Genomic DNA, 121,133 nt, shown 5'->3' on the forward strand with positions numbered 1-121,133 from the left:
CGGGAGAGGAGGACGGGGCATGGATGGAGTCTAAGTCAAGGGCCAGGACACTGACCAGGGAGACAAGTGCCCCAGGGCCAGGCCCCAGGGCCAGGCCACGGCTGGGACGGTGAGCAGGGAGCCACCACCCAGGAGAAACAGAGAGGACAGCCACTCTTGACCTGTGTGACAGACAGCACTGAGGCCCAGCACCCGGCCTCCACCCAGGGCTCTGGCTCCGTCTTTCCTTTAGAGTCCTTACTGAAAGGATGGCAGGGGGCAGAGGGAGTGACATGAGGTCAGGGTCATTGGAGCCACCCAGGCAGGTGCACACAGCCCCCACAGCCCCCATACACACTGTGCACAGAGTGACGTCACAGGCGCTCTCACAGGTCCACAGGAGCACGCACAGCCTTACACGCAGAAACACGCACTCAGGCACACACAAACCAGCCAAGTCCAAACATAGAAATACCGCTGCTATCCTGCAGCCCATCTATGATGGCGCGAGGGACCTTCCTGTTGAGTTCCACAGTTTTCACACTGTGAGCCAATTTTGCCTTATTTCCCTTTAATTTTAATTATATATTTTGAGACAAGATCTCATGTAACCAAGGTTGGGAACCTCCCTGTGTAGCTGAGGCTGGCTTTAAACTCTTGATCCTTTGGCTTCTACTTCCTCACTGTTAAGATCACCAGAGTGGACTGGGTGGTGGTGGCGCTCATCTTTAATCCCAGCACTCGGGAAAGCAGAAGCAGGCGGATCTCTGTGAATTCAAGGTCAGCCTGTGAGTTCCAGGACAAAAAGAAAGAAAGGAAGGAAGGAAGGAAAGGAGAAGAAAAGAAAAGGATTACCACAGTGAGTCAGCACACACGTGTTTGTCTGTGTGTCCTGTTCCACCACTCTGAACCTGTTCCTTTGAGTCACAGTCTCTCACTGAACTTGGCTAGCAGGCAGCAAACCCCAGTGATCCTCTTTCTCCAATACTACTGGGATTAGAGGCCTGAATACAGCTATGTCTGGCTTTTTTTTGTTAAATGTGCATGGATATTTTGCCTGCATGCATATACGTACACATGCATGCCTGGTGCCCCTGGATGTAAGAAGAAGGCATCAGATCCCTTGGATTGGAGCTAGAAATGGCTGTGAACCACCTTGTGGCAACTGGGAATTGAACCCAGGCCATCTGCAAGAACAAGTGTTCCTACCCACTGAGCCATCCCTCCAGTTCCCATGTCAAGCTTTTTCGGTGACTGTTGAGGATTTGAACTTAGGTCCTCATGACAGCACAATAAACTCTCTTAGCCATCAAGCCATCTCCTTCCAACCCCCTTTCTTGACACGGGGTCTCCATATGTAGCTTGGACTGGCCTTGTACTGGCAAGCCTCTTGAGTGTTGGGGTCACAAGCAGGCACTACTACACCTAACTCTGTTTTTATTTTACTTAATTAAGTTTGAGACAAGCAGTGGGACTGGAGAGATGGCTCAGTGGGTAAGAACATCAGCTGCTCTTCCAGAGGACCAGGGTTCAACTCCCAGCACCCACATGGCAACTCACAACTGTCTGTAATTCCAGTCTTAGGGGGCTCTGTAGCCCTTCTGGCTTCCAAGGGTATCAGCCATGCACGCGGTGCACAGACATACATGCAGGCAAAAAGCCAATACCCACAAAATAAAATAAATCCTGAAAAAATAAAAAGTTTGAGATGATGTCTCAAACGTAGGCTAGGCTCCCCGCTCAGGTACTGGGTAGAGGGGCCTGTGGCGGTACTCCAGGCTGTTTAGAGGGGCCTGTGACGGTACCCCAGGCTGTGTACACTGTTTTAGAGAGAATGCTGAGCAATCTGGCTTGAATGGAAGTCTGAGTCCTAACTCATTGCTGGTCAGGAAATGATCTTTATTTAAAATCTCCTGAGACGTGGTTAGCTATAAACATCACAGAATCAAACCACGCTTCCTTATTAGAGCAAATTCGGTTTCCAGAATGGTCAATAGGTAGGCACTGCTGTCCTCATCTTGGGTCCTGCTGTAAAGCTGAGCACCCCACTTCTACCCAGTGCCCAGCCCCCTCTTAATTTTGTCTTCGTCACCTGGGGTCTATCAAGGACCCTTAGATTTTAGCTTTATTTTATTTTCATTTATGTATATTTGTGTGTGTTTGGTGTGTGTGGTGTGTGTTTGGGGTATGTGTGTGTGGTGTGTTTGGGATGTGTGTGTGTGTGTTTGAGGTGTGTGTGGTGTGTGTTTGGGGTATGTGTGTGTGGTGTGTTTGGGATGTGTGTGTGTGTGTGTGTGTGTGTGTGTGTGTGTGTGTTTGAGGTGTGTGTGGTGTGTTTGGGATGTGTGTGGTGTGTGTTTGGTGTATGTGTGTGTGTGGTGTGTTTGGGATATGTGTGTGTGTGTGTGTGTGTTTGGGGTGTGTGTGGTGTGTGTTTAGGGTATGTATGTGTGGTGTGTTTGGGATGTGTATGTGTGTTTTGTGTGTGTGTGTTATGTTTGGGATGTGTATGTGTGTGTGTTTGAGATGTGTGTGTGGTGTGTTTGGGGTGTGTTTGGGGTGTGTGTGTGTGTGTGTGTTTGGGATGTGTGTGTGTTTGGGGTGTGTTTGGGGTGTGTGTGTGTGTGTGTGTTTGGGGTATGTGTGGTGTGTGTTTAGGGTATGTGTGTGTGGTGTGTTTGGGATGTGTGTGTGTGTTTGGTGTGTGTGTGGTATGTTTGGGATGTGTGTGTGTGTGTGTTTGGTGTGTGTGTGGTGTGTTTGGGATGTGTGTGTGTGTGTTTGGGATATGTGTGTGTGTTTGAGATGTGTGTGTGGTGTGTTTGGGGTGTGTTTGGGGTGTGTGTGTGTGTGTTTGGGGTGTGTTTGGGGTGTGTGTGTGTGTGTGTTTGGGATGTGTGTGTGTTTGGGGTGTGTGTGTGTGTGTGTGTTTGGGGTATGTGTGGTGTGTGTTTAGGGTATGTGTGTGTGGTGTGTTTGGGATGTGTGTGTGTGAGTGTGTGTGTGTGTTTGTGTTTGGGATATGTGTTTGTGTTTGGGATGTGTGTTTGTGTTTGGGATGTGTGTTTGTGTTTGGGATGTGTGTGTGTTTGGGGTGTGTGTGTGTAAGCTCTTACATGTGTGTTTGGGTGTGCTCAGTGGTCAGAGGAGGATGTTGGATGCCCTGGGACTGAAGTTACAGGCCTCTGTCAGAGGACCCCAGGCGAGCTCTCACTACGTCCTGTGGTCCTTGCCTACTGCTCGCTTCTTCCTTTGTGAGATGGAAACAGGAAGGAGATGAGCTGCGGGATGAGGTTAAAGGGTAAGTCACTGTCCGTCCTGTACTGAGTCTTCCCAAGCTAAGGCTTCGTTAGAATCAATTCCTGTTCCTTAGATCTGATGTAAACTGCTAAACGTTTCTCGACGTACATTAAGCTTGCGACCCCATTCACACGATGGATGCCCTTACCCGTGTTCCTTCCCTTTCATTGAGTCTGTCTAATGGTGTAGCAGCCGACTCTCACCTGTGAACACCTTATCTCTCCTGTAAAAAGGGCTTCAAAGGCTGTCAGGGACTGCTCTTTCCAATCCCAGCTTAGGAAGAGACAGCCAGCTGGCCAGTGCAGGGTGTGCCCCCAAATACAGCTCGCTTTAGTTGGACAACGGTGGATTTGCTGTTTTCTTCTTGTGATTCTTAGAGTTAACTAACCTGTCTTTTCTTTCAATGCAAATTTTAATAAATTTTTATTTACTTATTTGGAGGGAATACAAACACATGCCATTGCACATGTGTGGAACTGGACATGCCATGGCACACGTGTGGGAACTGGACATGCCATGACACATGTGTTGGAACTGATTCTCTCCTTCCACCATGTGGGTTATGAGGATTGAATTCAGGTTATCAGGTTTAGCAGTTGGTGATGTCTTTAGGGACCACTGTTTTTATCTTTGTTTTAAAGAAAACACAACGGGAGGGTGAGAAGTAAAGAAGAAAGACTTGCTTTGTTGGAGGAACCAGATTTGTTCAGTTCAAAAAACAAATGACCTGTGCTTAGAAATTTATTATTTCTAAAGTCCCTGGCCTGTGAGGGCCATCCTTAGCTACAGAGCAAGTTGGAGGATAGCCTGAGCTACTGGAAACTCTGACCAGGGGGTTAGTGGTGATATTCATCTTCAAAATATTGATTCTTTACAAATCCCCCTAAAAGTAGTTTGACAAAAGAAATTTTTTTTACAAATTACAAAACTCGGTTTCCAAAATCTCCGTGACGCTGATGGGGCTGGCGTGGCTCGGCCAGGCTGGGAGAGTGCCGGAGTCATCCAGCGAGGGCAGCTGCGTAGCTTGCTATTGGAAATGGGCTTTGATGGTTCCATAAGCTGTCCCGCAGTTGTCAGGAGAACCAGAGGACACTGTGACCCTCCGATGGTGTTCCCCAGCTCCTCAGAGTCGCGTCTATTTCTAGATCACTGTCATGGCTGGGTCTTCAGACGACTGCTGTGGCTCAGAAGTGAGGGTTGTGGCTAACGCTGTCAGCCTGACTCCCGTCAGCAAAGCCAGGCTGCCTGGTCGCCCACTGGGCTGTGGTGTGGGGTTGATCTGTTTCTATTATCTGCTCTGGGCTGTCCTGGGTGCCTACAGAGCCGAGGTGTGAGGTCATTCTCTGTTTCCTTACGGCCGTACGTCCTAAGATCCTCAGTGGGCGGGAACACTTGCACCAAGTGTGACGACCTGATTTCCATCCCGAGCCCACATGCTGCAAGGAGAACCGACTCCCACAAGCAGCACAGGCACAAATAAATAAATAGTCTAGAGAGACGAGTGGGTGACTAAGAGCATTGGCTGCTCTTCCAAAGAACCTGGGTTCGATTCCCACTGCAGCTCACAACCATCTGTAACTCCAGTTCCAGGGGATCTGACGCCCTCTGCCGACCTCTGAGGCATTGCACACAGGGCACAGATATACATACATTCAGGCAGAACACATAAAATAAAATAAATAAATGTAAAGTCCATCACAAAGTTAAAAAATATTTAAAATAAGAAAAAGAATATAATTTTAAAAATTAAAAAACCAAAAAACAATGGAGAGAGAGAGAACACCAGTTCACTGCTAGTGTCATGCGTAAATTAATTTCCAAGTCACCTCCAACTATACAGGCATTTAGCCTGGAGTGACCTGGCCACTCACACAACTGCGGTTTCCCTAATTCTCACCCCCACTTCCAACAGCAGAAATAGAGACCAGAGAAAAATGAACCCATTCCTCTGTCCAGGGACCCTGTGGCACTCAGTCCCCAGCCTGTAGCATCCTTCAGCCTGCAGCTCACACACATGGCCCTGCTGTCTCTCACCAGAGTTACCCTTAATTCCCTCTGAAGTCCAGCTAGGATAGAGCTTACCTGAGCAGCTGGGCTCAGGAGGGTGGGGAGGGGGAGAGGCAGGCCCCGTGGCAGATGGGCATCAGCAGTGGTTTCAGGGAGGCTGAGCCCTCTGCCCCCTGGCATGCAGGGAGGGGTCGGGGCCGTGCAGCACAGCACCCTGGCATGCAGGGAGGGGTCAGGGCCATGCAACACAGCACAGCACAGCACAGCACACCCCTGCGGAACTGCAGTTTCCCAACTGGCAACCCTCACGTCCCTGGGCCAAATGACCAAGTGCACACGATCATGATGTGTGTAGTCTAAGAACGGGATGCGCGTGCAGGCATGTGTCTGACATTGAGTGTGCACAGACACATAACACGTGTGTGAGAGAGCAATGGCATGGGTAGGCATGTGTACTGTGTATGTGAACACACATGCCATGGAACATATGGAGACCAGAGCTGACTCTCTCTTTCCACCATGTGGCCCTGGGTGATTGAACTCCGGCATCTTTACCCACTGAGCCATTTCTTCTGCTTTGGAACTACACTTCCTTAGGCAACTCAGTCTTTCCTCCCCGGAGACAGACCCTCTGCAGCTGTTGCTGAGCCAGTTACACATCTGTCTGTGAGCAACTGCTGCCTGCCCATGTGCAGGCAGAGCCCACCCGCCCTGGGACTCTATGAGTCTGACCTCCTGTGCTCTTCTTGGACACCACATTGTGCCCTTCACCAGCGGCCGAGGTGGCCTTCTCTGCTTCAGCCAGCCCAGCCTGTGGGACCTCCTGGCCTACGGGACGGAAGCTCCGGGGTTCCCACAGCCCTCTTCCTCCTGCTCCGCTGAGGCATCCTACTCTGTTTTAAAGAACACCGTGGCTTGAGAAAGGGGATTTCTGGAAGTAATTTGAAATCTCTTCTTGGTTAATAGGCCAAAAATGCCAGTAGCTGACTTCACCGCCGCGCTTGGAGAGGGACACTAAATGCTATTTAATTCTCCCCTTGTCACAGTTAAGAGTTTAAGTGCCGGTCTGTTATCTGCAGCTTGTCTTGTGATGGGCTGAGGTGGGGTGCGGCCACTCATCAATTGACAGAAAGTTTCTCAACTCCCTCGGGAGGACATCAAGCGCTCCCATTTGGAAGACACTGTTAGGGGGCGGGTGAGATGGTTCCGCGGCTAAGAACCCTGGCTGTTCTCTCAGAGAAGTTCCCACACCGACAAGGTAGCTTCCACACATCTGTGACTCCAGTTCCAGGAACTCGGAAGTCCCCTTCTAGCCTCTGCGGGCACCAGGAACACAGTCGTGTGAGACATTCTTAAGGTCCCTGTCTCAGGGGACTTCATTCAGGGTGGACTTGGATCTGTGACTTTGGGGACCTGTCTTAGAGCCATTTTCCCTGTAGGCCCGGGTGGTGCTGGTCCGCACCCCTCAGGTCGGGTAGGAACGATATAAACTACTGAAGGTGACAAGGAGTGGAATCTTAGTATTCATCACGGCAGTGAGACTGACAAAATGCCTGGCATGCACACCTGGGGGAAGAAGGGCTTGTTTGGCTCTCGGAGGTCCAAAGGGTTCAGTCCAGTGCAGTGGGGAGGCAGCAGGGCGTGGGTGGACTGTTCATAGCTCAGCGGACCACGGAGCAAAAACTGAACCCAGAACCAGGACCAGTTGTCCCCCTAAAAGCCTGCCCCTGCTGGTCTAGCTACTCCAACCTGGAACCCACCTCCCAGAGTTCCTAGAACCTTCCGAAGTGGCACTAGCAGCTGAGGAACAAGTGCCCAGTACACGAGGCTGTGAAGACATTCCCGATTCAGGGGTTTGTGTGTGTTGAGAACTTCAGCCCACTGACTGCTCTCTCCCATGGAGAGCAGTAGCTGGGCCTAGGGACTGTCCCCCCCAAAATCTCACACACATCACGTATACGTGTGGGTGCCATCTTTTGGAATTGTCCGCGTTCACTCAGCTAAACTAGCCCAAGTCTGCTTCCCACCTGGAATCAAGTCTGTCTCCTGTGCAGAAACCCAGGAAGGCCATTGTTCCTTCTGAAAATGCCAGTCAGCCCCCAGGCCTTCCCCCAGCATAGCTTCCCTTTGGTCCACACTATGAGGGTGAAGATGGGCCAGGGCAGGATCTCAGCCTAGCCCAGGCCTTCCTCCTTCCTTGAGACTCAAGTTAACCTTTCCCCAGTAGGGCAAAGCCTTCTCCCTGTTCAGGCTGTGGCTTTGAGATGGCTGGTGTCTCCCTGGGCCCCACTTTCTAGTCTGAAACTAAAACTAAAGGTAGGTAGTGTGACCCCCTACAATGTGAAGGCCCTTAAGTGTCCTGGCTGGTCCATGACCTTTTCTTCTGAGGCTCCATGGACTAAGGTCAGTTAAGTGCAGTTGCCCAGTCTTGAAGATTCTAAAGAACCAGCGAGAAAGTGGCAAGGAAAGGGTATGAGTCACCCAAGGGTGAATGAGGAATATCTGCAACCCCCTCCTCAGAAGAAGCGCAGAAGGGACCGAGGCCATGCAGGGCAGCCGGAGCCTGCCAGGGCTCTGTGCACTGAGCCTGGATAGACAGACCCAGCCAGCCACTTAGACCCATTGTGAGCTGCTCCTCAGATTAAAGAGGATGTAACATGAAAGCCACTCTCCTGGAGTTTGGCAGGCTGGACAGCCCAGGCTGGCCTTTCATCTTTGTAGGAATACCTCATTAGGGTTGGGAACACCACGGAGACTCCAGCCTTGCTCTGGCTGTCAGGCCCTAAAATGTAGACCCCATTCTCCGAGTCAGACTAGATGTCGCTCACCTTTATGTACCCTGTGTGCACTGGTGATGCTGGACTTCGTCCCTTGAGACTCCAGCCAGCCTGTCTCTGTAGGTCACTGGGTGCCCAGGCATGCACCACCACATCCACGGGTCCTCTTGCTGTTCCATGGCTTCACAGAGCACAGAGCCAGAGGCTTTGGTCCCCCCAGCCCGTCTCTCCGCTCATCTCCACTTCCTTCCTGGACGCCTGTAGGCTGGGGTGAGTGGCTTCCTCCTGGAAGCATTCACTGTGGCACTCAGGACGTATCCCAGCTCTGGCCCTAGACAGTATCTACCATTCTCTTGGTCATGTGACTGGTTTAAAGAAAAGCGATTCAAGTCAATACAATGTTATTAGTTCCATTCCCATGGTGAGAAAGAGATATTTCTAGAGTTAGAGCAGGGGCATACCATTGGCATCTCAGGGTGCAGACCAAGGGTTGAGGGATGAGAAGGTCAGAGCATCTAGAGAGGTAGGAAGATGGGTTTTGACCTGAATGGAAGAGCCTTGAATGCTGGAAAAAACGTGTGAACCTGATCAAAGCGGAGGACAGCTCCTAAGGTCCCCAGGCAAAATAAGGGTGGGGTCAGCTATGTGTTTCAGAAGCTAAAAGGGACCTGAGTGTTGCCCTGAGAAGGAGCTAGTCCTCATCACACACACCGACCCCCAGGCTGAGCCTACGGCTGCTTCACCCAACACAGCAGAAGAGAAGTGATGTTGTCATCAGGCCTGGCTTGCGGAGGGCCGTAGCTCGCTTCCTCTCACTTGGTACTTAGCAGCCATACTGTGAGGAAGCCCAAGTAACCACAAGGAGGAGAATCAAAAAGCTGGCCCTGAAGATTGTTCCCTGTGGTGTTCCACGTCTCCAGCCAGCACCAAATCACATGAACTATTTGAATCGAAAGCTAAAGTGACCCCCAATGGTGCGGCACTGGCAGATATGGGCTCCCAGTGCTTGTCACACAGTTTGGGGACAATCAGTTTCACAAAACAGTAGAGTCTGTGAGGGAGAACTTTGCCTGGTTCCCTCCTGGGTGCTGATCAGGGACCGGGACAGTGGCCCAGGGTGTCTGGGCCAGTTTGACAGCTGTTCCTGGGCGTCATTTCCTGAGAAACCTCCGCGCGCTGCTGCCCACACCCACCAGAGTTTCCCTGGCGATGGCGCAGGCCAAGACCAGCTGTCAGGCAGGGGCTGCCATCCGGGCAGCTTGCAGGACAGCTGGACTCCCCGGAAAAAGCTGTCCCTGGGGACAGTAATTGGCCATGTCCTTTCCTTGTTGAGTTCAGTTCGACTCTTCAAATAGAATAACAGGGTTGGGAATTTAATTCCCCCCCCCAGGTCACAATACATGCTGTTGTTTGTGTATCACAGGGGATGTGTCCCTAGGCACCAAGGGCCCATCGACTGGATTTGCTCTTAATTAATGCTTATATCCATTTTTTCTATCAGATTTATGTTTTTTTTAAAGGACTGCACAGGACCTGCCATTTTCTGTGGCTCCTACTAGCGTGTGCTTGTGGTTTAGTTGGCTATGTTCATTAGTTGCTTGGTTTGCTTTATCTTAGGGTCTCATTAAGTAACTCTGACTGGCATCAAACTTGTCATGTAAATCAGACTGGCCTTAAACTCATAGAATTCCATCTATTTCCTTCTCTTTAAAAAATATCAAAGGAGAACAGCCTTGTGATGAAATTAAAGATCCCAGCACTCGGGAGGCAGAAGCAGGCAGATCTCTCTGAGTTTGAGGCCAGCCTGGTCTACAGTGTGAGTTTCAGGACAGCTAGAATTGTTATACAGAGAAACCCTGTCTCAAAAAAACAAAACAAAACAAAATAAGTATCAAAGGTGCCAGGTGGTGATGGCGCACATCTTTAATCCCAGTACTCAGGAGGCAGAGACAGGCAGATCTCTGTGAGTTTGAGGTCGGCCTGGTCTAGTCTAGAGAGTGAGTTCTAGGACAGCCAGGGTAACAAAGAGAAACCCTGACTTGAAAAACAAAACAAAACAAAAAAATCAGTGTAGACCACCATGCCTGGGCCATCACACCTGGCTTGAGAGCTCAGGGCTTTTGTTCTTAATAAACTAGTTTATTTGTTGACATGTATGGGTGTTTTGGCCACCCTTACATCTGTGGCCCTCGAGCACAGTGGTTACAGGGGCCAGAAGAGAGCATTGACTCCCCTGGAGCCGGAGTCACAGACAGCCATGTAGGTGCCGGGAATTGAACTTGGATCTTCTGCAGGAGGTCAGTGCTCTTAACCCCAGTCCCAGAGTTCACCTTTTGAATTCCCCTGGAGACAGGCAGAAATGTGGGGCATCCAGTTACATTTCGACTTCAGATCATCAGAACGTCCTCTTTCGGACCAGATGTCCAGAGTGTTGCGTGGAATGTATGTTCGAAAGTCCTTTGCTGAGCTGGAGAGATGGCCCAGCAGGGAAAGGCACTTGCTGCCAACTCTGGTGACCTGGGTGGGAGGAGAGAACCAACTCTTGAAAACTGTCCTCCGACCCTCACAGGGGTGTTTTGTGAACTTGAATAAGTTGAATTTTAGGGGTTGGAGAGATGGCTGCCCCTGCAGAGAACCTGAATTCAATTCCCATTACCCACGTGGTGGCTCCCAACTGTTTGTGACTTCAGTTCCAGGGGACCCCCCCGCCCTTTTCTGGCCTCTACAGGCACTGCAAACATGTAGTGTATGTATACACAAACAAGCAGAACACATTGCACATAAAAAGAAAATAAATTAATAAATCTTTAAAAAATTAAAAATTAAGTAAAAATTAAAATTGTCTATCTGAATTCCAGTTTAGTGACACATTTTCTGCTTGGATGTGCCTGACCGTGCCTGAGCCATTCAGGGAGAGGGAAGGGGGTTGAACAGTGTGCTGTGTTACAGGAAGGACTGAGAAAGAGAGACTTGGGGAACTCAGGGTGGGATCAGTGCGGGGAGGGGAGGATGAAGACACAGGAGCACCCTATGGGAGAGACTTGGCACGGCACATTTCCCAGGCCGAGGGGAGGCATGAGCAGCTGGTATAGACCTGGACCGAGAAGGGTGCCCAGCAGTGTCCCAGATTGCCTTGGATCTGACACTGGAAACTCCATGTCCCATAGCTCCCTCCGCCCTAGAAAACTGGCCTGGCTGCTTATGGAACAGGCAGGGTTGTAGGCAGGACGAGGGCGAGAGCGTGGAGCTGTGGAGGCTGTGAGCAGACACGGTCCCTGAGGACTGGGCAGATGAACACAGGGACTGCCTCAGTAGGGGTCTCTTACCCCAGTCACACAGACCCACAGGGGCCGCTGCGACACGAAGTCCCGCTGGGAGGAGGCAGATGCTGTTGTCCCCATAGGAAGCTGTGACTCAGCCCTTGAGGTTCTGAACATGCAGGGACACAAACCAGAGACCCCACCGGAAGAAAATGAAGTAGGTGCCAAAATAAAAACAGCCATTGGGGGCTTCGGAAGCTGCCCTTAGAGTCTGGCAGCTGGCATCTTTGGGTGGCAGTGGCAGAATGGACATTGATTGGGGCTCAAGGAAATGGAGGCCACACTCTGAATGAGGGCTGGTGACACAGGTTTTTGAAGTTCTTGAAGTGTGCTGGGTCCCTTAGAAGGAGACCAAAGCAAGACCGCGGAAGAGTCTTCTTCAGAGCTCAGACAGAGGTGGGCCGTCCCCCACAGCCTATTGGCCCTCCAGAGACCTCACATCCCGAAAGTCAGATGGGCCCATCTGGTCTGGACAGTGCTGTGGGCCTGTCTGACACAGGGCCAGGAAACAGATACAGTGGACCAGGGCTAGTGATGAGTCACCTGGTCCCTCAACCCCCACCGTGGGCAGTGGCCTGGTCATCGGCAGCTCTTTCCTCCAGGCTGAGCTGGGTGAGTCACCTCAGGATGCAGGTGGAATTCCAGACTGCCAGGAGGGAGCATGCATCTGACCATCTCTGCAGTTCCCAGGGAGGGCAGCTCAGCTCTCAGGGCTCCCTGCTGGCAGGGAGGCCAGAGGACCCTCACTGTATGAGGCAACCGTGATGCGTGGGTTTTCACAAGAAAGTGGTGTTGCCCTGGCCCAGAAAACAACCCTTGAAGTCCCACCTGAAGCCGACACAGTGCTCGCCAGGTCCTCCCATGCCCTCTCCTTTCCACCTCATGGTGCCTATCCAGAACCTCACAGGCCACACATAGGACATCACAACTGTCTCTGCCATGGCTGGGTGCCCCTAGGAGTTTAAAATTTAAAAGTGGGCAAGCCATCTTCCAGAAGCTTCTTAAGGACAGAATTCTCTAATGGGAGGCAAATATAATCAAAATACATTATATGCATGTATGAACATGCCATAATGAAGCTCATTACTATGCATAATTAATGTATACTAATGGGGCTGGGGAGAGGATGCAGTCAGTAAAGTGGTTGTCACGTGGCCAGCGTTCCATCCCCAACAGCTGTGTGACACCCTGGGCACAAATGATGCACACTTGTAATCCCACCGCCGGGGGCAGCCAGGTCACCCCGGGGCTCAGGGTCGGGTCAGCAGAGTCTAATTTGCAAACTATGGATCCCTTTGAGAGACCAAGTCTCAAGACAAAACAAAGTAAAACAAAGGTGGACAGCTCCTGGGGAACATCACAGACCTCCACATGCACACTCGCCTGTACACACCTGCACACATAAGCACACACATGTATGTGCTCACGCACGCGTGCGCACACACACGCGCACACACACACCATTAATAATAAATTAAATTAAAACTCCAGAATTTAGATAGAAAAACAAGTTGGAAGCTAAAGAGATGCTCAGCTCTTAAGAACACAGGCTACGGTTCCAGAGGACCCAGGTTTGATTCCCAGCATTCCTGTGGCTACTCACACACACCTCCAGAGGATCTGACTTCACCTTCTGGCCTCTGTAGGTATTGCATGCATTTGGCAGCTACACTCAGGCAAAAACCCTATATACATAAAAATATAAATAAAAATGTAAAAACTTTAGAATCATAGAACTCTTTAACAAAAAATCCTCAGTACCATAGTATGCATTATTTAAAAAAAATGAAAACCAAAAAATCCTCAGATAGTCCCAAGTTTTCCCCCTTCTCATATCGCATGCCAGACCTCAGGCCTTCAACATAAACCTGAGGGAAGGATGCTAGCAAACTTTCATGTATATTTTGAAGCTCCGTAACAGCGTTACTCCGGACAACTGAATACAGAGACTCACTCACAGGATGACAGACTCCTATCTGGTGACATGTCACTTTAGTTAAATCTTTCCCAAGGTGTTATTTTGCTTTGTTTTGTTTTGTTTTGTTTTCACGTTTTATTTGTGTGGCTTGTGGATGCCTGATAGACCTCTACCACTGAGCCACACCCCCCAGTCCCTCACTGAGAGATTCTAAGCATGTGGTCTACTCCTGAACTGTAGAAACCGTGGGAAGAGAGAGTCAAGGGCATCTTCAGTTTAGATCACTAGGCCATTCCCTTGGTTGCTTTTCTAGTCATAGTGAGATCACAGTGGGGTGCGAGGGTGCTTATTAGTCTGGAGGCTCCTCCCAGCCTCTTCTTTCCTGAGTCTATGGTTCCAGCATGGCCAGAACCAACAATGACTTGCTCTTCTCTTGTTTGTGTCATTTATCCGTCAGACTTCTGGGGAGATGTTGATAACAGTAGCTCCAAATGCATCCACTGTAAAACTCCAGATAGCATGGACTTGAAATAAAAAGTGGGCTTTGTTTGGAGGTGGGCAGCACAGTACCCTGTTTCAGTTTCCCACAACCACAGCCCCTTCAGTCTGGCATCTCTGAAATGGTTGCTTTCCACCAGCCCTCAGGGTCACATTCCAGGCAGGAGGAAGAAAAAAAGGACGACTGGAAAGAGGTGTGCTCACCGCAGTCCTCTGCTTGGATGTGCAGTGCCTGCCTCTCCAGCTGGACAGACCCGCCCGTCTGCTAGATCTGGCTGAATTCACTTCTCCTGATGACGGAGTTGTTATTTGGAGAGCAGTTGTATATTTAAGTCTGCACCAGATTGGAATACTCCTGGGGGCAGGCCTCTCTGATTTCGGGGCCACAGCTGCGGTGCCAGAGCACTATTGACACAGTCCCATGTGGGGCACTGTCCTTGAGCTTCCACATCTCTTTGGTGTTCAGGTTTGGGCGGGTTTTTCTTGGTGGCAGCGGCAGCTTCTGAGAAAGTCTAGTCTTACAGGTAGGAAAATGACGCTTTGTGTTTCGTGTCCATTACTCTAATGGTGACCCATTTTGCTAGCCACAAGCTGGGCCGCCTTGAAGATGACAAGTTGACAGTGACTCCACTGGGTCATTGCTGAGTGAGGAGCCCATTAGACTGGGGCCCTGGGTTCCAGCACAGCATGTACCAGGAAGCGGGGACCTGTTATCCTACACCCTGTCCTCATTTGTAGGAACGAGACTGTCAGGGATGTGGTAAGTCACAGCCCTGTTCTGTTCCCACCTCCCAGTGTTTCCCCCGGCAGCCACAGTCTAAGAGCTGGACAGAAACCCATTACCCAACCAAAATGGGGAGCAGTGACAGCAGGGGCCACCCCGAGTGGTGGAAACACCCTGGAGGGAGAGGCATTGAAGGGTGAGCCTTGAGTCTGGCCCAGGTCTTCCACAGAGCTTCCTTTCTTTCTTTTCTCCCCCCCTCTCTTCTCTCTCTCTCTCTCTCTCTCTCTCTCTCTCTCTCTCTCTCTCTCTCTCTCTAAGACAGGGCCTCATTTATTCCAAGCTGGCCTCAAGCTCACAGTATAGTGGAGAATGACCTTACGACTCCTGCCTCAGCCTCCCCAATGCTGAGTTACAGATGCACACCATCGCACCCTTGCTGCAAACCTCCTGAAATGAACTCACGACACTCAAGTGTTTGCTTAGGTGGTGTCTGGTTTCCCTGTGAGGCACATGGGAGAGATGACCAGCAGGGGTCTTGGCTTCTTCTTCTTCTTCTTCTTCTTCTTCTTCTTCTTCTTCTTCTTCTTCTTCTTCTTCTTCTTCTTCTTCTTCTTCTTCTTCTTCTCCTCCTCCTCCTCCTCCTCCTCCTCCTCCTCCTCCTTCTTCTTCTTCTTTTTTTTTTAACTTTTTGAAATGGGATCTGACCACATTGCTCAGGCTGGCCTTGAACTTGTAGGCTCAAGACACCATTCTGCCTTAGTCTGGGCAGCTGGGCTGCAGGCTGTTGTCACTGTCTCATTGGTTCTGGAGCAGACACTCGCTTACTCTGCTTCTCCTCTACCCTGGCTGCTTCTGATCAGGGAGACGCACTGGGGCTCTGCCTTCTTCCAATGTGAGAGGCACACCCCTTTCCCTTCGCTGGGACTCCAGCAGGGCCTGATAGGTGTTCAGACCCTAGTATGCCTGAGGTTGGATTTCTCTGGAGACCTTGGAAGATGTGGGCAGAGGGGTGTTTGTGCCTACTGGTTTTGAACATTTGCAAAACAAGGGGTGATTGAAGACAAAAGTATCATTTTGTTAAAAGAAGAGCCAGCCAGATGTCTTAGTGGGTAAAGCACTCAATACAAGCCTGGAGATCCAGAACCAGGTAAAAAGGAGAGAACTAATTTATATAAAGTTGTCCCTTGATTTTCACATGTGTGCCATGCCACACATGCCCAGGCATGCTGATTCAGGCTGTTCCTGCACTTTATGGCCTTCCTGTCCATGTGGGTCAGGGGATCTCTCCACAGGTGTCCCGAGTCTGCACAGCCTCCTTAGTGTGGAGACACGTGAAACGTGGAATTGGCAAGCACCATTCGCCCCATATTCTGTTCAGCCAGGGTCCCAGGTGGGTTCGTAGGGAGAGGGGATTCAGGACTGAGGCCTCACCTCCAGGCTATTCCTAGTGACCTCATTTCACATGAACAACCTGCTGGTTACTCCAGCAAAGGATTCATGTTAAGCAGAACCCTCTTTTCTTGAGCTTACAGGCTTCTCAGGACCTGGCTGACAATGCCAGTGGGGTCCACTTCTGAGCCAGGTGACCTTAAGGGCTGTGTTGTTTATCATAGGACTGCACCTGCTTGAAATATCTCACATTTGGGGAGTCTGGAGTTGACCCCTGCGTCAGTCCTGAGGTGTGATTGCAGGGTGTGTGGCCATGCCTGTGTGCTTCCCTGCACAGGTGGATAAACTCCTGGGGTGAGGACAGCTCTGCCCCCCTGCTTGCTTCTTAGCAGGAATCTGACCTGGAGCTCCCTCCACTCTGGGCTCTGCAGAATTCAACCTCAGCTACAACAGAGCCACTCAACAGGGTGCTCAGGGATAGCAGGCTCCAAGGAGCATGCTGGGGTGCAGGAGGGAGGGTGTATAGTGGTCAGACACCCTCCACTCTGCCCTCACCCCGAATGACGGTCCCCCGCCCCAGTGAAACAGGAGTGGAGGTCCTGGGCACAGGTTGGGAAGCTGCAGTCACATTCAGATGGGGGAGCAGGACCTGGGAACTTGGTTTCTTAGGAGGTGCCCCGACTGTGACGGCTCAAGCTTGAACTGTGGGGTGGACCTTCTAGCTCTAGCCCTGGGAAAGAGTGTAAGGCTCCTCACCGGCCTCAAAATGGGGTGTAAGAGTCACTCTTGTTTGAGCACCGGGGTGGAACAGTGGGGAGGGACTCTGTGATTCAGAGATCGCCTGGCTGATGGTCTGGAACTGGGGGTGGTCCTCTCTTGCTCTCCAGGAGCGGGTTCCTGTCACTGCGGCCCTTGGGACTCGCCGGAGGCGGCGCTGAGCCAGTGACGCGGCAGCTCCCGCGGGGCATAAATAGCGGCAGCAGCGCTGCTCCTGCAGCGGACACGTCGTCGAGGGATCCTCGCGCTTTCTCACGCCGCTGCGCTGCGCCATGCGGTGAGCGACCCGCCTGTCTGCCACGCCACGCCCGGACCGAGACACGCCCGACCTGCGTCGACCAGCCACACCCGATTCCCACTGCTGCTCAAGGTACCCGCGCCCACTGAGGTGCGTGTGCCAGACCCGAACCTTGTGTAACTGGCCGCCCTGTCCCTGCCCCTCTCACAGCTCTGTCCCTGTTGTCACCCCGCTTCTCCCACCCCGAAGGCATTCCTGTCCGAGTGGCCCCCAGACATGTGCGTGTGCTGGGCTGCTCAGATGGTGTCAACTCCGCCACTTCTCTTTCAGATGGCCAGAGGCAGCGCCCTCCTGCTAGCTTGGCTCCTGTTGGCTACCCTGTCAGCAACTCTGGGGCTTGGGATGCCGGTAAGTGCTAAGGACTAAGGGGGTCAGATGAGGGGATCAGCCTGGAGCAAATGATGGTTCATTCTCTCCCACAACAGGAGTGGGGGTGGGGGGTGGTGAGTCCCTGCAGCTGCTGGGTGGGGGGTCCCAGGAGGAGGACTGAGGACCTGCTGGACACTAACAGGCTCAAAATGGCTCTATCCTTAGCCAGGTGTAGAGACCCAGGCTTGTAATCCCAGCATTTAGGAGGGAGGTAGAGGCAGGAAGATCAAAAGTTCAAGGCCAACCTCCCCTACTTAGTGAATTTTAGACCAACTTGGGCTACACATGGTACTGTCTCAACAAAACAGTGAGGTAAAGGCTCCCACTTGTTGGCCAAGGCCTGGGTAAATAGACTAGCCTCCCCTGGAGATTGGGAGTGCTGAAGGTACAAGCCTCAACCCTAAGACTGCTCAGGACTAAGTCTGTCGCCTGGCTCTGAAGACAATACTAGGAGTTATCAGCTGAGCCTTACTCTGGTTGAACATCAGGGGGCCTGGAATTAGTGCATGCAGTGGTGTGCTCAGGTCAAAGGTCACTCTGGGCAGCCTGGATGCCCAGGCTTCTGTGCTGTGCCAGACTGGAGAACGAGGCACAGGCTATTCTGCCCTGGGACCGAGGCTGTCTGACCTGTGTCATCCTGTTTTAGGCAAAGGAGAAGAGAGGCTGGACACTGAACAGCGCTGGCTACCTTCTGGGCCCACGTGAGTGGTGTAGGGCTGGGTTGCTGAGGCTGCGTGGTTCCTGGTGCAGCTATGGGAGCCAGGCACTGTTCTCATAGCAAGTTTACTCTCAGATGAATTCCCATGGGGCTGTGGGGACTGTGGGTTTCCATTAGCCTAACCCGCTGCGACTTAAAACACCTGCTGTGTTGGAAAGGGGGGGCTCTCCCATTCCCTGAAAGGCTTTACCCCTCCAGGCCTCCACTCTTCTTACTCATAGCAGATGAGCTCATTCCTAGGGTCTCCTGATGTCATCCACACCAGCCTCCTGGGAACCCCAGTGCCTAGCCTCTTTGCCTCATCTGGGCAGAGCCTCCTTTCCCTTCCACTTCTGAAAGCTGTCCTGCCCCACTCAGCACCCGACACCTCCTGGGAGCCAGGGACCACCTGTCACTGCTCTGCACACTTAACCTCAGCACCTGTTCCTTTAAAAGTTTCTTCTACTGTCTTGCCCCTTAGTGGGGCTTTGTTCAAATTTTCTGGGTGAGTCTTCCAGGTCTCCTGGGAGTTCTGATTAGACCCCCTCTCTGGACCCCTGGGTCTCACTAACACCCTCCCCACTTTCTGATATCCTGAAGCTACTCTCTACGCTCCAGTAAGGGAACTCTGACAAACTAAGGTAGCCAGAGAACCCACCTGGAGGCCTACCTGAGCTGACTTCTTTCTTGCTCAAACCTGTTCCCCAGTCCCAGCCCCACTGTCACCCCAGCAGCTTACACAAACACTAGCCTTGTCCCTTCCGGCACAAGTCCCACTCTGTGTCACTAGTACTTTCTCTGTGTTCATGGCTGGAGAGGGTCAGAGTCGAAGGACTTTGCATGGAGTGGGGTGGGGCAGATCACCTAAGTGTGTCAGTGATCCGTCAATCACATCCTAATGCTGTCACCCCATGGTGGGTGGAGACTGATATTTTGGGTGGTCTGACTGATATCAGACTTGGCCCGAGTCTGATATTTCTGTGTGGTGTGAATGTTGTTACCTGTGACCACTAGAGACAGGGATTTTGCTTGGGACTGTGCAATCACCAGGGGACAGAGACAGCTCTGCAGCGACAGACAGCCACAGAGGGGAAAGGCACCTGTACAGAGGTGTCTGGTGCTGCTCCACCCCTCCGCCCCCAGTCCCTGGTCTGTGCCCTGGATGTCTGGATGTATTTATTAATGCCTTCAGAGGTAAACTATCCCAAAGGAGGGGATTGGGTTGGAAGATACTGGTTCCCTTCTGAGAGCTGCCTGGTTAGTTGCTTGATTGTTGTGGCTTTCAAATTTACATGCACAGCTGTGTTGGAGATGCCTGTCCATCTTGAGAACCCACTCACTGTCCCGACACAAAGGTAGAGACAAAATAACCATCCATCCACCCCCAATCCTCAGTCCGCCACAGTGAAAGGGACAGAGGGGTAGGGCTGTGCTTCCCAGCCTGGGTCTGCATGAGGCCACATGTGCATACTGCAGATGTGTGTGGTCATCCTGTGCAGGATCCACGTAGTCACCTGATCGCTGGGAAGCTCTCTTAGCACAGGTCTGTGGAGTAGCCTACAGACTGGTTCCCAGGGTCCTCACAGGTATGAGCTTGGCACTGACCCATGGCTTTAGAATATTGAAAATGTTATCAGGAAGACTTTGAGTCAGAATAGAAAACTTGTTCTCACTGCCAAGTTCATGCAGCCATCCAGCTGGGTCAGCAGGCGCACTGTGTACTAGCCAGGTGTCAGGTACTTTCAATGCCACTGAGGTGTGACAGATTTTGAAGGCCAGAGCTTCTAGGATGCTAACGCTTCAGGGAGGAGCTCCGAGACGAGGTAATTAGCCCTGAACTTTGACTCTGTTGAAAAGAACTCTCTGGTCTTTTTGTCTAGTTTGGCAGGTGGGCTAAGTGGCCAGAAGCCCCGAGTCTCGTCTGTATCACCTATTTTGTCTCCTAAGCCGCCCCCTCCAGCCCGTGTGCCCTCTCTCAGTACTCATCAGCTGCCATTTCTTTCCTGTACTGTGGCCTTGTCTCTTAGGGAGCTCTCCGCCACACCCACAGTTCTCTGCACCCACTCCTCAGCTCCACCTTCCCTGGCTCTAGTCCTCCTACATGGGAGTGGCTTTGAAAATAACAATCTGGACACGTTTTAGACATCTCCAGTCTCTAGTTTCCAGGGATGCAGAGACCCAGATTCTGTTATCTTTCTGGGAGGTATTGTCCTAGGAGCCAGCTCCTGTCTCTGGCACCTGTTTGTTTGGAGACACCTGCTCTGTGCCCACCCTCCTTGTCATCAGCCCCCTTCTTCCCATTGGAGTCTCAGTTCCCTGTGATCACCACTCTCACCCAGGGACCCTGGAGACATTGCTTCCCTCTTCTGGGGCCCTCACACACTGGCTTTATGCTGCTAGTCCAGCCGTGTGTGGTCTTCCCCTGGCTGATAAGCCACAGTGACAGCAGGCTCTCCCTCTTTGGTCTGTGAACAGATGCCATTGACAACCACAGATCATTTAGTGACAAGCATGGCCTCACAGGCAAGCGGGAGCTACAACTGGAAGTGGAGGAAGGGAGATCAGGTAAGGCCTGAGTCCCTGCATGTGCACCCGTCATTCCTGGGACTCCCACATGCACGTGGGGTGTGGCGGTTACACCTATCTCTATCCTGCCTCCAGTTACAGCCTGAGGCTGTCCTGGCCGGATAGAACCTGAGAGCCTGCGGCCTCATACACCTCTCAACTGCCAAGACTGGGGAGCAAAGTCATGGGGCATGCAGCTACAACAAGGGGGTTGACCACGGAGGCCTCTGGAAGAGCTGGTCCATGGCCCCTCCACTTCTCAAGAGAGGCCCTGGATGGCCCGGGATGCCCCCAGGCTTTCAGCCAGCCTCCTTGGCCTCAGATGGGTGATACAAGGGTGGTAAGAAAAAAGACCGTGAACACTGTTCTTCTCCACTGTCTAGGCAGCATTGATGGGCCCCTGCCTGAGAGCAACATCGTGCACACCATAATGGAGTTTCTGACTTTCCTGCACCTTAAAGGTATGGGAGTATTTTCCATCTAAAATGGTATCTTGGGCTGCCAGGCATACCCATCTCTGGCAGGAAAAAATAAGAATGTGTTTCATGGAATGCCACAGGTAAGCATCCTACGTTAGGACTGAAGTACATTGCACTCAAACGTCCTGTGCTGGGTCAACAGGTTGATGTCACTACTGAGAAGGGAGTGGAGCTTTGGGGGTCCCTATTTTTGGCATAGTGCTTTTCAGGGCCAGGTTCTGTGAGCCCTTGAGAAGCCATATTCTGTTAGCACAGGTGCTTGGCAGGTTGGCTCTGGGAGCTGTTTCTGTACTCAGCGTTCAGCCATGCTACTGCCCTTCCAAGAGAAACTGAAGGACAGAAGAATAAAGCCTATAGGGGTGCAGTGGCGGGGCAGGGGTGACACTTGGAGACATGGCCCAGTACTTGAGAACACTTGCTGTTTTCCAAAGGACCCCAGTTCAGTCAGTTCCAAGTACCTATGTCAGGTGGTTTACAATCACCCATAACTCCAGTTTCACAAGATCTGCTAACACACACACACACACACACACACACACACACACACACCATGAAGTTTTTTAAAAAGTAAAACCAATCAACTAGGCAGGGGAAGTGAGAGAACTGATAGCCTTAGTTTCAACTCTAGGTCCCCAGGCCTCTAAGGAGCTTCTAGGGCTTTCTGCAGATTTCTGGGTGACTGCTCCTGCAGAGGCACCTTGGCTCTGCCAGGGGCTTCCAGTGGGTTTTTTGTTTGTTTGGGTTTTTTGTTTTGTTTTGGTTTTGGTTTTTGGTTTTTCAAGACAGGGTTTCTCTGTACCTTCTCAGTCTGTCCCGGAACTAGCTCTTATGGACCAGACTGGCCTCAAACTCACAGAGATTCACCTGCCTCTGCCTCCCAAGTACTGGGATTAAAGGTGTGTGCCACCACCGCCCAGCCTCCAGTTGCCTTTGATCTTGTAACACAGAAAGTATTTTTAGATACTAGCTTCACGACTGTAGTGCCTACCCTCTTTGAAGAGTGGGCAGTCCTTCAGACAGAGGTTAGATACATGGATGCTGTCCCCAGTTCAGGGTCCCTGTGATAACTTGCCCCTCTCCATGGGTACTAGCATGTGATTCTTTCTCAAACTAACTACCTGACTGTTATTCTTCCTTATTCAGAGGCTGGGGCCCTCGACAGCCTGCCTGGCCTCCCTTTGGCCACCTCCTCAGAAGACCTAGAGCAGTCCTGAGACAATACCCACCGGCACCTGCGCCATGTCACTCTAGGCAGAATCTTCTACCAACTCCTCAAGCAAACCCTCTGTTCTCTGCTTTGATGCTGTGATGTTTTGATTGGAGTAATTATACTGTGTGACAATAAAGACTAGCACGTATCTGGGACTGTTTGGTTCTTCTATGCTGCAGCCCATTACCTTAGTGTGGTTATTTATTATATCTGTGTGCTCATGTTCACATGCACACGTACACACACCTTGAGTATTGAACTCAGATCATCAGGCTTGGCAGTAGATGCCTTTACCTGCTGAGCTGTCTCTCTGGATCCTCACCAGTGTGTTTTAAAAGCATGAACAAAGGCACAAATGGGCACAACCCCACCCTGGAACAGTGGCTAGGAAGAGAACTGGCTCTAAGCAGAAAGCAGATACCAGAAGATCAGAGATGAGCACAGGTGACAGGAGAGCCCGGTACCCATGTGCTAGACTGAGCTGAGCCTTCCCTTCTGCGTCTCCCTGGTTATAGGACAGGCTGTCAGCACTGGTCTACATGGCTGCCTATGTGTGTCTTTTGCACAGGAGATGAGAGGAGACCGTATAGGCTCTACATCAAGGATGACTCCAACCTCATGGTCAAAGCAACCCTTACTTCGCTGTTTCTGTAAGAGGCACTAGCTGATGTCAGACATGCTGTCCCCAGGTTCAACCACTCCTTCTCATATATTCCTGTGTTTCAGACCCAGCTTCCACACCCAGGTGCCACAGCTGCAAAGACTGTCTGCCAGGACTAAACCCTTACCCTGCCCTTTTCCCTCCTGTTTTCATTCTTCCTCTTTAAAAAAAAAATTCTAAGTGTGTGTGTGTGTGTGTGTGTGTGTGTGTGTGTGTGTGTGTGTGTGTAGCATGTTCATGTGTGTGCAGATGCCCATGGAGGTCAGAGGCCCTGAAGCTGGAGCTACAGGTGGTTGGGAGTCATTGGGAGTCACCCTCATGTCCTCTGGGAGAGAAGCAAGTGCTCTTCACCACTGAGCCATTTCTCCAGCTCCCCTCACTCTTCCTCTTTCACACTTAACTCTGACTTGAGTCGGCACCTGGACCCTGAGACTTACACAAGACAGACTAGCAGGCCCTGTCCAGTGTCAGGGGGTCTGCAGGCCACATTATGCTCCAGAAGAGTCCCCAGAAGAATGACACCTGGGCTGTTCCAGTCAGCCCCCAGCCTGAGGCTTGTCCTATGTGGCATCTTTCTAGCTTTGCTCCCTCCAGTTCAGGGCTGTGACATCATGTGCCCCACCCCCAATTCTCCAGGTCAGCAGCTGCAGCTATGCCAGCCTTGCCTCACTTTAGCCCTCCTCACCTTAGTGCCTCCTAATGTCTGGCAAGCCTGGCACATGGTCCAGGAGTCTATGAAGCTACCTTGTCATGAAGCAACCTTCTCTTCTGGCTTCTGAGGTCTCCAGGAGAGGGTTCCTAAAGCCATTCCCATGACAGCCTGGACTCTGGGTCAGCAGTGCACAGCTGTCTAACCCCTACTCCCCTTCTCCGTATCCTCTTCTGACTTCTAGACCTTTTCCCCATGGTGTGTTTGTGCATGCATGTCTGTGCAAGGGCACATGTGTATGGGCATCTTTTTAGCTCAGGAGCTGCCTTTTTAGCCAGGGTCTCTTCTGCCTGGAATTTGTCAATTAAGCTATGCTGGCTGACCAGTGAGTCCCAGGGAGACTCCTGTCTCTACTTCCCCAGTGCTGGGATTACAAGCCTGTGTCTTTTGTTTGTTCGTTTTTTATGTGGTTGCAGCAGCAATGGGCTGGGTGGGTGGGGGGATGTTTGTTTTTAAACACGGGTTCTGGGAATTGAACTCAAGTCCTCCAGCTTGCACAGCAAGTACTTTACTGGTGGAGCCTTCTCCAGTCAGTTCCCTCTCGTCAGTGAACTCCGGGCTCCCCAGACCACCTCCACCACTGCACCACTGTCTGGTCTGTACCCAGGTGCTTCTTTTCATTTCTTTCTTTTTTTGTTTTGTTTTTTGAGACAAGGTTTCTCTGTGTATCTCTGGCTGTTCTAGAACTAGTTCTGTAGACCAGGCTGGCCTCGAACTCACAGAGATCCACCTGCCTCTGCCTCCCTGAGTGCTGAGATTAAAGGTGTGTGCCACCACCACCCAGCTATGCCCAGGTTTAAGCCTCAAAGTGATGAAGCAGCAGTGCTGTTAGGGAACGCAGACTCATGAAGAGACAAGGTCTCAGAGGAGTCTAGAGTGGCTATTGAGACAATTTTTTTTTTTATTTTCAACTACTAACCTAGGTCCAACTGGGAATCTGGAAAGGTTCACTCTCACAACAGAACGCGAAGCATGGGCACAATCGCCCGCTTCACCTGCTGGTGTCTGCAAGCTGGTCACTGCAACTGTTTTGCTGGCCACAATGTAACAGTAATTGTGGAGATGAGGGTTGGGATGAGGGTTGGACAGGAGACAGCTTTCTCAATTCAAGCAGAAATTCAGAAAAATTAGCTCCCACCTGACCCCCTTACCACACTCGCTGTCACAGGCCTGGCCTGGAAGACCACTGCTGGTCACCTGACCTGTGACTTGGGGTACCTGCAGAGCCTTGATCTTTGGACACTTAAAGCCTCCATAAAGGCTCATAACAACTCGAATGGGAAAACTACTAAGCGATTTGAAAAGCGAACATATAACAACAATCAGAAAGCCACTCTTTTCTTATGCAGGGCAGGGGGTCCCCAGAGGGGCTCCTTGGGGACAGGAGGGCCTGTGTCCAGCTCCCAGGACAATTCTGCCTGCCTGTACTTCAGGGTGGCTGGAGCAGGCTGGCTGATCCAACACAGTGGGATGGCTCAGACCTCATGGTTGACTGGCCTGGCCATGTTGCAGGGACCTCATGCCCCTCCCGTGGTACCACCTTCCTAGGTGCAAACTCCCCAAAGCTGAGGCTTGCCACAGGCATTCCCTTTACCAGCTTGCACTCTACTCAATTTTCAGCCCCTTGGACTTGAACTCGATGTGGAGAATCTGTGACAGGCATCTTCCGAACTCCTCCAGGACCATCTGCTCAGCCAAGCTTGGAGAGCAGCGCTCTTGCTCTGCCTCCTCACCCTGGGCCAGCAGGCAGGCACATGTGGCCTCCACTACTTCCCAGGAGATACAGGAGAAGCTCTGCCTGAGGAGAGACACAGTCACTCAGCATCTTTGCCATCCAGTCTGGCAGTGCCCGATCACTCTAGTTCAATGATCAATGGTCTCTAGAGGGGACACCCACATCACCTCCCCTTCAAGGCCCAGGAAACATCTCAGAAGACGCTGCATAGTACTGTCTTTCAATATCCCAGCATGGATAGGGGATGGGCTCATGAGGCCCCAGACCTCTCTGAGGAGGGACTGGCAGTTAATAGCTGCTGGGGAAAAGGGACATTTTCTTCAGGGATGTAGTCAGTAGTAAATGGTCCATACCCCAGTAAATAGCTACACCCTCCACACAGGTGAGAAGCCCTAATTAAACAAACAACAAGTGAATCTCTGTCTCTCTCTCTCTCTCTCTCTCTCTCTCTCACACACACACACACACACACACACACACACACACACACACACACAAAATCAAAAACAGAAGTGAGGGGGCTGGAGAGATGACTCAGTGATTAAGAGTACTGGCTGCTCTTCAAGGGGTCCTGAGTTCAATTCCCAGCAACCACATGGTGGCTCACAACCACCTGTAATAGGATCTGGCGCCCTCCTCTGGCATGCAGGCATACATGGAGGCAGAATGTTGTATACATAATAAATAAATAAATCTTTAAAAATAAAAAAAAACAGAAGTGAGAGGAGGACTAGTTCAGAAGAAGAGGGTCACAAGGATGGGGTGGGGAAAAGAGAGCCAAAGGAAGACTATGATTACAATGCATTCCATACAAACACACAATTGCCAAAAGACAACTTTTAAAAAGGTGCCATGTGCTTTTCTGCTAATAAAAGGGGCTCTGTTTGTGCTGAGCCCACTGGCCCAGGCCTGTGTCCCCACTTGGGCTAGAGGGAGAGATGTTTTAACACACCAAAAGCAAATAACTAAATAAGAAAGTGTGAGGGTCGGGCTTGGGAGAGCAGCATAGGGACCCTGGATCACTTAGACCCTGGCAGAGTATAAATGCCTCAGTGTGAAGGCCACTGACAGACCTAGAGGCTCATGTGCTTCAGTGGCAAAGTCACAGGTCACACAGGGCTTGGCGATGTAGGACTTCCAGACAGTGTACAGATGTCCTCAGTCCCTGGCATTAGTCAGGAGAGGAGAGCTCTCAGTGTGACAGCCAGGCTGGGGGTCTGCAGAGCATCTCGAGCTGCAAAGTGCTGTGTGATTCTGAGACTCCCCTGTCACATCTGTGGTCATACCATGAGTTTACCTCACCCTGGACACCCTGAAGAGTCCCGGCCTGGTCTGCGCTGGCTGTTTAGGGATGACCATTTCCTCTTTGAGCTCTAGAGCAGGGAGACTTACCCAGCCACCTATGAGCAGGGCTAACACTGACACCCTCAAGCAACCTCAGAGGAGGCTGGTCTCATGATGCAGAGAGCATCACAGAGGATGTAGGCTTGGTGAGAGTGTGTCTTACATCTTTAACCAAATAAGCCTGAGTTTGGCTTTGCAGAATGGAGCTGACTCATTTGTGATACGTGGATGACCACTTGCACAGCACTTAAAGGAATGCTCTTTCTTTGGTTGCTTAGGTTTTGGGGTGTGCATGCATGTGTGTACATGTGTAGTGTATGGTGCATGTGTATGGATGGGTGTAATTGCATGCATGTGTGGAGGCCAGAGGTTGACACTGTGTGTCTTTCTTGATCACTCTTCCACTTTATATTTTGAGGCAAATATATATTATTGAGTCATGGATCCTTTGTTTTTGCCTCCCATGCATTGGGATTACAGGCACCTGCCACAACCACCCAGACTTCACTCTCAGTTTACACAGCAAGACTTTACTATTGCACGGTCTCCCCAGAAGATCCACCTGATTTTCAAGGATAGAGTCTCTCAGTGATTGGCTTGCCTCGCTAGTCAATGAGCCACAGGAACCCTGTCTTCACCCCCGAGTACTGGAATTACCAGCATAGGCCATCAAGCCTGATTTTTTTATATGGGAGCTAGGATTTGAACTTAGGTCCTCATATCAGGTTTTTACCTATAGAGTGACCCTTTCCTACCCCTGGAAATAATATTTTTAAATATGAAAATCCAGTCTAATATATGATCAAATGATGTCTCAGCCCTTGGGAGACTAAGATTAGTGTGGCTTCAGAACTACCCAAGGGAAGACATCCAACCACAGTCCCTACTGCTAAGAGTTCAGCATGTGTCCAAAACACATCTGTACTGCTGCCCACAGTAAAAGGTCAGGTGTGAACTTGGCACAGCTCAGGAAGAAAGTCCTGGGTCCTAGGTTCTATCCTTAGCCTGGAAAATGGACAGAGACAAGGAAAGAAAAGAGGAAGGGAAGATGGAAGGGAGAGGTAGAACCCAGCATTTGTTGGTAGATTGAGCAAGAATCTAACCTCATTCAGAGACATCAGAATACCACTAGTCCTGTGAACAGCCTAGGCAGAGCATGTAATTATAAACAGGAATACACAGACAGGGCAAAGGGAAAGAAAAGACAAGCTGAGAAGGAAGCCCAGTGTTTGCCTATGCACGCACTGTGTGCTCCAGCCAATGCAGATGTGGTTTCTAAGCCTCCCTCAGAACTTCCAGTCTAATGTTCAGAGCACCTACCTATTTTTTCTCAGTTTTAGAGGTCCTGAGAACTTGGCTGGGGACAGATGGTGGTTGCTTTCAAAGTCCCCAGCCTCCATATAGTGGGGTGTGTTCATCAGCAGTTTTCGCTCTGGGCTTTCTTCATAGTTTTTGCAAGCAATGCATTTGCAAATCGAAGAACACATGATTTTGGCCTGATGATAGAAAGTGCTTTGTTGAAATCAGGGTCCCCCATTCCCGCAAACCACCCAGTACTCACATCTACCTTTGCCCATCTGCTTAATCAGATTAGTTCAGATTAACACTAGAGGCTATTCACCAGCGAGGGAAGCAGACATGACAGCATTAAGGAATGGCCATAATGCAAGTGCTCTAGAGGTAGAGGCCATGGGATCACACATTCAAGGTCACCATCCTTGGCTAGAGACTGTGTTTCAGGCCAGCCTGAACTACGAGACCTGACTATAAAAACAGACTTGTGTCATAGTTTTGTTTCCTGTTGCTGTGATAAAAAAAAAAAAAAACCCTGAACAAAAGCAACTGGAAGGAGGAAGGGCTTTCTTCAGCACACAGTTCCTGGGTACCGTCCAGCAGGGGGAGGGAGTAAGACCACAGGAGCCTGAAGCAGCTGTTTACATGGGATCCACAATCAGGAAGCAGAGAGTGATGGATGCTGCTGCTGCTGCTGCTCAGCTCCCTCTCTCCACTTACACAGTCCAGGACTCCAGCCAGGGAGTGGTGCCATCCACAATGGCCAGGTCTTTCTTCCCACCTCAAAATAATCCCCACATGTATGGCCAGAGGCCTGTTTCCCAGGTGGCTCTAGACCCCGTCAAGCTGACAGCACTCGGGAAGGAAGGACAGGAAGCCCACTCGCCTCATAGCACTCGCAGTAGTTCTTCAGGCAGCCTGAGCGCTTACAGCTGCACCCTTTGCTGTGCCGCAGCTTAGACACGCCCAGCCGGCCTTTCCCCATTTTTGGTTGGAAAGCTTCGGGATTTCTATCAAGACATGCCTAAGAGAGAACATGGGAACCATCAGGAAATGTGTGGGAACCAGAAGCAAGGCTCCATGAAAGGGAAGGTCACACCGGGGAAGCCACTGAGGGAGCTGCGTCCTCAAGGCACACCAGAGGTCTCAAGGCTTCTGTGCAGCCATGCCACACACAGAACTGAGGTGCTGCAGGGCTCTAGAAGCACTGAACCCTTTCTCTGCATTGAGAGCCAGGCCTATGTACTGTAAGAATAATACATGCTAAAGACACTTTTCCAGCATGCCTCGCATCTTTGAGGCAGGTGAGGTCATGGCATAGAACAGCTCACACCAACACCTAGCCGTCTTTCTCTGTAATGAACGTTGTCTCTCATTTCACTCTGTTGACAAACTTGGGAGCTTAAGGGGTGTCAGATAGGTGGTGTGTACATGGCTCAGAACAAGGGTGAGGCCAACATGACTCCTTCCAGTGGAGGGAACCATTGGTCTTTCCCTGTGGTGAGTGACATTCTGTTCAAACAGCTGGCAGTTGCTCTATCCCACCACTGATGGGCTGAGGGCTTGGGGGCAGCTTTTGTCTGTTATGAATGAAGCTGCTAAGAACTTGCTTGGCAAATCTCTGTGAGGATTTCCTCTAATTTCTATCAGCTGGGAGCTAGGGAGGAGTAAGCTGGGTGACATCTAAGCAAACATGTAGCCGTCAGAGTGTCTGCTGATCATTTCTCAAGCAGCTAGCTGTATAAGCCATGCTCCTATCCCTGGCACATGCGAGCCCTGATCTCAAAATAGCAGAGTACACTCCCTGCTAAATAAAAAGCAACAGTTGGTGCCCTAAAGCTCGGGGTGTGGTCATTTTCTTTTGTCCTCTAAGTCTGACCATATCGGAATTGCTATGATAGCTCTAAGTGATATATCTGCTACTCAAGAGGGGGATTATTGTTCTAGGGAAACCAAACCAGACAGGCTGACCAAGGCTCAATTTTGTTCCCTTGAACAGGATACCCTCAGGCCTCAGCTGATGGCTCCTGACCCCTGGAAGTGTCTCCCTGGAGAAGATGCCAGACCCAGCCTAGCTATCCCTCCCATTCCCTGGTCTTTGTGTGCACAGGAAGGCATATATGCTGCAGGATCCTGCGGTCTGCTAGCAAATTCACTGCCCCTTGAGAAAGTCTCGATCTTTTTGCACCTGAATCTAGAGGGATGAAAATTGTAGAATGATTAATAAAAACCCAGAGATGGATATTGGGGTTCAACCTGAAGATCAGAAAAGTAAAGCAGCCAAGTCCTAGAGAGATCTTACTGCTACCAAGTCTCAGACAAACAAATGGGGCAATCCTGCAAAGCTCTCCACCAATCTCAGACTCCATACTCTACTGAATTCCTTTCTCTTCCCCTTTATATCCCTCGCTCTGCCCAGCCATATAGCTCCTGTCTCCACCTCCTTAGTGTTGGGATTAAAAGCATGTGATCCCAAGAGAGCTGTTTCTCTTTCAGACAGATTCAATCTTGTGTATCCCAGGATGGCCTTGAACTAACAGAGATCCCTCTGCCTCTGTCTCCCAAGTCCTGGGATTAAGGGTGCGTCACCACTGCCTGGTCTATATGGTTGACTAGTGTGGCTGCTTTGTCCTCTAATCTTCAGGCAAGCTTTATTTCTTAAAACACAAATAATACCAGTACAGAAAGTTTAAAGTCTATGAGGCTCAACCAAATGCTTCCCACCCACAGGTGATAATACACTGTACCTCCTTGCATGGAGCTACCCAGAATTATGATCCCCAAGCCAAGATAGACTCTGCTCATGAGTCAGAGCATCCAAAACTCTGCTGCAGTCCTAAAGTGTCCCCAGTTGCTGGGTATCAGTATATCTCGCCCGGGGTCACTGCATTTGTCTATGCATCTGTCTGAATCGGACTCTGGAGACCCTTCACTGACAACACTGGTAAAGCTCTGTCAAGTACATTACCTTAATGGCTTTGAAGCGCTCGAGCTCATGGCGTAGGTTGTTGCAGCTGCAGCTGTTGCAGAAGTCCCCGCTGGCAAAGCAGTCACAGTATCTGTGAGGGAAAGGCACAGGCAACCTGAGATAAGAACTTGCATACAAGGATAGGTGACTCAGTTTAGGGGCTTCCTTTGGACTTTTCATAAGAAAATCAGAATTAGAGGTGGGGTGTGATGTCATACTAACACAGAAGAAAGAAACTAGTAAAGCCATTGATTATAACCCAGGACCTGGCAAATCAGCACCATTTCCTGGAAGACACGCCATCCATCCATCATCTCACTCCCTGCCCTCTGCTCTCTTCCACTCTCCCTGGGACAGCAGTGAGGGGGAACACCAAGTTGTCACACCTTCTTCCCAGAGTGTGGCCTCTCCTTTTCGGCAACACTGCTCCCCTTTGCCAACAGCCCTGACCTGTCAAGTCAAGTTGGCATAGCAACATAAGTAACAGCAAAGAGAAACTGGGCATGGCACTCTCCCTGATCTCAGGCTCCTACACCCCAGTCATCTAGGGATTCTTGTACAAGGTACTGGCACCATCAGCCATCAGTCTGCTACGATTGTTGTCTGGGAAACCTCATGGACAGCCACCACTTGAATATGGTGTTCCCCTTTTGTCAGTGAAGTACCTGCCACTTCTGGTGCATGACAGCAGCCACCTCTAGATCTACGCTGTTCCAGAGTGGCTGATGGCAATGTTTTCTGGGTCATCCTGCCCTGGTGCTTATGGAAAGGTAAAATAGTGCTCAAGGACATGCCTGGGATGTCCTGTTCCATGTTCTCTCCATAGGCAGCAGACCCTAGAACTGGAGAGTCCAATTTGGGAGCCACAGCTTCAGGGAGAATTGAAGCCATACTTTGGGGGAAGTTCATTCCCACCTAAACTCCCCAGAATTTCTTCACCTAAACTCCCCACTGATGAAATCCACAGGAAAAAGCAGCCACAGAGCATAAGGTGACTAGGTGAGCAGAAACTCAAGAAAGCAAGTGACTCAGACAAGCTGGTGCCTCACAAGTCAGCACTGTAACTCCACTCTTCAAAAGCCCTGTGCCCTAACATGTGAAAGAAGGAGTACAGACTTCATCCCGACTCTCAGGAAAGGGAGGCAGAAAGATCAGGAATTCAAGGCCAATCTTTGCTTCATAGCAGGTTTTAGGTCCGTTTGAGCTGCATGAGACCAGGGCTGTCACTCCCAGCACTTGGAGGCAGAGGCAGGTAGATCTATGAGTTCCAGTCCAGCATAATCTACATAGTGAGTTCCAGGGTAGCCAGAACTACAGAGAGACCCTGTCTCAAAACAAACAAACGTCCTAAAACAAAACAAAACCTGCCTCGCAAACCATTACACTCATTGTACAAACCAACTCCCATTTTAGAGTGTGCCCCAAAGAGGAAGAGGCTCTCCTCCCAGTGAGAGGCCCCTTTTTGTTCTGTGAAATGATGGGGGCAAAGATGATCCACATAAGCAGCTGCCCGTGTGTGAACAGTACCAATGATAGACTACAAGAAACAGCGTGGCACTACCTAAGTGCAGGAAAAACCATGACAGAGCTACAACAGCCAGGGACCATGAAACATGCACAGGAGAGCAGACAGTGGAGGGGAGGCCAGGAGTCATCACTGATGTACCCACAGGTGATCAGTGACCCTGCTGGGAAGGGGAGATGACCACTGATCTTTCAGCAAAACAAATTCTAGAATGCAGCAGGAAGTGCATCTTATACAACAGCATCCTGGATGCTTGCATTAAAGGTAGTGGCTTCCAATTTTAATCCTTACCCAGCCAGAGCTATTTTGGGTGGGCCTTGCATAGTGGGTCCTGAGGGGAAGGCAGTTCCATTGACAGTCGGTGGGAGAGCTCCATTATCAACCTGGACAGAGGCAAAAGCAAGAATGGTCAGCATTCTTGTATGTGTGAAGTGTCAGCAGCAGCCCCTACAGATGGATATCACAATCCCATATCTAGGTCTCATAAGCTCAGCAAGTCCACTGACATTGAGCCCATAGGCTGAGACCATCTCACAGCTATTCCCAGACCCAGGCCCAGGACCCCAGGCTACAAAGTGTCTGATCATGGGGATGATGAGAACAGTCAGGGTGGGGTGGGGCCTAGGGCCAGCAAAGACAAGCTAGGGAGCAGTGCATACAGTTGTCACTTGGAGGCTGGTGACACTGTCATTGGAACACTTTGTGTTCACAAACAAGTAGTTGGAAATAAAATCAGTTACAAATGTCCCCAGACTAGAAGCATTCCAAAAGTACTATATTCTCAGAACAACAGAGAGACCTGGATATCTTAAATCTCACTGGCAAATATTGTTTATCTTTTAGACTTTGTAGCTGGACTCCATCCCCATACCCACACCTTTCCTACCTGACCACAAACATCCCCAGCTGCGAACACTCAGATAGGCATCCTCTATTCCCTCCCCACACTTTGCTAGCACAACTCTGAGCTTGCGTTTGTTCAGGTGGAGGGCCAGCCATGGGAGCATAGGGGACTCCTGGCTAGTGCTGTGACCGGCTATTGCCCTTGTTGTCCCTCATGTCCCTATTGCTGATCTTCCATCTAGTGTCTGACACAGGTATGAAGGGACAAATACATAGTAACTATTTTATTATTGATTTTGATGTTTTATTTATTTATTTATTAAAGGACAATGGCACTGGATTTTGATGTTTTTCTTAAGACAAGGTTCTGTGTGACCCTGGCTGGTCTAGAACTTGCTATTTAGATGAGGATAACCTTGAACTCCTGATCCTCCCATCTCCACTTCCCAACTGCTGAGATTATAGGCATGTGCCATGAGTGCTGGCTCTCACTGTAAACTGTATAACCTGAAGTAAATAAGTGCAGCCAGGAAAATGCCAGGAGATGGCATTGAGTGTGTTTTGTCCTAAATGACTCACCTGTGTGATGAGATTTAACTTTGCTGGTACTGGCAGAAGTCTTCCCACTAAAGTTGTCATTGGCTTAGGGAGATCTGTGGGGAAAAAAATTGACATGAAATGGCAGCAAGCATTGAAAGGTGTGGGTCTACCATGAACAGGCAAGGCTTATCCTGATCTTAGTCCTTTTGTTTTTAATTTATTTATGCGTGTGTGTGTGTGTGTGTGTGTGTGTGTGTGTGTGTGTAAGCCATGTGTACAGATGTCTACAGAGGCCTGAAGAGGGTGTCAGCTCCCTGAGTGCAGGGTTATAGGCAGTATGTGAGCCATGTGAAGTGGGTGTGAACTGGGGTCTCCAGATGAGCAGCAAGTGCTCTCGACTGCAAAGCTGTCTCTCCTGCCCCTTGCTTTTAGACAGGGTCTCATAAAGCCCAGACTCAACTCACCACACATGTAATCCCTGAGCTCTTGGTCCTCCTGTCTCTACCTTCCAGGGCTGGGTCACACATGTATGTCACTATTCCTGGGTTTTGTGACTTTTTTTTTCAATAGATGCTTTTGTGTTATTGTAATTTTAAAACTTATTTTTTTTGCCATTTTTTTAAAATCATAAACCTGTTTAGCCTGAGCATTGCAGAGGTCTACTATACTGAAAAGATGTTAGCACCCAGTTTCCAAAAACATGTGCCAAGATGTCCTTACATGACACAGTAGATTCACTGGATACCTTGAGACATTTTACACTTTCAATGGAAACCTAGTGATTGAATCCATTTTGGATCAAGGAGGGAGTATGGAGACAGTGTTAGACTTCTCTTGCCCTGGGCTCCAGAGATTGGTTGACTTGACACTGCTGGAAGGTTACCTTCTGTCACAGCAGCTTGAGTCCCTGAGTTTACCCAGAGAAGCTCACTGCCAAGGCCAAGGCAAAGCTTGGTTACACACAGGCCCAAGACCACATCATTTAATTTTTCTCTAGCCATTCATCGGCTTTAAAGTGTGTGGATCAGTCCTTTGGGGGTCATTTGTTAATTCTGGAGTCAGTGTGAGGAATTGGCTGGGTGACTATCAGATCACCGGAGAGTCAGCTTGGCACACCTGATGATGAAAGCAGAGGAAAGGATCAATTGCCCTTACTGATCACACAGACTGTTTCCACTAAAACACCCGTAATTTAGAGCACATATGAGTGGCCCAGCCTCGAGCCATTGGGTAGGCTGATAATGTTTCAGGTGAGCCACCTCTGCCCTGACTGGAGGAATGAAACAGAACTGTCCTGATGAGAGCTGTCACTTGCTAGAAGGCAAGACAGTGGAGGAGCCAGATAAGACCGAGAGACATTTAATGTGTTCTAGACAGATTAGGCTATAGTGATCGATTTTGTTCTGTTCTCTGACTGATATTGTCTGGGTTTGTTCAAGCACTCATTTAATACATGAATGGTCTGTTTTACTGTCAGTGTGTGTGTGTGCTCGCGCGTGTCTGTGTGGGGCTGTGGTGTTTGTGTGTGCACTGGCCTGTGGAGGCTGGAGGACAGCCTCATGCTGTTCTTCAGTAGCTATCCACCAGTTTGTCTTTTTCTGAGGCAGGGTCTCTCGCTGGTCCACTGGACTCTTGGTGAGCAGCCTGGATTGGCAGGCGAGCTAGGGACAGCCTCCTCCTAGGCCTCCTCACATTCTTAGACACAAAGACTAACACTCATTCACTACCCCATTCTTCACCACCTCCAGGGTGAGCCAGGGCAGCCTTTGTGCTGTGGTACCTGACTGTGGGAAATTGTTCTGGTCGTCATACTGAGGAAGCAGATGGAGTGCCTTGAGCTCCCTGGCGCCACAGTTGTCTATGCAGAGCATCTGGGCACCTCCTTTCAGCTGACAGATCACCTAGAACCACATGGTGAAGACGGTTAAGTGACTCCAGTTTGGAGCAGGAACAGAGGAAATCTGAGAAGACTCGCCCTTGGCAGGTCTAAGTATGTGTGTGTGGTGGGAGAGAAGGTGGTGTGTTCTCTATGTCTTCCTCTACACTAACTGCTGCTCTCTAGCCCCACCCCATGTATTCCTGTGACATGTCTACACACTCACAGGTTGCTCCTGTATCCTCTGGAGGACCATGTGCCTGAGGAGAGGGTTTCCTTTCTGATGACCTTCAATTCACAGCCTTTATGAACAGGGATTGAGCTTTCTCCCAGATCCCAGTTTCCCACCTCTGAGACCCTTGGGGGCTGAGTACATCTGTAGAATTAGCTCTAATTTGCTGGGTGTTCCCTCCTGCTACAGAGCCAGGCTGTTATCTAACAGGTGGTTTTTATGCCCATTGACTTTATTTCCTATAGGTACAGCTAAGAAAGGTGGAGTCAGTGACTGGAAACTCCTGAGAGAGCTTGCTGAACTCATGAGAGAGCTGTCTGACTCCATGTCGTTCTGACTGCTAGTCTTCAGCCAGCCAGGTATATCTGCACATCAAAGCCACCAATCCAGCTGCTGGGGGATGGAGCACCCTACATGCCCAGCTGCTCTAGGGTGTGCAGTATGGACACCAGGACAGGAGTACGCAAACAGGCACAAAGGACCGAGGTCATCTGATTAATGCCCATGAACCTGCTAGGAGAGGAAAAGCAGGTTCCAGGGAAAACACTCATGTCATCCTAACAGTGGAGAGGCCAGCACCCTGCACAGCTGTATTCAGAGGGAAATGTAGCCACATACCAGCACGCACTCAGTTGGTAATGGTCCACAGTGATGACCAGTCCTGGGTTCACTGCAGGTGTCACCCTACAATGTAGAGGGAGTCCTTTGTCCTATGGTTTCTCTAAGGTCATGGAAAAGCTCTGCCATCAGAACATGGGGTTTCAAGTAAGTCTCAGACACATACAGGTACTAGTGTTTGCATCCCAAAGACAGACTTCACAAGGGGACATTATTTCAAGTATTTCTGGGACACACTCTGTGTCTTCGACCAGGCCTCATCTGGAGCTGCTGAAGGCTCTGAGGGTGCACTACTTGTGTAGCCCAAGCTCAGCTGAAGCACTGGTGATTCCGTCACGTGTCCTGAGCAGTTCCAGTAGTACAACGCACAATACCTAGGGCTAAGACAGGCACAGAAGGGGCTGCCTGCAGAGCTGCAGAAGGAAATGACATCACACAGTTTCCACACCCTGCACACTATTGTCACTGGCAACCTGGAGGCAGGCAGGAAGGCTGTAGAAGCACAGACTTGGGCCAACCAATCCTGCAAGCTTAGGCTGTCCCTAGACTATCCCTACCTCATTTCCTAACTCTGTACTTTACATGGACAGTGTGACTTTTGGTGACTCCCCTATGGGGCACAGCAGTGTCCCAATCGTTACTTGATTTTCTGAGGTGGGGCAGAGATGAGAATCTTGGGGATGAAAGGTGAAAGATGGAGGTCTCAAGTTGACTCTCTCCCATTGTAGATGGACAAAGAGCACTGACTTAGCAAGTCAGTGACAGGGCCCACAGGGATCTTACCATGGGACTGGAGTCTTTCTTCCGAGGGCAGCTGGAAGCTTCCTCTGCCTCCTGGGACGATGGAAACTTGCAGCAGGATTCCTGAGTCAGAGGGGTCTGGAAAGCCGCATCTTCGGGGTTGCTGCCTGGCACATTGCTACCTGCTTCCTTGATTTCAACCTGGAAAAACGAGGCGACATCAGCAAGCACAGGGATATGTGCTACAGTGGCAGCACACAGAACACTCAAGTCAGAGCTCTGGGTCAGCCTCAGAGCAAACACTTCCCTGGTTCTAAGCACCAGATCCATTGTCCCATGAGGAAGAAAGGGGTAAAACATCTGAGCAGCCCAGGAGAAGGCCTCTGAGGAGAGCCATCAGTCACTGGGTGTGGAGAGGACTAGAGTTAGAGACATACTGAGAGCCTGCATCAAAAAGAAATAAACAGGGCCAGCAAGATGGCTCAGTATGTAAGAGCACCTGAACCAAGCCTGAAGACCTGAGTTTGATCACCAGGGCACATACAGTAGAGAAAATCAATTTCTGGAAGCTGTTCTCTGACCTCAACACGTGTACTGTGGCACATGCAGTCACACACAAATGAATAAATCTAATTATAAAATAAACAAGACAAAATTACATTTACTAAGAAGCAATGGGATTTAAAAGCTGAAAGGTCCCAATGGTTACAAAATTTAGATCAGACCCAAGAAGACAACAAAGTGCAGCTAGATTTTGAGTAACAGCCTTACTCAGACATTTCTAATTTTATGGAAATGCAGGCTACTTACACTTCTTTGGAGGTGGGGGTTGCTTGCTGCCTTGGGAACTTGCCAGGAGTAGTTTGCTGGAGTCTCACTGAAATAACTTCCCTGGACCCACAAACACAATTGCTGACCTCTTCATTAGCACTAAATATCAGAACCGTTTGTTCCACAGCAGACTAAACTTAAGTGCATGAACATGTAGGAAAGAGATTTCCATAGAAAGAGCCATGTAAGCTGGCCTAAGCCTGGAATCCTAGCCCCTTTGAGCTAGAGACATGGGGGAGCAGGAATCCAAGATCATGTGCACATACACAGAGCTCAGGGCCAGCCTGGGCTACATGAAACTGCCTCAAAAAACCACAAACAAACCAAAAGATCTACCAAAAAGATGTTAGTGATTTACTCTAAATAGTTACTAGAATAGAAACAGAACAATTCTATTTGTTTAAAGGATAAATATACCTATGTCCTATCTTCTTTTAAAATAATGAATCAGGAAATAGTCTGACATTCAAAGAGAGACTTAAGAAACGGCTTGTCGGTTAAGAGCAATTGTTGCTCTTGAAGAGGACCTGGGTTCAGTTCCCAGCATCCACGAGATGGTTCACAACTGTGGGTAACTCCAGCTTCAGAGGATCTGACACTGTCTTCTGCCTCTATGGGCACTGCATGAATACAGTGTGCCCACATGTAGACAAACATCACCCAATAATCTATAGCACCTGAATTACACTAAAAGGGAGTGTGTCTTCAACAGTGGCCCATCCCCTTCCCTGTTCCACTTAGGGGAGGGAGCAGGGCTTAGGGCCATCAGACAAGGTGCCTGGTGAGCTCCCACTAGGGCAGATGGAACTGCTGGCATCTGGAACCATAGGAAACGCAGGGAGGCCTCTGCCTCGGGTAAGGCTGGGCAAAAGTTCCTCTGGAGAACCTTAAATTTAGCAGGGAACAGCAATTTTGGACCCTGAGCTCCAGCGACTGTGACTTATGCCGTACAAAGCCAGGCTCCTGTCATCTCCGCAGAGATTAAAAACTATTCCAAGAAAGTTTACTCTAGAACTGACACACTTGACTGCATGAGGAACCCAGTTTCCCAAGCTAGGTTCTTTGGTGGTTAGCACGTGTGCTGGGCTTCCTTTAAGAAGGGCTGGGGATGTGGCACAGTTGGATGGGTGCTTAACTAGCGTGAACTAGGCCCTGGGTTTGATCCCCAGCATTGTATAAACTGGGTGTGGTTGGGCACTCAGGAGGTAGAGGCAGGAGACTCAGGTTCAAGGTCATTCTCAGCTACACAGCAATTTCAAGGAACAGTAGCTGAATGAGAAGTAGTATTCATTCAGACGCCAATACATAGGTTTGAAGAACTGTCCCTTATTTTACAGAGGTGGAAAAATCATCAATTAGTGAACTCGTCAATAAATTAAAGTCTTTGGTGTGAACAAGCATGTATAAAATAAAACAAACCCTTTTAGGACTAGACTGAAGACAATCTGCAGAGTACACAAAAGACCCTGGGTTCCATCCCTAAGACCATCTGGGTGGGGACGGGGACGGGGAGGGTTGGGTGTGGGCAGGGACTGGGAGGGTAGGGTGGGTGGGGGACACAAGTCTGACAGGCCAGGAATGAATGATTGATACCCTGACTATGTGATGCTAAGTAGGTGTGTGTTCCCGAAGGGTAACAGGCTGGGCAGGGAGACTGAGGAGAGCTCAAGAGGCCCCCTCGCGGTGCCTGTGTTACCGGGGACGCGCGGTCTGGGACAAGACCCCCGGGGGGGGGGGGGAGGGGAGGGGATGCACGCGGAGACACGGTGCGGCGGCGCCCCCTGCCGGCGCTTACTGGGATCACGCGAACTCCTGCGCTCAGCGGCAACAGCGCGGGCCCGCGCGCCCCGGGAAGTAACGACGACAGCACGTGCACGCTGTAGGCGGGCGGCGGCGCGGCGTCGTCTGGGGTGCGGAGCTCGGGCAGCCCCGGGAAATCGCCGAGCAGGGCCGCCGGTACCTCGGCGCCCGGCGAGGGGCTGAGCGCGCGCAGCAGCTGTTCCCCAGGCTCGGTGGCGCCCAGGTAGGCGTCGGCCAGCACAGGCAGCTCATCCCTCTCGGCCGCAGCCGTCGCGGGGCTCAGCGCCAGTCCGTCCGTGAACCCACGCTCCGGCCCGAACAGCTCGGCGCCCAGCTCGTCTTCGGGGCCCGTCATGGCTCCGAGCAGAGCATCCTCCATGGTCGTGGGGACCCGAGAACAGCGACACGACGCAGCCGCCCAGCGGGCCTCGACCCTGACAGGTTGTGCGGGCCGTTGACCGTTAGGGACGGGGCGGGGCCAGGACTGTGATGGGTGGGGCCTCGGCCAAGCTGACAGGAGCCTAGGTAGTGGTAGGTGGGGCCTGTGGTGGGCGGGGCCTTGTCGTGGAGGGCGGGCTCTGCGCCGTGATGGGCGGGGCCTAAGCATGATGGGAGAGGCCTGGGCTGTGGGTGGTGGGCAGGACCTTTCTGTGTGCTTGGATGGAGGTTGGAGGGACCCATTCTCCAGGGATTAATCAGTCCTGCCCCCAGTGGGGAAACTGAGGCCCCCAAAGTGGTGTTTCTTTTTTTTTTCTTTTTCTTTTGAGAATTTCGTATTTGAGTACAGTATTTACATTATTTCCACCGGTTTTTGATTTTAAGTCAGGTTCTCACTAGGTAGCCCAGGGCTGGCCTGGAACTCAGGGATCCACCTGCTTCTGCCTCCCAAGAGTTGGGGTTAAAAGCATGACTGGCATATAGGGAATTTGAAGCAGTAGGCAGTGCTAAGAGGGCTTTCTAGCTTGACATCTCATTTCTCTCCCAAGATTAGAGATGGGGGAAAGTGAGTGTGTATGTGTGTGTGTGCGCGTGCGCGCGCGTATACATGTGAGTGTAGTGACTGAGGAGGCCAGAAAAGGGTGTCTAATTTCCTGGAACTGAAGTTACAGGTAGCTGTAAGCCACCATATGCATGCCAGAAAGTGAGTTTGGGTCTCCTGCAAGAACAGCAAGTGCCCTTAACCTCTGAGTAACCTTCCAGCCTATCTATCTATTTATCAATATCTATCTACCTATTTATTATCTCTCCCTCCCTCCCTCCCTCCCTCCCTCCCTCCCCCCACCCATCTGTCTGTATATGAACAGTGGTGTCCCCCACACTGCCTGCTCAGAGGCCAGTACTTGTCATATAACCCTCACTGTGTGGTATGACACCGGAGACAGGGACAAATGCTGGAGTAGACAGGATTAATGTTTTATTAATGGTCAGCTACATCCATCCACACATGCATTTCTAAGATTTATATCCAGACAACATATGGTATTTACAGGCAATGATCAGATTAGGATACCGAATCCAAACCTTGGCTGAGGTGGTAAGACTATGTTTTGTTCCGCATTAAGTTAAATACATCATAGTCTTACCTCCTTTCAGCGCGCAGTGAAAGCCCACCCTTCCACCTTGTAAGGAATAGAAAATTGCATTGGTAACTGCTCAGGAGCAGCAAGGACTGGAAGCCTGAGAGAGGAATGTGACACTTGGGCACTAGCAGGGCTCCTGGGGCTAACAAAGGTGGTCCGTGGTCAGTGGTCAGGAAGAGCAAAGTTTAGGTGGCTCTGACGTACTGCTTGCTTCTGCTTTTGTATTTATGTTGCCTTTTGTTCTGTTTTTAAGAGGAAAAAAATCTTTGGCCCTCTTAGGTGTAATTTTTTTTAGATTACAAAATCTATACACGCATATTCATAAGACATGCATAAGCTGTTCTGTCTGCACCTCTTGGCACTTCTGGTCACCCCACCCTCACTTCTGTGTTACTGCTGGCACAGAGGCAGGAATTCAGTCAGGCCAGAGGGCACATTGGAAGTGGTCAGAAAAATAAATACATGATTTCAAACACCGATAGCTAAGCTTGTCAGGACAGGGTGGCGATGGGGGGCTCCATTATGCTTATGTTTACCAAAGTCCAATCAGACTTGGTGTGGAATTGCCTTGCAGTCCATCAGGCGCTTTCAAGAAAGGCACTCCCAGTGAGGGATGGCATTTGGGTACAAAGCACTCATCGCTTGAGACCCCTGAGTCTGTTGCCAAATTGACCTCATCTTCTATGGAGCTGAGAGCAAGTCTCCTCTCTGACTGGGTGGGATTAGAAGGTGATCCCATTGATGTCTAGGGTGTGTGTCTTCTGGCTGCCTGTGTCAGTTCTGCTCCTGACTCAGTGACCAGGGTCCTACTCTCCTAGCCACCAGCTGCCAAATACACCAAGCCACATTCTCCAGCTGGTCTCCAACTATAGAGTTTGACTCCCAAACCCCTTGCTCCCCACTGCTGACACATGCCTATTCTGCTGCTTAATGGAATTGGCAGGCAATGAGACTCCAGCATTGCTGCTTCACCAGGGACCTGGTCTTCCGGGGTAGGGGAAGTGCTTACTTCGGGGCGGGCGTCCCTATGTAGGAAACCGTGAGGGGAAGCAACATCCTCACATATCCACCCAAAGACTTCACAAATAAGTCTCTGATGCCCCGCTTACCAAGGGGCTTCCGTCTTTAAGGCACTGGGTTTTGTAGACGTGTGAGGATGGTGACATTGACGAGGTGGTGTCCTCCTAAGGGATGACGACTGTCACCCACAGTAAAGCCTTAATCCCAGGCCCAAGCATTCCATTAGTGCATTATGTGTGTGTTAGCTGTTACGTCCACTGGCTCCGAAGATAACTCTTTCACAAGGTGACGTTTGCACTGCCTGGGTGGAGCCAGGCACCCTCCAGTCCCAGATATTTACAGGTTACCCCCAAGGAAGTCTTGTCACCTCCAACACATGTGAAGCTACAACCCTAATAATCCAGGAATTCACCAGCATTTTAATCTCTTCATCCAGTAGGAGCTGATTCAAAAGACTTCAGGGGACTGTGCCCAGTATACCAGGAGCCAGGGCTGGATGTAGTAGGGTCACACCTCACAGTGGGGCCTACTGTTGTTCTAGGGAGACAGGCGGTAAACCTTCTGGAAGAAAAACTGAGTCTTAGGAGAGCAATTTTCTGCCTGTCCTACAATCAGGAGCGACACCTATTCTTCATTTGGTTTGTATCACAAGAGTCTGTCTTCCTTCCATGCGGCTCAGGAGGTTACTTTTTGGAATTGATGGTGAGGCCAAACAAGGTGATAATGTCCACCATGGCATCTTTCAAGTGTTTCCCGAAGCGGTGTGAGTCCTGAAGAAAACAGAGCAGAACACCACGTCAGCAGCTGAGGCTGAGGCAGGAGCATGGACTGCATCAAGTCTTTAAAAGTCAAATGAAAGAGCTGGGGGATGGCTCAGTGGACAAAATGCTTGTGCAAACCTGAGGACCTGAGTCTGGGTCCCCAGCACCCATGTAAAAGCAGTGTATGGCCACCTCTTACCCAGCTGGGGATGAGGGCAGAGGCAGCAAGATTTGTGGAAACCTGCTGATCAAACACCCTGGGCCCAAACAGTAGCTCCAAGTTCAGAGAGACACTGTCTCCAGGGAATAAAGATAAGGATAGATACCCAGTGTTCTCTGTACTCATGCACGTGAGCATGCATGAGAGCACGCGCGCGCACACACACACACACACACACACGGGGGTGGGGGGAAAAACATCAAAGGAATGCAGAGAGTCTCCCATTATCATCCGTCCCTGGGTTAGTCTAGCCTCCTGTCATCCCACTCTCCGAGCTCTGGGGGAACGACAGAAAGGGTGAGGAAAGCAGCCTGAGCATTCAGAGGGGGACAGCCCATAGGTGACTTGCTATGTGGGCGCATGGATAAGACCTGAGGCCTCCCTGTCACTCTGTTCCATATCCCAGGCTATCTTTGAACTCTCAACCCTCATGCCTCAGCTTCCTAAGAATATAGGATTCCTATATAGGTGTGCACCTCATGCCTGGCTTCCTGAACCGCATTCTCAAGAACTCTGCGCCTGTTGGGGATTGGCAGCCTGGAAGGTTTTGTAGCATTGGCTGTATAATGGCTGACGCTGCAGAGACATCAAACAGGTTTCCCGGGGCTCCCTCAGACAGCGGCAAGTTCATGTGAGCCCAGAACTTGTTCACAGAGTTTAGAATAGAGAGAACGACAGAAACACATACATACACATGCACGAAGACTTAAGACCACTGCTAACCAGTGAAGGTAGGTAAACGAAATAAACATACGCCTTTCAAATGAGTGAAATTTACCTATATGAAAATAAGCTAATAAATGTTGACACCTCAACTGAATGTTTCTGTAAAGATGTGCTCCTTCCAAAACGAAAATTAACCCATTTCTGGAAAAGGGAGTTCCCAGTATACTCACTGTCTCAGGGCTAGAGAACTTGGAAGAAATGTGGAAGTGAATGAAATTCTCTCCCACGATAATGTATGAAACACCATAGCCATCATCAGCAACCTGCAGAGACAGAGGTCAGTTTCATCACTAGGAAATAAGATCATGTGTATGGAGACTTCATGTTCTCAATATAAACTGGGCAGTAGTGGGGCCTCACTGCTGGATTCCAGCACTGGAGAGGCTGGCATAGTGGGTTCAAGGCCACTTGTTGTGAGTGTTAGTGAGTGGATCTGAGGAAATGGGATGGACTTGAAGTTAGCTTGAGTGAGCTTGGCTGCACTTACCGGCCCAAAGCCACCTCCACACGACACATACTCGGGATTTTTCTCAAAGTCAAACAGCTCCACCTGCTGCTGAGGAGTCTGGCTTGTGGATAGCCTCCATGGCTCAGACAAAACCTGTGACAAAGCAAGAAATGTCTGAATGACACTTTCCAACCCCCTTCTCCCAGTGAACAGTGACTGTCAACTTGACATAGCCAGGGTAAAAACATAAAGCATTCTCAGCTAAGTAACTGTGTCAGGTTGATTTGTGGGCATGTCTGTGAAGACTGTCCTAACTGGTGCAGGAATCTAGTTGGAGAGGGCAGGAGACATGGATCTTGCAGAGGACCCATGTTTGATTGCTAGCACCCACATGGTGGTCACAACTGTCTATAACACACGTGATGCACAGGCATATGTACACACAGGCAAACCATTCATAAATGTAACATTTTATTTTTAGAGAAAGTTAACTAGATGTGAGCCTGTGCACAAGCCAGCAAGGAGCGTTCCTCCATGCTTTCTGCTTAAGTTCCAGCCCTGACTTCCCTCATGATGGGCTGTGACCTAAATATGTAAGCCAGATAAACTCATTCCTCCCCAAGTGGCAAGTGCTCAGAGTGTTTAATGACAGCAACAGAAAGCAGTATAGAACACCCCTCCTCTTCGTGGCCTGAGGACCCCTAACAGGGAAACAAGGAAAGACCCTGAAGGCTGTACAAAGACTAAAGTGTGTGAGCAGGAAGCCACTCCCGTTGACCAAACCACCTTTCATTCTGGAGGTGGAGGACCATCAGTGGGTTCTGGGACAGCTTCTGTGAGCTCACTTACAGATTTTCCAAGCTGGTTATTCAGTCACTATTGAAAGTCAGTATGGTGATACATATCTGTAATCCCAACATTCAGGAGGCTGAGACAGGAAGATTGCTATTTAAGGCTAGCCTTGACTACAATGTGAGATTCTGTCTCAACAGAACAGGAAAACCAGGCTGAACACCAATAATTCTAGCACTTAGGAGGTGGAGGCAAAGAGGTCTACAGTTCCAGGCTACCTCAACTACATAGTGTGTTTGAGGCCGTAGAGATGCTGTCTCGAAACAAAAAAACCAACAACCCCAACAATTCCAACAACAACAACAAAAAAACCCCTAAGTTTTAGAAATTTGGGTATAGTGGCACATAAATTTAGTCCCGGCTACTTTAGGATGCTGAGGCAGGAAAATCATTTGAATACAGGAATTTGTGAACAGATTGGCCAATATGGTGAGCCTATCTCAAACTTTAAAAAAATTTTAAACTCACAAATATTAAGAACAAAGATGAAGCCAGGTGTGGTAGCACTTACCTTTAATCCCAGCACCTGGGAGGCAGAGGCAGGTGCATCTCTGTGAGCTCAAGGGTAGCCTGGTCTACATACTGAGTTCCAAGGTAGCCAGGGCTATATAGTGAGATCCTGCCTCAATCCAAAAAAAAGATGGCTGGAGAGATGGCTCAGAGGTTAAGAGCACTGGCTGCTTTCCCAGAGGACCTCTGTTCTTAGCACCCACATGGCAGCTGACAACCATCTGTAACTTCAGTTCCAGGGGACCCAATGCCCTCCACAAATACTAAGCACAGTACACAGATATACACGTGGGTAGAACAGTTATACACACAAAACAGTAAGAACAAAATAAGGGGCTAGGGAAATGGCTCAGTGGGTAAGAGTGTTTCCTGTGCAAGCATGAAGACCCGAGTTCAGATCCCTAGCATCATGGAGAAAACAAACACCAACAACAACAAACGGAGCAGTGCGGATACAAGCAACCCCAGTGCTGGGTGTGGTTGGAAACAGTACTATACGGTACTGCTGGCTGCCAGTCTTGCCAAAAAATTAGTGAGCTGACCTTGGAGGTTCAGTTCTCAAGGAAGTAAGGTGGAGAGTGATGCTAGAGATAGCTAATGTCCTCTTCTGGCTTCCGCATGCACCCTTGCTCACATGAGTGCACACAGATTCACATACACAGGGAACAAGTTGACAGGCATTCAGTGCTCGTCTCTTCCTGATTATTTCCCATATTTTACCAGCACTCAGCTCCTGTTGCTGCTGCCAGGAGGGCCCACATCAGCCTTTCCAAGCTGCTGAAGAAACATGGTACCAAGGTTGCAACTTGCATCTCCACAGGCCTATTGCCCTTTCACCCATGCTGATGTGCAAGGCTGGAGCAATACTAAGATGTTTCCGGCAAGCAAGCTCAGTGTGCAGCCCGGAGCAGGCGGCTTACCTCCTTCAAGAAAGGAGAGTCAACTGCCAGATACTTGGACACCACATAGAGGCAGAAGAGGTGACGGTCGATGCCGGCGCCGGTCATGGCGAGGCGGTACAGGTGCTGGTGCTTCTCGCAAGCTATCTTGAACAGCTTGAGCCTCTGCTCCGCCTAGGGGTCAACAGGACAAGGATATGCTTTGCATGGTTCTGTTGTGCACCAGGCCACTTTCTCTTCAGTGGTCTGTAAAAGGCTGTGGGATGTGCCAGGGTTCCATGACCAAGATGTCGTGACAGAGCTCCACCAGCCCACTATCCCTTCCCAGATGCTTGTTTCAAAAGAGCTGCCGGGGCAGGCTGGTTATTGGAGAGGCACCCTGTGTGGGCGTCTGCTGTGTACACACCCCCGTGAGGTAGCCAAAGCCCAGCTGTCCTTCAGTTTATTTTGTCACAGAAGATGAATACTAACTCTCTTTGGCAAGTCTACTAAAATGGTATTGTGATGGCTTCAATGTGACCTAAATGGGATGCTTCAGGGAACTGAAGTGGTGTGCTTGCTGCACAAAAGCACAAGGACCGAAGCTCGTTCCTTGGGGCTTGCTGACCAGCCAGTCTAGCCAAAATAGCAAGCTCCAGACTCAGTGAGAGACCTCGTCTCAAAATAAGAGGCTGAGAATGAGGAGGAAGACACTAACACTGACTTCTGGCCTCCATTTACACTCACATATGCACACCACACATACATACATACTTACATGCATACACACACGCACGCTACAATCACATACGCTGCTTTAGGTTCTTCTGGACATTACAACATCATCTGAGCAACATGTGCCTTTTACACGGAGGTATGTCAAGGCACTGACTCTCCTATAAAAGATCCAGCCTCTGGTCATATTGAAGGTTCTAGTGACAAATGGCACCTGCCATTTTTTTTCTAGAGGAAAGGGAGCCCTAGTTGGGGCTCTCTTGTAGTCCATTGTCTGTTGGTGGCAAGCACCTATCCAGGAGCCTGGGGAACTGGGCACAGATGTGAATGTGGCCGTGTGCTAGCTGGGGCCAGCAGTGGACTGAATTCATCTGAGTCCGGCATCTATTTCTTCATTCTCATAAGGCTACTACAGGACTCCTAAGAGGCAGAGCAAGGAAGTCCCAGCTTTGCCTGGCAGAGCAAGCAACAGGTTCGGAAGATCCCAGAGTCAAAGTCCACTGACACCAGCGATGGGATGTCTGTTTCCTGTTCCTGCACTGTGCCCATCCTCATGTGAAGGTTCTCAGGACAACTCATTCCCAAAAGCTCAGCAGACAATACTCTCTTTGTACATGTCCCCACTGGGCTTCTTAAATGCTTTCTGTTTCTTTGCATGAGGCACTGGGGAGAGGCAGGGGGAGGAGGGAGACAGATGGAAGGGTGCATACGGAAGGGCTAGAGAGCCTCATGGTCAGCTTCTAGGGGCTTTCGAGAAAGCACGTACCACGCTGTGTTCTGCTGCCATGATCTTACCGTTTTCGTGGGGTCCATCATAGCCATGACGAAGTTGCAGGACTCTGTGGTGCAGGAGCGCACGGTCTCTGTCCTACCCTCTCGGAAGAGCCGAGTCATGGAGGCCTCATATGTGAGGCAGAACTTGCCCATGTCCTAGAAAGGAAGAAAACACAGTTCAGGGCTGACAGGCTGCAGTGACCATCTATGCCTACAGGGACAAGTGGCCAAGAGCGGGGCTGGGAGTATGAGGGAATCTGCCCCCCCACCCTGACCCTTTATTCAAAATTTAATCGTTATGTGTTTGGGTGTGTTGCCTGAATGTACATCTGAGCAACACATATGTGCCTGGTGTCCAGAGGCCAGAAGAGGACACCAGATCCCTGAGGACTGGAGTTACAGATGACTCCAGTCATGTGGACTGACATGTGAGTGTTTCTATTGAACCCAAGTTCTCTAAACTGCTGAGCCATTTCCCCAACCCCTACTCTATAACTGTTCATTTGTGAACGTCTCAAACTCTGCCTTGTCTATGACAGAAACTAAGGCCTGAGTGGGATGTCACTATAAACCAAGGGTGATCAGCAGTGTGACATTCCATGCCTCGGTACCTCAGAGACCTGGGCGGGAGGTGCTGGTGTTTGGTGTTAGCTATTCTTCATTCTGGGCTTTATACCTCCTCTGCCCACTAGGGAAACAGCCCAGATATGTGTGTGTGAGAACCCCAAGTGCCCATGATGAGCTCAGATCCTCTCTTACCCTGTAATGTGCCAGCTGCAGTGCCAGCTGGATGAAGGCATCGGGGCTCGTCCGGCACTTCTTGATCAACCCTTTGCCAAAGGTGTCAAATGGGAAGGAATGCAGGTCCACATCATTTGCCAAAAGGCTGGCGCTGCTCAGGGAAGTCTCTATGACCTCCTGACACTGCAGGGAGAGGAGGCTCCACTCAGTGGGGAAGCACGACAGAACTGGGCGGGGCAGGACAGAACCGAGTTTGCAAATGTGCATTGCACATTCTCTGAGATTTTTCTGGAAAGGCTACCTGGAAGCCCCAGTGAGGCAAAGCACAGCATCTCTACCTCACCCCAGGAGCAGTGGGGAAACCCGGTCAGAAACCACAGCCCCTGCGCTGCATGAGACTGCTGTAGAGTGCAGAACAGTCCTTCACACACGACAGGCAACGTCATCAGAGCGGCTAGCATTATGTGTAAGAAACTTGCAAGGCAACCCCTCTCCCATGCCCAGGTACTTGTTTGGAGGGTCTGGCAGGAGAGGGCGGCTACTCTGTGCCCTTGATAGGACGATGGCCCTGCTCTTTAAGGGGAAGGTTTTCTTTGATGAGATGGGCAGCTTCAGGAGGGGCTAACAGGAGTAGCAATGAAGGAAGGGGACACCTGCCTAGCCAGTCAGATCAGATGAATTAACATTGGAGGTTAGTACAAATGTCATAGTCAGATTGCCCTCACATGTCTCGTAGTCCTTTGTATGTGATTCTGCCCCAACCATAAGTAGCCTTGTCACCCTGGAAGATGCTAGGCTATGTGGGTAACGGAAGGGTACCAGAAAGCAGAATTCCATGTGAGGGGCGATGGGGTAGCCATCAAGCAAGCTGAGTCAGACCGTCTTCTGGCACGACTGCTCTTGGGGTCATAGGCTCCTGGAAGCAATGCTCACCCAGGCTCCATGAGCAAGCCCAATAAACTCAGACTTTGGTGGGACCATACTTTGATTTGCCATTGGGGTCTCCACTGGGAAAGGCTTCCCACAACTGAGACTCAGGGAGCTTCAACAATTGTAGGTCTGCTGCACAAAGCAAGCTCATTTTGAGGAAGACATTCTGGGAAAAGGGGACATGAAAACATATCTTCTGGCTGCAACAGGACTGGTATACTCACGAGCTCACAGCAGCTGTGGCTGCCTGCACAAGATCAAGCCAGTTAACATTGCAGCAAGGAGCAGAGAGAGGCTCATGGAGCCCCAGCCTGAGCCAAGGCTTTATTGGCATCCATGGCTGCTGGGGGTGGTGATGTCATTTTTCCTTAGGGGTGAGGTCAATAGGAGGTTCCCTGCTTTGGTGGCCAGCCCATACCCATGAGCACACTGGGAGCACCAGCGGACTCAGTGGATTGTAGTTATTATTTTGTAGAGAATCTGGAGAGGTGGCTCGGCAGTTAGAGTGTGTACTGCTTCTGCAGAGGACTCGAGTTCCGTTCCCAGCATCCACATCAGGTGACTCACAACTACTTGTGGCTCTGCACACATACACATACCCACAAGGGCATGTACATGCATAATTAAAAGTAAAACTTATAAAGACATCATGAAATTGAGAGGGAGAGTGTCAGGGAGGACCCAGGGGAAGTTAGAGGGAGGAATAGATATAATCAAAATACATTGTTTCCATGTGTGAAATAATATTATTTTTTAAAGGACAATAAAGGGATCAGTGTTTGCCAGAGGTCAGGAGGGGGTTGGCAGGTGGAGGCCACCAGCTATTTAGAGCAGTGACAGCTGTCTGATGCTGTGACAGGAACACATGACATTGCGTGACTGTCTAAACCTGCACAACCTACGCCACGCAGGTGACCCCGTGTAAACAGGAATATGGTGATTTTCCAGGAAGCTTCAGAGACAGACCACCCTGGTAGGGATGCTGAGCAGCCAAACTGTGGCACCTGGGAAATACCCGCATTGTCCTCTCAATTCTGCCAAGAAACCAATACCTCTAGCATAAGGTGTTTTGAAGAGACCCAGTGAGCAATCCATGGCCTACTCAGTTAGTTCCAGGCCTAGGCCAGGCTCTCCACAGAGGTCATGTTTTTCCATGGATCCCTGGGACCTCAGAATGCTGGGTCTAGAACTTTACTACATAAAAAAGTACTTCTCGGGACCCAGAAATTCCCACCCTAACATCCCTTCTTCCCAGGGCTCCTATAAAAAAGTCCTTTAAAAAATAATATTACTTACGCTTATAAAATTTCACAGGTGTAAACTGTGTCTCAGAATCTTATGTTGTTTTCTGAGACAAGGTCATAGAAGTTCTCCTGCCTCAGCACAGGGGCTGGGATGACTAAAGTAGGCCACCTTTACACAGCCCAAAAATATATATGGGGAGCCAATAATGTTTTAAGTTTTAAAAACTATAAATATCTGGGAGTGGCGGGGGGGGCGTAGCTCAGTAGGTAGAGAGCTTGCCTAGCTTGTACAAAGTCCGGGGTGCCATCCCTACAGCCAGAAAACCCAGGGTGTAGTGAACACCTGCCAGCCCAGCACGTGAGAGGTTAAAAGTAGACGCATCAGAAGTTCAGGGCTGTTCCCAGGGACACAGCAAGCTCCAGTCTAGCCTGGGCTACATGATACTCTGTCTCAAAAACAAAAACAAAAAAACAAACCACTTAGAGGATTTCAAATCAACATGACTTAGGATTTTTGTTGCTGTTGCTGTTGTTGTTGTTTCAAGACAGGGTTTCTCTGTGTAGCCCTGGCTATCCTGGAACTCATTTTGTAGATCAGGCTGGCCTCGAACTCACATAGATCCGCCTGCCTCTGCCTCCTGAGTGCTGGGATTAAAGATGTGCGCTAGCACTGCCCAGCTGTGACTTATGTTTTTATCTCTATCTTCAAGGAAGTCACAAAAACTCAGTGACTTCACAGCTGGAATCTGAACAGAGCTGGACACTGAAGTCTCGTTTTCCCTCAACAGCCCAGGCCCTTCCCATACTCTGGGCAAACAGCGTTCTCTCTGTCAACAGAGCTCAGGACTGCCTCAGGAGCACCATGGGTAAACTGAGCACTTCCACCCAGGTGCATGATGGTCTCTGGATCAGCGGACATACCTCTCCTGGGATCTCCCACTGTAGCCTGGTGGGCTTGGGGATGTTGGGGTTGGTGTCTCCCCTACAATGTCCATCCTCCGCATAACACAACTGGAAAATGTCAGTGGCCATGACATACTGAGGAGAAAGAAGCAGAAAAGGAAGAGAAAACCCTAGTGAGTACAGTGTCTCCTCCATACCCAGCATAGAACCCACCTGGGACCAGTCTTGGGAGTAAGGGCAGCACCTTCCCCAGTGCCCACCAGCTGGGTGGGTGGTGGGTGCCCATTTCAGTTCAACCCGCACAAAATAAATCTTAAAAACCCAAAACAGCAGAGACCAGGAAGATCCCAGACAGCTGATGTGTGGTTTCTAGAGGCCAGGCCCTGGGAGGGTAAAGCTGTGCCTCTAAACCACAGGTCACAGCCTCAGCATCTCCAGTGTCCACCTACACAGCCTTTCTGTGTCCTCTGTAATAGCGGAGAAGTGTAGCATTTCCCAGGATGCTGCTTCACATCTCAGAACCAGCCCCGTGGCCGTGTGGCACTGTGCCTTCAGGATGAGAGCCGGGTCCCCAGCACTCTCCCAGGCTCCTGGGCTCCATTTAAGAGCCTTAGTCACTCCATCACATGGACAGAAAACCAAACTGATTCTACTGGTATCCTTGGCCTAAGATTTTCCTTCCTTAACCTTATCTAGATCAGACTTACTTTAAAATATTAGCCTGAGGGCTGGAGATGACTCAGCCACAAAGAGTGCCCTCTGTGCTCACTACTCTGAGAGAAGTTTAGGGTCTGGTTCCCAGCTCACAGCCATCTGTAACAAGAGATCTGCTGCCCCCTTTAGGCTGCTGCATGTACTGCACTCATATGCACATATCTATATCTATCTATACACACACACACACACACACACACACACACACACACTAAACCTTAAAAATCAGAGAGACTGTGTGACTATCTTATCAACTTCTCTTTCCTCTTTATCTCTTTTTTCCCCATGCTTTTGGGGTTTTGTCTGTTTTACTATATGGCTCTGATTGCCTTGAAGTTTTCAGTAATCCTCCTGTCTCAGCCTCTTGAGTGCTGGAATTACAGGCATATTCCACCATTTGTCCTCTTATGCAAGCTGTCTGGGTCCCAGAGACCTCAGTGACCCAATGACAGCTCTGTGCATGTTCCTAGGATATTCTGATGGGCACAGCCTCTGTGGGCTGTGCAGGACTTCCCAGGGACATGTGTTTGGGGGTTAATGGAGGTGAGGCATCTGTACTTCTGGGCTGACAGAGTTCACACTTCAGCTGACATCAGGGCCTGGTGGGGACAATACCTTCCCCTCCAGAAGGAGGGCAGAGTGTGCATGAGCAGGAAGACACAACATGCACTCTGCAGCTGATTTTGCACCATGGGGAAGAAATTCTGGGTACAGCACTGCAAGAAGAAACCAAGACGCCAAGTCTTAGCTGGGTATGGCAACACACAGCTGTACTCTGGAGGCTGAGGCAGGAGGATTGCCATGGATTGGAAAATGGTGTTGGGAGTTGCATCAGCATTAAGTGCTTCTGATTTCTGAAACACAGACACTTGACTGAGGAGCCAATGCAGAAATGTCAGATCTGCATCCTGGTCCCAAGGACAATCTCCCTTTCTTTTTCTCTGCCTCTCTGTTTTGTAGTTCAAGCTGGCCTCAAGCTTGACCCTCATACCTCAGTCTCCTGGGCACTAGGGGCCAGTTATGTATCCCCACACCTCCTCTGTGTTTCTGAAAGCTGCGTTGGGAGAGAGGGCAGGGGCAGAGACGTGGTGGCCTTCAAGTAACCCTAAAGGGATTTTAGTAATTTTAGTAAACAAATGTTTCCAGTTAGGGCTGGAGAGAAGGCTCAGCAGTTTAAGAGCACTGGCTGCTCTTCCAAAGGACATGGGTTCAATTCTAGGCACCCATGTGCAGCTCACAACCGTCTGTAACTCCAGTTCCAGGGGACCTGACACCTTCACATAGATATAAATTTAGGCAAAACACCAATGCACATAAAATAAAAATAAATAAATCATCAAAAAGTTTAAAAAAAAAGCTGGAATGTGGTGGTACATGCTTTTAATCCCAGCACGTGAGAGGCAGAGGCTGTAGGAGCTCGGTGAGTTTGAGTCCAGCCTGGTCTACAAAGTGAATTTCAGGACAATAACGGCTGTTTTACAGAGAAACCCTGTCTCAAAACCAAAAAAAAGGAAACAAAAGTTTTTAATAAGATATATCTCCTTAAAATTTTTCACTCAATTATTAATTTAATTATGCCAATGTGTGTGAGTGCCCGCGTGACCTTCCTGTTCAGAGATTGAACTCACATCATCAGGCCTTCATGGCAAGTGCTTTACCTTGCTAGCAGCTCCCTGGCCACTTGAACACTGCCATTTTATAAGCCAAAACTTTAAGTCAAGTCTGGTGGCAATGCCTATAAATCTGATACTCAGCAGGTTGAGGCAGGAGGATTCCAGGTCTGAGCCTAGGCAACTGAGTGAGTTCAAGTCTAACATATTTAATTTAGTGAGACCTGGTCTCCAAAATATTGACTGGGATTATAGACTTGGTGTGGAATACCTGCCTAGCATGTGTGAGGCCCTGGATTTAATCCCCAGCCTCTCACACTCACACACTCAGATTTTAACATGTGTCTTTCTGTTTGCCCTCAAACTAGAGTAAGTGGGAAAACTCTACCAGTGGGTAGAGTAAGGAAGTCTACCAGTAAGTGTATTATTTCAGAATGACCCAAGCTGTGTGAGCCGAGTCACTGTGTGGCTTTGGTTGCATCAAGAGACATCACATGTGTCTATACCCAAGGAACATTAAGTTCCAGGAAACCAAGACTCAAATGCCTGTAACTTCCTGCATGATACCAACACCAGTAAAGAACTATGTGCTGTGGTTTGAATGTAAGAAGTCCCACAGGCTCGTGTGTTCCAACACTTGCTCCCCAGCCGGCAGCACTGTTTTGGATGCTCTGGACTCTAGGAGGAGTACATTACTGGGAGCAGGCTTTGAGGTCTACAGCCAGGGCCCTGTTTTCTGGTGCACTGGGAAGTGAGCAAGCGGCCCCCACATTCCACTGCCACACCGGGCCGGTCCCGTCAAAGCCTAAGCTGAAAGAAACCTCTCCCCGCTTCCTCAGGTTATTTGGTCAGAGACAAGAAATTTAACTGATACAGAGAAAATCAGAAAAATACAGCCAAGTTCAAGTGGGTTGGGCTGGGCTCCCCAATGCACCTTCCATATTCAGCAACAGGTAAGAAGGGTGTGGCTCACCTCCCACAGATGGCCCACAATGGGCGCGTCCGCCCAGGAGTGCTCGGCGTTCATGCCTATCTTGCTGTTTTTGAAGACAACAAATGTGAGGGACTTGTCAAACCACCTACAGAAGAAAGCAAGATCATGGCTTCCAGCCTTACATAAACACCAAACTCCAAAAGCTGTGTGTGTGTTTCTTTCTGCATGGATCAGTGACTTCTCCCGACCCCTGAGAGTGGGTTCTCCAGGTTTCTACACCCCAGGAAGGTGACAATAAAGGGACACAAAGGACACAGTCATTCATCTCTTCTTGTACCAGAGATAAAATGCAACATGTGTGTCCTGGTACCAGAGTGGCACTGACTACTATAACATGTGCCCTTTCCAGCCAGGCCTGGGAGGCACCTCCTCACCCTACAGCTCTAGAAAGGGAATCCAGGAAGGAGGACCCCCGCAGCTGTGCAACCACAACCAAGGCCAATGCCAGCTCCCGTGACTGACCCTGCTCTGCACTGTGAGAGCCCAGTGAAGCACAGTTAAGAAGAGTGGTAGGGCGAGCAAAGGAAGGGATCTCAACTCCTGGCCTGGTCTGTGCATGGGCGAGTGTGTTGAGGGAAGCAAGCAGAGCCTCACAGGACTACTTCTGTCGCGGGTTCAGACGCGGGGAGGCTGCTCCAAAACGAACCTGAGACATCTCCCACAATTCCCCACCAACCTTGGAGATTAAAGGGAGAGGGTACCTGTCAAAACATTTGCCGTGCAGCAGAGACTTGGCGTAGCTGTCTACGGATGCCTCCGGGTCCTCCTCCCTGTAACCCTGCTCCGATTCGTCCAACGTCACGAAGAATGCCGCCTTTTCCACCGCGTCCAGGGACTGCTTATTTTTCCCACGTGCAAAATAGGTCTGCCGACACTTTGCCCAGGGCACTCTGTGGCAAGAAATAAATGCATCTAAAGAAAGTTGCCCTGGGTGGGTAGATGGCTCAGTGGACAGCCGTGCTTGCTTGTTGGCATGAGAATCTGAATTTCATCCCCAGAGCCCATGTAAAAAAGTCAGGTGTGGCAGTACATGCTCACAATCCCAGGCCTAGGGAGACAAAATCGCACTCCTCAGGGTTCACTGGTCAGCCAGGCCACCCAAACTGACAAGCTCCAGGCTGGTAAGAAACTCTGTCTCCAAAATCAATTTGGATGGCTAGTGCTTAAAGAACAATACCCAAAGTGTGTATACTCGAGCATGTGCATGCATGCACAGATACCAAAGACAGTTGACTAGCCATGGGATTTGAATTAAATCAACAATAAATGCTCAGAATGTAGTCCGGTCTGTGTCTGCAGCTGTCAGGGAGGGGCACCCTTCCCTGACTTGCAGAAGCCACCACAAATGCTGAAGGACCTGGCACTGAACCAGCCTCTGCCTTGAGCCTCTCTAAAGACATGAGTCCACAGATATCTTCAGCACTATAAACCCATCTTTCAGATGAGGAAACCTGAGGCACAGAGAACAGGCCACAACTACTTTGGAGCAGGAAAGGAGTGAAACCATCTGGCCCTGAACCCAAATCTCATGATACTACCATCCTGTGCCCACTACACGGTTGACATTGGTGCGAAGCCCACGTCCCTTCAAAGACCCCTGCAGGAGCTTCCTCCCATTGCTCCTGGGTCCCTCACTCGGTTCTTAGCCTCCAGGCCTTCTGCTATACCTCCACTGCCCATCTCCACCCCACACTCTGGCAAGTTTTGGTGTGTTAACACCCACAAATGCCACATGTCCCCAGGGCACATGTCCCTAGGCAGGAGATGAAACTGGTTTCTCAGTCCCAGGCTCCCAACGCCAAACAGCACACAGTTCTGTTTTTCCTGAGTGCCCAAAGCAACTCCTGATTAAAGCATTTGGACCCTGGCCTTGGCTGCTGCAGCAGCTTCAGAGCAGCTCTGGGGCTCTGTCGAAGGCGGTCTTTTGTGAAATGTTCGCTACTCTTGGCTTTAGAGAGACAAATCCCCTCCCCACTTTCTTGTTCCAACTGTTCCTTACTCTCACAGTGAGCCAGAGACTCTGATCTGACTCCTTGGATCTCTTGGAGCTGGCCTTAAAGACACACTCACTGAAGAGAGGTTGAGGGGAGAGCCAGATCAGAAGCATAAGGATCTGTGGCCATTTGCCATCATCCTAGAACTGAGGAGGTGGAGCCAAGAGGATCCCTAGAGCACACTGGTTTGTCTGAATAGTCAACCAGTGAGCTCCAGGTTCTGGGAGCAACCTTGTCTGGGGAGAGGGGGAGAGAGAAGGGAAAAGGGAAAGACTGGAGAGAGCTTGGGGGAATGGGAGGGTGGAGATGGAGGGAGGACAGATATAGGAGCAGGGAAGGAGATATCTACATTAAGGGAGCCATTTTAGGGTTGGCAAGAGACTTGGCTCTAGAGGGGATCCCAGGTGTCCATGGGGATGTCCCCAGCTAAGTTCTTGGGCAGCAGAGTAGAGGGTGCCTGAACTGGCCTTGCCCCACTATCACACTGATGATTATCTCGAATATCACCATAGAGTCTTAGTCTGGCGACGGATGGAGATAGAGACAAAGTCCCTCATCAGAGCAACGGACTGAGCCCCCAAGGTCCAGCTGAAGAGCAGATGGAGGGAGAAGATGAGCAAGGAAGTCTGGACTGCGAGGGGTTGGTCCACCCACTGAGACAGTGTGCCTGTTCTAATGGGAGCTCACCAAATCCAGCTGGACTGGGACTGAATGAGCATGCAATCAAACAGGACTCTCTGAATGTGACTGAAAATGGGGGCTGACTGAGAAACAATTGATAAAGGCACTGGAACTTGTTTCTACTGCATGTACTGGCTTTTGGGACCCTAGTCTATCTGTCTATTTGGATGCAAAGCTTCCTAGGACTGGATGTGTGTTGGGGGAAACTTGGGCTTCCCACAGGGCAGGGTTCCCTGCCCTCTCTTAAGGAGGGAGGGGGAGGGAGGAGAGTGAGTGGGGGAGCAGGAGGGGAGGAAGTGTAAATTTTTTGAATGGAAAAATTTTTAAAAAAGTTAAAAAAAATAAATCTACATTCTCTCTGCTTAAAAAAAAAAGAGCAATAGCTGATGATCCCTTGCATGCACATACACTATTCACACACAACATACAAAGCAAGTCTCCCTGGCTGGGGGCTAGCTCAGTGGTGGAGCACTTGCCTCAGAAAGAGAAATCAAGGATTAAAGGAAGTTAGCTGGATGTTGGTGGTACAGGACTTTATCCAAGCATGTAGGAGTTGGAGGCAGGAGGACCCCAGTTTTAAGACCAGCTTCAGCCACACAGCAAGTCTGAGGCCATTAACAAGTATGTCCACAGCCCCATGCAGAAGGCTACACCTTCACTTGCATCAAGCGCCCTACCGCTACAGACCTACTGTGACGTGCTGAATCCCGCCGCCTGTGTGACTCACATCCAGGAGTGAGACGTGACACCATGACAGTGCTCTGGCTGCTTTGGTGCTACTTCTGGTATCCGTGGGATGGATTCTGTTCAGGAAGAGCTCCTCGGAGCACTGTGAAGCCCAGACCCACGAAGGGTTTGCAAGGCCACGTACCTGTCTGCAGCTGTGAGGGCAGCCAGCTTGGCTTCCCCAAGCTGCGGCTCTGAGGTGTCATCCAGGATGTACTGCATCTGTTGCTCCAGCTCTCGGGGCCTCAGCAGCCTCCCATCATGGTAGAGCCAGACTTTGAAGTAGCGGCCCCTGTGGTACACGACAATGTGCCGGCTGTCCTTGATGTGCTGGATGGTGTCTGAGGTGGTGAGGATACAAAGGGAGAGACAGCAAGTCAGAAGGCCTTGGTGGGAGCCTTAGAGCTGAGCATTTGGCTTTTTGAGAGAGGATCTCATGTAGCCCAGGCTGGACTCCAACTCCCTATACCGGTAGCCAATGATGACCCTGGACTCCTGATCCTCCGGCCTCTACCTCCTGAGTGCTAGAATCACAGGTGTGTGGCCCTTGATTCCAAACTGAGTCAGTCTCTTTGACTCAACCAATCCCATGTCTTGGTTTCCTCATCTATGAAACAAGGCCGGCCAGCACGGTGATCTGAATGTATGTTTCCCATAAGTCACAGGCATTTGAATACTTGGTTCCCTGTTGGTGGCTACCTGGGAAGGATTAGGAGTGTCGTCTGGGATGGGCACAAGCCTTCCTACCCTCCCCAGTGTGTCTCCTCTGCTTCCTGTGGGTGGAGAGGGACGTGAGCTCTTAGCTCTAGCGCCTTGCCTGCCTGCTGCCATGCTCCCATGGAAGATAGAGATGGATTCAATGTCTCTGGAACTGTCAGCCCTCGATACACCCGTCTTCTATAGGCTGCTTTGGATAGGTATTTTATCACAGTGGGAAATAATACAGCAGTCTCCCTATGAATGAACACCCGGTTCCCACAGAGCTCACAAGCCCAAAGCACCCAGGCGCGTGGTTCTATAATAGGACACCTTGGAAAATGTTCTGATGAAGAAAGTGGAAATTTCCAACATGAAAGCTGTTTTGGGGGATGGAGGGATGGCTCAGTGGTTAAGAGCACTTGCTGCTCTTCCACCAGACCAGAGATCGGTTCACAATACCCACATCAGGTGGCTCACAACCACCTGTAACTCCAGCTCCAGGGCATCAGGTGCCTGCCCTCTTCTGGCTACCTCATAAATACATTTAAAGAGACAGACACATAAAAATAAAAAGCAAAAATAAATCTTAAAACAATGAAATATTTCAGCCAGGCATGATGGTGCACCACCTGAGAGAATCAGTAGCCCAAGGCCAGTCTTAGTGACATATCATGTTAGAAGCTAGCCTCGGCTACATAAGACCCTGTCTCAAAAAAAAAAAAAAAGGCGCGCGGGGGGGGGGGGCAGGGAGATGACTTGTGGGTAAAATCCCTTGCAATACAATCCTGGTGATGCGGGTTTGATCTCCAGAACCAATGTAAATGCAGAAGTTGTGAGTCAGCCCCACGGCACTGTCATCCGAGCCGCGCATGAGCACTGCAGTGTGGCTGTATCCCTCCCACAATCATACACACAAATAAACACAACAAAACGGCTGGTTATGGCAGTGCACACCTTCAATCCCAGCACTAAGGAAGCAGAGGCAGATGGATCTCTGTGAGTGCAAGGTCAGCCTGGTCTACATGGAGGGGGGGGTTCTAGAACACGAGACCCTATCTCAAAAGAAGAAAGCAAACAGAGTTCTGCCCAGACCACCGGAGAGGCAAGATGTAAGTTGCTCCGCTGAGGAAGGTTCTGAGCTGTGTGGCTAACACAGATAAGAATAATGGGTTAATATAACTTATAAGAGTTAACAAGAAGCCTGAGCTAATGGGCCAATAAGTTTTATAATTTATGGAGATCTCTGTGTGATTTTCTTTGGGGCTTGCCAGCTGTGGGGAACTGGGCAGGGTAGAAACCCCAACAAGCAGACCCTTTCATGTTACAAAGGCTGACATGTACAAGAGAAGACACCCATTATCAACCGTGCTGGTTAGAGTAACAATGACCCCTCTGGAAGTGCAGCTCTTAACTACTGAGCCATTACTCTCACCCCTGCTTTCAAAAATACATTAGAAAGTTGTGTGCTATTTTGTTTGTGTTCTGACAAATGAAGCTTGCCTAGAGATCAGAGGGTAGAGCTAGCCACTAGTTAACCATAGAAGTGGGGCGGTGGTAGTGCATGCCTTTAATCCCAGTACTTGTGAGGTGGAGACAGAAATGATAAGGTAGGGTGTGGGCAAGATCAGAGTCTTTTGGACAGAGGCATGAGAGAGGAAGGAAGCAACTAGTTTCTGCTCCTGGTTTTTTGATCTTCCAGGTTTTTACTCCGATATCTGACTCATGGTTTTTATTGATTAAGATTAATTAGATTCATGCTTCAGAAAGTTTTGCTCAGGTATTTTGTCACAATGTTATAAGGTGACCAATACTGTACACTTGAACCCTGCAGGCCTGCATGGTACCAGCTGGTATCCATTCTCCCTCATTCTTTTCCAAGGATGTCATAGGTTAGAAAGCAGATTATATAACCATGCTTCCCAGGCCAGGAGGCCAAAAGCAAGAAGCTGGGCCATGATCCAGCTCCTCAGTCATGAGTATTTTACAGTAAACCTGGCATGTGGGCCAGAGGAAGATGTCCAAGGGAATATTCCAGCAGGTCTGGGGAAAATGCCCGTGAATGAACCTCTGAACTGAAGAAATACTAAAATCTGGAACTGACCCACTGCTTAGACCTAGTAAAGACAAAGGAAATCCAGGCTGGAGCTGGCGTTCAGTGCCAGCTTGTCTGGTGTATACAAAACCCACGGTTCCATTCCTACACAACATACTCCAGGCACGGTGACACATGCCTGTGATCCCAGTGGGAGGCAAGAGGGGCAGAAACTCAAGGTCATCCTCAACAATATATTGTTTTAGTCCATCCTGGAACACATGAGATCCTGTTCCCAAACCATGACCAATGACAGAAAGGCAAAGAGATTCGAAGAAGAGTAACATTCAGAAACAGAAGCTCTCAGGGTACACCCTGCAGATCCCACTGCCCCAACACCCTGTGGATCCTCCTGCCTGACACCCTGCAGATCATCCTATTCCCAGTGTTCCCTAATGTTTCCTGGTTCTGAACAGCAGAATGACTAACTGTGGGTTCCAGGGGAGCCCTGGTGAGCACCACCCACCTGTCTCCTCCCCGGGTATACGGGAGGTGTTGAAAAGTCGCTCCCACTGGGCAGAGCAGAGTGGAATCGTGTTTCCCAGAAGACGAATCTGTAATAAAAATGTGTTTAAAACCAAAAGGCAAAAATCCCACAGGAAAACTTTAAATGGAGCTGATTAAAATGCTGCCTATTTCTTGTGCATATTGCCCAGTCTGACTTCATCATCTCCAGTTGTCCCCTGGGGTAGCACCTGAGGGACTTGCTGAGCTGTGCCAGGGTACTGCAGTTCCTTTCAGACAAACACTTAAGCCACCAGAGGTTATGAAAGAAGCAGTTCTCTTGAGCAGTTTACCAGCACACCACATACATGTGCGGGAGTTGGTCCTCTCATCCCCCAGGAACTGAACACAAGTACTCAGCCATCTCAAGTCTCTCATTGAACCTGGAGCTCCCTGACTAGGCCTGTTAGTGAGTCCCAGTTATCTGCCTGTCTTTGATCCCAGTGCTGGGATTCCAACCCGTACACCAATGCATCTGGCTGGGTATCACTAGCAGTGTGTCACCTGAGTCACCTCTCCAGCCTCCCAAAAGAAGATTTCTTTTTAAAAAAAGAAAAAAAATATTATGTATACAATATTCTTTCTGCGTGTATGCCTGCAGGCCAGAAGAGGACACCAGACCTCATTACAGATGGTTGTGAGCCACCATGTGGTTGCCGGGAATTGAACTCAGGACCTTTGGAAGAGCAAGCAATGCTCTTAACCACTGAGCCATCTCTCCAGCCCCCCAAAACAAGATTTCTAAAGATCTGAAAGGAAAGTTTACATACAGGCTTGAGCTCCTCACGGTCCAGCTTGCGACGATACAGCAGCATGGCATGGATAGTGTTGCCGGCTCTTGCTGCCTGAATGTGGGTTGGGGTGACGTACAGCATCTCCTAGGAGGGGGGTGACAGCAGAGAGTGCTCATGGGGATGGCATGGTGATTTGCACACATGGTGGAGGCCCTCCATGACACCAACGTGTTCCTACAGCCCTGCTCAGTTACCACAACAGCTCTGCTTTCTTTATTTGCTTTAGGTTCTGGTTTTTGGAGACCAGGTTATATTATGTGCTCAGGTTCCTGAGAGCGAGGATTAAAGGCATGTGTCACTATGCCTGACTTTATAACTTAATAAATTGTTATTTGATTTCCTCATATTTGGATAGTTTTATTATTGTTTCAGGTCCATTTGTGGGTTTTGTCAGATTGAATCTGTTTTTTCTTTATATCTGTGTGGTTAAGTGTACGTGTGTGCAGGTGCCCACAGGGAACAGAAGAGGACATCAGATCCCCTGCAACTGGAATTACAGATGGTCTGAACCACCTGACATGTATGCTGGGAACCAAACCTGGGTCCTTTGGAAGAGCATCAAGTGCTCTGAACCTGTCATCTTTCTAGCCCCAAGAAAGGCCTTGAACTCCATATGTAGCCAAGGATGCCCCTGAACTCCTGATGCCCCTGTCTCCAGCTCCCCAGTGCTGGCCGGACAGGCTCTAAATTTGTTACTGCTCTACTACAACCCCAGCCTCCATCTGCTCTTGGGCTAGTAAATGTCAGCAGGATTTTGCTGGTCATGGTGGTATACACCTTTTCTACCAGGTTCAAGGCCAGACAGGGCTTCTTACTAAGCAAGTGCTATTTGCCGTGAATATGCTTTGCAATACAAAGGTGTTCGTAGCGGGCAGGGCTCCCATAGGCACAGGGGGATCTAACACATGGGCCCCAGATAGGATCTTCACATAACATGAAGTCATGGACAACAGAGGCAGGAGCAAGAGGAGAGGAATCCACCCCAAGCTTTCCCAGGCAGCTAGCAGGGCTGTCCAGCACGATGAAGGCACCCTGGCTGCAGCGGGACGGCAGACCACTCACCATAGCGTAGTAGTTGCTGTTGACCATTAGCGGCCCTCGGCCCCGCAGGTAGATGTACTCCTCCCACCAGTCGCTCACCTACAGAGCAAACACAAACAAGACAGAGTGCTGAGCAGAAGCCATGCAGCTGCCTTCCCAGGACCAGTCTGCTCTAGATGTACACACAACTTTCTGGAAGATTCCAGCATATGACAGGCTCCAAAACAAAGCTGTCTGCTTAAGCAGAGAGGACACAAGTTGAGAAACATACGGGTCTTAAGGGGAGACCTGGCTAGACAGCAGATCATCATTTCACAGTCAAAAAAAGGGGGGGGTCCTGGGCTGGGGATGTAGTTCAGCCGCTAGAATGCTTGCTCCCTAGCACTGCACAGAACTGGGCACAGAACTGTACCCTAATGCACACACAGGCAGGGGATCGGGAGTTCCAGGCTATAGCCAGTTCAAGACTGCTACACAGCAAGTTTCAGGCTAGCCTGGGAGCCAAGTGAGACTGAATGCATAACTGCTAAAGTGCCCTGGCAGTGCACTTTAGCTCCACTGGGGTGCAGTGCTACACGCTTGTCTGACTCAGGCCTCGGGTCCCATCCCCAGCACTGAAGAAACAAAAAATAACACAGATGACCCCAAATCTCCCCAATGACCCATCTTTCCCTTCCAGAGTCGCAGCATTAAGTCAGAGGCCAGCCTGTGTTGTCTTTATTCTCCAGAGTGCCCATTGCAATGCCACCCAGCAAATGCCCATTCGCGGTCCATGTTGAGCACTGTGTTGGGGTGCACACCTGGGAAAGGGCACACACAAGAGTCTAGGTGTGCAGCAGTCCAGTTGGTCTATGATTAAAACCAGAACATGACATTCTCTTATGGCCTGGGAGTCTTGTGGAGTCCTGCCTCCCAGGCTCAGCGCCTGTGTCTGGGACACTGTTGATAATGTCTGATACTTTTCTTTGCTTCTTTTTGCCTACTTTCTCTGTTTGTTTTTGTCTATTATTTGTGGTTTTTACATTTTTTTTTCTTTTTTGAGACATGTAGCCCTGGCTGTCCTGGAACTCCCTCTGTAGACCAGGCTGGGCCTCACACTCAGAGATCCACCTGCCTCTGCCTCCTGAGTACTGGGATTAAAGGCATGCACCACCATACCCAGCTAGGATTTTTTTATGTGTATGTTTGCCTGCATATATGTTCTGTGCATCATGTGTGTGCCTGGTACCTATTGAGGTCAGAAGAGGATGTTGGATCCCCTGGCACTGGGGTTATAGATGATTGTGAGTTATCAAGTGGGTTCTGGGAATCAAACCCAGGTCCTCTGCAAGAACAAGTGCTCTTAACTGCTGAGTCATCTCTATAACCTCTTGTTTTTGTTGTTGTTGTTGTTGTTTTGTTTTGCCTTGGACTTTGATCTTCCTGCCTCTCTCCGAAGCCCTGGAATAGTGTGTCCCACCGAAACAGGCGCAGTGCTGGGAACTGAACCCAGGGCATTGTGCACCATAATCAAGTACTCTCAGCTGCGTGTCCTTTCCAGCCCTTACGATTTTGTTTGAGGGACTAGAGAGATGGCTCAGTAGTTGAGAGTGTGTTCTGATCTTGCAGAGAACCCAAGTTTGACTCTCAGAACCCATGTTGGGTAGCTCATAACCACCTGAAACTCCAGTTCCAGGGGATCCAATGCCCTCTAGTTTCCACGGGCAACCACACGCATGCAATACATATAAACTCACCTGCGCACCTATACATGAATAAAAACAGATACTTTTTTAAATTTAAGAGCTTTTCTTGAGATAAGGTCTTACTGCGCGGTCACGGTGTGAGTCCACAATCCTCCTGCCTCTGCCTTCTGAGTGCTGGGATTATAGGTATGTACCACTGTGTCTGGCTCACTAGAGGTTATTTTCAATCCTTTGCCTCCCATGAAAGTTATTCCTTACATGTGGCCTCCCCCTCTTGGTTTCACACCCCTAACAGGCCCTCTTGCCCCGCCCAACAGCATACAGCTGCTCCCAGCAGACAGCTGCCACTGTCAGCATCATCTGAACCCTGACCAGGAACTCAGAGGGGTATGATACTCTGGGATGTAAAAGGTACCAGAGAGGCCACCGCGGGAGGACTAGAGGCTCAAGGGCAAAGCAGCTCCGTGCCCTGAGGGGACTGCAAAGGCTACTCAGGAGCCCCTGCTTGAGGGAAAGGCAGCCAGCAGCTCTGTGCACAGTTCTCAGGGATGAGTATGGCTCTCAGCTACTGTCATACTCCGTGAGCCCTGGAACCCAAACGGGAACTTCCACACTGAACTATCTCACTGAGAAAAGATTTATGTGCAGAAATACTTACATAATTTGTGGCCCACCAGGATTTTAGCTTCAAGTACCACTGCAATTTGGGTCCAAGATTGACAGCGAAATCCTCGGCCAGTGCTGTCATGCGTTGGAAGTCTCCTTCCTTCATCAGCGGCCTCACAGATTCCAAGTACTGGAGTTGAGAGAACACAGTCTGAGTGAGGTACCCACCCCTGAGCCACGGACCACTTCACGCCTCAGGAGAGTCACACCAGGCGGAAAAGGTTGGGAAAGCTTCCCTGAGTCGTCTCTCCCCCCTCTAGAGACAAGACGACCCCTGCAGGGCTAAACATTGCTGCAGGTGAATGAAAACCCAGGTAACTTCTTCCTCATGGAGGAGGAGGAGACATCAAGACATCTCTCAGACGACCTGTGATGGTGGGCCCTGAGATGGGCAGGACAGCCCTGTGGGCCCAGTGAGGGTCAGGTAGGTGCCCAGGCAGAGCAGGAACAGGACCATGGTTCCAGAGTCTAGATGCTCAGTTCAGACAAACCTTGAACATGTTTCGAGGTAAAACACACAGGGTAGCTCACACACAGTCTTCTCTTTTTTTCTTTTTTGAGACAGGGTCTCAGGTAGTCTAATTTGAACTCAAACTCACTAGGTAGCTGAGGCTGGCCTTGAACTCCTTATCCTCCTCCTTTCTCTATCTCTCAAGGGCTAGAATGACAGGCATGTGCCCCCATGCCTGGGTAAGCATGATGTTTTCTAAGAACCCCGAAAGCTCACACCTGTACTTGAGTGTATTCCAGGAAGCTGAACTGTCATCAAGTCTGATTTGTCAAGAAAAGAAACCAGGTCTGGAGCTGAGTATGACGTGGGACACATGTAATCCCAGCACTTTGGAGGCAGAGGAGGTTTAACTGGTCTACATGGAAAGTTCCAGGTTAATCATGGTTATATAGTGAGACCCCGTCTCAAACAAACACCAGCCTGGGGACAGCAGTATTCTCTAGGGTCTGCTTTGCACAATGAGGGGCGGGGCTGTTCCTCAGCAGGGCCAGCTGCTCCTCTGAAGCTTGCTCCAAGTACAACACAGGCACTGAAGAAACGGAAAGGCCGCACTCTCCCAGGGCTCTGCTGGCAGATAGCTTGCCCCCCCCCTACACACACAAAGCCCTGGATTCTCTCCCCAGCACTGCATCGAACTGAGTATTGTAAGATTAGCCCTCCGTCCCAGCGCTCAGGTCGGGGAGGCAGAGGAATCGAAGTTTAAGGTCATCCTTAGCTACATAGGAAATTCTAGGTGTTCAAGACCAGTCTGAGCAACGTGAGATCCATCTGGAAAAGGGAAGGGGGACTCTGTGCACTCTGGGCGAGTGCTGCACCATAGCAGGTAGGCAGCTGTAATTCCCCCAAGCCAGTATGTTTTTGATTTACAGTTCTGAAAAGTGGGCAGAAGGCACGGAAGCATGGGTGTTCTCCCAAACTGCAGGCTGGAACGCACCATGGTGCGGCCATTGAGCAGCAGATCAGGCTCAATACAGAGTCACTCTCTGCTACTCGGGACCACGGACACCTGCCATTCAGAAGCAGCAACCGGCACCCACATGAAAACACGTGCACAGACATCCCCAGCGTTCCTGCTTACAGCACGGCCCGCACCATCTACCCACACAATGAATGTTATCAGCCACAGAAAGGGAAGCAGCGCAGCCATGCTGGGTCAGGGTGAATCTTACAATCATCCTGCTTTGGGAAGTTAAGACAGGAGAATTACAAGTTTAAGGCTACCCTGGGCTACAGAGTAAGATCCTGTCTCAAAGAAAAATAAACGCTAGTGTGTGTGGGGAAACCCACAAGAGTCACCCATTACGTAACTTCATTCATGTCACATTCCTTGACTCGGCAGAACTAGAAACAGAAAGTAGAGCGGAGGTTGGCAGATGGGGCAGGGAGCGTGGGAGTTATTGCCTAATGGCTATGACTTCTGCCTGAGGCCATAGAACGGCCTGACAAATCATGGTGGCCACAATTGCACAATGCCCTAGATGTAATTAGTTTTAATAAACTTTACTGAAAATGGTTAAAATGTTTGTGTGTGTGTGTGTGTGTGTGCATGCGCACATGCAAGCACATGCACAGACACATACATGTACGGAGGCATTTGGAGGGCACATGCCCTTAGAAGCCATCCTTACAAACACCACCCACCCGTTGGAAACAGGTCTTTCAGCAGCCTGGAGTTAAGCAGCCAGGCTGGTCTCACTGGGCCGAGCCACAGGGATCCTCCTGTCTCCACTCTCCAGGACTGAGATTACAAGTGTGTACCACAAACCTGGCATTCTTCTATGGGTTCTGATGAATCAAATTTAGGACTTTGCTTGCAAAGTTGCAAGCATTTTACTGATTGAAAACTATCTCGTCAGTTCATTTCCTCCTCTTTTTTTTTTTTTTTTTTTTTTTTTTTTTTTGAGACAGGGTTTCACCATAGCCCTGGCTGGTCTAGAACTAGCTTTGTGGACCAGGCTGACTCAGAGAGATCTGCCTACTTCTGCCTCTTGAGTGCTGGGATTAATAGCATATGCCACCATGCCCAGCCTTTAAAAAATATTATAAATGTGGGTTTTGTATGTATTTGCCACAGTTTAAAATAATGGATGCACTCAAATTCCTGAAGCACGCACACTAAACAAGGGACTCATCGAGTCCTAAACTGCATCTCAGTAAAGGCATTATTCAAAAGTAAACATTCCCCAGTAGATGGGATACGGCACCTTTAAACACTGAAGATGCAATTAATCCATTACAGAAAAACAACATCAAGCTATGGATGGTAAAACATGTCTACCATGTTGGCATCAAGAGGCTAAGGCAAGAGGATCTGGAGTTCAAGGTCATGGGGCTGGAGAGATGGCTCAGCAGGTAAGAGAACTGGCTGCTCTTACAGAGGACCAGGTTCTATTGCCAGCACCCACTTGATGGCTCACGATTGTAACTCCAGTTCCAGGGAATCCAAGGCTCTCTTCCGGCCTCCTTGAGCACTGCATTGCATACATATGGTGGGTATTGCATGCATACAGTGTACACATCTACACAAAGTCAAACACTTATACATAAAGAGTAAAAAAAAAAAACTTAAAATGTTTGAGGGCCTTGGTCCTGCCTCAACGAAGTGATGGGACAGAGTTGACTGAGCGGGAAGGCCTTACCTGCTCTTAGGAGTGGATGGGGAGGTGAGGGGAGGGAAGGTAGAGTAAGGTGGGGGAGCGGGGGAGTGGGAGGAGAAGAGGAAGCAGGAACTGGGATTGGAACGTTAAAAAAATAAATAAACAAATAAAATTAACTATTAAAAAAAAGAAAATGTTTAAGGCCAGTGTGGGTTGGTTACCTAGGAAGACCTTGTACGCAAAAACTACACATCAAAGGGCTGGGGCTGTAGTTCACGGCAGAACCCTTGTCCAGCCAGGGCAAGCACTCTGAGGTGGGGTGGCATTATCACAGGAACCCTGCAGCAGAGACTCCGCCCACTAATAAAGAGGAAGGAGTGTATTCACAGTCACACTTAGCCAGATGAATCGCTCTAAAGGACGCAGGCATCTCAGCACAAGGGTGAGTCACACCTACCCGGCTCACGGTGTCTTTGACGGCTGGGACAGGCAGGCGCGGCAGAGATGTCTGGAAGCTGTACAGCATGGGCTTTCGGCCTGAGAAGACCTTGACCATAGCCTGAAGATACAAGTTACATTTCACAGATGACGCAGATATTAGAGTCAAAGTCAGGGTTCACCTGCATGCGACTGGTCGAGTGCTTATGGTGGGGCCATTCCCTGACTTACACCATCAGACCTTGGCAAACCAAAATAGGTAAACACTGGGCTGAACCAAAATTAGGTCTGACAGAGGCTTCAGGTATGGCTGCTGACTGTCACCCACGGCCAGGAACCCTGGAGCTGACAACACGTCTGCAGGTGGCTGTCAGCCTCCTCCTGGGAGGTTTGAGGTTGGTGCAGGCTCTGGATACAGGAAGTAATGCCAGCTGAGGTGTCCAGCCCTCAAGTCACCCCCAGGGTAGGCAGTGTGTCCCTGTTCATCAGACCAAGCAACATGGAGAGTGAGTCACTTCCCACAGTCTCTATGAAGGCTGACGCAGGCCAGGTATAGAAGGCAGCTGTCTGCTCCTGACCAAAACCAGGACATCTCTAACGGTTCAAGGTGTAGACAGTGACGATTCTCAGTGCTCAGGGGTGCTGGGACTCAGTTTAACATCAGCCACGAGGACTGCTTAAGCCTGCCGGAAACCATCTCTATCTAAGCGTTACGTTCTGCTACTCTAGGCATTAGGAAACCCAGACAAGGTGGAAGCTGGTTTGGGAAAGAGTGGAGTGTGGTGGGTAGCAAGGGGACCCTGAAGGAGAAGATCACAAGTGGGGATGATGGGGGGGTGTGCTGGTCAAGGTCAAGCTGACCCATTCCTCCCCTGTACCAAGATGACCCCCAGAGAGAAGCAATTCAAAAGACAATTTTACTAGGACCAGATTCATTAAAATCATTTACAAACCTCGGGAGCAGAAAAATAGTTTCTTTATAAAACAAAAACAAAACCAAACAACAAACAAAAAAAACCCTAAGTGAAGACCAGAGCTGAGAGTGGTACCGTATGTGGGTGGGGGCACACGTGACAGCCACTCTGTGGAAGGGGGTGTTGATGGCAAAGAGGGAAGCCCCAGGAGTGAGCTCCACTTTGGACAGCCACCCTCCACCCCCACCTCAGAAAACTGAGCTTATAAAAATGAGCTGGGGCTTCGGATATGCTCAGTGGGGAGACAGATCACTGAGTTAAGCTACACATGAAGCTTTGGGTTTGATCGCTGGCATCTCGTAAAAACCAGACATAGTGGCGCACGCCTGAGCTGGAGGCAGGAGAACCAGAAACTCAAGGTTATCCCAGGCTACACAGTAAATTCAAGGCCAGCCAGGGTGACATGAGACCTTGTCTCAAAAAACAAAAACAATAAACAAAACAAAACAAGAATCTCCATAACTAGTTATAATTTGACAAGGCTCGTGCATATGGCAATAACCCTCTTCCATAAATGAGGGTGCTTGGCCTTAGGGTCAGGGTGAAATGGAGAACACGGAAGGGTTAGGGTAAATCGTGATTTGGCCAGCAAAAGTGTCTTGACTACAAAATGGCCCCAAGGCTACAGAGACCTGGTGGGTGGCACTTAGGTTCACTATCCATCCCGAACTACAGGCTAAACAGGTGAACAGAGAGATGGCAGGACTCCCAGAAACCATTAGCAAGCAGCCCTGGGCTCCATCCGAATGTCAAGGTGAGCCATAGTTCTCCCACAGTCACAGGCTGGGGACAGGTCACACATCAAAGAGCAGAGGAGAGTTCTAACCAGGCAAGGGTTCTTCTCTGGTGACGTCACCCTAGCTAGCGACAGATAGTTACCATCCAGATCCTGGTGCTTCGGCTCATTTTGCCATACTCCGCGAACATCCAGCCATGGTAGGAGAGCAGCACCTTCAGTGAGTAGCGCATAGTCATGATGACCGCTACCCAGAGCCCGGTGCCAAAGAGGATGCCGCTCACGATGTTCTTTGTCTGACTTGACATGCGGCCACTGTGGGGATGGACCAGAGAAGTAGCTAGAATGGCATCGTGGGAAGGTGGCTACAGCTACCACCACCAAGCACTGGGACCAAGGGCCTTCCCAAGGACAGGAGAGAACTCGCTGAGGCTGTGAACCAAGGCCAAGCCAACTGGATCGGGCCACACTCCAGCAGGGGCACTATTTAGACTTGGTGGATTTAATAAAAGAGTGGGTGTGGAGAGTTGGCATGGGTATAGTCAAGATACACTGTTGACATGTACGGAACTGTCATCGAGGGATGAATAAAAGATAGTCTAGATCAAAACAATAGTATACATAACCATAAATGTTCTGATATTGGAAAACATTAATTTAACATCATTTAAGTGACAGAGACAAGTTTCTTCTCAGGTAAAACACTTATGCTCTGAAATGCATTTTCCCACAGTTGGTCAAACCCAGCATTCAAAGGGCTGGAGAGATGGCTCATCAGTTAAGAGCACTGACTGCTCTTGCAGAGGACCCAGGGTTCAATTTCCAACACCCACATAGAGGCTCACAACCACCTAGATCTGAGGCCTCTTCTGACCTTCAAAAGCACCAGGTGTGTACATAGACACACATGTAGGCTAAACACACATACACATAGAATAAAATTAAAAAACTAATCCAAGCTGGGTGTGGTGTCAGATGCAGAGGCAGGCAGATCTCCATGAGTTCACAAGGCTAGCCTGGTCTACACAGCAAGTTTGGGGATATCCATGACTACACAGAGAGATCCAGTCTTAAAAACCATCCAAAGTTCAACTGCGTCTTTAACCTCTTAGATCTTTTCAGATCAAAGCAAACAGAAACTCAGCCTAGGGGTACAGGAGCTTAGTCCTCATGGGAAGATGGTTCCAGAACAACCCTTCAGGCTGCAGGACTCTGACCTTTCACCTGGCTTTTCTAAATTTGGGCCAGGGATGACCCAGTTTACGAAAATAGATTCTGAGAGACAAAGAAACAAATCTTATAAACACTGAGATTAAACAAGGTTTTAGTAGCTGGCACGGCTATATGCAATCCGGCTTTAAGGCACAGCTCATGTTAACAGCAAAGTAAAACTGTTAGCCCCGCAGCTACCTTCAACCAGGCAGCCAGCTCAGCACACAGAGCAGCACGCGGAGCTGTTGGCGGGCTTCCCTCACCTCTCGGGACCAGCCTGCGGTGACCAGATCCACCAGCTGCTTCTGGTAACCTAGTCCCTGATGGATCTTCAGGGCCCCAGGCAGACAAGGTCTTTGGCAGGGCGCCTGAACAGGCATTTTTATCTGGTCTCCTGCAGTTGCTTACAAAGGCATAGCCAATGCTGCCTGGAGGGCTGGAGGCTGAGGAGTTGGCTGACTTCTCTGTCACTCCTAGGTGTCTCAATCAGAGGGCAGGGCATGGAGGCTCATTAAAGAGCAACCTCCAGGATTCCCAGAGCACCTACCCCAGCTCAGAAACCAACTCCTCCAGCTGTGAGTGTCCCCTGGGGTCATTCTTTTGTCAGTTTGCTTTTGCAATCCTTTCTAGTGCATAATCTCTCCATCTCAGCAACCAGGAAAGCAGCATTAGAAAGGGCTGGAGAGATGGCTCAGTGGTTGGAGGGATTGCTGCTCTTCCAGAGGACCTGAGTTCAAGGTCTGTTCCCAGCATGCGTGGTTGAGTTGCTCACAACAATCTGTAACCTCAGCTCCAGGGGCCCAGGGCCCTCAATTGGCCTCCAAAGGCACTGAACTCAATGCTCCCAGCTGAGCTTAGCCCTGACCCTAAACATTGTAGGGACCCTTCACAACTCCTGGCTAGAAAACAAGGCCAAGTGCATAGCAAGAACCTTGTGGCTATTGCTTCTCAGTTATAAACCCACTGGAGGACATGTTGTGAAGGACATGCGGCACAGGACAATTAGGGACAATTCTGAAACTACTTGCTTGAACCCAGTGTACAGGCCTGTAGTCCCAGGAGAGGCAGGATGGTTAAGTTAATCAAGAGTTCAAGGTCATCTTATACTACATAGTACCTTGAGACCAGCCTGGGATACTTGAGACCCCATCTCAGAAAAGAAAAAGAAAATGTCCAAATGCAGGGGTCACAATGCACAAGGAAACCTAGCCATGGTGTGCTGTGCCCTGGCACTCTACACTGAGAGACTCTAACATCCTCCACCCTAGATGGTGTCAGGGACTTGCTGGAAGCTGCATGGAAGAACTGCCACCAGAGGTGACCTGAGGCTGGGGTGTAGTTCAGCGGTAAGAGTGAGCCTAGCATGCATTAGGCCCAAGGCTCCATGCCATCCCAGAAAAGAAGTGTGTAGAATGTTCCTTAGATACCTTCTAGAGCAGATCCAGTATCTAACAGGAGACCCCAGCTACAAATGACCCCTTAAGAAAAGTATTCCGTGGCTGGAGAGATGGTTCAGTGGTTAAGAGCACTTGTTGCTCTTACAGATGACCTGAGTCCAGTTTCTATATCCAGTAGTTCACAACTGTTTCTGACTCCAGCTTTAGGGGACCCAACAGCTTCCTCTGGCCTCTGAGGGTACCAGGCACATATGGTACACATACATACATGCATACAGACAAAACACTCATATTCATAAATATGAATAAATAAATCTTTTTAAAAAGTCAGGGTTTGTATACAATAGTCTCAGTATTCTGTCTGCATGTATGCCTGCAAGCCAGAAGAGGGCACCAGATCTCACTACAGATGGCTGTGAGCCACCAAGTGGTTGCTGAGAATTGAACTCAGGACCTTTGGAAGAACAAGCAGTGCTCTTAACCACTGAGCCATCTCTCCAGCCCTGTGGAGCACATTTTTAATCCTAGCACTCGGGAGGCAACAGCAGGTAGATCTCTATGAGTTCGAGGAGGGTCTGGTCTGCAGTGTCAGGCCAGCTGGAGCTATACAGTGAGACCCTGTCTTAAAAAAATTAAAAAAGGAAAGAAAAGCCAGAAGCTGGCCAGGCCTTGTCCCCAAAAAGGATGCCAACAACTTTCAAGTTCCCATAATAAACCAAATTCCAAACCAAGGTAAAATGGACTTCCTTGGGGAATCTAAGCCACTCTGAAGGGGCCAAAGGCTGAAGTGTTGACCAATGGCAGTTAGTTCAGGAGACCAGATCACTGGACAGACTAACTCCAGTGGAAAAGACACTGGGAGCCATCTTCTGAGTCAGAGAAGCCCTCTGAGGTCACCACTGGCACCATCGACTGCCACAGCTTGACCTCAGGAAGCTGGACACCTTGTGGAAGGCAGGTGGCTCGGGCCTCGGCCATTCTTAGCCTACTATCCCGAGGAGTGTGGCCGGGTCCACAGGTCACCCTTCCAAGGGACTTCACTACCAGGCCAGGAAAAAGAAGAGAACCCATGTGGCCGGGCAGCAATGGCCTTGTGGAGAGTCCAAAGCAAGGGCAGTCAACTGGGCACTGTCATCTTCCTATCAACTGAGGCGTAGGGGGTGGGGGCGGTTACTCACGTGGTATCCAGGGTCTGGTTGATCTTCGCGATCATGCCCAGGGAGGGGTCCACTTTGGCATGCATGGATGATATCACGCCCACCACCACGATAAGCCAGCTGGAGGGACTCGCCGGGAACACACCCGTGATGATGCCATTCTGAAAAGACACACTGGCTGTAAGCGCCACTCTCCTGAGGCCACCATCACTGCTCTGCAGAAGCCCAGTGGCAACTGCAGCTGGAACAGCAGGCAGCAGGGAGAAGGTCTGGCACGCAGGCCACCAAGGACCAAGTGCCCATAGCTGAGACTCTTCCTGGAGCCACGACTGCCTCATCTTCATGCAGTTTCTTCTTTCCCAACTTCTGAGTCCAAATGCGCCCTGGGAGATTCCCCAAGAGGGACTCAGGGGCAGCAGGAACACTAGGCCTGACTTACCATACAGATCCCCACATGGTGACAGCCTGGGCACCATGAGGTCCCACTCCCAGTCTGCCACTATCTGGCAGTCAGAGACCCCAGCTCCCAAATTCCCTTTGCTCTATCCAACCACTGAGCCATCTCTCCAGCCCTGCTCTGGGCCTTTCTAATGCGCTTTCCTGGTTGCTGAGATGGAGAGATTATGCACTAGAAAGGATTGCAAAAGCAAACTGACAAAAGAATGACCCCAGGGGACACTCACAGCTGGAGGAGTTGGTTTCTGAGCTGGGGTAGGTGCTCTGGGAATCCTGGAGGTTGCTCTTTAATGAGCCTCCATGCCCTGCCCTCTGACTGAGACACCTAGGAGTGACAGAGAAGTCAGCCAACTCCTCAGCCTCCAGCCCTCTAGGCAGCAAAACAAAGTTTAAATTAAAATTTCTGCTATATTTATCTATTGTACATGAGTGGATGCAAGGACACCATGCTGCAAAGGTGGAGACCAGAAGACAGCGTGTAAGAGTCAGTTCTTTCCTTCTATCTGGTGGAACTTTGGTCTCTGCCTCCTGAGTGCTGGGACACCATGCCCAGCATAATAAATTAATTCTTAGTAGATGCACACATTTAGCCCAAGTATTTGGGAAGCAGAGACAGACAGAGCTCTGTGAGTTTGAGGCTAGCCTAGTCTTCACAGTGAGCTCCAGGGTAGCCAGGGCTGGCTATCAAGTGAGACCCAAACTCAACAACAACAATTCTCCAAGCACAGTGTGAGGACTTACATGTCTTCCCAGAACTTGAGAGGCAAAGACAGGAAAACTGCCTGAAGTTACAGACCAGCCTGGGTTACAGGGTCAGATTCTATCTCAAAAAAATCAAAACAAGGCTGGAGAGACAGCTCAGGGGTAAAGCACCTGCCACACAAGCTGGAGGAAGAACCGGTGTTTAGATCTCTAGTATCAATGCAAAAGCCAGGCAGGGAGGCACCCACATGTAACCTCAGCACTCCAGAGGCAAGCTGGCTAGCCTATACTACCCAGGTTCTAGATCAGCCAGGCTCTAGACTACCCAGGTTCTAGACCAGCCAGGCTCTAGACTACCCAAGTTCTAGACCAGCCAGGCTCTAAACTAGCCAGAATCAGTGAGCTCAGGATCAGTGAGACTGTCTCAATATATAAAGTAGAAAGTTATAGAAGAAGACACCCAATGTAAAGGTCAGGCCTATACACACACACACATACATACACACACACACACACAAACACACACAAAAAAAAACAAAAAAAAAAACAAAGAAGGAAAACCTTTCTTGGAGCTAGAGACAGCTCCGTAGTTAAGAACACTCGCTCTTATAGCAGACCTGAGTTCAATTCCCAACATTCATGTCAGGCAACCACCTGTAACTCCAGCTCCAGGGGATCCAATGCCTCTGGTCTCTGCAGGTACCTGCAACTAACATACACCCTCCCATATCCAGATTATTATTTTTAATTAAGTGTATTCCATAATAAAGGATACACATAATTAAAATAAATCTCTTTTTTAGAAAGAAAAATAAAATCACACTTGTGACCTCCACACTCAGAAGGTAGAGGCAGAAGGATTAAGAATTCAAAATTATCCCTTATTATACATTCTGTTTGAGGCCACCCTGATTACATGAGATCCTGTGTCACAAAAGCCAAGACTCTCAGAGGTCCGTGTGTTGCTACCCCTGTCATCCTAGCACTTTGGAGCCTGAGGCAGGATGGTTGTTGTAATTTCAAGGCCAGTTTGGGCTAGAATGAGACCCTAGTAAAAAATACAAGCATAAATAAGTAAATAAATAACTCAATAGAGTTAAAAATAAGCTAGTCATGGTGGCATGTGCCTGCAATCCCAGCATTCGGGAAGTAGAGGCAGGCAGATCTCTGAGTCCCAGCAAGCACTGCAGGGGACAGCCAACCAACCCTGAGTCCCAGCAAGCACTGCAGGGGACAGCCAACCAACCCTAAGTCCCAGCAAGCACTGCAGGGGACAGCCAACCAACCCTGAGTCCCAGTAAGCACTGCAGGGGACAGCCAACCAACCCTGAGTCCCAGCAAGCACTGCAGGGGACAGCCAACCAACCCTGAGTCCCAGTAAGTACTGCAAGAGACAGCCAACCAACCCTGAGTCCCAGTAAGCACTGCAGGGGACAGCCAACCAACCAACCCTGAGTCCCAGCAAGCACTGCAGAGAACAGCCAACCAACCTTGAATCGAATGAACTTCTTCTTCCAGGAATGCAGTCCCGACAAGCAGATCTGTTTGAGGGCTTCGTGGCTCAGGCGGAGGTCGATGCCATCGGGGGTGACAGTGAACTGGAAGGCCACTGCTTGATGAGCTTCTGCCATCTTTGAGTACCTGGAGCAGGGACAGAGATGGCTTAGAGAGGCCTGACAACAGAAACCAGCGCCTCCAGCAGATGAAGCCCTCCAAATTTAACCCTGTGACTTAAGAGACTCATATATGTCTCCCTCACTGTCCCTCACTCCATGCTTCTCACCTGTCCAGCTCCCTACAGCCTTGAGGTGACGGTGTGGGCCCATGTTACCGCCACCCCATGCCCTCTGCCCACCACACTGAACCACACCCCAAAGGCACCCTCAGCCAGCACGACAAGGACACTGGCGGCCATGTATTGACCAGCACTGCGGAGATGACTCTTCTTACAGCCCATGCCCAGAAGCTGTCATGAGAACTCCAGGAGCAGCAGCAAATGGGTCCCCAGCAGTCCTGAACCCTGACTTTCGGGCCAGACTACCGCACCTCCAACATCAGAGAAGGCCACAAAGACCTCGCGACAGGAGATGAGATGGTTGGGCTGGAAAAGCCCAGACTGGCAAGATAAACTCAACCCCAGAACGCAAGCAAAGGCGGAAGGAGAGGACCAGGTCCACAAAGCTGTCCTCTGGCTTTCACACACACATTGTGCTGTGCATGCTCTCTCCCAACATACAGAATAAATAAAAATACTTTTTACTCTGGGCTATGGTGGAGCTCACCTTTAATCCCAGTTCTCAGGAGGCAGAGGTAAGTGAATCGCTGATGATGAGGCCATTCTGGTCTACAGAGGAAGTTCCAAGACAGCCAGGGATACACAGAAAAACACAGAGAAACCCTGTCTCAAAGTAACGAAAACGACCTAACTAATCCCGATCCTCTGAGGCCATTCCTAAAGTTAAACTTGCCCGAGGCACCCATGTATGGGGCCTTTGTCATTCCTGCACAAAACATGGCCTCTTCTGCGCAAGCCTGTCCAGCCCCACTCACTATAGGAAATCTTAAAAATCTCTGGGCTCTGTCTGAGTGACTAGCATGAGTGAAGCCCAAGTTAGATTACCAGTACAAAAAAAAAAAAAAAAAAAAAAAAGAGGAGCTGGGGCTGGAGAGCTGGCTGGGAAAAATGTTCCCACTCTTGCAGAGGACCAGAGTTCCATTCCCAGAACCCAAGACAAGCAGCTCACTGCCACCTGTAAGTCCAGCTCCAAGAGAGCTGAGGCCCTCACCTGGCCTCTGTGGGTACTGCAATCACACACACATACACATAGAGCAGATTAATACACATAAACAATAAACAAGAGGGAACTACAATATGCTCTTTCCTTCTCTTCTTCTGTCTAAGTCAACCCACTCCCACTCAACAGAAGGGTCACCTCTTGCCTTCCTGGTTCTCTCACTCCCCCAGCAGCTGCCTGAGGAGTCCCCTCTTTTGAAGGTGTGCAACCCCTGTTTCCCAAATCTGTTTCTTACAAAGGACTAAATATATATATATATATATATATATATATATATATATATATATATATATATATATATTAAAGGTAAGAGGTAACAACTACACAGAACCATAATAAAATCTAATTTATGGGGGTGTTCTTATCATATAGTAACTTTCCACAAGCCCACAAGGTCGGATAAACCTGTCAAAAACAACAGCTTTCAGGACTAGTGAGAGAGTTCAGCAGTTAGGGCCTGGGTTTGGTTTCTAGCACTTAGGTAAAGAGTAGCTCACAGCCATCTGTAACTCCAGCTCCAGAGGGTCTTCCCCCCTCTCTGCCTCCCTCGGCATGGCACGCGTACGGTGCACATACATGTGTGCAGACAAAACACTCAGACAAAATCCCCACATTTTAAAGATGTCTATTTTAAATGATTTATTTATCTTTATTTCACGTATACTGGTTTGCCTGTATGAGGGTGTTGGATCCCCTGGAACTGGAGTTACAGACAGTTGTGAGCTGCCATTGAGTGCTAGGAATTGGACCTGGGTCCTTTGGAAGAGCAGCCAGTGCTCTTAACCACTGAGCCATTGCTCCAGCTCAAATACGTATTTAAAAAAAAAAAAACAGATAGGATTCTAGGGCTGCATCTCAGGTGGAAGAGTGCGCACTGAGGTTGCACACGCCCTGGGCGTGACATCCAATACTACCATGGTAGTCCTTGCCTGTAATTCCAGCACTCAAGAGGTGGAGACAAGAGGATCAGGGGCTCAGAGTTATCCTCGACTATACTGAAAGTCAGAGGCTAGTCTGGGCTACATGACATTAGCACGCGGAATCAGGGGTGTAGCTCAATGGTAGAGCATTTGTCTAACCTGTGTGAGGCCCTGGGTTCTATCCCCAGCAATGCAAAAAACCTTTTTAAATCAACACATGTCAGTATAGTTCAAAGATACCAACCAAAGCTCCGTGTGGTAGCATGGCCCTAAGGAGGATGAGGAGGAGGATTGCCACAGCTAGAGGCCACTTTGATCCAGCAGCCTGAGTTGTAGAATTCAACCCTGTCAATTGTGAATCATTTGTTCACTCAACGAACATTTGCTGGCTGCCTCCCATGTACCAGTGAAGTGAGGCCCTAGACCCTGGTAGAAATGGGAAATGGTCCCTCTGCCATCGTGTGACATAGAGAGGAGGCAAAGAGCAACCAATGCCTGCACGACAGTTAGAGTGCAGGAGAAGGAGATGCCAGACAGGAGACCCTGAAGCTCAGCATGCCACTCTGGAAACAAGAGCAGACAGCCCTGGCCCAGTGTGGTGCCATCAGAGATGAAGACAACAATCAACTCAACAGGTCCGAGTCCTATAGGCTGGACATGCTGATAAAAGGGGCCCTACAGCCTGGAACTATGTGCTCTATGGAGCCACTTCCTGGGGTGGGGGGAGCAGGCAGCTGACAACTCACCTGTGGACCTGCTGCTGGAAATGCCAAGTGTCACCAAGGACACCTAGGTGGAGCAGCCAAGGACAGGGAAGTGGAAGGAATGAGGACGGTACTGGAGGGCAACACAGCTGGAAGCTGGCCTGTGAGCTCTGCTCTGACCTTCAAAAGGTTGAGGGGCAAAACTTAGAGCCCAAGAGAAGTCCCAGAGCATTTACAACCTGCCTGGCAGGGCCTGGCCTTGATGAAGGCACTGACCCCACCTGAGAAAGTGACAGGACAACCCACCCATGCTTGTTCAGACACACATAGCCCAGGTGAGGCACGGAAGGCAGCTCCAGTCAGAGTGAGGAGGCTGGCATCTGGGATTCCCTTGAACTTCATATCTTCCTCCATCTACTGCTAAAGTGCTGGGATCACAGATATCTGCAACGTGCCTGCTTTATCCACTGCCGGGGAAGAAGGCAGGGCATGCTAGCCAGGCATCCTACTGACAACAGAGCCAGCACCAGGTCAAGCTTCCCATATCCACAGCTATCATGAGACCTGAAGCATCAATCCAGGCAAACAGATTCTGTGACTGGTCGCCCTGCCAATCGTTTATGTGACCTCAAAGGTGAGCTGGGTGTAGTGTTTCAAGTTCAAAGCCAGCCTGGGCTAAACAGTGAATTCCAGGCTGGGCTACAGGTAGTCTTTGTTGCAAAAACAAAAACAAACTCAATAAATACTTTAATGAATTTTAAAAATATCAGGGGACTTTCCTGTTGTGTGTATGTGAGTGTACACATGTTCCCGGATGTTCATACCCGTGTCTGTGCACCAAGGCCTGAGTTCAACACCAGCTACCTTCCTCTACTATTTTCAACTTGACTGCCTGGAGGCGGGGTCTCTCACTGAACCTGGAGAGTGTTGACTGGCTAGGTGGAGTGAGCCCCGAGTCCTGGTATCCTGTTCGCACCGTGTGCTGTATCCGTTCACACCAGAGCTGGAATTACTGGCCTACGCTGCTATACTCAGCATTTTACATGGATGTTGGGGCTCAAAGTCAGGTCCTCAAGCTTGCTCAGCACGCTTTTCACCCACTGAGTCATCTCCTCAGCCCACAAGGGGGCTGTTAACTGCAGGTTAAACACAGTGCTACAGTCAGTTCTAGCCAAAGTCATGAACCCCACGTTTGTCCAGAAACCAAACCTAGTCTCAGGACAATCACATGGCCTGGGAATACTTACAGTGGCCTTCCCAGAATGAAACGTCCCTGTCATGTGACCAGAGCTTAATGTTCAGAGCCACCTGAGCCTGCCAGGTGTGGCGGCACAAGACTATAAACCCAATACTAGGAAGGTAGATGCAAGAGGATCAGGAGTTCAAGGTTACCCTTGGCTACACGGTGAGTTACCAACCTGGTCTAAGTGAAATCCCGTCACAAACATACAAAAAAACTGCCTAAACTTAATGAAGGCCACATCAGGTCTGACAGGCTCAATGCAGCAAGCAGTCCTGCTGCTTTTTCGGGCGTGCATAAGCAATTCACAAACGCAGCCTCACTGCGTCAAACCATTAAGCAGGTATTGGTGCCAGAGTTAATGAGTCAGTTTCAGTCTCCGTGCTGGCTTCACAGGCTATTTCAGATTCTCAGGTCATTCCCAGAAGCCACCGGGAAGTATAAATCAAATCCCAGCACACTCCACTCCCAGGAACAGCTGGAATGCAGGGATTGACAGGTGCTGGCGAGGACACAGAAGTCAGGAGCTTCCCCCACTGCGCTGTAGAAACCTGACAGGGTCAGGTTAGAAGACGGCCTGTCCTTTTCACCAAAAAGGTGGTGTGTTCAAGGCCAGCCTGGGCTACACAAAAAGATCATATCTCAAAAAAAAAACAAAGCAAAAATGCCAAAACCGTGGAACCCAGCAACCCCTCTCCTTGGCCAAGATAACGCAAACAAGTCCATACTAAAACCGATATAGGCGTGCTCACAGCGGCCATGTTTGTGATAGACAGAAACATCCAGGTTCCAGAGCAGGAGAGGAGATGACAGCCAGGCCCCTCCACAGCAGGAGGAGCGTAGGTAAATTGTGACATACGCACACACCAGAACATGACACGGCCCTGAGAAGGAAAGTGGCACCAACACACGCAATGACACGGATGAAACCATGACAGTGGGGTCTGGGGACGTGGCTCAGTGGGCCAAAGGTTCATCTCGCATACACAAGGCCCAGGGTTCCAACCCCAGCACCAGGTAAACCAGGCACAGTGGCACATGCCTGTCATCCTAGCACTTGAGACGGAGAAGCAGGAGGATCAGATGTTGAAATCATCCTTGGCTTGAGAATAAGCTAGAAGTCAGCCTGAGCTACATGAGATCCTGTCTCCTCTGGGGGGAAAAGAAAAAGACAAGAGCACAACATGAAGCCAGAAAGTCAAATGTCATTTCATTTCATTTACACAAAATATTGAGCACAGGAAAATCTATAGAAATAGAGAGATTGGCCGGGCAGTGATGGCACATGCCTTAAATCCCAGCACTCAGGAGGCAGGAAGATCTCTGTGAGTCGGAAGCCAGTCTGGTATTCAGAGCAAGTTCCAGAACAGCAAGGGCTTTTACACAGAAAAACCCTGTCTCAAAAAAATAAATAAATGAATGAATAAATAAATAAATAAATAAAATAATAGAAAGCTCAGAGCTGCCAGGGACTGAGAGAACTTGGGAAGAAGGCTAAGAAGGAGTGTTTCTTTAGGACTGATAAGAATGTTCCCAAGCCAAGCAGAATGATAGATAGCGGCACACTGTTGTGAGTAAATTAAAAATCTCCAAAACAGACTTTAGATGGGTGAATTGCTGATGTGAATTATAGAATGTCTTAGTCAGGGTTACTATTACTGCGATGAAATACCATTATCAAATAAGTTAGGGAGGAGAGGGCTTATATACTTCTCTATCACAACATCAAAAGAAGTCCAGATAGTAACTCAATCAGGAAAGGAACCTGGAGGCAGGAGCTGATGCATGGGCCACGGAGGGATGCTGCTTATTGGCTTGCTCCCTTTGGTTTGCTCAGCCCACCTTCTTAAAGAATCCAGGGCCACCAGCCCAGGGATGTTACCCTCCACAAGGAGCTGGACACTCCCCCAACAATCACTAATAAGAAAATGCCTTACAGGTGGCTCTTATGGAGGCATTTCCTCAATTGAGGTTCTTTCCTTTTGGATGACTCTAAACTGGGTTAAAAAGAAATCCATGTGCATCTGTTTAAGGTATATCAAGGATTTATTTAAATATGAATGGGGAGAAATACAGAATGTGGTAAATCCAGTTGCAGAGTCCTTGGAAAGCTAACCCATTCTTCACCAAGAGGTAGAGTGACCCCTCCCTCTTTCCTTATAAGAGATAGCATAAACAGACAAGAAGTACCTTCTATCAGGCTAGATAGCCCAAGGTCATGGGTGGAGCAAATACCCACTACACTTTCCTTTTTGTTTAAATAAAAGGTTCTAAACTTACTATAAAACTATATACAATAAGAATGATTAGAAAGGAGGAGTAATAACATAAACAAAAATGGAACTACAACAAAAAGTTGTCAGGCAGGAAACATACTAAATGTCCAGATCATAAGTAAATGGCAAATTACAGAGATTACTCCAATAGCTGTCCTATCCTGAAAAATTTGATCCTAGTACCTGATATGTTCTTAGTTAAGATATGAGAGAATAGTAACTGTGACTATCGAGTCTTCAACCCCATCAAAGACCTGAGAAGGAAAATAATATTACCTAAGTAAACAGGAAGTGCAAGGAAGCAACTTCCGAAAAATGTAAGAAATAACAGAGACAGCTGTGTGTCTGGACAGTCACCCAACATTTCTCTGAAACATCCACTTTCAGCTACAGGCCTATAATATTTGACAGATCATTTTTAGAAGCAGGAAATTTTGAAAGACTATTTTACACTGTCTTGGCAAGGTTCAGCAGTCTGTGTCACACTGACATAAAACTAGCTAGGACACATCTCAATGAGGCTGTTATTTAAAAATACTATCTCAGAGGCTGGAAAGATAACTCGGTGATCAAGAGTATTTGCTGTTCTTCCAGAAGACCCAAGTTCAGGTCCCAGCACCCACATTAAGCAGCTCACAACCACCTATAACTCTGGTTCCAGGATCTCTAATGCCCTCTTGTGGACTCTGTGGGCACTGCACTCATGTGATGTATATACACACATACACACACCCCTAAATTTTTTTAATTAAAGAAAAGGTGAAAGGAAAGAATTGACTTCTAAAAGCTGTCCTCTGCCTACCACACACTTCCTGTAGAATGCATGCAACCCCATTCTCTCTCTCTCTCTCTCTCTCTCTCTCTCACACACACACACACACATACACACACACATCAAACACATACAGTAATAATAAACTAAACTTTTTAAGTGAAAAAGTAGACAGTTGCTAAGAAATAATACTTGCAGTTGACCTCTGACCTCCATATGCACATGCATACACATGAATGCATACACACATGCATACATATGAGCATACTATGCACATTCACAAAGAAAATGAAGAAAGAAAAAAATGTCCTTTCACAAAACACAAATGTTTAACATGCAAGCATATAACCCTTCCACACGACTGGGGGCATGGGGAGGAATGAGATGGCTTTAGAAGTCCATCCCATCACCATTCCTACCAGGATTCTATTAAGATCGAACGCCACCCTTCAGCACTAAGGAAGTACTTTTTTTCAGAAATCATCTAACGTGGCAGAGTAGACACCAAATATCTGCAGACAGCTCAGTCAGGAAAGTGCCGCTGCGCAAACATGAAAACCTGAGTTCCGGTCGGGCGACGGTGGTGCACTTGGGAGGCAGAGGCAGGAGGATCCCTTGGGCTCACTGGCCAGCCTGCCTCCCAAGGCATCTGCCCAGACCAAAGAGAGACCCTGCCTCAAAACCAGTAAGGTGGGTGGTATAAGGAATCGTGACAACCAAGGCTGACCTCTTGCCTACATGCACACAAAACACACGAAACATAAATACACACACCACACACGTGCATACACACACTTGCAGATTTCATGGCACCTAGGATTGGGATGGAGAGGGGTGGGCAAAGGTTCCTTGGGAAACCTTGGCTAAGTAGGCAGTGACCACACACAAGTCATTCTTGTTGGTTTTTCTGCACGTGTCTGAGATCTCCCCACAACTCTTTTTTTTTGGGGGGGGGATGAGACAGGGTTTCTCTGTGTAATAGTCCTGGCTGTCTTGGAGCTCACCTTGTTGACCAGACTGGCCTCAAACTCACAGAGATTCACCAGGCTTTGTCTCCCAAGTACTGGTATTAAAGGTGTGTGCCACCACCACCCGGCTTTCCCCGCAACTCTTTATGTATCTAATGCAGCTGTACCAGAGCTCTCACGGGTTCTAAGTAGTCGAGTGCCCCTGCCCCACCCATGTACCACACAGTACACTCCTGCAGATGAAGTGGAGACAGGAGGATGAAGCAGGCAACCAGGGAGATGGGAAGTCAGCTGCTGCAACTAAAGACCCCACTCCCATCACACACCCACTTGTAACAGTTCTCCCCAAAACATTCCATCCTGCAGGAGAGCTCCTTAAGCAGGAAGGAAACAACTCACAATACTTTCAGGAAGTCCCTGAAACTGACCAGATGCAGTAGGCTCCTCCCTGTCAGAGTAAGCAATAAAAGCTGAGAGTCCCTCTGCACTAACAGAACCAAGCTGCTCCCAAGACTCAGACGAGTCAAGCTACAAAGAAGACTCTGAGACCAGACCAGCTGACTGGAAGAAACAGAAACCACCGAAGCTTACTGGAAGAGGTTTAGATCAACTAAGGCACCTAGAAAGGTCACTCTCCAGCCTGTTGAGCTGCCTGCAGGCTGTGCAGGGAGCTCCAGGTTCCCAGCTTTGTGAGCTGTCACCCATGCTGGGGTGGGCCTCAGTGATACAGCTGTCTTTGAGTCATTTCTGCTCCTCAGGTAACACCAATAAAGCCATTGGCCCACCAAGTTGGATTTTGGTGGTCTGTCGTGGGATCCTGATCTGGTAGAGAATATACCTGTGTGTTGTGTCTCTCCAGGAAATATTTTGTTACACACACCGCTCTGTGATCTGACAAGACTGAACCACATCTTTTGGTCAGGCTGAAAGGACTCTAGCTGGCTTGGGCATGGCAAACATGGTGCTGCCAGGCCTTGCCCTTCTCCCCAATCCCCTCTGCCTTGCTAAAATACATTAGGTTACACTCCTAAAGCCAGCCACCAAGGTCTATTCACGTATTTGGCTTCTTCCTTCTCCTGAGGCTGACTACTAAGGTCCAGCTATCAAAGTACTGAAGTCCAGCCATCAGAAGCCCCCTTGCAGCTTCCCTAATTAACACGCCCAATCAAAACTAAACAACTCATCCTAATATAGGGTTTCGCCTTTGAACTTTATAAATTATCATCTGCCTATGGGCCACATCTGTCTCTTCTCGATCCAGAGGCAGTCCTTTGTGTCCCTTCACGATAAATACCCCTTTCCCCTCCCTTGTTCCCTTCCCTATCTCCCTTCTCCTGGCTTTGTCTCTTATTTCCTGCCCTTTGTTCCTCTGGCACAAAAAAAAAAATCTCCTTTGTGCTAAGAACTTGGTCTTGAGCCGATACCAGTTCCTTCACAGGCTGCAAGCTAGTCCGGCCATCCTCCTCCTGGGCAGGAGACCACACCCACACCTGGCAGACTGCCACCTGCAGCTCCCTACTTTTAAGGTGGGCACAGATGTCTTTGGGAGGCTTTGTCATCCCAGAAACAGAAGTCACAGAGAGTCCCAACCCAGTCATCATAGTTCTGCCAATCAACCTGAGTAAAGGGGGAGAGACGGCCGGTCGGGGGATGGATGGGGAGGTGCAGGGTGTTCCTCCCTCATCCCTGATTGAGCCAGTATTCCCGGTGTCCCTGGAAACACCACTTTTCTTCTCAAAGGGAAAGTAACTGTAGAGGCAGGGTGTCTCAGGTGTTGACTTTCAATAGGACATTACTATCCACAATAATCAAGTTACAAAAAAAAAAATAAGGAAAGAAAAGGAAAAATTCTAGACCAACAAGATTGCTAAATGGGCAAAGGCGCTTGCTGCCAAGTCTTTCTGCTCAAGTTCAATTCCCAGGACACACAGATAGAATCAGAGAACCAACTCCTGAAGGCTGTCCTCTGACCTCTACTCCCGTGCTGTGGCGCACGCGTAATTCTACGATTTATGTTGGGCCATTTTCACACCCTCTGCTGCATGGCTGTGGGGTGGACACCCTTGTGTCCTCCTCACCTCCCATGTGAAGCCACTGTGGGAGAATGAACATCAAAAGCAAGTCCACCCTACAGTGGCTGCGGCTGCGAGGGGACTTGTCTGTGGGATTGGCAGCCCTGGGCGCACCTGGCAGAGCCATCCGACATGCAAACAGCCCAAAGCAGTTGTGCAGGGGTGACCAGACAAGCTGGGAGGATGAAAACCAGCTGGGTGCTTGAGGCTAAGGAGTGGCGCATATGTGCGTCCCAAGGAGGGAAGCAAACATTTATAAACCCAGGTACCTTGAAGTGTCCCCAAAGCCTCCATGAACTTGGTCAGAACCTAACCCTTCCTCAAATGTTCAAAGTCATAGAACACAGCACATCCAGGTCAGTACAGAACCTGTCTCTGCGCCTGCCCCTGCAATGAACTCACTGCTTGGTGACACACACCTATGGCTATCTGGCTCTTTTAATTGAGAATACACATCGGGGGCTGGAGAGGTGGTTATGAACACATACATGTGCTTGCTGAGGTCCAGAGTTCTGTTCCCAGCACCCACATCGAGTGGCTCAGAACTGTCTGTAACTCTGGCTCCAGTGAGAACGGACACCTCTGGACTGAGGGACACTTCCATTCACATATTCACATGCACATACATAATCATGCACAGACACATACATCATTTAAAAGGATAAGATTAAATATCTAAAAAAAATAGGACTACATCAAAGGGGTGGAGAGACAGCTCAGAAGTTAAGGGTATATACTGTTCTCGCAGAGGACCCAAGTTGTGTGGCTCATTCCAGCTCCAGGGGATCCGATGCCATCTTCTAGGTTCCAAGGGCACTGCATGCACATGACACATACGCAGACATTCACGCACACAGGACACTGCTGTCACACATCCTCCCTGGAACTCTGGGCTTCTCTTTCACATTCATGTTTGAGCAGCCAAAGGCAGCGACCTACTACCGTGTGTGTGTGTGTGTGTGTGTATACACACCATGTGTGTATGTATACCATGTGTATACTGTGTATGTGCATACCATGTGTGTGTTTGTGTGTGTATACTGTGTGTATATACCATGTGTGTATGTATACCATGTGTATACCGTGTGTGTGTGTCTGTGTGTGTATTTGTACATGCAAGAATTCATGTACAAGAGATTCACAAACATTGCCATACTGACCCTTGTGTCCCCACCCCAGCTCCAGGAGCCTGACTGCTCCCCTGCCGCACCCTGGCCTCATAAGGAAGTGAGATTAAGCTCTCGGCCCATCAGGAGCCCTTCCTCTTCTTTCTCTAGAAATGTGTTCCTGTCTCAGAGGCCAGGCTTGGGGACAGGCCTCTCCCTGACTGACCCACCCCCTGACCCCTCCCCTCATCTCCTTTCACCAGGTGTATTCAGCTTTGATGTCCTTCTGCCAATAGAAAGCCAATCTGTTCCTCTACTGGCTCTCTGCCTGGTTACTAAGGACACCCACTGCGCTGACTCCGGCTCTCCCTTCCCAGGAGCCCTTCCAGTGGTCACACCCTGCCTAGCCCAGGTCCTAAGGCTGTGTCCTTGTGTCTGTGCACCTGGGAACCCTGGCGTACTAGAAGAATGGTCCTCAGGATCAGCTGGCCCAGCCATTCTATCTGACAGGCCAGCTGTGCCTGGACATAGGCCACTGGCATTGGGCAGCCTCCTCCTCCCTTCCAAAGGCTGTTGCAAAGAGGGCATGGCAGGCCTCCACGGTGGCTGGAGGGAGCCGCCATGCTCCATACGGTGTGCACTAAAACACAGATTTCCCAGTACTAGAGCACACTTCCAGTTCCTTCTTCTCGCCTCAGGTCACCAGTGGCTCAAGCCTGGCCTACCACATTATCTGCTATGGCCTCTAGCCCCTGACCTCTGTCTTCATTGATAGAAGGGTCTTCTTCGGCTCTCTATACCTTGGGAGCCAGCCAGACCCCGGTCCCTAATCAGATCTCTACAACCCACGCCAGTGACCAGATGTTACAAGGCCACCTTCAAGGCCAGAAATACAGACTGGATTTAAAGAGGCGTGTCAGCCCACCAGCACCTCCTCAGCCCACATCCTTCCTATCCTGGGCACAGACCCAGCCTTTCATTGCCCCTCCCAATTCTCTAGTGTCTACAGTCACTCCCAGAGCTGTCCCAAGTGCCCTGTGAAGCTCTGCTCTCATGTTCACACACACCCCTCCCCCGCTACACACACACACACCAGGGGACATACAAAGAGCTGGCCCGCAGTGGGCTGCTCTAATCCATCACAGCCCAGGGTGGAAAGCTAGCATTCCTGGACACAAGGTCTACACACAGGACCACAGGGAAGTAACTGCCCCGCAGGGCATGCACCCGCGTCCCAAGTTCAAAGAGGGCCACAAGAACATATACTGGGAAGAAAAGCATTAAGAGAGAAAAATATATGGATGGGAGGAAAGAGGGTTTGGACCTCCCTCTCCTCTGTCACTCACTGTTACGCCCAAGTTGTTGAGCAAGAACAATTCGGTGTCTAAACCAGGCTGGCCTTGAACTTGTGACTAGCCTCTGGGGTCACAGTATCTGCCACCACACCTAGCATTAGCCTTTGAATTAGAATTCTAAACTGGGGGTGGGGGGAGTTAAATGCAACACACCCTCTAGGTAAACACACTGACTGCTCCACCCCAGAAGCCGGTCTGGTGGGTACAAAGTAAAGTCCCCTCAGGGACTGTTCCTAACACAAGGTGGCTTCTTGCCCTGTATCCTCAAACTGGTTCAGGGCCAAACCGCAGGTGGCTGTTGCAGCAAGAACCCCCCAGGTGCCAGGAAGATGTTCAGAGATGCATCCACCGTGCCAAAAGCAAAAAATCCTGATTGGTATAGGGCTAGGTTGTGGTATCTGGTGTCAGTATTTCTGAGAAGTGGGTGACAAGGCCTGGATCTTGCCCCTGCCCCAAGTGGCAGTGTTACTGTGGTGACTGCCACTCCCACACCCCACCTGCCATCCTCCTTGCCTGGGAATGTAGAGGTGCCCCCACACTCAGGCCCAACACCATGTATGTACCAGCCCACTGCTGGGGAGGGACTCCCAAGGAGGGCTGCAGCAGGGCATTAAGCCCCTTACTGCAATCTGCTACTGGCACAGCAAAATGCAGGATGTCTGCACCGAAAACCACCAACCTCACATGTCAGGTCTGCTGTGTATCTGACCCCAAGCTTGCAATTCTGTACCTCCATCTGCACTAGACCCAATGGCTCCACCGTTTACCCACTAGTGACTGTTCTTGGAGTGTGTGAGTGTGTGTGTGTGTGTGTGTGTGTGTGTGAGCGCACGCCATAGATCAACCTCTCCTTAGGGGTCGTTGCACACTGTTGTTTTCTCACCAGCCTGGGGCTTCACTGATTGGGCTAGGCTGGCTGACGGCAAGCCCCAGAGATGCTCCTGCATCTACCCCTCCAAAGCTGGGATTACAAGCATGTGCTACCATGCCTGACCTTTCTCAGGTCCTTATGCTCGCAAGGCAAGGACCATCCATCTCCTCAACCCTTCTTGGGTCATCCCCACTCTCACCTTTCATCACACTTAGCTAAGTACACTCCTCCGTCAGGGCCCAGGTTTGGCCAGCTACTGACTCCACATTCCCAAAGCCTCGGTGACGCCTCAGGACACACTCAGTCACTCACCCGTGCTTCCTGGCAGAGGGCGTCCCTTCCCAAGCTGTGTTTAATCATCTCCCAAGAAGCTGAAAGCTTTCAGAGACACCAATCTTACTCATTGCTCTTGATCAAATCCTGAGGACTACATCTCACTTGCTACTGACAAACTGTCTTCATTCTCAAAGTTTGTTTATTATTACGCGTGTGTGTGAGGTCAGAGGACAACTCCGTGTCGCTGCTCTACTCTTACATGTACGTGGGATCTGGGGTTGATGTCACCAGGCATGCACAGCAAGCACTTTTCCCACTGAGGCACCTTGCTGACTTAAGCCTGTCTTCACTTTAATAACGTGGCTCGACGTGGTGCTCCAGTCCTTGGCTAAATAAATGGCTCTGTGCTTTGCTGATGGGATGTGCCCACTGGGCTCGCTCTCTCCATTGCCAACCCCTCTACAACAAAAGCATTTCACTTCTGAGGTCAGCATACGAGTCTAACGCTGGCCACGCCACCAAGCTGCCACCCCCGAGGAAAAAACCCACTTCCCTTCCCAGACCAGGCTCTCGTAGCATCCCCGTCTCCCCGGAGTTCCCCGCGGCTGCAGGGTTTAGGCAGGCAGCCAGCTAAGAAAGGAGGGGAAAGTTCATAGGAGGCCCAGCACACCGCCAGAAACTGGCACATGCCAGAGAAACTGCAATGTGGAAACTGTGTCCCTCATATAAATCAAACAGGAAGACTTGCACAGGGACGACAGGCTTCTGAGCAACTGAATTATGCAAATAGGTTCTGTGCTCCAGGGAGTATTTCAACATGGCCCTGCAGCACACAGATGCGGAGCCAGATAGGATGGTAGACAGGTAGAAAGGACAACACGCAGGGCGGTGGCTCACAGTTCACCGGCAGAGATGGCAAGCAGGCTCGTTTCATGTTTTCCATGGCAAAGAAAATGTGGGATACCCGTTTGCCCAACTACCTGGCACACACCAAACAATGCCTATTTTGTGCGTGCATTCATGTGTGTGCACACGTGTCCAAACTGGTGTCTATCACTCTTCCACCTTACTGGTTGAGACGGGCTCTCTCACTGAACCCAGAGATCACTAATTTGGCCAGGCTGGCTAGTCAGTGAGCCCCAGAGATCTTCCTGTCTCTGCCTCTCCAGTGTTGGGATTACAGATGTGCACCACTGCTCCTGGCTTTTTATGTGGATACTGGGGATCAGAACTCAGCAAGTGCTTTACTGACTGAGCCATAGCCTCAGCCTCTGTCTTTTTTATTTGTTTGTTTGTTTGTTTGTTTGTTTTGACAGGGTCTGTGTAGCCCTGCCTGGCCTGGAAATCACGGAGATGAACTTTACTCTGCCTACCAAGTAGAATTAAAGGCATGGGCCATAACACCAGGCCCCCTGATATAATTTTTTAATTAATTTGTTTGACTGCAATCCACTCCTTAAATTCTAACTAACTCTAAGAAATGAATCCACGAGGTCCCCACTCACTAATGAGGAAAACAAGACTTAGACAGCAGAAGAACAGTTAAGGTCACAGCCAGCCAACAGCAGAGCAGGAATCTAGTCCAGGTCTGGTGCCAACGGGCATGTCCTTACTTACGAAGGTACAGTGGTGACAGCAAAAACGAGCTTAAGATTCCTGCAGTTGCAACACACATTGACTTAGGTCACTGCTGTAGCCAAAATGATAGGTGGCAGCCAGCAGGAAAACTCACTTATTACAAACAGGCTAACTCTCAGTATGGCTTAGCTGCCCACCAGAATTTCCTAATTCCCCGGGCACGCAAGAGCAAGCTCTGCCTCCAGCTCTAATCCCTCACCAGCTGGCCACCTCACCTAGCAGTAAACAACTGCTGGAGATCCTTAGAGAAAGGGCCACCCACAGGAAGAGACAGCTTAGCAGGATTCCAGGTCTAGGAACATGGCAGGCATCCCTCACCAGGAACAGCACCAGGCTGATGAGCCCTAAGCCTTGCCCCTGGAAGGCCCCAAAGATCTGCCAGTAGGGTCTCTTTCACCCACAACTCATGGGAATGCTCTGCTCTACCAAACAGACGTGGCTCCAACTTAGGCTGAGCGTGGTGGTGCACGCCTTTAATCCCAGCACTCAAGAGGCAGAGGCGGGCGGATCTCTGTGAGTTTGAGGCCAGCCTGGGCTACAGAGTGAGTTCTAGGCCAGTCGTCAGGGCTACACAGAGAAACTGCCTCAAAAAGGCTGGAGAATAACTGAAGACAACACTGGCTGTGGGAGTACATGCCTCTGGAGTACATGCCTCTGGAGTACATGCCTCTGGAGTACATGCACATGTGAAATGTACCAACACATCAAAAATAAAAAGGACTTAAAACCCTCCTATGACTGATATGTCCAGAAGAAGTGACTTAGAATGAATGGGAAGTGTGCACCTTGTGCTTCTGGCGGGTCTGGGGAACAAGGAAAGCCAGGGAATGTCTCAGTACATTTCAGTGGCCGTAACAGAAGAGCCGATTTACATCTTATCAAGATTTACACGCCTCACAGTTCCTGAGGCCAGCGAGTTCAGCACAACTCCCTCCTGGTAAGGGCCTTACACTACATCCTTTGATGAAAGAAGCCACTGGTCTGGCGGGAGCCTGGACAAGAGTGGAAATGAGCGCGTGCAGAAGAGGCGGCAGGGCCCAAGGCACCGACTCAGTGCGCCTTAGGAGACCGGATTCCAGATCCGGACCAAGGCACTAGCACCCTCCGCTTCAGAGACTCCACATTGCAAACTCAGTCACTCTGGCTACCAGATTTCGACAGCTTTTTTCCCTTGGGGCATGTGTGGTCGGAGATGAACCACAGCAAGGGGCCTCACTGGGAAAAGCTGGACCCTAAACTCATGGCTGAGCATTCCTGTCTGCAAGCTCTAAACCGGCCACAGGTGTCGTCCAACAGTAAGACACTGATATCACCATGTGCCACTCACATTGACGGGCTGGACTCACCTGTTCAGGTCAGGTTAGGAGATGAATTTTGGGTTATAGCCATGACATTTTGAATGGTCTGATCTCAAAATCTAAGCAGTGTCAGGCCTATTTAGTATTTGGATGGTAAAAAGGTAAATTTTCAGTCATCATTCAATCTACATCTCTTAAAAAAAAAACAAACAGAACTCTCATCTGTCATACACTGCAAAAATTCAAGCTGGAGGGCTGGAGAGATGGCTCAGAGGTTAAGAGCACTGACTACTCTTCCAGAGATCCTGAGTTCAATTCCCAGCAACCACATGGTGGCTCACAACCATCTGTAACAAGATCTGGTACCCTCTTCTGACCTGCAGGCATACATGGAGGCTGAACACTGTGTACATAATAAATAAATCTTTAAAAAAAATTCAAGCTGGACATGATGAACACTAATAACTCCAGCACTTGGGAGGTGAAGGCAAGAAGGTCATAAATTCAAAGGCATCGTTGGCCACACAGCCAACCTAGGCTACATGAGACACTGTCTCAATAAAATAGACAGATAGATAGACAGGCAGGCAGGCAGGCAGGCAGGCAGGCAGGCAGGCAGATAGAATAAAGGAAACCAGGGAGATGGTTCAGCAGGAGAAACCAAACAACATGAGTTCAGTCCTCAAGAGACCCACATAGGAGAGGGAGGGAACCAATTACCCCGAACTGTCCTTTGATCTACAGGTGGCACAGAAGTGCACACATGCATATGCACACACACATGCATGTGCACACTTGCCCCACCCACCACAAAAAAAAAACCAGTTAAACTTGTTTACTATCAAGGGAAACACATGTTGACAAGGCTAACAGTACAGCCCATCCGTTCTGAAGCAGCACCTAGATCCAGTCTTGCCAGCACAGAATGCCAGCGTGTGCTCTGACTGCCAGAGAGGGGAGCACCTATCAGCTCAAGGAGCCCAGAACCTCTCTTTCATACCAAGATACTGTAAGTATCCCACAAATGTTCCATAACCTCTGGGGCTGCTCTGCACATCCCGTGCATGTTCGTCACCTCAGCACCCTGATATCTGCAATACAAGCGATGCAGAACACAGCGACAATCAAAACACCTGTCTGGTAGCAATCCCAGCAGATCCCAGCATCTAGTAGCTGTATTTACAAATGTCCCGATTTACAGGGGCAGGGGTCACATGACACAGACCACCTCCAGGAAAAAAATGCCGTTAGATGGGGCTGGAGACCTGGCTTAGGGGAAGGATCTGCGCTGCCTGCAGAAGACCCAAGCTCAGTTTCCAGCATCCACATGGGTTACCTCGCACCCCTAATTCCTGCTCTAGTGCAGTCAGCCTTCTCTTTGGGCTCAGAGGCCACCGCCCTCAAGTGGTTCCCCCCCTACACACACACAAATACATAACTAAAATGAATCTTTTTTTTTTTTAAAGACAACTTCTCACTATGTAGCCCTGGTTGGCTTCGAACTCACAGAGATCCACCTTCCTTTGCCTATAGAGTCCTGGGATTACAGCATGTGTCACCACCTCCAACAAGAGAAATCTCAAAAAAAAACAAAAACAAAAAAACAAAACAAAACAAAAAACCCTGCAAACGGCAGTGGGCCTCACAGCAGCCCTCCGTGCTCAGATGTGTCTTGTCTCACTTCCTTCCCAGTGCCGCTCCTCTTCTGTGCTCAAGCCTATACTTAAGGACCTTCACTGACTCCAGCTCTACGTCATTGAGAATGGAGTAGCTGTCACACAATGGCTGCACATAGCAGCCCTCCGGGTAGCTGAAGAAGCCTGTCGTGTGTGTGTGTGTGTGTGTGTGTGTGTGTGTGTGTGTGTATGTTGCCCTAGGGGACCCTCGAGGCAGGTTTCTTGTGGACAGTCACGCCTCTGATGTCCCCAACCACAGCTCCAGATAGGTCTGTGGGGTGCCTTTGAGAAGTCCCCAGGGCACAGTGGCCGGGGTTCACACTCCTAGGTCAGCACGCACATGCTCATCCAGCTACAGAGAGTGTGACTGAGGTCCTTCGAGGGCCAAGTTCCAAGTTCCCTGGCTGCCTGAGGATCCACATCTCAAAGAAGTGGGACTTCAAGTTTAATGCAGATGGACTTGAAGACATTGTAGCTGAGAAATGGCTCATCCCTGATGGCTCAGGGTGCAAATATATCATCAACTGTGGTCCCCTAGACCTGCACTCCTGAGGGCTTCCCCTGTGCTGAATCCCCCCCCAACAAACTTCACAGCCAGTCTCAAATAAAAGGGGGGAGGAAGGAAAAATAAGACATGTTGACTCAATCCAATCTACTGAATGCTGTACCTCAGCACTACAATGACCTGTGAAGGGCCTGTGGTCCTCCTCGCAATCATGGGGTCACACTAAAATCACCTAGGGTCACAGAGAAGATGGCATTCCACTTGATCAGTACCAGGAAAAGATCCAAATTTAGCCTCCTAAGGCTTCCAGTCCTCACAGAAAGCATCTTACAAACATCTGTCTCCAGTCCCAGGGGAGCCGATGTCTCCAAAGGCACCAGTACTCGTGTGTGTGTGTGTGTGTGTGTGTGTGTGTGTGTGTGTGTGTGTGTGCGCGCGCGCATGCGCGCGCAAGTGCACACACACACACACACACACAAATTTAAAAAGTAAAAAAAAAAAATTAAAACCTATCATGTGCCGTGGTGCACTTTAATCCCAGCACTGGGGACGCAAAGGCAAGTGGATCTTTGTGAATTCAAGACCAGCAAGGCCTATGTAGCAAATTCCAGGCCAGGCAGGACTACAAAGCATTGACCCTGTCTCAAAAACAAAATAGAAGAAATCTTTTCTTTTTTAAGCGTCAGAAAGTTGAAGATTGTGCATAGGACACACTCTTGGAAGACAAAGCTGCGTCAGACTTAGAGACCTGCCTGCCTCTGCCACCTGAGTGCTGAGACTGAGGTCTAACTCCTTATTGGAATCTCTTGGGAGTCGGGGGACGCAGGAGAGCAGGCATCGGGCGCTGCCTTCCTACAGAGGAGAAGATGAACACCCAGGCGTGACAGTCACCACGAAGGATCATGCTCAGAAAATGGCTACAACAAAGATGTGGGTTCACTTCCAGCTCTGTCTCTCAGTGGCAGACATCACCCTCTTGGACACTGTTTATTAACACAAAGCCACAGGGCACTCCAGCTCCCGCTCACTGAAGGATGCCGTGTGCAGCCTAGTGCCGGATATTTCATTCAGCGCGACATTCTGCCATTCTGCCGTTCCAGCAGAAGCTTATGGTCAACACAAATCCTTCAAGGAAGTGTCTGTCCTCGCTCTTCCATCCACCCCACCTATGTCAATGTCCCAGCCTATCTTCTGACTGACTAACCTGGACAGTTCATTCATTTCTTTTCAGATACCTTCACAGGCCCACAGGACACAATGAATGGGTTGTGCTCAACAAATTGGGGGGTGGACCTTCCTCAGAGCACACCAAGGGGCGCTGCTGGGAAGCTAGGGTGAATGCTTTAATAAACCAATCAGTTTCGTAGAGGCCTGAGGTGGAGGTACAAGGATCAGTTCCACATCAGCCAGACAGCCTGGTCTACAGAGTGAGTTTCAGGCTAGCCAGGACTACACAGACTCCGTTTCAAGGTGGGTAGAGGTGTGGGAAGTTATGCAATGTCCTTTCAGGGCTTCATAACAAGGCGTGTTGAATTCTCTATTCATGGCTTTACCTAAAGCCAAGGGAACCCTACAGGAAGCAAGTACAGATGGGCATGAATGAAGTCACCGCAGCCAGTGGCCTGAACAGCAGTAGGATGCTGGATCAGGTGCGGAACAGCATGGAGGAAGTGCACTAAGGCAGGGGCCCCACCTTCCTCTGACCCCTGCCTCCCAGGCATGGACTTCTAGGGGTACGACCAGTGAAACTCCCAAAGGACCCCCACCCTCTTAAGATAATATTAATAGACTGAGTCAGTCCAGTGGAGAAAGGCGTCCCAACCTCTGTCCTTCCCTTCCTCAGTAAGTACCTGCATGGCTGCTCAGGGTCAGGGTCAGGGTCAGGGTCAAGAAGACAGCAGGGGGAGCTAATTCTGGGGGACTTAGGAAACAGAAGTGACAGACTCAGCTCCAGTCACACTTGGACAAGGGGACAGAGTGGAGAAGACTCCTGTGTTCCCAAGTGTCACAAGCCACCAACACCAGTGTACAACATAGTTTTTTTTTTTTTATTTCCTTGTTTTAGAAGCAGAGTCTTATGATGTCCAGACTAGCCCTAAACTGGGTATGTCACTGAGGCTGATCTTAAACTCCTAATTTTCTGTCTCCAACTCCCAAGAGCTGGGTTTATAGGCATGGACAACCAAACCTGGCTTTGCTGTTTTGGGTTTGTTTGTTATCATTTTATTTTTTGAGAGAAAGTCTCGCAATATAGCCCTAGAATTCAAGGCAATCTCCCTGTCTCAGCACCCACTGGGATTACGGATGTTTTCAATCATGCCAAATTTCCACCTTATCTAAATGTGTAACATGGGTTGCCACTCCTCAGAGGTAAGGGCAGCAGCCACTGTGTTTCCCAACCTTCCAAGTGGCAGTTACCCAGGTGCTGGGCCCCTCAACAGGCTGCATGCTTTCTGTTATTAACTTCGGAAAAACATCCCTGAAGGTCAGAACAACTCGCACAAAAAGGGCAAAGGTGGGCACTTCCCAGAACCTAGCTGCCACGTTACCTAAACAAGGCAAAGCTGGCCTTAGCCCAGGGCCTGCGGGGACCCGATGTCTGCCGCAATATTTGTATGGGGTACAAGGTGAAGGGTACAAAAGGCAACAAATATTTGAAGTCAACAAGTGGAACTTACTCCTTGTGTTAGGTAAGAAATTAAGAACAAAACAAAACAAACAAAAACTCTGCATAGCCTCGGTTTGGTTTAGAGACAAGTTCTTGTGTATCCTACCCAGGACTCCAACACCCTGGTAGTCTAGCTGGCCATAAACCCTGCTCTCCTCTACCCCTCTTGCAAGTGCTAGATGGTGGGTATACAGGCAAACACCAGCACAGTCCTTAAGAAACTGCTCACGATGGGGGGCGAGGGCTGAGGGGTAAGCACACCAGCTACCAAGTAGGTAGGCGCTCACACAGCATCCCTATTTCCGCTCTTTTAACTCCTCACAATATGCTGGCATTGCATCTTACTTAAAATGTGCATTACATTTACTTATGGCAGTGGAACGTACATACATATATGCATACATACACACACACCACACACTATAGAACATGTGTGGAAGTTGGGATAATTTTCACCTTGCAAGTTCAGAGATCCAACTCACTCAGGTCGTCAGGTTTGGCAGCAGGCTTATTTTCCTGACAACAAAAATTCTTGCAATAAAAGCTTAAATTGGCATTAATTCAAGAGTGTGCAGTAATCCTTTACTCAGCCTGCTAGGCGCGCCTCCGGCTTAACTCCCCCCCCCCCACGTCCTTCTTCCCTGAACTGGGGGTGAATCCCAGGTCGTCCTTGAACTCCCGGATTCAAGCGACCCTCCCTCCTTAGGGGACTGGACTTCTGCTAAGCACACTTTAAAACGATTCACCTTGGACTACCATTTATTCTAACTTAATTCAATGCAGGCTTCCACCAGCTGCAGGACTTTGGCCCACCCGTCAACATCTATGCAGGGTGACTAAACATATTTTCCGACAAAACAAAACCTGCAAACGGTCAAAGTACAGGGGCGTCCCGGGCCTCCGGGCGCCGGGAGACCAAGATTGCAAATTCAAGGCACTGGGGAAGGGAAGGGCACTAACAACCGCGGCTTCCCGCCCCGCCCCTTCCCCCACCGCGGCGGGGGTCACGTGGCGGCTGAGAAAAGTAGGGGAAAGGTTACGAGAGCCCCGCCCCCGTGCTGGCGCGTCCGGGGCGCTCAGATCCTGTTCCACCGGCCGAGCCCACGCAGGCCTTCCGGAGCTAGCAGGCGCGCGCCGCCCTGGGAGCCACCGACCCGTTTTGTCCGAGGACAGATGTCGCTTGCAACAAAACAGTCTGAGAACACTGTGCCTCCAAGGGTTTCACTGAGAAACCCAAGCCAAAAAAAAAATTGTAAAACTTACATTGCTTTTATGAATGGGCAAAATGGGCAAGAGGAATCAGGGTTGGGTAACCAACAACTAGCGCCCCAAAATCCCTGGAGAACAAGGCCTGCCCGTTCGGTGACCACTGGGTCCTGGCCAAGCCCAGCGGCGGCGGGAGGGAGGCGTTTCTCTCCCTAATCTGCAGTCAGGTGGCTTTCTAGCTCAAACTCGAAAGGTTTTGTCTTGTGCAAGTAGCCGCTTCGGCCAATTTTGATACAAAACCTGACCCAAGTTTGATTCCAGAGCCGGTTAAGACTAAGACGGGCGTGGTGGTACACTCCTGAAATCACAGCACTTGGGAGGGGGGCGTGTGCAGGAAAGAGAACAGGGGTTCGAGGTCAGACCCCATCTCAAAAAAAAAAAGTAATAAATAGATAAAAGAAGAATATTCAAGTATAAGGTTAAGTCTAGCGAGGTGTCGTTAATTTACATAACAAAAGGGCTCTTGATGCTGTGACAAAGCCCGGCCAGCGAGACTGAATGCAGCTGGTGCCCAAACCTACCTACTGTCCTGCACTGTCCCCCTGCACCAGTCCTCAGATTTACGTCCTCACTGAGCTCAGTCGACTGACTAAGAAGGTGGGGGGAGGGATGCATGCTTGCTGGCACAAATAAAAGGCCAAAGCTGTATTTTACTCATTTGGCTTGTGGTTTTGACAGAGATAAACACGCTTGAATATCAGGAATGACCAGAAACCAGACGCCTGTGCGAGAAAATGCTGTAACTCAATACGTTCGGAAAGGCTTCTAAACTCACTTTCATTTTATTTACAAACTTTCAGAGTTAGCAGTTCCCAACTAAAATGTGTCCTTGGATAACTATTTGAATGCACGGAACAGAAAGGAGCTGAGAGAGTCGGCCTGGAGTTTAGAATACTCAGCTTGATCCATATCCAGCCTGGTTCACACTAGGAACTTTTTAACTCCTTCAAAAAGTGGGCATTCATCTGTTTTCTGTGGCATTAAAGAAAGCCTGGCTCGGATTCACAATATGAAGACGAAGAGAAACGAAAGGAATCAGCTGTTAGAACACAGTCAAGCCGTTCTAGGGGCTGCCCAAACCTCACCGTCGGGCTGTCCCTGGCCAAGTTCGCTCAGGCCGGGTCACGTGACATCCCCCCACCTCCCGGCTCCGGTCCCTGCGCGACCTTGGGCAGTCTCTGGGCACCCACCTGCCCTTGAACCCCGAGTTAAACAGAGAGTGAGGGGTGCTCAACACTTGAGTCTCTGCGCCAAGGGCGTGTCCCGACGGCTGAACTGCGGGGACCCGAGAGAGGAGGGGGCGCCGGCCACCTGCCAAATTCCTAGGCCGAGCATCCTTCCTGCTGCCGCGCCCGACCCTCGAGGACCCCCGGGAACAATCCACCTGCAGAGTGGCGAGTGGGATGGGGCTGGGAAAGAGCTTGGCGTCCACACTTGCTCCAAGTCACCCGCGGAGTGGGGAGTGGGATGGGACGGGAAAGGGATTTGACGTCCATACTGGACAGGAACCAAGGAATCATGCCTAATTCAGAGCATCCGTCATGATGCACTGAGGACCCCAAACCCATGCGCAGAGTATCCACCGTGGAGAGGGACGCGAGGAGCCGAGGCCCCACGCGTCCCTGGCGAAGGCATTCTGCCCAGTCCGAGGACCAAGCATCCTTTCTCCCACTCCGGGATCCCCAGACCGGTCACTACGCGGGGGAGGGTGTGCCCTCTGTCTCTCCAACGCGCATCTCCCGCGAACCCCGTGGGCACAGTCTGTGACCCCCTCCGCGCTCCCATAGGTGACACCCGCGCCCGGTCCAGGGCGGTGCCACATCGCTACCCAAGCGCTGCCTTACCGAGTCTGCGGACGCCGGCAGCGGAATGAGCGAGCGGAGTCCCGGCCGGGGCGGGCGAGGCCAAGCGTACGGACGCGCGCCGCGGGTGATTGGCTGAGCTGGGCAGGGCTGCGGCGCGGGCGGGACGGGGCGGGGCCTGGAGGGGCGGGGCTACGGGGAGGAGTCCAATGAGGAAACTGAGGCTAGCACCCGCGGTTGCCCACGATAGTCCTAGGACAATATTCCTCACCCATGAAGCCCTTGTTTCTTCTTCTGCAAAAGGGTCTAACTCATTAGATAGGGCCATGCCCATAAATGCTCTTTGCATCACGCCTGGTTTACACTCGCGGCATATATGCACCGGCATATGAATTTCTCTACACCCCTGCAGTTCATGCCCCGGAACTTTTTTTTTTTTAACCCACCAAACAAACAAAAACAAGACAGGAGTTTGGCGGGAAATAGTTTGTTTAACATCGCGGAGTGAAGAAGCCCAAATCCTAAGCCTGAGTGACAGATGTTTATCATCCTAGAGCAGATTGGCTTCAGAGGCCAACACACTCATAGGCTACCTGGAATAGAATCATCTGGTTTTTTTGTTTGTTTGTTTGTTTTTGTTTTTGTTTTAAATCTCATCTGTGGGACAATCAGAGTCTGGGCTGTAGCTTACGGTGTGGTGCATGCCTGTTCTGTGTAAGGTCCTCGATTTTCAGCAGCAAAAAGCAATAGAATAGAATTACTCTTTGGACACCTACAACTAATAGGTGCTGGGCCAGAAGTGATTGGAACCTGGTGCGGAGTGGCCTCTGCAGAGGGACCGCCTGGCAGCCCTCAAGGGGCGAAGGTTGCAGGGTGCGCTGCGACTGGGATGAGAAGTCGGGCCAGACCGGGCAGGAAGCTCTACCCTCCAGGTGGGGCGCCCTCCCAGGCTGCAGATCCAGGCCCCGCATATAGCAACCGCTCCATAAATGCACTGAAGAAGGAAGATTGAAGGGAAGCACGCCTAGTCATGGAAGACGGAAAGGTTCAGCAGAGAAAATGAAAGTTCCCCTTTAATCCCGCCCCCAACTATGGTTAACCGTTGCTGTCTCAGCGCGCCCCCCATCCCCATTGTCTTAAAAGTTCTGGAGATTGTTGTGTGTGACTTTACGGGTTTTGCTTAGTTTATGTGAAGTGACTCGAAGCTAATCGGGGCATTTCATTTGGCTGCACAGTTCTGCTGTGACTTAACTGAACCGGCCTCCAAAGGACATTTCGGGACACCCCACACCCACATGCCATAGGCCTTCTTAAGCACCCTTCTCTGAACACCTGTTTCTGGGCGTGAAAGCAGATGTCAAATGTGACATGTGGGGGGCACCTACCGAGGTGCTATCTGGAAACCCTTTCTTCCGTCCACCTGGCCTAAAGTGGTGAAGGGGAGAGAACTTATTTTGTTCGGCATTATTATCACTATCATTATTATTATTGAGGCTTGCCTGGAGAAGGCGCTCCTCTCCGCCCTAGAAGACAGGTGTCTAGGCCCTGCACTGCTATCTGTTGCATCTGCCCTGGTGGCTCTAGACACCTCCTGCAGCTCCCTTCTTAAAGCTCCTTTACCGCGCACAGACTGCCACACTCACCTTAAATGCCCTTCCTCCTCTCCCTAGAATCCCAGCGCTAACTGGTCCCCTCCCCAAGGACACTTCCTCCCTTTTCGGCGTCCTGCTTTGCGTCTTTCTGGATTGGCCCTGTGCCCTGTCTGTCCCGAAGGCTCTGCGGCCTTGACCGTGGGCCCCGGTGCCACCTGCAGGCCGGGCGGGGCAGGAACAGGGGCGGGGACTTCGTCAGTAGGAGCGCCTAGGCGCCTCTTACTTCGCACACCTGTGCCCTGGGGAGGCACGGTAATGTGTCAGAACCACTGCAAACTGGTTTATGCTATGGGAACCTCCTTTTCCTTTTCCTCTGTCCCCACTATGACTCTGCTCTAGGCACTGTAGTTCCCGAGGTGGCTATTAATAAAGAGCTTAAAGAACACACACACACACACACACACACACACACACACACACACACACACAACCCCACCCCCCACGTGCGCGCTCCCTGGGGGGAAAGCTTCGGTCCTAACCTAAACTCCCTGAGCGCTGAAAATATCTCAGGAACTGGCCCCAAAGCTAGAATAACTTTTCTCAAGCTCTTCTGGTTATGTTTCACATTCTTTCTCAGTTTTAATCACATAGACTGTGCCAGCTGTCCAGGACAGGCGTTTGCCCTCAGTGGTGGCTCACATCTATAATCCCAGCGCTTGAGAGACAGAGACAGGAGAATCACGTATGAATTGGAGGTCAGCCTGGGCTACAGCATGAATCTGTGGAAAACAAACAAACAAAAACAGGGTTGGAGAAAGTGACTCAGCAGCTAAGAGCGAGCACTGCTCTTGTCTAGGACCAAAGTTTGGTTCCCAGCACCGTTGTGGAGAGGATCACAACAGTTTCTGGAGATCTGAGGCCCCTCTTCTGGCCTCCTCAGGCACCTGCATTTATGTGTACATAACCTCCCACACTTGTAATTTTAAAAAAAAAAATCTAAAGAAACAAACAAACCAGAGCTAGGGATGTAGCTCCGTGGTAGAGTACCTGTCTAGCTTGCACAAAGTCCTCAGTTCTATCCCCTGAATCACACAAAGAAGGTATGGTGATGCGAATTTGTGATTCCAGCATGAAGCTCAAGGTTATTATTGTCCACGTAATAAGTTTGAGGACAATGAAAAGAAGCTGATAAATGCATGGTAGGCAGGTAAGCTGCCACAGCCCTCATAGTGTGTTATCTATTTATTTATTTGCAGTACCAGGGCTGAAAGACAAGGTCTTACACATAGTAGGCCAAGCCACATCCCAACCCTAATTATCTCACTTAATACAAACTACAGGGAATTCTCAAAGGTCCCACCCCCACTGGCCGCTCCATGGTCAGTCTCCCCAGCCTCCTTGCCCACTGGCAGCACCCAATAGGTTTCCATTTAAGTGTGTAAGAATTTTGGGAACTTGGCTCTGGGGCATAGTTTTGAGGGAACTCTATCCCATAATAAAGAATGTTGTAATCCCAGAACTTGGTGCTTTCCTCGCCTCCTCAACGTCCCCCTGAATTTGAACTTTGAGCCGCTGTACACGTTTTTGAGTCAATAGCGGAGGTAGTATTTGTTTAGCCAACGTCACCAGGTCCAATGAGGACAGTGAAGATGTCACAAGGATAACAAACCCAGGGCTGCCAGTGAATGTGGTGAAAGAAACCTGGAATCCATGAGACTTTTCCTGTTCCCCAGTGCTCCTACCAGAGAGTGCAAATGTCATGTGATGAAGATGCCCTTCCCTGCTGGCCACCTTCAGGTCAATGACTCCACTCTGCTTTCCTCTGGCCCTTCCCCCCAGCACCCAGCAAAAGGAAGGTTAGTAGCGATTGCTGTCCCAGAGAAACACGTGAAGACATAGGGCAGAGGCTAGGAGTGTCAGTGTGGGCCCCTTCTGTCCCCTGTCAGCCTCAGTTTCTGTGAGATGGTTCAGAGGGAAAAGACACACACACCATACACACATGCATACACAGTAGAATATACTCTCTATATAATCTTGTTTAAGATATTTTTGTGTATTGATATAAATTAAAGATTATTTTGTTATATTGTATATATGTTTCTACTCTTCTTTAAGGTATTGTACCTATGTAGCTCACTTAAAAATGCAATGCATAATTAAGAAATAAAGGTTGCTAGTTAGTCATCTATAATAATCAAACTTATAATCATGTTAGGTATGTTTTCAAGATTAAAAAGAGGCGCTGGAGAGATGGCTCAGAGGTTAAGAGTACTGGCTGCTCTTCCAGAGGTCCTGAGTTCAATTCCCAGCAACTACATGGTGGCTCACAACCATCTGTAATGAGATCTTGTGCCTTCTTCTAGTGTGCAAGCATACATGTAGGCAGAACACTGTATACATAATAAATAAATCTAAAAGAAAGTTTAAAAAATATTAAAAAGAGATATATGTTAGGTAGATAGGTGGTCTTCAAATACCTCAAAGACTTATAGAATTCGGCATTTAAGGTGTTTTAATAACCTAAGGCTTTTCATGACAGTGAGACACATTTGCTCCTAGCAGCACCAATTTGCTTAATAAGAGGATGATGGGCATCAAAGAACCTCCATATGGCGTTTGCTTTTATCGTGGCAAAGCTAGGCACTGGGCAAGAAACCTCCCTTTCCTCCACTGCTGACAGTATACTGCCCACACTGGACGAGCAGGAGACACACACACACACAAAAGGTGACCGTCAAACTTTTCAAAGACAAAGGAGGACAGTCCTTCAAAATTCCTGCTTCACAGAAAAGGCTGTCAAATATTCTAGGCCTGTAGGCCTAGATGGATGTCCCAATCTTGCAGAGTAACCTTGGGTGACTGCCCAGGCAGCCAGCTGTTTCTATCATTTCTATAGTTTTGGGAGATGTTTGCTCTGCACTTCCTGTTTATTTAGGTAATATTATATCTTTCTCAAGTCTATGATGAAGTTGAAGATTAGATAGTTATAGTTACAGGTTTCTTTGTTATTAAATTCAGAAAAGAAACTCACTAAAGAGGTATAAAGTATATAAGGTTGAAATACATAAAAACTAAAATTGTTTACCTAAGAAAATGTTTTGGAGATCTAAAAAAAAATAGTTTTGGTCTGGTAATACAAGTTAGGATAGAAAGTGAATTAGGTGTGGGCCATGTTCTTGGATTTTAGAGACAGAGTTTCTCTATGTAGTTCTGGCTATCCTGGAACTCACTATGTAGACCAGGAGCTAAATGGCCAATAGCTAGGCAGGAGAGAACTGGTGGGACTTCCAAGTAGAGAGGGAGAAACTGGGAGAAGGAATCTAGGCTCGGGATTTTGCCAGGAGATTCAGAGCAAATCAGATATGATGTACTAAGAAGAGGTAACTGAGCCACATGGCAGAACATAGATTAAAAAAAAAATACGGGCTAGGGGCTGGAGAGATGGCTCAGAGTTTAAGAGCACTGGCTGCTCTTCCAGAGGTCCTGAGTTCAATTCCCAGCAACCACATGTTGGCTCACAACCCTCTGTATGAGATCTGGTGCCCTCTTCTGGCCTGCAGGCATACATGGAAGAAATGTTGTGTAATAAATAAATAAATCTTTTAAAAAAAATACAGACTAATTAAGAGCTAGTTGAAAAAAAGCCTAAGCTAAGGCCCAGTTTTCTTAATTAATAATAAGTCTCAGGTCATTATTTGCAGGCTGGTGGTACAAAGATAGTCTGGCAAGAAAGCTTGCTACACTACCACCCAGTCAGTAATTTTTTTAAAGAAAAAAATATGAAGATACAATATGTCTTAGTTAGGGTTTCTATTGCTGTGAAGAGACACCATAACCATGGCAACTCTTATAAAGAAAAACATTTAACTGGGGTGGCTCACTTACCAAAGTTCAGTGGTTTGGTCCATTATCATCATGGTGGGAAGCAAGGCAGCATATAGGCAGGCATGGGGCTGGAGATGGGGCTGAGTGTCTGCAATTTGACCCACAGGCTACAGGAAGTGGTCTGAGACCCTGAGTGGAATCTTGAGCCTATATGAAACCTCAAAGCCCACCTCCACAGTGACACAGTTCTTTTAATAAGGCCATACCTACTTCAACAAAGTCATGCCTCCTAATAGTGTCACTCCCTTTGAGCTTATGTGGGAGGAAATTGCATTCAAACTACCGCACAGTAAGAATAAAAATAAGGTTCTGGTGGGATGAATAGAATGTCAGCTGGGTGCACGTGTAATCCCAGTCCTTGGAAGACTGAGGGTTGTGGGTTCAAGGCCAGCCTGAACTTTGTTAACTACACCTTGTTTCAAAGGAGACTTTTCTTCAAGGCTAAGCTTTACTGCCCCATTTGATATATACTGCTCTGGAAACCATTCTATTTCATCATGCATTTTTTCAGATTCTGGAATCTTCTGTCACTTGCTTTCCTATCTTACTGCATCTCTCAATAAAAGCTTAAGTCCTATTTACTTTTAAAATTAATTTGCATGCACATGTGTTTGTGGATATGCAAGGATACTTGCACATATGGGTGCATGTGCATGGGGTTGTGTGACTGAGGCTGATGTCAAGAATCATCCTCCATGACTCTTCTACCCGTTCACTAAGGCAGGGTCTCTCTCTCTCTCAAATCCATAGCTCATTGATAAACCTAGTCCTCCAGGCCAGCTTGCTCTTCATGTCTCTTATCTCTCTCTTTTTAAATTTATTTATTATGTATATAGTGTTCTGGGCACCAGATCTCATTACAGATGGTTGTGAGCCATCATGTGGTTGCTGGGAATTGAACTCAGGACCTCCGGAACAGCAGTCAGTTCTCTTAACCTCTGAGCCGTCTCTCCAGCCCGTGTCTCTTATCTCTTGCCATTCAAGGCTGGAACGACAGGCAGCTGCCATACCTACTCAGTCCTTTCCATCGTTTTCTGGGGAACCGAATTTGAGTCCTCAATCTTTCATGGCTTTCAGCCTCTCAAACGTGTATCTCTTAGAGTTAGACCCAGCTTCTATGATGGAGGAGGGTTATCTGTCTATTGTGTTATTTTCATTGGTCAATAAAGAGACTGCCTTGGCCCCTTGATAGGACAGAAAATTAGGTAGGCGGAGTAAACAGAACAGAATGCTGGGAAGAGGGCTATGAGGCAGAAACCATGGAGCCAGCCACCAGGTCAGACATGCTGAATCTTTTCCGGTAAGCCACCACCTCGTGGTGCTACAGATTATTAGAAATGGGTTAATATCAAGATATGAGAGTTAGTCAGTAACTAACTCTCTAGAGATAATGGGCCAGGCAGTGCTTAAATGAATACAATTTGTGTGTTGTTATTTCCGGGCTAAGCTAGCTGTGCAGGAGCTGGGCGGGATGAAAAGCAGGCCTGCCCGCAGCCCCTCACTACACTTCTAGAGTCTTCCTTGGCTTGCTTTGATAGGTGCTCACTTGGAACTTGAAGCATCATACCTTTGCCTTGCTGGCGATCGCATCTAACACATCTCTCCACGACACAGAGGGGCAGATGGGTTTGAGCTGAAGTTTGGTGGTGCAAGGCCTCAGACCACCAAGGGCCTGAGGATAGACGAAGAAGGCCACAACTGTGACTTAGGAACTGGGACTGTCCTGGGAAGAGAATTTGTTCCACAGGTTACAGGACTCAGTGTGGTTCCCGTGTGCCAAGAATAGCCACGGGCATTGCTTTTATAATATTTATTTGTTTATATTTTGAGACAGGACCTCTCTATGTAGCTCTGGCTGCCATTCTAGGAGCTATGGGTCCGATGTTTATGTCTGCTTTATCTTTTTCCTTTACAGATGCTATTTCCTCAGATTTTACATTATTTGAACGTTTCTATTTCCTTAAAAATGACCTAATGCGGGCTGAGCCTGCTGAAGCAAGGAAGCCCATTCTGGATGCATCTGTGTCTTGTCCCCGCCCTGAGAGACTGGGGATGAAGCTGATGTGGTTCAGTGCTTGCTGAGCAAACACAAGGCCCTGGATGTCAAAAAAAAAAAAAAAAGCAAAAGAAGAATGGCAGAAAATGAGTCTTTTGTAGCCCAGGCTAGCCTCAAATTTGCTATGTAACCAAATCCCAAGAACCCAAGAAAGTCAGGCATGGTGCCTACAGAGATGAGAGTCACCGATGGGGTAATTAATCCAAGGAGCTAACAGGCTGCTAGCTCGATGCACACAGTGCTAATATCAAGGAGACCCTGTCTAGAACAAGAGAGGGGACAAGGGCCAGCACTTGAGGTTGTCCTCTGACCTGCCTATGGTACCATGTCACATACACAAGCAGCAGAGATATGCACACATACAAAAGGAGAGAAATAATTTTTCTATTTTTTCAAGACAAGGTTTCTCTGTGGAGCCTGGCTGTTCTAGATCTTGCTCTGTAGACCAGGCTGGCCTCGAACTCATAAATCATCTGCCTCTGCCTCCCAAGTGCTGAGACTAAAGAAGTATGCCACTACACCCAAAAAAAAGGATGTCTAAAGTCTTGAAGAAGTTAGGAGAGGGCCGGCCAGTGAGACAGCCAGGCGGATGAAGGCACTTGCCATGAAGCCTAATGAGCTACTTGGGTTTGATTTTCTGGATCCAAATGTTAAAGGGAGAGAACTGACTCCTGCAGGTTGTCCCCCACCCTCCGCTCAAGCCCCAGCTCATAAACAAACAGTAAATGTAAGAAAAGTTACTGTCCTAACTTGCTCTCTGTTGTTGTGATAAACACTGTGACCAAAAGCAACTTGGGGAGAAAGGGTGTGTTTGGCTTGCAGGTCAGGGTCCATCATTGAGGGAAGCCAGGGCAGGAACTAAAGCAGAGCGTAGAGGAATGCTGCTTGCTGGCTTGTTCCCCCGGGGTTGCTCACCTACCCTGCATATACAACCAAAGACCACCACTGGCTCATTGGTTAAGAGCACTGGCTGCTCTCACAAAGGACCTAAATTTGGTTCCCAGAAGCCATTGTGTAGCTCACAGGCTCTTGTAATTTCAGTTTCACAGAATCTGACACCCTCTTCTGGCCTCTCTGGGCACCAAACACACACACAGTACACATACACACATGTAGACACTCATTTTTTTAAAAAAAGTAATAACCAAAATAAAATAAAATAGAAAGTAATGATCTATGTTTTTTACAGAGAGCAGGTCATCATCACCTACAGGTCCTTGGAATTCAGTGGTAGAGACGGAGTATAAACACCAACACAGTATGGTGGCATAGTTGTAGGTTGTAGTTTTAATGTCTGTGGAGAAAATCAAGACAGGGTAATAGACTGGAGGAGGTGGGTAAGGAAGAACCCTCTGCAGAACCTGAGTGACAGGTCTGAGTATTCGGGGAAATGAGCAAAGGGAATGGCAGAAAATTACAGCAAGATGCTGGGGAGAGACAGGAGAGAGAGAGAGACAGACAGAGACAGAGAGACATACTAAGCCAGGCATGGTGATGCACAACTTTAGTTCCAGCACTTGGGAGGCAGAGGCAGGTAGATCTCTGAGTTCAAGGCCAACCTGCTCTACAGAGCAAGTTCCAGAAAACAAAGGCTCCACAGAGAAACCTGTCTTGAAAAACAAAACAAAGACATACTGTTAGGTGAATGGCTTATAGACAATTCAGCAGAGAAAAGTGCTTAATACCAAGCATGACAATCTAAGTTCTACCCCCAGGACCCACATGGTGGAAGGACAGAGCCAATAGTCCACAGCTGTCCTCTGATCTACAATATACAACACACACACACACACACACACATGCATGCACACACACATGCATTCACATACACACAATGTAAAGTTGATTTCGTACTGGGGATGATGGCACACAACTGTAACCTTAGTTCTTGGTAGGGAGAGGCAGGAGGATTACTACAAGTCCAAAGTTAGCCTGGTCGACATAGCGAGTTCCAGGTAGCTAAGGCTGTACACCATGACTGTATCTCTACAGGATATCAGAGAGACAGACAGAGAGAGACAGAGACACACAGAGAGATTTCTTTTTATTCCTTTTTTTTTTGAGACTGTGTCTCTCTGTGCACCCCTGGTGTCCTGGAACTCACTCAGTAGACCAGACTGGCCATGAACTCAGAGATCCTCCTGCCTCTGCTTCTGGGATTAAAGGTGTGCACCACCACTGCCCAGCAGAGAATTTCAACAGAGTGACAGCAGCCCCCTGTATGACTGGCTTCAGGTGGCACCTTTGTGATCTGGTGCCTCTCTAGGGCCTGGACCTCTTCCCAGCCTGTGTCCCCACATCTGCTGAGCTCTGCTATGCCTGCCCTCAGGGCCTCATGCCACACCCTGACTGTGAGCATCCATTTCTTCTGTTCCCTCCACTCAAGCATCTTCTGGTCTTCTCTTCCTGTCTTTGTGGGCAGCTATGCATTAGAGACCTGAAGGGAAGGTAGGGGCCAACCAGACTTGTCCTGGTCCTCTAGAGAAGACAAACTCAGAGAGTGGGCACACTCTGGTCCACCTACCATGCTGGGCCAGCTGGTCCCAACATAGAGGCTCCAGCGTCAGCCTCCTTGGAGGCAAATGGGGTGACAGTGAGACTTCTTACCACGCAGCGGTTGCACTGCAGCTCCGCTTAGCTCTTTGTGCCCATCTTTGTTGTATATTAGTATTTTATAAATGTAAAGCCTCAGTTTTCAAGCCTGCAATGATGTGACTCACATATCATAAGAAGTCATTTGAAGATACACAATCTGGTGGTTTGGGCTATGCAAACAGGGTGCTATAATCCTTGTCGAAATCCTAGTCCAGAATGTTCTCTCTAAATCTTTTCTATTCAAAAAGCCACTAGTCCTCCAACTTCCAGTCCCTGGCAGTCCCTCGGTCCCAGATCCCAATCCTAGGCAGTCACTAGTCTATTTTTTGTCAAACTGAAAAATAAGGATTTATCTCTTTTGGACATTTCATGTAAGTGGGACCCTATAACATGATTGTTCGTATCTGGCCTGTTTCACTAAGCATGGCCTTCTCAGGGGTCACCTGGGTGTGTTGTGGTACATGCCCTTCTTATAATGGTCTGCTCTGTTCCTTTAAGAGACAAGCCATGTCCACTCCCCCTTACCCCTCTCGTCTTTCTGCTGAGGTAAGCTGATCTTCAGCTTCCAGCCTGCATCCCTTCCTTTTCTGTCTCCCTCGAAGAGGCAGCTTCTGTCTCTCCTCACTTCTCCCCTTCCCCCTTCTGTTTCTCTCTCTCCTCCTCTCTCTGTTCTTCTCCTTTCTCCCCTTCCCTTCCATAACCCACTAAATAAATATCCAACCTCACTCTGAATGGCGTGCCTATCCATTTGTCTCTTGCTCACTGTGTGGCTCCCTGCCCTGGACCAGCCACCTTTGGAAACCTGTGGCATGGGCTTGTGGCATGCCCATCTGTCTGTCTCTCCTTGTGGGACTCACTGCCCCTTGTGGCCCACTGCAACCACTTTGGAAACTGTGCTGTCCCTGCCTGGGACAGGCTGTTCTCGGAACGGCTGCTCACAGATGCCTCTTGGGGACCTGCAGCGTTTCTGCCACTGTAGCCACTTGGGGACCTGCAGCATTTTTATTTAATCCATTACACTTCTTATGGCTGAGTAAAATCCATCTGAATGGGCATACCACATTTAGCTTTTCCGTTCATCAGCTGAGTGACCACGGCTCCTGATCAACCTGTGTCGGCTGTGCTGTTGGTGGGAGTCTCTCACTAAGACCTTGAGCTATGACTGGATTGCTGTAGTCTTTCCCAGCTGGGAAATTTAACAGCCACTAAGGACCAACCTTGAGGTCACATGCTTCATCTCTTAGATCCCCCCAGATAGACTGATGACCCTGTATTCCTGGCTTGCTTGCAGCCTCTGTGGGACTGGTAGCATTCTCTGCCCCAGGATGTATCTTGAACTTTACTGAGACCTCAGGCCCTTTCAACTCTACAGAACTTGTGGGTGAGGGAGCTGGCCAGGAGCTAATTGGCCTCCAGATAAGCTAATCATTTCCCCAGAAGATGGGACCAGCCCTAGCACTCCAGAGGAGGCGGGAGCTGGGGTGACTGTTCCCTGTGGCCTGTGGAAGTGAGAGTGACCTGGAGCTGCCCAGACCACACACCACCCAGGTTAAATTAGAGACACTTGTTTGCTAGTCCCTTAAATGCATTTCCCTTGCAAGCCACTTAATGGGAATCCAGACGACCTGTGCTGGGAGAGGGGGAGAGAAGGTGGACCAGGCCAGACAGCTGGGGCCTGTGGGGGTCAGGGGAAGGGGTATATGGGGTGTTGGTGGCCCAGGGGTCAAGGTCAACCAGACTTCTGAAGGAACCGGTCACCTGGATGTTTACCCCACAGAGAGTGAGGAACTCAGGGGGTCCCAATACAGTCCCCAACCCACCCAGTGCGGTTGGGGACTGTATTGGGACCCCTTGAGTTGAGTTTCTAGCAAGGCAGTGTGCACTCCCTGATTCCTGCTCAGGGTCAGTCTAGACCCAGCCTCCTCAGCACTAATCACTAGCGTCCTGCCCTGAGCTTATGCTATCTATTAAAGACAAAGTGTTTCTATTTCTGTAGCCCAGGCTGGCCTTCAGCTTGCAGCAGTTCTCCTGCCTTGCCTCTTGGAATTCTTGAGTCACACGCATGATCCACCAAGCTTCTTTATCAGAATTTTAAATTGTAAAATGAAGTACTCATTGTGAGGGAATAAAGCACCAAAATTAGAAACAGAACTAAAATAAATAAATGGCTGTATTTCATTGTCTTTAATTTTTTTAGTTTAATTAATTAATTTATTTTTTAGGCTGGGTCTTGCAACTCTCTACGTAGACCAAGCTGGCCTTGAACTCAGAGATTAGCCTGCCTCTGTCTCCAGAGTACTGGGATTAAAGGTGAGCATATACCACCATACCTAGCCAAAATAATAGAATTTTAAAATGGTTTCTTCTCCTGTGGCTGGCTCCCACTTTCATCTTGAATTTACTTGCAGATCTTGAAGCCTCTTCCCTTTAGTAAACACAGCTTCCTGTCGTTCAGCTTGACTTACTGGTTGCCAAGAGTGTCCCCTTCTGTAGCTTTATTTTACCACAATTAGCTTGCTCCCCACAACAGGAGGGTCTTCACCTCAGGCCCCTGGGTATCATGGACTCTCAGAACTGATTGCTGGGTCAAGGCCATGTGCAGAACATGTCGATGCCCTTCACCAAGTTATCCTCTTTATTAGACTGTCGGAAGAGGCCAGCCTAAAGGAGATGGGGGTGCGCGGTGGTGCTGATGCATGCGTGCTTGCAAATAGGTCCATATACATGGAGTATGGGTTCGTGTGGGTGTGCAGCTTGTGCATGCCTGTGACTCGTAGCGGCCAGACACCCAGACTGCCCCCTGCAGATGCAGGTGCTACATTTGCCTCTGAAGGGTAACAGGCTTGAGAGTCAGGCAGGGAGATGTTGCAGTGTGAATCCAAAGACAAGGACAGTGATTCTCCAGGGTCAAGGCAGGTAGGCAGGAGGAGGCTCCTCTCATCTGAAGAAAGGCCAATGTCTGTGTCCCGTGTAGGCCTCCGACTTATTGAATGAGGTCTGTCCCTTAGTGACTGCCAGCTGGAGGCTGGGGCAATGACTCCATCTATAAAGGACATGCTGTGTCAGTGCGAGAGCCACGGCACCAAGGTAGAGAGCCAGATGTGGTGGTGTGCACATATAACCCCAGCACTGGTGAGAAGGAAGAGGAGCCCAGGCTTGCCAGCCAGGCAGCCTAGCCTCATTGGTGAGCCCCTGGCCAGCAAGAGACCCTGTCTTCAAAAAGAAGGTGGTCAGCTCCTGCAGTTGACCTCTGACCTCTACATGCACATAAGTGGGGAGGGAGAGAGAGGACACCATGTGCCCCACTCTGTTCATTCACATTTCAAGTTTAGCTGCAGCCTTAGAAATGATGCCTGACCCTATGAAGGATGCAGGAAGTTAGCCATTGGCTATCTGTGGTGACTGGCCCTTTTGTGATTCCCTAAAGCCAGATATGAGAGTACAGTCTCAGAAAGGGTGGGTGCCAAGGGACTGGGTGGCTCCATGGTGGAATGTTGGTGATGCACATACAAGGCAGTTGGTTCCATTCCCAGCATTCCAAGCAAAATATTGCAGGTGCCCAAATGTGAAATTTCCCTGTTCTAAAGAATGAATAATGGACCTTGGGGTCTTTTTGTTTTGACTATGCCCTGCTCATAGCCCAGGCTAGCCTTAAACTCACTCACCCCGCTGTTTCAGCTTCCCAAATGCAGGGACTGTAGGCATGAGATGCTATGGGCAGTTTTAATTTGCATTTCAATTAGTTATTCATTCATGTGCTTATGGTACCAGGGATGAACCCAGAGTCCTGTGCTTGCTGAGCAAGTAGCCTGCCTCTGAACCAGGCCCAGGCCCTTAATTCACGCTTTCTTTCCCAGTGCTGAGAGTTTCGCATTTCCTTTTCCTCTCACCTGCCCCATCACTCTGCCTGGTTTTCTAATAGGCTGTTAGTCTTTTTATAAAATAAGCTTAAGAAAGTTTACCGGTGCATCTTCAAAACCAAAAGGCCAGTCTGGTGAGATGGCTGGGTGAGTAAAGGTGCCTGTGGCCAAGCCTATCTGAGTTTGGTTAATATAAGTTACAAGAGCTAATAAGAAGCCTGACCTAATGGGCCAATCAGTTTATAATCTTATGGAATCCTCTGTGTGATTTTCTTTGGGGCTTGCTGGCTGTGGGGTACCAGGTGGGACAGAAACCCCAACAAGCAGCCCCTCATGTTACAGTTTGGTCCCTGGGATTTGCATGGTAGAAGAAGAGAACCAGCTCCTGCAAGCTCTCCTCTGATCTCCTCAGGCCCGCTGTGGCACTCTCGGGCACACAAACATACAAATAAGTAGAAGTAAGAAAAAAAATGTAGGGCTTGGTGCTGCATGCTTGTAATCCCAAAAGGCAGGAGGCAGAGGCAGGAAGACTGCACTAAGCTCCACGCCAGCTTGGCCCATGTAGCAAGTTCGAGGCCCGCCACAGAGATCCTGTTTCAAAAGAACCACAAAACAAAATGAATAAACAAGAACAAAACCAAGCCAAAGAAGCAGCTGGCCTCGGCGACACGTGATCAGCACCTGACACAACCCGTGCATCGATGGCTGGGGTTTGCGATATTTAACATTCACTACTGGACAGGAAACTCTACCATCAGCAGTCACTCCCACATTCTGCCCTCTGTTGGCCCCAGGCGACCATTAGTCTGTTTTTTGTCCCTGTGGACTCACCTATTGTGGACATTTCATAGACTTCATAGAAAGGAAGTCGCACAATGCGTGGCGTTTGTGCCTGGCCTCTACTCCTCCGCATGGTTTCTGCACTGTAAGAGCGACGGTGAGCCAATCCTCCAGTGCCTGTTTCCCAGGGGCCAACATTACAGGCTTGTGAGGCCACCGTGCTCAGCTGCAGCATGCTTGCATGTGGGAGGAACTGTGTGGGAGTAGATGCACAAGCATGTGTATGTGCATGTGGAGACAGAGGACTACCTCCTTAGGAGCTGCCCTCTTTGCTTTTGTGAGACAGGATCTCTCAAGACTCCTGGAACTTGCTGATAGGCTAAGCTAGTTGGCCGGTGAGTCCCAGGGATGCACCTGTCTCTCCTACTCAGGCACTGAGGTTACAGGTATGTGCTTCCGTGATTGGATTTTTGTGTGGGTTCTGGGGAGTTGATTAGAGGTCTTTATATAGCAGGTATTTACCCAGTGAGCTATCACCCTAGTACAGGTTTGGGGTTTTTAGTTTTTTGTTTTTGAGATAGGGAAGGGTCTTTCTTTTCTTTTTATCCCTCCTCCCCATTGTTGTTCTTTTAGAGACACGATTTCTCTGTGTAGCTTTGGCTGTCCTGGAACTCACTCTGTAGGCCTGAAACTCACAAAGATCTGCCTGCCTCTGCCTCCCAACTACTGAGGTTAAAGGCATGAGCCACCACCACCTGGCTAGAGACAGGGTCTTTCTATGTCTTTCTATGTAACCCTTGCTGGTCTGGAATTGTATGTACAGACCAGGCTGGCCTCTAACTAACAGAGATCTACCAGCTTTTGCCTCCTGAGTGCTGGGATTAAAGGAGCATGCCTCCATGCCCAGCTTCTATGTTATTTTTTGAGCCAGGACCTCACTCTGTAGCCCAGGTTGGCTTGATTTCTCTATGTAGCCCAGACTTGTGAGATTTCTCTGTGTAGCCCAGGCTGGTCTCAAACTCACGGAAATTCTCTTACTTCATCTTCCTGAGGGCTGGGGTTACAAGATCCAGTCACCATGCCCGGTTCCCAACCAGTGTTTACTGAGAGCCCATCGCAGGCTGGGGCCTGGGCTCCAGGGGAAGCAGAAAAGCCTCTGGACTCAGTCTGACGTGTCCCCTGGGCTCTGCAAGCTGCATATGGTTGTATGTGGGCCTGAGACCTCCACCCGGGTGCCGCCTGACACAGAAACCAGACGGACATGGGTAAACTCATGAGCATTCAAGCCTATGTTGGTTCTGACCACAGGGACAGTCCAAGCCACGAAACCCCCATTTGAGGGACAGTCATCTCTTTGGCCACCTGGTGTTTCCTCCCTACCGCCCACAAGGACCTTCAACGGGGAGCCCTTTTCACTGGGCAGCCTCAGGAGCGTTCTGCCTGTTGTTTGCTCTGCATGAGTGTTTGTCCCCACCTTCTCCTGCCATTCTCCAGGTGTCAGCATCCCTACTGTCCGCTGTGAAGTAGGAGGGCTGCCTGGCCTGCCATCGTACTCAGGAGGGTCACTTCCCTGTTCCTCCTGGCACTGTTGGAACCTTCGTGATGATCTTCTCATTAACTTGGCACTGCTTCTGTCAGCTCGAATAATAATGAAAGTCACTTAACAAACCGCGGGTGCTTGGGAGCTAGCTCAGAGGGTGAAGCACTTGCTGAGGAAGCTTGAGGCCTTGGATTTGGATTCCTGCACCCAAGCAAAAGCTGGGCAGGGCAGCACAGGTCTGTAATCCCAGCATCGGGTGGGAGAGGGAGGTGGATCTCAGAGGCTCATTGGTTAGTGAGTGAGAGACGATTGAGGATGGCATCCCCACATCAATCTCTGGTCTCTACATACACCCACCTAGGGGAAGGTATCTTCCCTAGGTGCATGTACACACACACACACACACACACACACACACACACACACACACACCACTTTATTATTTGAGGCAGGATGCTATGCAGACAAGGTTGCCTGCCCTCAAATCTCCCTATGTAGCTGAGAGTGACCTTGAACTCAGTTTCCACTTCTCAAATTCTGCAATGAAAGGGTTGAGCTATCACACCCAGGTAGCTAGTGCAGTGCCGGGGTTGGAACCCAGGTGTCGTGCATTCTAGTCAAGTGCTTTACAGACCAAGGCACATCCTCAGCCTGCAGGAGGGAATTTTAAAAAGTTCACTTCAAGCTGGGTGGTGGTGGCACACTACTTTAATCCCAGCACTTGGGAGGCAGAGGCAGGGGGAACTCTCAGTTTGAGGCCAACCTGATCTACAGAGCAAGTTCCAGGATGGCCAGGGCTACACAGAGAAACTCCACTTTGAAAAAAACAAAACAAACAAACACATTCACTTCAGATATTCTTGGGAGCCGCAACGCTCCCAGAGCCTTGGAGAATCTATCTTCTCTAAAACAGAGCTTGAAGCACTGGGCCTGGAGTGATGTGTGCAGAGAGAGAGAGAGAGAGAGAGAGAGAGAGAGAGAGAGAGAGAGAGATGGTTAGACACCCTCTGCTTCCTGCTGGCCTTGGGCCAGCCCTCCAGGATGTGTGCTCTTTGGTTCCAACAAAGAATTCAAACAGTTAAAAGAGCAGTGTTTACTCCAGACACGGGCTTGCCTCTAACTGCCTCTCAGCCATCTCTCATGCATCCAGCATCTGCTATGTTTATTGTCTGTCTGTCTGTCTGTCTGTCTGTCTATCTATCTATCTATCATCAGTTTATATCTACAGTCTATCTACTTGTCTACCCACAATTATAATCTGTCACCTATCAATCTATTACTATCAATCATCTACTCACTTTCTGCCCATCTATCTCTCCATCATCTATTATATATCATCAGTTTTTCTATCATCTGACTACCTAACCATCTGTCCATCTGTCATCTGCCTATCTCTCCATTCTTCCATCTGTCGTCTATATGAACACCTATCTATCTATCTATCCATCCATCCATCCATATATTTATCTATCATCTAGCCATCCATCCATTATATATCTACTAATCTACCATCTGTCTACCAATCTACCCATTTATCTATCTATCATCTATTAATCTGTCATCTGTGCTTATCCATTGTTTATCTATCTATCTTTCTATCTATCTACTTATTACCAACCTATCATCTGTTCTTCTATCTATCTGTGTCTGAAAAAAATTTTCCTAGAGATTTCCCAGCTCTCTCCTCTACCTGGAAGTGACCTGCCACTTACAAGGGAGATGGAGGCAGGAAGACCAGGAGTTCAAGGCCACTCTCAGTTTTATAGTGAGTTTTAGGTGCAATGGGTTACATGAGATCCATCCTGTTTCATAAAAACAAAACCAGCACTGGGCTGGAGAGATAACTCAGCAGCTAAGAGCCCTTGTCCCGTCAGAGGACCCGGGTTAAATTC

The 121,133-nt window shown here is 49.5% G+C and overlaps 3 protein-coding genes across 5 annotated transcripts; 1 reads left to right on the top strand and 2 right to left on the bottom strand.

The window, feature by feature from the left end:
• The first annotated feature begins 16,937 nt into the window (after window positions 1–16,937).
• On the top strand, window positions 16,938–22,455 carry Gal (galanin and GMAP prepropeptide). Of its 2 annotated transcripts, none has more exons than XM_048458526.2 (6): window positions 16,938–17,059; window positions 17,258–17,335; window positions 18,003–18,057; window positions 20,529–20,618; window positions 21,002–21,079; window positions 22,241–22,455. In XM_048458526.2, exons 2-6 carry the CDS (start codon window positions 17,258–17,260, stop codon window positions 22,309–22,311), a joined length of 372 nt encoding a protein of 123 aa, XP_048314483.1. In that variant the 5' UTR covers window positions 16,938–17,059; the 3' UTR covers window positions 22,312–22,455. The 2 variants fall into 2 exon arrangements, with proteins under 2 accessions (XP_048314483.1, XP_048314482.1); XM_048458525.2 differs by having other exon boundaries at window positions 16,954–17,077.
• Window positions 22,456–24,554: 2,099 nt separating this feature from the next.
• Window positions 24,555–40,437, bottom strand: Tesmin (testis expressed metallothionein like protein). 2 transcript variants are annotated; one of them, XM_085693441.2, is made up of 10 exons: window positions 40,019–40,437; window positions 37,435–37,593; window positions 36,652–36,717; window positions 35,706–35,826; window positions 33,965–34,038; window positions 32,834–32,925; window positions 31,018–31,108; window positions 28,936–29,073; window positions 28,077–28,252; window positions 24,555–25,475 (listed from the first exon to the last, which is right to left on the bottom strand). In XM_085693441.2, the coding sequence occupies exons 1-10, from the start codon at window positions 40,400–40,402 to the stop codon at window positions 25,283–25,285; spliced, it is 1,494 nt and encodes a 497-aa protein (XP_085549567.2). In that variant the 5' UTR covers window positions 40,403–40,437; the 3' UTR covers window positions 24,555–25,282. The 2 variants fall into 2 exon arrangements, with proteins under 2 accessions (XP_085549567.2, XP_085549568.2); XM_085693442.2 differs by lacking the exon at window positions 36,652–36,717 and having other exon boundaries at window positions 40,019–40,434.
• Window positions 40,438–41,420: 983 nt separating this feature from the next.
• Cpt1a (carnitine palmitoyltransferase 1A) lies at window positions 41,421–103,057 on the bottom strand. The gene is made up of 19 exons (XM_087908241.1): window positions 102,976–103,057; window positions 78,216–78,366; window positions 75,589–75,728; window positions 71,945–72,116; window positions 70,111–70,212; window positions 66,538–66,675; window positions 64,216–64,293; window positions 63,130–63,237; window positions 62,322–62,409; window positions 59,210–59,405; window positions 56,365–56,553; window positions 55,643–55,748; window positions 52,364–52,480; window positions 49,287–49,451; window positions 48,549–48,683; window positions 47,061–47,213; window positions 44,818–44,931; window positions 44,501–44,593; window positions 41,421–43,393 (listed from the first exon to the last, which is right to left on the bottom strand). The coding sequence occupies exons 2-19, from the start codon at window positions 78,354–78,356 to the stop codon at window positions 43,307–43,309; spliced, it is 2,322 nt and encodes a 773-aa protein (XP_087764367.1). The 5' UTR covers window positions 78,357–78,366; window positions 102,976–103,057; the 3' UTR covers window positions 41,421–43,306.
• Window positions 103,058–121,133: the final 18,076 nt, after the last annotated feature.

This window comes from Myodes glareolus, chromosome 7, assembly GCF_982192425.1.
Source record: "Myodes glareolus chromosome 7, mMyoGla1.1, whole genome shotgun sequence".
Classification (NCBI taxonomy): Eukaryota; Metazoa; Chordata; class Mammalia; order Rodentia; family Cricetidae; genus Myodes; species Myodes glareolus.

Excerpts from the sequence above, each read along its gene's own strand:
- Gal (XM_048458526.2), top strand. The coding sequence starts at position 17,258 with ATGGCCAGAGGCAGCGCCCTCCTGCTAGCTTGGCTCCTGTTGGCTACC. Across the intron at positions 17,336-18,002 it reads CTCTGGGGCTTGGGATGCCG|GCAAAGGAGAAGAGAGGCTG; the intron begins GTAAGTGCTAAG and ends ATCCTGTTTTAG. Across the intron at positions 20,619-21,001 it reads AGTGGAGGAAGGGAGATCAG|GCAGCATTGATGGGCCCCTG; the intron begins GTAAGGCCTGAG and ends TCCACTGTCTAG.
- Tesmin (XM_085693441.2), bottom strand. The coding sequence starts at position 40,402 with ATGGAGGATGCTCTGCTCGGAGCCATGACGGGCCCCGAAGACGAGCTG. Across the intron at positions 28,253-28,935 it reads ACTACTGCGAGTGCTATGAG|GCCAAAATCATGTGTTCTTC; the intron begins GCGAGTGGGCTT and ends TTCTATCATCAG. Across the intron at positions 25,476-28,076 it reads CTAAAACTGAGAAAAAATAG|GCAGAGCTTCTCCTGTATCT; the intron begins GTAGGTGCTCTG and ends GTCTCTCCTCAG.
- Cpt1a (XM_087908241.1), bottom strand. The coding sequence starts at position 78,356 with ATGGCAGAAGCTCATCAAGCAGTGGCCTTCCAGTTCACTGTCACCCCC. Across the intron at positions 47,214-48,548 it reads TGATGGACCCCACGAAAACG|GCGGAGCAGAGGCTCAAGCT; the intron begins GTAAGATCATGG and ends GTTGACCCCTAG. Across the intron at positions 44,594-44,817 it reads GTGGAGGTGGCTTTGGGCCG|GTTGCTGATGATGGCTATGG; the intron begins GTAAGTGCAGCC and ends CTGTCTCTGCAG.